The sequence below is a fragment of the Rhinolophus sinicus genome, chromosome 12 (assembly GCF_057876585.1).
Source record: "Rhinolophus sinicus isolate RSI-liver-muscle chromosome 12, RSI-T2T, whole genome shotgun sequence".
Lineage (NCBI taxonomy): Eukaryota > Metazoa > Chordata > Mammalia > Chiroptera > Rhinolophidae > Rhinolophus > Rhinolophus sinicus.
The window spans coordinates 52,412,996-52,517,368 of NC_142512.1; the positions used below are offsets into that span (position 1 = coordinate 52,412,996).

A 104,373-nucleotide genomic window follows, 5' to 3' on the forward strand; every position below is an offset into this window, starting at 1 on the left:
ATCCTTACTCTACCATTTCAGCTCTAAAAACCAAACAAAAAACCAGTTTTCATGGCCCAGCCCAGCAGGGGAGCCTTGCAGAACTGAACGGGGGACCAGCGAGGGCTGTGGAAGAAAAGCGCCCTGGGCGGCGGCTGCCCTCCCTGGCCTCCTCCCTATTATGCAGAGTTAATTTCTGCCCTGCTTCACCCAGCTAGTTGAGGACAGCAAGGCCTCGGGCTTTACATTCTGTGCGGTTAGAAAAAGGTCTGACGGCACCAATCACACACTGTGCGAATGAATGGAAGAATGGGTACTGGCTTCACAGTCATTGTGGGAGCTAAATGTAATCACAGATGGGGAAACATTGAAAATTGTAAGCAAGAGCCATCAGGTCCATGGTTGATGACATGTGACAGAGAAAGGAGGTAGGTCTGGCAGCCCAGAGGGAGAATGGATGAAGGACTGAAACGCTGGGTGCTTCTCTAATCTCCTTTCTGAGGAGTCCCAGCACCAGTGAGGCTGAGTTGTGCCTGACCCTGGAAGCCACCTGTGCCAGGCTCCCAGAACCAGTGCAGTGCAGAGAATGCAGTCGCCCAGGGCCCAGGAGAGCCCAGCAGGCTCCCCACAATAGACCTCCCTCTGCCTTTTCCACCATGACACTGTCAGGTTCCCAGGTGGGCCCCTGGCAGAGCAGGACACCCATAGCCCCTGGCACCAGCCTCTCCTTTCAAGGACACTGAAGGATGAACTTCATCACCACCAGAGCCCCCGTGCTGAGCACATTTGTCTCATCCGGCACTAGGGTGGGTAGGAACTGGCGCTGAATACCAAGTGGCTTCTGCTGGCAGAGCCCTCTCCCAACCTCACCGCCCAGGTACTCACCCAGAGGGAGCTGCCCACCTGCTCTGGGTGGGCACTCTGCCTGGGATACTCCCATGATGCTCCTATTGCCCACAGACTGTGATGTGCTCCCTCCAAGGATGAGGCAGCAGCATCAGTGGGTTGTAAAAGGTTTGTTTAATACCGCAGCGCTCCAAGCAGAAACTCCAGCCAGGAGATCGAGGAGAGGGACAGCCCTGCCCCAACCCCGAGTTCCAGCCTCTGTGCTCCCACACTGAGCCCCCAGCCACCATGACCAGGAACTGGCTAACAGCAGGGCAGGGGCCCCACCCAGCCCTGTGACTCCAGGTCCAGTGGGAAGGGCTTTGCATGATAAGAGGACAGCAAGAACCGAGCCCACACCAGGACCTGAGGTTGCTGAGGTGACTGAACTGACCAGGAAAGACACTGTCACAGGTCCCACGGCCAGGGTTTCATGACAGAAGTCAGAAAAGTCCAAGCTTGCCTGCCCCCTAACCCTGGCAGTGCCAGGTGGAGAATCCAGCTGGCCAGGAACCAGACTAGCTGACACCTCACACTTCTGACTCCAAGCTGTTGATCCGCCTCCAACTGCAAGGTCCCAGGAAGCCGTGCGTCCCACAGGCCACCTTTCTGACCTCTTCCAGCCCCCCATTGTCCCTGCAGCCTGTGCTCAGCCCCAGAGTCCTGCCCCTGTGCCTTGGAGGCCCCCAGTCCCCAGCGAGCCAGGGGCTGTGGCTGGCACAGGATGGGAGATGAGGGCAGACAGCCCTCCAGCAAAGTGGCAGGTGGGTTTGAGTGTGGAAGCAGGTATGCTGTCTGTGTGCCCACACGCCCTCTTGACAGGCCTCCCTGTAAGTTGGCAGCCGCATCGACTGCGCCTGCGCCAAGCTCCCACAGGACAGGTGGGCACACCCTGTAGGCAGCGAGCTGGGCCGGCCGAAGGCCTCGGCCACCGAGCTGGGCAGGGAAGAGTGGCGTGCGCGCGGGCTCCGGGCCCAAGCAGCGTGCAGCAGGGCTTCCCTCCGAGCCAGCTGCTCTGGCCCCAGCAGGGGCAGGTCCTCGGGCTCCGGGGGCTCAGGGAAGAGCGGGAGGAAGGGGCGCCCCAATCGGTCGGCTCTAGGGAAGGAGCTATAGTAGCAGTGCTTGGGCGACAGGGGGCGCTCCGGGAGCGCGCGCCTCTGAGAAGCCAAGAAGTGCCGCCCGCCGCGCCAGGTCCGCAACGGCCACTTCGCCTCCCAGGCCCGCCGGCCCGACACCCGGGAGACATCGGTCAGGGGCGACCCTGGCGTCACGGGGCGTCCCAGGGGACGCGGGGCCCTGTGCCCCAGCGCGGCGTGGCCCCCGCCTGGTGGACCCCAACCCTTGGGGGTCGGGTCGGGGGGCGGGCCAGGCGTGGGTGGCCGAGGGCGGCGGCAGGCGGGCGGTGGGGGCGCGCGGCGGCTGCCCCAGTTCTCAATGGTGCGCGTGGCGCGGTCCAGGGAGCTGCTCACGCCCGCCGTAGTCACCATGTCGCGCGCAGCCTGCAGCATCTTAAGCACGCTGGCCTGGGCCGAACTGGTCGTGAGGTCGGGGCTGGGTGGCCGCGCGGGGCTGGCCAGACTCTGCACTCCGCTGAAGCAGCTGTAGATGCCCTGAGCAGTAGGGAGGACACACGCTATGAGCAGTATCCTCTCGGGGCCCGCCCACCTCCCCGTCGGAGGCGCCATCCCAGACACCTCTAAATCCTAGGGGGCAATTCACATTTGTTAAGCGCCGCCTACGTGCCAGGCACTGTGCTGATGTGAGTTTACCAAGCAGCTACGTGAGACTCCAAGAGGTTCACTCCTCCTAAAGTCACAGAGCTTGTACGTGGCAGGGAGGATTCCAATCGGAGTCAGCCTGGCTGCAGAGTGCTGCCCTGCCAGTTGGAGAAGGGCTCTGCTTCTCTTTGGCTGTGTGATGCTGGCAGGCCATGCCAACCTCTCGGGCCCTCGGTTTTTACATGTGTCATTGGGGCCATGGCTAGCTCTGACTTATCTGGGTTGGTGTCCCTAAAGCTGGTGCTGTCTAGGGCGGGGCGGGCACCTACCCTGCTGAAGGCCAGCAGGAAGTCCAGCCGGGATGTGTTGGGCACTGAGTGACGCAGCTTCCAGTAGACCAGGTGCTCCCAGGCAAAGACCAGCAGGGCCAGCCCCATGGCCACGAGCAGCATGTAGAACACGCCGGCCATGTTGTCAATATCCAGCTTGCTGCTCATTACCTCATTCTTCTCGTTCTGGCAGATCCCCGAGAGCCACACCGTCTCCAGCTTCTGTGTCTCCCCTGGGTGGGGGGCATACCTGGCTCAGGAGGGACCCTCCCAATGCTCACCCAAGGCTTGAGCGAGGCAGGGTCTAGAGCCAGGGTGCCACCCTTTGTAGGACCCCACAGGACATGATGGGGGTGGAGAGTGTCAATGAGCAGGAAGGAAAGCAGAGTGGGGGCTGGGGTGGGCGATGCCAGCCTTCAACATACCCACCCCCCACATGCCCCTTAGAAGCTTGCTGACTGGGTAAACGTTATCATTCCTTTATTCGTCAAACACGTATCGCTCCCCTACATGCCGGGCATGGAGCTGGGCACACAGACAAAAGGCCGGGGCCCCGAGGAGGCCACAAGCCCCTTCACTGTCATCACTATCACTATATGGTACTGATGGAAAATCAGACTGTTACTTATCTAATAGGGTTGGAACTCGAAACTCAAAGCTCTTCTGGGTTTTGGGGGCAGGCTCAGCTGGACCCCTCACACAGGCAAGCCTGGGCCCAGGCTCTGACTAGGCAGGCCCTTGGCACTACCCCAGGTAATCTCAAGGCAGAAAAAGAAAAAAAGGAGTTCAACCCCCTGTTAACCCCCACGGTGTGGCCTGAGCTCTTCCTGTCTTCCTGGCCTTCAGGAACCCCCAGTCCTATTTCCGACTCCCTCCTGGCAAACTCATCTCTTCTCATCAGGTCTCCATTCAGTCCCTTCAAATATCCCACACACACACTGCCCACTGCCCCAACCACTCACCCCCACAGACCTCTCCCTGCCCACAGGCCCTGGGGGCTCAGAACGGTGAGGTGCTCAGCAGCCATGGGGCAGCCATCTGACCACGGGCCCACCCCCACAGCAGCACCCACCGTCCCCCAGGAACTGCAGGAGCGCCAGGTCTATGGCCCGCTTCCAGTGGGAGTCCTTCTGCATGGCGATGCCGTAGCCGGTAGTGGCAAAGACCTTGCCAGAGCCAATGGTGACCAGCTTGCAGCCTTCATCCTTGCCTGCCATGTAGTTGAGAACAGCAGCATCATAGATGAATGCGTCCAGCTTCCTAGGGACAGGCGGAGCCCTCAGGCCAGGGATCACGTGGGGTAGGGACCTCAAACCTGGGGCCTACTGGAATCTGGGCCACATGAGCCCGCTGGGCACCACCCAGGAGGGAGGGATGGTCAGAGCCTTCTCTGGTTCCCTTGGGTCCTGGATGCAGAGAAGAGCCCTTCTCATAGCTTAGGGACCCGACCTCCTACTCAGAGAGGCCAGGGGACTCTCTGCCCCCAGAGGACACACCCTCTCTGTCCAACCCTCCTTGCCCCTAAGACCCTAAAAAAGTCACAGCTATCACCTAGGGCAAAGCTGAACTCTGGTCAACACCACAGCTGCACATCGGGATCGCACAGTGGGTATCCATTTTTGCTTCAAGCTTCACTCTGCCCTAAGACCTCCTCCCCGCCCTGCCCCCAGGAGACTCACCAGGAGTCTCCCCAGGACAGCCCAGCCTCCCTGTCCCCACCTTGGGTTTCTCAGGAAGGGACAGAGCTGAGGCTGGTCACCAGGGAGAAATGTGAGTAGAGACAGAAGGTATGTGCAGGGCTGACCCACCCCATCTTGAGGCTGGTGAGTGCGTCCTCCACCGAGCGCTGGTTGAACTTGACCATGTGACTGTGCATGTCACGGTAGTTGCTGCGGATGTTCCGCTCTGTGCTGCCATTGGGCACCGTGCCGAAGCGGAAAGGTGGGTATTGATCTTGAGGCCGCTGAAACTGCGGGCAGAGGGCAGCGCCATCTGTGACCCTTTGCCCAACCTTCCAGTCGTTGTGTCACCCCGACTGCCCGCCACCCCCCCATAGTCTGCACTTGCACAGTGAGAGCAGAATGACCTTAGATTCTGTCCAGGCCACTCTTGTGTTACAAATGGGGAAACTGAGGCCACGGTAAGGAGAGACTTACCCAGGGCCACTCATTCAGGGGACCTGGGCCATCTCTCCCCACTCCCAGCCCCCACCTCCCCAGCTCCTTCCTACTCTGGCCTCCAATTCAAATTCTACTGACTCCGGTTGTCCTGTGTCCCACCCAAGACCTGTTCCTGCCCTGGGTCTCCCCAGCTGTGGCTCTAGAACCTTCTTGTCACTGAGGCCAGACACAGTGTCGATGTACTGCTCCTGGATCATGAAGGCGGCCAGGTTGGCGGTGTAGCTGGCGAGGAAGATGACGGCAAAGAAGGCCCAGACCAGGACCATGATCTTGCTGGTGGTGCCCCGGGGGTTCTCGATGGGCACCGAGTTGTTGAAGACCAGCGCCCACAGCAGCCACACAGACTTGCCAATGGTGAAGGACGGGCCGCCGGACTCTGGGGGCGAGAGAATAGACGCTGGGGCTCCTCTTGTCCAGAACACAGGGGCTGAGACCTCAGCCCAGCCGACTCCACGGCTCCTATCCCCACTCTGGCCTATGTGGGGACCCCCTCCCAGGTCATCCCCACTCCAGGGCAAATCAACTCACCTTGTTTCTCATGTATCTGATTGCCACCCCTCTCCATGTTGTGCAAAGGATTTGGTCTTCTCCAAAGGGCCCCTGGGGCCCTGACCCCACCCCTCCGGGTGCTCCAGCCCAGCTCCCTCCTCCCAGGCCCAGGTGAGCGCTCACTCTTGCCGCTGGTGAGGTTCTGGTTGTAGCTGACGGGGCTGAAGTACTCAAACATGAAGACGGTGATGGCCACCACGGTGAGGCACATGACAAACATCATCACCCACACGGAGGGGCTGTAGGGCTCTGGGGACAGAGGGAGGGGCTCAGGGGCCTCCACGCTGCTCCTCTCGCCCACAGCCCAGAGAGCTGGGTGCAGACAGATGGGTCCATGTGGTCAAAACAGGGCCCATCGGCCCGATGGCCTGAGCAGAGCTGCAGGGCCCCAGGAGAGCCCCCACCCCAGGGGAGGTCAGGCCCTCCAGCATTTGTGGTCTCCCCCTCACATCTGCCCTGCGACAGGGTCCCATCAGCCCATCCTAGGACACCTCGCTTCCACTTCACTCCTCCCCTGGCTCTCATTCACCCTCCCTCCCCTCCACTTCCCTTCACAGAAGGAACGTCTACACCCACACTCCTTCCCCTTCTCCCATTCCCCTGCCTTTCCCTCTCCACCCCCTGAGCCTAAGCCCACCATATCAGCAAGCCCAAGGACTTTTCTCCATCCTCCTCTCCCCGCTCACCAGCTAGCCCTGCTGACCACACCCCTGTTCTGGGACTCCCATGCCTGGCCTGGCATGGATGTGCTGGTTCTGCCTGGAATCATAGCCTCTGAGGCCAAGTCTTACTCCTCAAGCTACTGACACAGAAACCGAGGCCCAAGGAGCTGGGAGACTGTGCTGAGGCCTCTGACAAGTGGTTTCAGTCTCCCTGACTAAGGTCAGCACTGGCTCGTTTGAGAAGATGCCCATCTATGAAGTGGAGTTTGCTGTCTTCCCTGTGGCTGAGGAGCCCTGCTCAGAGAGGTTCCGTGCCTTCCCAAAAGCCACACAGCAGGAAGGGGCAGAGCCAGGATTCCCTCCTCTAGCCCATACTCACTGCTTTCTGTTCAACCCCACATTGCAAGTGCCAATTTGACCTCCCGACTGGACGCTCTGGGAAGGCCAGGACCTTTTGTGGGGCCTGGCACAGGGGCTGCCCTACAAATGTTGACTTCCTAACCAAGTCAGAAACTAGCAGCATTCCCCATGCTCTGGGTGGGCTACCCCAGTTCCCCAAGGAGCTTCTCCCCTTGTTCTGCTGCCCAGCCCAGTAGGCACGTCCTGAAGCCAGCCTGCCTTACTGGTTTTCTCGTCCCTGACAATGGCGTCACCGTTTATCCCACTCCCCCTCTGTCCCCACCCTTACTCAATACCCAGGCTCAGAAGTACCCATGGCTGCTGTGCTTGCCCTCTGAGGGCCCACGCCAAGCTCCCCAGCTCGACCCAAGCTCCACACATCCACATTGTGGGTCCCTCTGCCTGCCCCAGAGCCATCCCTGCCCACCCGAGCCGCACCCAGAAAGGCTGAGGGGGACACGGTGCCATTGCTGCGAGCCACCATCACACTGATACCCGTCTCCACGAAGGGCACGGAGAAGTCCACGATCTCGGAGCGCTCCTCGTTGATAGTGAGGGAGCCGATGGCCATGTCTGCCCGCTTATAGTACACCTGAGGACGGTGGGGGTCCAGCCCAGATTGAAGGAGGGGCTCCCACACGCTGGAGCGCTCTCCCCAGCCTCCTCCTGGCACCCTGTCCAGCACCCACTGCTGAGTCATTTGTTCCCACCTGGGGTCCTCAGAGTTCCACTTTCAGTGCTGACCACCCCAGGGGGCATCTCCGGTGACAAGCCAATCTCCTCTGTCAGCTGGGAGATCCTTAGGGGTTGGGCCTGGGTCCCACTCTGACTGATCCCCAGCACAAGAGGAAACGCCTTAGGGACAGCTGGGGTGGCTAAGAGATGCGTGGACCCTGGCCAGCAGGTGGGCTGGCAGGCGGGCTCAGAGGGACCTCGGGGGCAGGCCTACCTCCCCGATCATGCCGTTCCACACGCCGCGCACCCGCTTGCCATGCTTGCCGTTCGTCACCAGGTACAGGTCGTAAGAGAACTTGACCACCCTGGCTAACTTCTTGAGGATGTCAATGCAGAATCCCTTACAGCAGAGCTTGGTATACGGGGCTGTGTCACCGCTGCTGCCACCAAGAGACCCCCGGGAGTCAGACCGGGAGCTCCTCCCACCTGGCACGTGGACCCCCCCCCCATGGCTAAGCACAGGACACACGCACCAGCTGCCGTCACACAGCAGCACATGGCTCACAGCAGCCGCCCCTGTGTTCTCACCAACCTGAAGGTGTGGTTGCTCTGCCTGCGGCAGGGCACAGTGTTGGGCACGCAGCCGCCTGTGCCAGGGTCGGGGCTCTCCACAATGACGAAGGGCCGCTCTTCCAGCGTGGCCACCGTCAGGTGCCGGCTGTCCACCACGGGCTGCAGGGAGGCGCTGTAGCGAGGCCACACTGGGTACTTCATGTGCAGGATGCCACGGTCCCAGCGCCCCACCTGCAGAGGGCAACCAGCCTCAGCCGGGTACCTGCACCCCTACTACTCCCACCCTCTAGGTGGGGCCTCTGGGTGAGACCCGCCAGGGTCAAGAATCCCCCTCCCACAACTAGGGATGCATGGAGCAGGACAGAGCAGGGCCTGGGAAGGGAGCATTTGGAGAAGAGGAGGGTCAGGGCCAGGGGCCAGGAGGGAGGGGCCTGCAGCCTCCTCCCCGGCTGCCGTCCCTGCACTTCCCAATCCAGCCTCCATACTGTTACTAGCCCACAGCATCTTCCTAAAGCCCACACCTGAGTCTGCCTCACCATACTCGTTTTCCCGACCTCAGAATAAAGTCCTTAGCAAGCACTTGAAGGCCCTTCACATTCAGGTCCAGTTACCCCCATTATTCCACCTTTCTTCCTCCGTTTCCACACCCCCAAATACATCACATAAAATTGCCCCAAACCTTCCTGCCCTTCTGTCCATACCAGGTTAGTATCCCTTCCTGGTGAGCTCCTACTCAACCCTCCACAGCCCAGCCCAAATGTCCCAACTTCTGTGAAGCCTTCCCCAGTTTCCTCCTTTGAAGGCAGAACTAATTCCTGCTCCTCCATTCTACTCCCCTAATACTTTGCACACATCTCTACTCAAGCACCGATCTCCCCAAATTCTATTTATTTATATGCCCGCCTGGCCAGCACAGCTGAGGGTTACTCCTCCAGAGGCAGGACTGTGTGATAAGACAGCTCGACAACTTCTGTAGTGGAGGGAGGCCAGGGTGTTGTGGGAGCCCAGAGCTGAGGTGCTTCACCCAACCTGGGGGACCAGGAAGGCTTCCCAGTGAAGATGCTTCAGCTGAGAACTGAAGGATGAGGGGCTGAGTAAGGGACAGAAGGGACTCTCTGCTCAGCTGTGGGCACAAGAGGGGCTGGGGACAAAATGAGAGGAAACAGAGGGCCCCTGGGCTCACCCCCTTCTCACCATCTCCCATAGGCGGTGCCGGTTGAGGGCGATCACAACCATTGTGGGCTGCACCAGGTACCCACCAGGGCTGAAGGAGAAGTCTCGGCCCTCCCAGGTGACATTCAGTAGGTGTCTGCGAGCAGGGAGAGGAGTCAGGATGTCCCCTTAGCCCTGCCTGCAGCCCTGCCCAGGACCAGAAAGCCTCTCCCCCGCTTCCTGGCTCCCCACCGACAACGAGGAGCATTTATCCTGTACTCTTTCTTGTTTCCCTGTGCTGACCCCTACAATCCTCACCTGATCTTTTGTCAGATGAAGAAACTAAGGCCCAGAGAGATGGAGTCACTGGGACTCAGGCACACAGCTGGTGGGAGGTGTAGCTAATGAGTCCAAGCTCACTGATACCCAGGTCCCCTGAAGCTCACTCCCCTTCACTCACATGCCCTGGGCAGGTGCCCACCTGTAGAAGGCCTCCCGGGCAGGGCTGACGGGCCCAGGGTGACTGACGCAGTTCCCAGCCGGGGCAGGCAGGGCACCATGCTGGCGCTGGTAACCGTGGGCACCCAGGGCCAGGATGGCAACGCCGTCGCGAACCTTCTGGCGCAGGCTAAGGCGCCAGCTCTCGGTGACGACACTGATGAGTCCCACAGGGAAGACGGCGGGGGGCGCGTCAGTGCTGCCCAGTGCCAGGCTGGGCACCAACCACACGTGCCCAGGTCCCACCAGGCCGGCCTGCGCCGCCTCGGCGAAGAGCACCTCGGCCTCCTCGCGTGAGCAGTAAGCCACCAGCACCGGGGCATCGACCTGGCGCAGCAGACGCTGGGTGCGCGCGCGCGTTCCTCCAGGGCCCAGCTCCAGCGTGAGCACATCCAGCAGCCGCCAGCCCATGTAGCTGGCGTCGGCGACAGCGCGCACGCCCTCGAGGAAGAGGGCGTGGCCCGGGTGCAGGCTGGTGATCACGGCGAACGCGCTCCAGTCATACTCCTCCAGCACCTTGAACAGCACCTGCAGCTGCTGCTCCAGGGATACGTCTAACTGCAGGAAGGCGGAGCCCGGCTCCTGGGGACGGGGATGGGGCGGGGCCTGAGCGGGGACAGGGCGAGCCGAGGCCCGCCCCGCGCCCCCGCCCCAACTTCAGCCCCCTCGGTCAGCCTCCAGACGTCCTTGCGTCGGAAGATGCTGGGCGTCCCAGGAGCCCCCGCCCCACTACACCTTCCCCCCGACCCCGACGTGCTTTCTAACCGCTGCCACCCGTTAGATGACTTGGAGAGCTTTTTAAAATACCCCACCAGTGCTGGAGCACAGCATCTCCGTCACCCGGAGCTTGTTGGAAATGCAGATGCTGGGGCGCCTCGCACACATACTGGATCAGAATCTCTGGGGCTGGCGCCCGGAAATCTGTATTTCAACAAGCTCTAGAGGTGATTCTAGTTTGGGAAGCGCTGCCCCAGACCAGCTGAATTGGAATCTTAGAGATGGGACGCTGGACTTGAGTGTTTTTCTAAAACACTGTGAGGGTGGAGAACCACCATTGTGGGAGCCAATGTCGGGCCCAAATCACCATTCTCCACAGAGCCCTGGCGATGAGAAAGTTCCTCCTCCTCCACTTCCGCCACCACAAATGCCCAGGGTACTGCCAGCGCGAGCCTGGGCTTAATGCAAACCACGCCTAACTGTGGGCTCCCTGCTGCTACTGCATCCCCTCCAAGGTTTCACCACACTGCTACTGTCCCAATCATTAAAAACAGAAGAAAACAAAGCAAATCTGGAAAAACAATACAGGACGGATAACTCAGTTCCTTCAACAAGCAATTGCTAGAAAAAAGAGAGATGGAGGAAGAGCCTAGAGACTTAAACTCAGGAGCTATATCAACTAATTGTCATGTGGGAACCTACTTTGGCTCCGGATTTAAGCAAACAAACTTAAAAATAAGCATCTATGACATTTATGAGAATGGGGAAATTTTGAATGGTGGCTGGATATCTGATGATGTGAAGGAATTTTTATTTTTTGCTTAAATATGATAATATATGGTGGGGTTTTTTTTAAGTCCTTATCTGCTAGAGATACACACAGAAATATTGATGGATGGACTAATAGGATGTCTGTGCTTTGCTTCAAAATAACACAGAAGAGGGGGGACTGGGTGGGGTAGGGATGGGGCAGGGTCAGTCAGGTGGATGGGGGCACATGAAGTCATTATGGTCTTCTGCTTTTACGTGTGTTCAAAAGGCTCCATAAAATAATGAGCTCCATAAAATAAAATAAAAGTCTTCATAAAATAAAAATATAAGCATAAAAGAAAGGCAAATCAGTCACCCCTGAACACATTCTTTGGCTCCCCACTTACTGAGGGTAAAACCCAAATGTCTTTTGATGTAGTTGGGACCCCACTTCCCTCTCCAGGTTTCCCTCTGTTCCTCAAAAACTCGGAGCTCCTTCCCACCTCGGTGTTCACACCACCTGCTCCCTCTGCCTGGAACACTCCATCACACACACAGCACACCAGCTCCCTGTATCCTCCAGATCTCAGCTTCACGATCATTTTAAGACATCTTCTCTGAACACCCAAACCCCTACCCAGACGGGGGCCCCGTTTGACTTCCTGGTGGCATCCTGTGTTTTCCTTCAGAACACTCATTCTAGTTGTGATCGCAGATGAATCTGTGTTTAGAATATTCTCCCCACAGGATATAAGCTCTGTGAGAAGATGCCTCCGCTATGCCTCAGACAGTGACGACCCCTGGATGCTCTCCCTGCAGGCTGAGTATATCAGATCCCACTCCCAGCCTGGCCTTCTACCCCTGGGTCTGGAGCCTGACCAAGGAAGGCCAGAGAAGCAGAGAAGGTGGGCCAGGGCTGCCACCACAGCCAGAGGTAGGCTTGCCACCTGCCCACCTTTCATCCAGACACAAATGTGAAAGCAGCCCAGTAAATGTATCTTCTAGAACATCATGCCCACAGCCTTCTCCTCCCTCACCCATGTCACGCCCTAAATCCCCACCTGCCTGTGGGTCCCACCCAAACCCAGCTTCCCAGGACCTAAGTCTCTCCCTGGCCCAGACTCAGCCCCACTCCCCCAGCCCGTCTGGCTCCAGGCCCAAGGGACTAGGGGGCCTGAGTTTAGACAGGCACCTTGGGGGTGAGGACCACAGCGGAGCCGCCACTGATGCTGAGGATGGGCACGTGAGTCTGGGAGGAGATGAAGTCAAGAATCTGGGCCACGGCCTCCGTGCCCACGTTGTCCTCAAAGACGACACCATGGACGCGGGCAGCTCCCAGGAGCCCACAGATGTGCGTGAGGAGGCTGCTGGGGTTGGTGTTGTTGACCCCCACGGTGAGCGGCTGGATCTCCAAGGGCAGGTCCAGGAAATTCTGGGGGGTGAGGCGGGTCCGGGCCTGGGCCTGCAGCGGCCCCGAGCTGCCAAACACCACGGCCACCGTCACAGCCTGCTCGCCCTGCCCCGGGCCCAGCCCTGCCCAGGCACCGAGGAGTGAGGTGAGCAGCAGGGCTGGCCCCAGGGCCCCACCCATGTCCACTGGAGGGGCCTGCAGAGAGATCAGGACAGGCACAGGGAGGGAGACAGAGGCATGGAGAGAAAAGACGAACAGACAGACAGGAGCTGAAGGGCAGAGTCAGAGGAACACACATCCGGAGGATGAAAGAGAAGAGGGGGAAACCTCCCTCCACAAAAAGAGGCAGAGAGACAGACAGACAGACACAGACAGACAAAGAGAAAGAGACAGAGAGATTAGCTGAGTATCCCAAGGGCAGCCCAGAGGGCAGGGCCAGGGAAGAACATGAGCCACCGTAGGTGCTCATTACTTCCATTTGCCCACTGAGCGGCACACTTCGCTAGGAAGATCAGCCCTTTAGAAACTCATCCATCTGGGCTCTGCCTGAGGAAGGTACACGGAAAATGCCAGGCTGGGATCCAAATGTATGGATTTGAGTTGGACAGATCCAAGTTCAAGTCCCAGTTCTGCCACTTACTACCTGGGTGATCTTGGGGGAAGTTGCTCATTTTCTCTGAGCCACATTTTCTTGCCTGCAATACTCACAGGACCAACTCCACAGCAATGTGAGGGCTACTCACTGTTATCAGCATCCTAATCCTACAGGTGATAGCCCCTCAGCCAGGTGAAGGAAGGCAGCTCCCTGCCCCGATTCTCCATTCTAACTGAACCTAAACTGAGTTTGCGTGGCCCTGCCTGGCACCGAGCACCCTCCTCCTGGGCATTAGACATCCCTACACTTCCCCCTATGACCCCAATTAGCAGCAGCTCTTTCATAGCAGGAGTGTGACACAGTGACCTGTGCAGGACTTGGGGTCACTCTTTTACACCTGAGCTGCTTCCCTAGGCCATTGTTGGTGTGTGGGATCTTTTCTAAACTAACCCCAAGGCTTGACATGTATCCCTGCTAAACGAATGTCATTGCTTTGGGTTGGGACCATGAGCCAGGTGAGTGCCGCCCACTGACATAGCTCTCCCTCCCAGCTGGCCACTGGACACAGCTTTCCTGTCCTCCCCATCTTCCTCACATCCCCGACAAAACTTCTGAACAGGGGAGAGCTAAAGAGGGACCAGGGTGGGCCTGGTTTAATTTCAGGCAGAGAAGACAGGATTTGGAGCAGAGGAGGGAATACGGTACTCATTTCGGTGCCCTTGATACCTGTTCCCCCACCCCCCAGGTATGGTTTCCTGGTACACTGCCTTAAGATGTCAGCCCGGAGACATGGGTGAGTCTAGGATGGGACCTAAGTATGCCACGCTACAGACACCTTGTTCATCCACCATCAATCAGGGATCACAGATTACACCTGCAAAGGGCACTGTCGTGCTCACCCCTGCCCACACCTCCAATCCCTGCAGGTTCCCCGCCCTCTGGGAAGCCCCAGCCTCCTCACCTCTGCTAGAAATGTGGCTCATCAAGATATGCTGTAGGTGTAAAATACACACTGGATATTGAAGGCTTAGTAAGAAAAAAAGAAAGTAAAATATCTCACTATTTTATATAGATCACATGTAGAAAAAATAATATTTTAGATACACCGAGTTAGACAAAATATACTATTAAAGTTCACCTGTTTCTTTTTACTTTTTCTAATGTGGCTACTAGAAAATTCTAAAGGACACATGCAGCTCTCGTTTTGTTTCTTTTGGACAACAGGCCTCTAGATGAAGGACCCAACCCCTCCCGCAACTCCAGGGGCACTGCCCCAAAGACGCTCTCTCGTGGGAAGGTGTCCTCTCAGATTGCAGTGGAGGAGCAGAGGAAGTTGAGGCTGGGTGCACCTCTCACCAGGAGTGGCCACAGAAAACCTCTGGAGGGGGTGCCCCAATCAGGCAAGTCTGAGCTGCAAACAGCAATAGGCAGATTCAAGGAGATTGTCACTGTGTGGAACTCAGCCTCCCCCAAAGGCCAGGAGGGTCACACCACAGCCCTGGCCCAATGCAATCTCCCACTCACCCCTCCCCGTGGCCTCCCACCTCTCCACCCCCCATCCTCCCACCCCACCTGCCCCACTGGCCACAGTACCCGTCCTAAAACAGCTGCTTTCTGGTGTCCACAAATGCAATCCAGACACCTCGGTCCCATGGACGGGGCTCCACCTATCCTGACTGCAACCACTTGTCCTGCTCCTGGTGGAACCCCCCTCCTGCCAGTCTAGTGGCCAGACAACCCCCACTGTCCTCATCCGCAGGCTTTTGCTCTGTTGTTCCTTCACGCGGGAACATCCTCTTCCCACTGCCTCCCTCTTGTCTATAAGACAAAATTCCAGAATTTTCAGAGCCCAGCCTAAATCCCTTTCCCACAGGGCACCTGCCTTGGTCTATCCCCTCAGAACACCTGGGGTGAGAAGACATGGAGTCCAGGTAGGGCTCTAGGCCAGGTGCACTTCTTCCCATCCCTCCGCCACCTCTCTTGGGTGGAGGGAGCTCCAGGCTATGCCTCTGAGGTGGCTCTTGTTGTATTTGCGCCCTCAGGGAGGCCCGACCCCACAGTGGACTGTTGTCTAAGAGACCCCTGCCCATCCATTTGTGGTCTACCCCTTTCACAAACGCACTAAGTTAATGTTTAATGAACACATGGACCCCATAATGGCCCTGAGGAGGGTGCCAATGGTCAGTTCCAGGGGGTACCCAGCATCACCTTAATTGGCCTGCGCACCTCCACGTGCTTAGGGTTCTTCTCTCCCCCTCACCCCGGCTCCCCCAATCTCAGGCAGGCTCGAGCACACCGACAGACACACACACACACACACACACACACACACACACCAGACAATGATAGCTCCCCCCTTTGCCAGGCCAGGAGCTCACCAGTCCATGCTGCTTCTGGGGAGCGGGAGCGGAGGGCCCCAGCTGTTTGAAGACCCACTACCCTTTCGGTGAGCAGCCTCTGCTTTGCCGTCGGGTTTCCCTCCCTTCCTACTGCGGAGCCAAAACCCAAACACAAGCGTCAGGGGAGAAGACCGCCCCTCCATTTTAACCCCCACTGGTACCAGCACAGAAGTCTCCTTCCCAAGACCTACTCCCAGCCTCCTGGCTGATTCAGCTCTGCTCCTCCGGAGGTGAGGGGTGCCCCGCCCCCTCCCCTCGACAGGAATCTCTTACACTCAGGCTGTGAAGTTCGGGGTATTTTTAGGTCGGCGATAAATAATTCATAGGGAACGTAGCATCAGGCTCCCCTCGCAGGAGGAGGGGGCGCGAGCGGAGAGAACCATCGTCACTCGCGGCTCAAGGAGCTCAAGGACACTCGCGATGCGGGCGCCGGCGGCAGCGGCTGCCACTCCAGACGCGGGGACCCGCGCCACGCCTCCTGGCGGCCAAGTTGGGCACCACGTAGTCCGCACCCCCCACAGTGCTGCTACCCCCCCCCACACCCTTGCGGGGTCACGGGCTCCTAGGCTCCCATCCCTACTCCCCCAAGCTGAACCACCGCTGCAAGCCCGGAGGGTGGGGTGGGGGGGCGCAGTTCTCTTGGCAGGTAGGGCTGTGGGCGGGGTACAGCCCAGGCCTGCCCTAGGGCCTGGAGTAAACCTTGGAGTCCGGTTTCTGGCCGGTCCCCTTCACGTTTCTATTCAAATTCCTAGTATGGAGTTTAGAAACAGACTCAAACAGACTGGCACAGCCAGAAACTACACGGACACAGAGCAGACAGAGCAGACGAGGCCCAAATAAGTTCCTTCCCTCGACTTCCCCCTTGCTCCAGGTTGGGAACAGAGCCAAGGCAGTGCCACCATTGGAGGTCTTGGGGGATCGAGCCAGAAGTCCCGTCGGGCGAGCAGGACTAGGAACCAGAGTGCACCACTGGGGTGAGCACAGAGCCGGGAGGAAATTGCCGCTTTCCTCACCTAGCAGGACCTTTGGATGGGTCAGGGGACGCACCCTTGGGGATTTTCTGGCCGCTACATGCGTCTGCCTTCGCAGGTCCCCGGCCCTGCCCGCCTAGACCTAGGCACGACCCGCCTTCTGCAGCAGGGGGCTCGGCTTTCCCTTCCCCGCCGTCGGGGATCGTGGTCGAAGCCCCGGGAGGCCAGAGCAATCCGCTGGTGTGGCAGCCAGGGCCAGCGCCCGGGTGGTGGTGGGGGGGCTCACGGCTCTCTCAGGGCCCTCTCCGCCCACCCTTCCTTTCGCGTTCTCGGAGCCTGGGTCCGCCCGGCACAGGCTCAGAATTTGGGAAGATCCCACCACCGCGTGAAGCTGCGCTGATTCCCTGGGATCAGAGGAAGGAGCGTCAAGCTTGGAGGAGTACCGGAAGGAGAAGGGCTGGGAGGGGAGGGCCTGGGGGGGCTCACAGCTGGTAAAAGGGTGGGGGTGTGAATGCGTACGCGCGCCGTAGGTGCTCAGCCAACCTCCCGCAGCCAGGGGGCCGGGCTCCTGGAGCCACTCGCAGGTCCCTTCGTCCTGCTTAGTGCCCGCTTCAGCCCCCTTCGCTCTGGCGGAACCCAGCGGCGACCCCCACATCCCGCCCTAGCGGCTTCCAGCAGCAACAGTTGGGGGGTCCGGCAGCCCAGACTCCGGAGTCCCCGCACCGCCCCTTCCCCCATGCTGCCACCGTGCCAGGCGAAGGAGCTGGAGGGCTCCGGGACCCGGGAGACCAACATCTTGGGCGCCTCGCCCGCGTCCTTCCCTCGCATCCGCCGAGCGCCTGTCACCTCAGTCTCTCTTCCTCGCCTCCTCTCCATCCGTCCGGGTCCAAAGCCCAGGCCCGGTCCCCTAGGGTCCGGGTGCCCCGCTGGCCCCTCCTGCGCTGGCCCGACTCTCCCCGGGTGTCCCCCGTCTGTCTCCGCCGTCCTTGCCCGCTCGGTGCCCAAGACCAGCCCCAAGTTGGCGAAGTTTGCGCCCCCAGTTCGCAGCCCGCCACTCACCGGGAGGAAGGGGCGCTGCGCCAGCGCCCAGAGTCCGCGCCGGCTGCCTCCCGTGCGGTGCATGTCCCGGAGCCTCGGCTTCGCGCGCTGGCGCGTTCTGTGCTCGGGGGGCTCCTGAGCCAGGGGCGCCACGGGGCCCGTGTCCGTGGCGCTGCCTGGCGCGCTGGGCTCGGCCCGCCCCCGCTCCCCTCCGGAGGCCCGCTCGGTGCCCAGCTCCGTCCCGGGCTGAGCGCCCGCCTCTGGCTCCCGGGACTAGCCAGCCGGCTGTGGCGGAGCGCTCGCCGCCGCCCGCGCTGCCCGCCCCACCCGGGGCCCACCGCCTCCGCCCCGCCCCGGCCCGCCCGCCTCGCTGCCCGCACCCGCGCTCCTCCAGCACCTCCTCTCCATGGGCGTGCGGATGCCTGGGTCCCTTATCCCCTCTCCAGGACTGTGTCCCCAGACCCGACACTCAGGGCCAAAGCGGCCTCAGAGAAAACACCGGCCAGGAGTCCTGGGTTCGAGTCCAAAGCTCACTAGCTGTATGACCTTGGGCCAGATAATTTCCAGGATTCCCCCAGTCTATAAAGTGAGGCCAGCATCTTGGGGACTGTCATTTAAACGATGAACATGCTTTGTAAACTGCAAATAGCTACGGAGAGTTTAGTACTGCTTTTAAAAGGCTGGTTGGTCTGGCTGGAAACAGATGAGGCGTGCAAGGCATTGGAAGCAGAATGGGGGACTCGCACCAGAGGTGTGGGGACCACAGGGAGGGACTGGGGCAAGCTGCTGCCCAGTCCCCTCGCTCCCACTTTTTCTCTTTTCTTCTTTTGGTTCTACCAGGGGCTAACCAGGGAGGGCACCAGGCAGTGGGGCCAACAGAGCAAGCAGGCCAGGGCCTTAGGGTGCCTGCAGCGTGGGCAGAAGGCAGGCAGGCCTTAGCAGCAGGGCCAAGCCGAGAAAGGGAGGGTAGGAGCCAGGGCTGGCTACCAAACCCCCCTCCACGAGGTCCCTGAGCCAGGAGTTCGCTCTGCAGCGCCACCTGCGGGCTAGAGGGGAACTGTGGCTGGAAGGTGACCCCAGGCTCCAGAAGAAGGCGCAGGCACATCAACCATTGGTTCTCCCTTGTAGCTGGTTTATTTTCAGTATATTCCTGACCTGGTGACCCTTCACAGTCCGCAGGAGAGAGGTGGGAGGGAGGAAAGTCAGCGTGTACCTGCACCCATCCCTAACTGAGGTTATCTCCTCGCTGAGAGTTAAAGCTACACCGGCAAGGGTGACCTTCCGGCAGGGGTAAGTGTTCAGAGACCCCTGGAAAAGAGGCAGCCAAGGCTCCATGCCAGGGCAGGCAGGGCATGCAGCTGTGGGGCAGCGTCCCAATCACACTGGCCCAGGCCCCTCTCCCCTGTGCAGCATTCCTCCCCTCCCTGCCCAGCTGGGAGCTGGGCTCAGCGCCCCAGCAGCCGCAGCATCTCCTGAGGATCCAGCAGCTTCTCCCTGGGCTTCCCAGCGCCCTGGCCCCGGGACATCTCCTCAGCATCCAGCTTCTCCCAGTCCGAGAAAGAGATGGGCCGGACCCCTGAGGCAGAGGAAAGATGAATCACTACCTCATCCTCCTCCTCCATCCCAGCCCAGAGCAAACCCCAAACAGAGGAAAGGCCCAGGGACCACCCACTCCACTTCCCAGGAGTTCACACAGGGCTCAGACCTCGGCTGCTGAGCAGGGCCTTGATGGCCGAATAGCCAGGCCTGGGGCCGGACGGCAGCAGCCCCGCCTCCAGGTCCTGCAGCAGCGTCTGGCTGGTGAGGAAGCTGTCAGTCATGGTGGTGGTGATGACACCTGTGGGACCCCGCTTCACCCAGCCACTGCAGTAGAGGCCTGGGGGAGGGTAGTGAAGGGGTAAGAAAATGGGAGGCGGCTGGACACTAGCCTGGCGAGCCCGAGCCCCCAGTGTAGATGTGCGTACACACAGCGGTACACCCTAAGTCCTCTGGGCCCACTGCAGCTGCTGGCTCACCACCCCGGATTTGTCTCAACCTGTTTGTACCATACCCTCCCCCCTTACACCTCAGTTTCCCTGTAGACCAGGAGCTGGGTCTTGCCCACCTCCAGTTTCAGCAGGCCCTTAGGAAATGTTTCCTGAAGGAATAGACAGGTGTGTGAATATTTAGTCAGACTGGAAGCTGCCTGAGGACAGGGGCTGCTGTTTAATCTCCAAATCCAGCAATGAGCACAGGGCCTAGCCCAGGACAGGCCTCAGTAAATTGAATGACTTAATAACCAGACACACGTGGGCATCTCAGCTAGACTGGGAACTTACCCTGGGGTCAGGAGGAGGGTGGGGCTGGGCCCCAGGACCCAGACTCCCAGGGCCTGGCTCAGAGCAGTTCCTTAGTGCACACCACTGGATGAATGAATGAATGTGAATGGTCCCAGGGGATGCCAGCCTCCCTGTTCCCCACCATACTTTGGTGCCTAACCTTCCCACACCCTCTCACCTGGCACATCCACAACCCGGCCCTCCATATTGGGGATGACCCCAAGTTTGGGGTCAAAAGGCACACTGGGGTCAATGGGGTGGCTCTTGTACCCAACGCTGCTCAGCACCAGCCCACAAGGGAGGTCCTCCATGTCTCCGGTGGGCACTGCCCGGGCGGCGTCACCGACACCCTGTTGGGGAGTGTGAGCAACACGTGGCTGGGGTGGGGAGATTTGACAACAGGGGTGTCTCTGGGTAACAGGAGACTTACCTCCAGTCTGGTGATTGCCAGGCGGATGCCTGCTGCTCGCCGCCCATCTGGTGAGGGCAGCACCCGCTGGGGGCTTCGGAAAAAGCGGAGACCCCAGGCTCGGGAGGCCAGTGCCTGGCGGGCAGCCTCTTCCACCCCTGGCTTCTCAGTGGCTGTTCGAAGCAGCAGTTCTGTCAGCCGCTTCCTTGGGCGGGGCACCTCTGTCAGCAATGCAGAACAGCTCAGGGCTGTGCCTGGGTTACAGTCCTCTCCCCGAATGCCCTCCCCAAGCCCTCTGACCTAGACCATCCCCTCCTTAGTGAGCTGGGGGGCCAGGCCGGGGCCCCTCACCCTTGATTCTGTCCTGGAGGCCCAAGAAATCTGCAGGATCCAAAATGGGCCGGGTTCCTGGTAATTGAATCATCTCCCGAAGCTCCTTGGGGGTGGGGGTGGGGAGTGGGGGAGGAGATCAGGCCCAGAGCACAGTTCATTCTGGAGCCCGCCCCAGAGCCCAGGCCAGCTAGGGGACACCACCATCACCCAGCACTGCAGGAGGAACTGGCCTCCACCTAGCTCCCCTCTTCCACCCCAGGCAGAATTATCCCCAGGGGCTCTGCCCTTCCCCACCTCCCAAGGGCAAACCATCCACTTAGGACCCTGGCACCTCTCCCTCTGGCTCCAGCACCTTAATGGTGAAGGCTACTTGCAGGGGTCCTCGTCGGCCCACTATCCACACCGTCTTCACCTGACTCTGCCTCAGTACCCCCAGGGAAGCTTCCGTGATGTCTGTTTTCTGGAACAAAAGGAGGACCTTAAAGTCATCCAACACTGAGCCTCTCCTTTTAGTCATGTCCCGACCCTGAGTGAGCCTGAGAAGGTTGGTAGCCCGAAATGCACCACTGCCCCCCCCTGGTGGCCATATGGAGCACTGCCGCCAGTTCTGCAAATGGTTCCAATTAATCGTGTTTCCCTGAAAATAAGACCTAACCGGAAAATACGCCCCAGCATGATTTTTCAGGAGGACATCCCCTGAACATAAGCCCTAATGCGTCTTTTGGAGCAAAAATTAATAAAAGACCCGGTCTTATTTTTGGTAGCAACAGAAACACGGTAGCAGCAAACCAGGCCCATGCTCTTTCACTCAAAAAGGGTTTACTAGGTGCAGGGCACCACGCAGGGAACAGGGGGAGAGGGCGTAGCAGGTGTTAACGGTGCAAGAGACATGCCCTCACAGAGCTTCTGATCTGGTGGAGAGAGAGATACTTATCAAATACTCATCAATAAATGTAAAATTACAGTGGTGACAACATGCTTGGAAAAAGTAGACAAAGTCTGTGAGAGGAGGGTATAAGGCTTCCTGAAGGAAGGGACAATTGAGCCAAGAACTGAAAGATTAACTGGCAAGAGGTGAGTCAAGAATGTTCTAAGCAGAGGAGTGGTATGTGCAAAGGTCCTGCAGCACACTGAATAGTACTGTTTTTTAAAGGCCCACAGAGCTGGAGTTCTGAAAGTGACAAGGAAATGGTGTGACATGAAGCTCATGGGCTGATTTTCAAAAGACTTCTGCCTGACACCAAGGGGAAACTGAGGCTCAGCTTGAAGGGATGTGGCCTGAACCCTGAAGCAGGGGCACCCTCCCCGCAGTGTGACTTCACCTCCATCCCTCCAGCCCCGGACCTACCCACTCACCTCCAGGTGCTCAGGTGGGGTTAGCAGGATCCGGGCCACATCCAGAGCCACGTTCCCCTGCCCCAGAATCACGGCTGTGTCACAGCTCAGGTCCGGCACCAGCTGGAGGAAGAGGTCTGCATAGGGTTCCCCTAGCCTTTGTCCATAGCCCTCGGGCTCCCCCACACTTGAGACGTCCAACTCACCTGAGCCTCAACTCAGGTCTCCCTCCCCCCCCCCCCCCCCCGGCCCCACCTTCCCAGAGGCCTTTCACAGGTGACCTCCCACCTCGGTCAGCCTGATGTCTCACATCTCATCTCACCGGGAGCCTTCCAGTCCTGGATGGTGGCTCCTCCTTCTTCCAGCCCTGGCTGAGGGGGGAGGAGGAAGAGGCAGTGGGAGTGCTCCCCCAACTCACCTCCCGTTTCTCAGGAAGCCCGTTGTACCAGCCCACAAAGGCCCGGGCCGAGAACACACCGGGCAGCTCCTCACCGGGAATTTCCAGAGCCTGATTGTCCTCTGCCCCATAACTCTGAGGAAAGATCCAGAGCCCTCACCACCAGTTAAGGGACCAGGCAGCCCCCACAGGGCTCCCAGGGGCCTCCCTCAGCTCCAACTCCGTAGCTTCCACGCTGGCCCGCGCCCAGTGGTTTGGGCCTCACCCACATGCATCCTTCAGCCACCACCTCCTGCTGCTGCCCTGCCCCAATCCCCATCCCCAGCCCGGCCACCATCTGCACTCACCAGCACCACGGCGTGGTAGGCCTCCCGCAGTTCTGGCACAGTCACGTCCCTGCCCACGACCACGTTGCCATGGAAGGCACAGCGGTCAGAGCGGGCCGTCTGGGTAAAGGTGTTGATGACATTCTGCTGGCCCCGGAGTGGGAGGGGTTAGAGGATGAGGCAGCTCCAGGGACCACACTGTGCCACTCTCACCCCACAATGTCCCCAGGATGGAACCTGGGTGGCATCTAGAGGGCCTGGGGTCATTCCATGCAGCCAGGCAGCCTCTCTTCCCTCCTCACCTTGACCGAAATCTCCAAACCTCCTCTCCGTGCCCAGAGAGACCCACCTTCACCTCAGGATGGTCAGGCGCCACACCAAAGCGCACCAGGCCGAAGGGTACAAACTGCTTCTCGTAGATGTCCACGCGGGCCCGGGTGTGGTGCTGGGGAAGAAGGTGGCAGGAGGTGGGGCTGAGGGAGGGGCTGGGCCCCTACAGGTCCTCCCCGTCCCGGACAGAGCAGGAGGGCCCAGCTCAGTGGACTGAGAACAGAAAGAGGCCTAGACCCTCTGCAAGGAGAAAGAGAGCCCCCTGACTCCCCATCTGCGTAGAGAGCCAGACAAGAGGAATGGAGCAGCTGAGCTCAGACCTGCCAGCCCATCGAAACCTCGGCCAACAGGAAGACGTATCAAGAGAGCGTCTTTCTCTACTTGGATCGGGCGTGCCACATCACTCTGCCCTAGAACCCCTCGACACTTCTAGAAATGGCCAGCCAGGCTGGTGACTTGAGAACCACCCCTTGAAATTCATGCTTGCCTTAGCTCTAGTCGCTAAGATCATCCTGTTGGAAAGGGGGCCGAGCTGGAAAAGGAGTCGGGGGCACAGCTGGGGCATGTGAGGGGTAGAGGCAGATGGAAGTGGCCATAGTCTTAGAAAAAACGACCTCATTCAGACATTGGTCCGCATGGCCTGCCCTCCAGGGCACCCAGAGGGGCCATGGAGAAGGCACAGGGTTGGGCTCAGGCACCAACCAGCCACATGACTGGCAAGTTCCTGGATCTGCCTCTTCCTTTGTAAACTGAGATAGATGACCCCACGTCGCTGGGTTGCTGGGAAGCATCCTGGAGGTCAGGACCGTGAGAGACTCTGGGCCACAAGCAGGTTTGGGTCAAGCAGCTGGGGCTCCTACAGACGACACTGCCCTGCCTCGCACCCCCATCTTGGCTTTTGCTGTAATACCCCCGATTCAGGGGGACTTGGGCCAAATGAGCTCATGCCCTCCAGTCGCCCTCAGTCTGATAAACGCTCCTGCCCCTCTCCTTGCCTTTGTCCAAACCCCCTTTGCCCTCCACTCCAGTGCCTACACCCGAGTCCTGGCGCCCCACCACCCACCCACCCCAGCCACAGGTGGCGCCCACCCCACCTCCTGCAAACCCTACTGATGGGGTACCCAGGATGAGTTCTGGCGCTGGAGTCAACAGCCACGGGGACCCCACCACTCTCTGGCTCTGTGCCACAGGAATGTTTCTTAACTTCTCTGTACAACAGAATATCCCTTCTGGCATGACACTCAAGAGTAAATGAGCAAGACCTGAAGCACTTAGCCCAGGGCTTCACCCACGTGCGTGTACAATCAACAAAAGCTACCATTACTATTACTGGTGTTGTCGCATGCACTGCCACCCTCATAACCTTCCTGGCTGTCCACTGCCGCAGGACAAAGTTCAAACTGCTCAGCCTGTGGACAATACCTTACACAATCCCACTTTATCTTCCATTCTTTCCTGCTGTGGATCTTTCCCTCTAGGTCACACTGCTCTCTCCAAGGCCACCTCCCACAAAGCTAAATGCACTGGACATGTTTATTGGTTATCTGGCGCAGGCTGACCTCATCTTCCACAAAACTCTCCTCCCTAACCCTTGCAGCTCCCTCTGAACCCTCCAGCTGCTCTATCTTGGGCCCCTTTTCCTCTGTCCCCCTTCTAACAAAAACATTCTCTGAGGTTCTTCCCATCTGGGACCCTCTCCCTTCCCACTAGACACATCTCCTGGGGAAGTTTCACCGGCTCCATCCTTCAGACAGCAATCTGGCCATCTCCCCCTCTGGCTGAGTTAGGTGCCCCTCTCTGTACAATCCCCCACCCCAGTTTCTGTGCTTACACCACCAGAGCCCTACGATATTGTGGAAACCCTCTTCCACTGCTCTCCATAATCCCCACATGAGGTCCTTGAGCGTGGGGACCATGCCTGTCCTGCTCACACCTGTTCCCAGTGCTGGGCCCATGCCTGGACATGTCAGTGTCCAGTAATTGATTCCAGAATGGGCTGCCATGGTGCCTAAGAGAGGGCTCTACCATCAGACTGCCTGTGCTCAGATCCCAGCACCTTTCCTGTCTAGGTGGGACCTTGGGCAACCTCGCTCAGCCTCAGAGTCTTCACTTGGGGGAGTGAAACGGGAGTCATGACACCTGCTGCAGGTTGTCTAGAGGATGTGATGAGATGCTATACAGACAGTGTCTGACTCAGCTAAGTGCCACTGCCTCAGATGTGCCGTGCATGTATCTTGGAGCTCCCAGTGGGCAAAGACCAGCTCTTAACTGGCCTCTGTGTCCATCTCCCAGCACCTCCCACAGGGAAAGCACGTGTACGTGTCAGCTGAGTGCAGGCCAGAGCCTTTGCTCACATCAGAGGCACTGAGAATCCTGTCTGGAAGGCGCACTCTCCCCCTTCCCCAAAATTCAGGCTCAGCTAACAGTGTCCCTTACACAAAACCCTCCAGGACTTCACCAGTCCCTGTGAAATCCCTGGGCTCTGGGACAGAGACCAGGGTTGTCCTACAATCTGGCAGCTTGCCTGGGGACGACTCCCCACATGTGGGAGGCCCTCTCCAGAGCCCATGGTCTCCTTCATTGCAGATCAAATGCACCTTCTACAGGAAACACCTTCATCCCCACCTACCTCAGCTCATGCTGGTCACATCATCGTAATTAGCTCTTTTACCTGTGTTGCTTAGAAGGCATGCTGAGGTCCCTTTTCAGCAGGGTGACAACTCATCCCAGTCTCCCCAAGACCCTCCCAGTTTTAACACTGAAAGCCCTGTGTCCTGGGCAAACTGGGGTGGTCGATCACCCTACCTTTTAACTATCTGCACATGTGTTTGTATAATTAATATATTCATCATTTCTCCTGTCTCTTCATGGACACTCCAAATTCCTTCAAAGCAAGGCCATTGCCCAATGTCTTAGTAAGCCTTGGTCTCCCCTCCTCTCCCAACATGGTTCTCCCTCCCTCCTCCCTCCCACTAAGGTCCAAGGTCTGGCAAAGTCTCAAGGATAATTAGTAACCTTGGGGCCTCGCCCGCCAAGGCCACTACTATAAGCCTTGAGACCCTGGCCTTTGGGGGAGGCCATGTGGGTGGAGAGCAGGCTTAAAGAACAACATGGCATGGGGAGGGCTGGAGCTATGGGTGAGGACAGCACAGTGAGGTGGATACAGTTACAGAAATCCCTAACAAGAGAGGTAGAGCCTCAAGATGTAGGATGTTGGGAACAGAGTGGAGATGGTGGAGAAAGGCGGGAAGAAGAGGAGCAGGATAAAGTCATTTTACAGGTCTGCACAAGCTCCCTGAAGGGCTTGGCCAAGGACGCATAGCCAACCATCTGCCACTGACCACTGACCATCGCCCATGAGGTAGACACACTTCTCTCATAGCTGAGGACCTAGAGTGGGGAGCCCCAGATGTAGGTGACAAAATGAGTAGAAAGAGTCCTGTCTAGATCGGCTGGGAGCCCATTCTCCATCAGGAATCCAGGACTGCTTTTAAAACCCAAAAGAGTGGGGCCTGCCTTTAGGATTGGAGCAGCAGGTGAATCGTGGGTGAGGGTACCAGAAGGGCATGGCTTACTTTTAGCAGGTGTTGGGCAGTGTAGAAGCCAGCTGGGCCACTTCCCACCACACAGATCTGGGTGGTCTGCTCCTGCGTGGAGAACTGCTGGCGGGAACCTAGGACAGGAGGCAGGGAGGTCAGAACAACACTCCCTCCCAATCCCAAGCCACTTCAGAGTCAAACAGAAGATGGAGCTTCCCAAGCTTCACCCTCATTTTTGGCAAAGCTTTGGTGTTTGCAGTGTTCTTACTTCCTCTGAACCCCAAAGGCTGTCTTCATTCAGAAACCCACATCTCACACATGTCACTGAAGATGGCCTACTCAGCAACCCCCACCACCCACCTCTTAAACTGCCCTGCACAGTACTTCATTTTCCTTATGGGGTTCCCTACCTACCCCGCTAGAATACCACATCCTTCCAACGGACCCCATGTCATCCCAGTCTCACCGCTGTGGATCTCCCCACAATGCTCCCATTTCACCTCTTTAGCCCCTCTCTCCACAGAACCCTACCAGCGGGTTTACTCCTGCCTCATTCCTATAATCCCGTTTCGTCTCAGACTTCTCTCTTGCCCCAGACTTCCATACCACCCTCATTCACCCCTTCTCACATCTGCGGACATCATGGTCTCACCCTAGGGCATCTCACCCCACAGGCCCTCATCTGCCTCCGGTACACCACCCCCATCTCGTCCGCATGAGTGGACCCTTCCAGTCTCGTCCCTGGTCCCCTCTCTTGTCCCTCTCCAGCTCTGCCCCAGCTTGGCTCCAACCATCCCCTTAGCGCTCGTAGGCCTCCCCGCGCTCCCATCCAGCCCCAGGGGTGCACTGTTCCTACTCGGGGTGCTCCCGGCGGGAGGTTGCCGGGTCCGAGGCCACGCCGACCAGTGCCACCAGCGCCAGCAGCGCTGAGCCATGGCTGGGAGGAGGAAACAGCACAAGGATCTGTTCTCCCCGACTGCCCCGCGCTTCGCGTTGAGCGCCGGCTCCGGCCCCGCCCCTCCCTGACCCCGCCCATAGGCGCAGCCCCGCCCCAAATCCCGCCTCCCACGCTCTAGGAAAGCACAGCCGGGCGGCTCCACCACCGTCCCCTAAAGAATCCCGCCTCCAAAAGGGCCTGTGGGGTGAGATCCCGCCCTCGGATCCTCCCACTTCTGCTGGAGGTCCGCCCCCCCAGGATTTCTGGTCCCCACGTGACTTAAAAAATTTCTCCCCAGTCTTCGCCCTCCCTCCAACTTTCTGGAGTTTAGAGTTAAAAGAGAGCGAATCCTCATCGCTGTTTCAATATCGCCTCAAGAAGGGAACCAATTAGAGAGGAGTTTTCTCGGAGGCTCCCGTCGCTGGCTGATGACGCATCCGCCTCTCCCGCCTGATAGCGTCCTCCTCTGCCGGAGCTGGTTTCTTGCTTGCCAATCACCAGTCCGGTTCAAGCACGCCCATTGGGTAATGACCAAGGAGTCCGGAAGTTCTGGGAGGGGGGTGGGAAAAAGGGCTCCCAGTTTATAGCTTGGCGGCCCTACTAGGCTGCTACACAGGTGTGACCCCCCCCCCTTTGAAGGTGCGGTCCAGCTTGGGCTAGGGAGAATTTTAAACCTTAGAGATGTCGATGTAAGAAATGCCTGAAACTGTAGATAATTTTTATAAAAATTTATTTGAGCCAAAACTGACCACAATTGCTGAGAAGCAAGATCTACAATGCTCCCAAGGATAAGTTTTGTAGTTTCTTTTAGGCATTTGAAATTAAGGAGGGAAGGTAAAGAAGGTGACGTGAAAGTGGGAGAAAGCAAGGTGGGGATAGTATTACAAGTAGTTAGGATTATGTGTTTTCTTGAGGGTGATTACAGCTTCCAAAGGTATTACTTCTGGACTTTCAAAGGTGTGTTGACCTAGATGCACAAGAACAATGGACAGGCCTGGCTTGAAACCTTTCGCTGAAGAAGTTACAGGCCTGGGGTGTGACTGGGTACCATGGCCTGGCCATTTAGGAATTTATGATCAGATCACCCTGTGAGGTTACTTTCCGTACTTTATGTAGAGTCCCTTTTTTGACCAGAGATCTTGTCCCACCTCACCCCTCCCCTTTATACAGGTGAGGAAACAGAGGAGGAGAGACTTGCCCTGGGTACTCAAGACAGAGCCAGATCCTGACCCTGTTCCATCAGGGCAGGAATAGTGTGAGGCAGTGACGCACTTGCCTTGGGTGCAAAAACCTCAGGAATCAAGATAAATAATATTTTAATGCAACATTTTGAAAGATTGAAATTAATGCAAAAAAAATCCATGATGAACAAAATATACTTTTAAATGACAGGATCTATGGTCACATCTGACCCAATAAGCCTAATGCCAGCTTTAGCTTCCTTTTTTCCCAAGGACCCTCTTGTCAAACACTTCCTTGGAGAAGCCTTCCCTGACCCATCCTCTCCCAAGCTGAGTTAGGGCCCCTTCTTGTCCCCTAACACTCTACCCTATTAATACTTGTTACACTACCTTATCATTTTTAATTACCTTTTTTTTTTTAAATTAAATTTATTGGGGTGACAATTGTTTGTTAATTACCTTTTTTAAATTGAAATAACAAATAGAAAAGTGCAGAAGTCAGAAGTGTACTGTTTGATGAATTATCACAAGATGTAACCCTGTAACCGCTATACAGATCAAGAAGTAGAACATGGCCAGCACCCCAGGAACACTTTGTCCCCCTTCTAGTCACTTCCCTTCCCTCCTACTGTTCTGATTTCTAATAAAGCCATTGTGTTTTGTGCCTGTCCCAAACTAGGCAAACTATGGCTTGCAGGCCAAATCCTATCCAACACCTGTTTTTGCACTGCCCACAAGCTAATGGATTTTACATTCTTAAATTGTTTTTAAAAATGTAAAGAATAAGGTTTTGTGACATGTGAAAATTATACGAATTCAACAAAATTTTATTGGAACACAGTCATGCTCGTTCTTTACATATGTCTATGGTTGTTCCACACTTTGCTGGCACAAAATGCTTTGAATGTTTGTGACAGAGACCATATGGTCCACAAAGCCGAGAATATTTACTATCTTTACAGAAAAGTTTGTCAACTCCTGCACTAGACTGTAAGTTCCAAGAGGTTGGGGCCCAGTCTCATGCAGCCTTATATCCCCAGAGCTTCGCACAGTGCCTGGTACATAATGGATGTTTGTAGTTTTTCTTAATGATCAAATCACTTATTATCCTTTCACATGGGAGGCAGAGAAGGAGATTTGGGATTAGATACCTCTGAAAGCCCTGTCGGGCTCACCTCCCAGAGGCACTATGTTTGGTGGTTATGGACAGGGATTCTGGAGTCGGACACACTGGGTTCAAATCCTTCTGCCGTTTACTAGCTTTACGACATTGAGAAATTTAATCTCTCCAAGACTTATCTTCACAATATGTAATGGTAGGAGACAATAGTACTAACTTCTTGTAAAAATTAAAGTTAGGTGGCATAGGTAAAAATGTGCCGTAAGTTCTGAATAGATATTAGCTATCATCATCATCATCAATCTGAAGACGTTCGCCATCATCATCAGTATTATCACCTCTGATACACTTTGTAGATTAGACCTCAGGTCACTGCAGAGCCCCAGAAGGGCTTCATTCACTCTGTGCCCACCCCTCACCTCTCAAGCCCCATGCATTCCCAGCCCACATCCTCAGAGTAACAGAAAATCAAGCCTCAAAGTGATCCAGTGACTTGTTTCCAGGTGCCTGTGGTACAGCCAAGTCTGGTACCAGGGCCTCCAGCCGCTGCCCATTCCCCACTCAGGCCCAGATCAATAAGAATGAGTCATTGGTTATGTATTAGGATGGTTTTAATCATTAGCCAGGACTGTGCAATGGAGCCTTTTCTGACGTTGCATTTTTCATATGGAGAATTAGCAGTTTGATGAGTCGCACTCCGAGACCTTAAGGCCGTTTCTGAGCTACTAGTGCATTTCAAAAGAGCAGCAGTAAGGTATAGCAAAGCAGTAGGCTGGGGAGTCTGCCAAGCCAGCCTCCTTGCAAGAGGGCTGCGTGGATCCAAAACGCTGCTGTAGCCATCAGCCTCCCACCAGGAAACAGATGGCATGCTCAAAAGGTCTGGTTGCAGAGTGTTTAATGGAGGAACTTTGTACAGAGGTGTAAGCAGGAATAAGGAAACCGTGAAGCACCCTGGGCTAGAAACAACTGGAAGCGACTACCACCCCAGGCCCTGAAGGAGCAAAGGAAGGAGCTGTTTTCACAAGGCGTGACAGTGGTCGCTGCAGGAGAGGGTGCCTGCAAGCGTGTGCCTTTGGTAGAGAAAAGTAGGGTGGAGGGGAGTGGGGAAAGGATCTGGAGGGGCCAATGGCAGCTACGCAGCAGAGCTACCTAAGGCCTCACTAGAGATGGGTTCTCCAGCAGGGCCAGGCTTAGCGAATGCCCTCACCTGCCGTCTGACCCATCAGTCCATCCCACTTGCTGACATTTAGCTTCTCAACATCAGGGGCAGCATACCCTTTGCCCTGTCCAAGGACTTCACTGAAAAATAAGGCCGTTGTGCACTCAGAACTTGACTTGCATGTTCTTAACCAGGGATGATCTTGCCCCCCAGGGGACATTTGTCAATGACTTCAGCCATTTTTGATGGTCACAGCTTGGGCTCCTGGCACCAAGTGGGAAGCTAGGGATGCTGCTAAACATCCTGCAATGCACAGGACAGGCCCCAACAACAGAGAATCATCATGTCATAGTGCCGAGGCAAGAAACCCTGTTTTAAACTAACTTCTTTGACTTCCTTCTCTGTCCCTCCCTCAGCCTCCAGCTGGGCCCTTCCTTGTACCCCCTCATCCAGCCTCCAGCCAGGGCAGGTCCCAGCCCTCTCTCAAGTCTGCTTACTTTTGGTTGACTTAGTGGTGTCCCCCAGCACCTCGACCTCTTCTAGCTGGGATAGTTCCATGACATTCCGGACTCCCTCCCAGGCTGCAGAAAAAGCTCTCACAAGCTAGCCCAGCCCAGCCCAGCCCTTGACTTCCAGCTCTAATATCTGCACCCCACACGCCTTCTCCTCCTTCCTTTCTTCTCTAAGGCCATCTGTCCTCCAGACCCTTTGCCTATCACCCCCTCTAGCCTCAGTTACCCTCCCAGTAATTTTTCTCTCCCTCAATTGATAATTCTTCCAGGCCCACTCCTTCTAAATATCATGGAACAAAGCAGATATTTTTCTAGATCTAGGCAAGGTCATGCTCAAAGCTATTTATACTTTTCCTCCCCTTACTTCCAGAAACTGGAGTACTCTCCTCACAAAACACATACACTTAGATCTCACTGATGACGTGGCTCTTGGGAGCTGTGGAGCCAGGCTGTGTCTTGCACAGGCTTCTCTGGCTGGGAACCGAGGAAGGTCTGCCAAAGGTAGCCTCCCCTGTGGTCTCTGAGGAGAGGGTTCCTTAAGGGACAGAGCCTCCAAGGGCACAGGAAGAAGCAGTAGCCGCTAATTGCACGGCTCTCCTGGCATCCGGGAGGCCTTAGCCAAGGGCTGACCCTGCTCTCTCCATGCCCCCTCCTCGCCTGCCCCCTGCACAGGGCCTGTCCTCACTGTCACCCTCCCTTAGCTCTACCAAGGCTCAGGCAGAGCAGGGGAGGAATCCAGCTAGTTAGTCCTGAGATGAAGTTGGCCAGACTGCCTAGAATGCCCAGCCACCTTTATTCTTTTCTCCAGATAACCCTCGCAACTCAGAAAAGCAAGCAGGGCAGGTGACCCCCAGGGCCCCCAGCAGGAGATCCCTGCCTCACTGTCTGCCCAGCAGCCCAGCCACCCCCACTGGGGAAGGGCCCGCACCTTCCTGGCCCCAGGGATGGCCAGCAGGAGCAGGAGAGCCAGGGTTGGGCCCAGGAAGGGGAGCAGGGTGACTGTGCTGGCCCGGCCCTCATTGCAGCCCCACCAGCTCAGTGATGGGAGGGGCCTGCACCATGAACTCCTCGTATTTATTGAGGAACAGCCGGAAGCGCGCCAGGTAGGTGTCCTCGTTGTAAGGCAGCTGCTTCTCATGGAGGAACTGGGACACCACGGGCTTCACCTGCCAGAAGACGGGCGGGAGGAGGGGGTCGCTGAGCCAGGACTGGGGGCCCTTCCTCTTCCCTGCCCCAGCTCCGGTCTGCCTTGTTCCATGGTGTTCTGAAGGAGCTGAGGGGCTTGGAGAAGTCCTGCCTCTTCCCCTCTCAGCAGGCAAGGGAGAGGGGGCTTCTCCTCAACACCCCCCCACCCAGGGCTTCCAACTGCATGACAGTCTTCTTTGCCATGGCAGATAAAAACCATAGTTCCTTTACCAAGCGTCCCACTGTGTGCCCAGCCTTTCAGATCCATCTCTTTATTTCATCCTCAAAGCCTGTCAATGTAAGCACTGACAGATGAGGACACTCAGGCTCACAGATGGTCACTTAACTTGTCCAGTCGCATTGCTAGAAAGAACCCACATGTCTCTGATCAGAAACCCACACTGCCGTTTGTGCCCTGGGCTGCCCTTTCTGAGGCCCTCTGACTTGGGAGACTTGGGATTCAAGCGAAACCTGAAGGTTACTCACCGTCTGCCCTCAGGTAGTCCCTTCATCCCAGCCCCTCCAGCCCGACTCTCATCTACCTTCAGGCACATGTTGTCAGAGAGCCTGGGGAAGAAGTGGTGCTCCACGTGGCAGCTGATGATGGAGTGGCCGAACGCCCAGTCCAGCACGGGCAGCCGGGGCAGGTTAAGCACGCCCAGGCTCATCATGTGAATCCGTCGGGGCTTCTTGTCCCGGGAGAACATGGGGAGCCCGATGTGCTGTGACAGACACGTGGGTCACCACCTGGGCCCTTCCTGTACCTCTCCACCTGCCCCAGGAGTCTTCACCTCGCACTCAGGGACCAGTGGGTTCTTCTGCCCCCTTACTTCCACTCTGGCAGGACCTGGTAGAGGCGTGAGGGGTGGGGTTCACCTGTCCAGGACCTGAGCTCAATCTCATCCATCTCTGGGCCTCTCCCCCCATCTGTACAATGAGGGTCTTGGCCTGGACACCCCTCGGATCCCATGGTACTCGAAAGCTCGCAACTGCCCACCATTTACTCTCATGTCACTATGTCTTTGCTTCATCTTGGAGAGCCCCTTCTCTGCTCTGTTTTTACCGATAAAATCCTGCTCATCATTCAAGATCAAGTTTGTGCATCCACGCTTATATTTTCATTCAACAGGTTTGTATACAAACGTGTATACCCCCTCCGCCAGGCACCGTCCTAGGTCCAAGGGATGCCAAGTGAACGGGAGGTTCCGTTCTAGCAAGACAGGTAACTGGGACACACTACGACACTAAGTCATTCATGGGAGAGGCTTCGTCCCTACATAAATGGTCGAGGACACTGTGCTGAGTCCTGGCCTCCCAGGAAGACCTCTGTCTCCAGCTCCTCCATCTGCCTGCCTCGTGGCCTGTGCTGGGGCCTCTGTGATGGCCTTCTTTCAACTTCGTGAGGTTATTCACAGTAAGTGCCCTGAGGGCAGGAGCTGGGGGCTAATCCCTTGTGTTGCCACAGAACTTAATCAGGAGGCCAACGCATAGTGGTAGGTTCTTAACCAATCTTTGCTCCACGTGAGAATGGTAGCCAGCGTTAAAGGGAAGCCAGTTCCTTACCTGAGACCCAAACTCTCTATGGTGAGCCACATAGAGACGAGTAGAGGGCGGGGTGCGAGGTGGGGGGATGCTTCCTCAGGTGGAGAACGCTCCCCACAGCCCCCCAGCGCCCAGGGTGGGGGAGCTCTCACCTGGAAGACGTTGACATGGAGGAAAGGGTGGGCCAGCAGGGATCTGGTGACGAGCATGCAGGCCAGGGCTGAGCTGGGGCTCTTGAAGCCAGACACGTTCAAGAGCAGCCAGTAGTGAGAATAAAGGCCCAGGGAAATCAGGCCCAGCGCCCGCAGCGCCGTCCTGAGCTCCATCTTACTCAGCCGCTCTGCCAGAAGGGGAAGAAATACAGTGACACAGTGGGCAAGTTTCCCATCCAACATAAGCTGGCTCCCTGGCGACTCGGGGGTGCCAGCTAGGGTGACCTAGGTGTGTCCACCCACACACCCTGAAAAGTAGGTTTACCCATTTTATAGAGAGGAAATGGAGCATTAAGCAGCCTGACCAAGGTCACTCCGATAGTGAGCAGTGGCCTGGGGCTTGAACCCAGGACTGGCTGCCCCCCAACCTCTGCTCCTCCCACCCTGATAGCGCTCCCATGATATTAATTATAACATGCAATATAGTACAAGGCATTTACAAAGCATTTTTACATCTATGACCTCATTATGTTTTCACACCACCCTTGAGGAGCAGGTAAGAACCTGAGGCTCAGAGAGGTTAAGTTACCTGCCTGAGGTCTCCAGCCATTAAGTGGCAGTGCCAGACGTGGCCCCGGGTCTGAGGTTCTTCCCACCCTGCCTGGCTGTCTCAGAAAGTTTCTGTCCCGTCTTAACTCAGGGCTCCCCACCTCCTCCACAGGCAGCTTCCAGCAATCAAGGAGGAAAGGAAGGAAAGGGAAGACCAGGTCGTTGCAGGGCACTTCAGACCCCGGCCCTGGCATACTCACCAACAGCCACCACTGGGGTTATGATGGGGATCAAGAGAGGAGCAAGGAACATGTAGACGTAGCGGTTGAGGCAAGGCAGCCGCCACGTGCTGGAGTCCCCCAAGCCCAGCACGTTGGTATAGCCATGGTGTATCTTGACGTGTCCATACTTGGCGTACTCTGCAGGGAAGGCCGTGCATACCTAGAGGAGGGAGCCGGAAAAGGCGCCGGGGTCCACGTCAGGCACGGCACAGCCAAGCAAGGCAGGACCTTTGGAAACCTTGAGAACACCCCACCGTCCCCAGACCCTGCATTTCCAGGTTCTTCCTGCTTACACCCCCAGCTAATCAGCCTTCACCATCAACTCTCAGGTATCTGTGACCGCAGAGTGGCAGCCAGTCAAAACAAGTGCGTCCACTTGGCATGGCATGTGAGGGGGCATGAGGCCAGCCCCCCAGATTGCCACTCTGCCACTGACCTCCCAGGCAAGCCTGAAAGCCTGAGACGATTGGACACCCGCTTGTCAGGTTCCTGGCCTCGGATTGTAATTATTTTGTGTGTGTTTGTTTATCTTGGAAACATCTGTACTTTCATAGCCTATTTTGCATTCTGAGCCCACAGCAGTGAGGGGAGGAGTGGTCTGCAAGCAAAAAGAGGCCATCTCCTGAACTGTCCACAAGGGTGGCACCTGGAGTGAGGGTTCCCTGGTGGGAGACAAGAGCTAACTTCTTGCTGGGGTGGCTCCTCTGGCAGGTGTGGGGTTCTCCTAAGCTGGTCACCAGCACAGGCTCTCTGACTCCAAGAAGGGTCATTCTGAAGGCAACGGAGGCACTAAGGCGTATCTCATGCAGATACATGCAAATGATCGTGCAGATGCCAGCCTCTTCCAATACTCCATCCTGGTCAGAAGGTTTTGCTAATTTCATTGAAGATGCTGCCTTCCAGTTTCAGGAGAAGCTGAAGAGTTTCCCAGTGCCAATCACTGTGAGCTGGTACAGACAGCAGAACACCTTGATGTGTACTCAGCACTCTGTCCTTTACATATGTGACATGTTAAGCGAATTCAGCAACAGTGTTGCTGAGGAGTCCCTGAAAACAGGCACTTTGCTCTCAGAGGATGTAACCCTCGAGGGGCGGGCGGGTTTTGCTCTCTGTTTTTGTAACTTTGCAGAAGGATAGAACCTGGGAGAGGCTGCAGAAGGTGGGCAGGTAACGTGTCCATTAAAGTGACGTCTCTTCCAGACCTGCTGGTCTCTGAGGACCTGCCTGCTCAAGAGCATGCACCCATTGGGGTCCCTTGGTTGGTTCAAGTTAGTGACAGAAGCCCTTTGGCAGCAGGCACAGGGGTCACAGCCGGAGTCTGTTGGGATGTCTTGAGGCCAGCCTGCCTCTGCCCAAGGCCTGCAAGTGTGTGTTTTGAACCTCACAGTTCTGTTCCACGTAACTGGAAGAAGTGACTGTTTTCAGCTGCTTCTTCCATGCACTTCTGCTCCAAGGTCCAATCTTGTCCGCATTGCTTCTTTCGTGAAGAAATGTCAGCTGAATGCAGCAGTCTGCTTAGTGACAAAGCCGATTTTCCTTCTGGCCCAAGCTCAGCATCTCCTTTGAGCAGCAATGCTAGAAACGACCTGGAGCCTGAACCAGACTGAGCACGGTAAGAATCCAGCCCTCAGGGCCCTGGTGGGGTTCTCAGCCGTGTGCTCAGACCCGAGGATGCAGGGGGAACAGGTTACCTGTACAGTACATAACATGTGATTTGTGACTCAGCACTCACTTCCAGAGTCTGGGTACGATTTGCCTTTTCACGTGAATAAGAACAGATTTGAGTCTGTTTCTGTAACACCGGAATTCTAGATGTTCTTCCCGGAGAGGAAGAGAAAGGAATTTAAGCTAGAAGGGGAGACTGCACACAAATTACAGCGTGTGTACCTACGTGTACACCCATCAACCAAAGGGCACTGGGAAATGGCCACATGCTGCGGAGGTAGTTGGAGAATGGACTGTCCTGCTGTAAAGGTTTATTTAAAGGTCTCAACCAAGGATTCCACATCCAGATCCAGAGAAAGTTCCAGAAGCCTTGAGGTTGGTGCCACTTCTTGATATCGTCACCTTCTGTGTTCCTTGGGAAGACTTAAAAGCCCCAATCTCTTAATAGCACTCAGGCTCTGCAAGTGGCAGACTGTGCTAGGGGTGGATGTCAGTATAATTCCTCTTGACATCCTTTCTCAGCTAAACATCAGGACGCAAATCTCTCATTAGTTCATGCATTCCTTCATTCAGTTGTTTGTTCACTAAAGTATCCCTGGGCCTCAGCTGGTGGCCAAACGTAGTTATCTAATTTATCTCTGAATAGGTAATATGTTTACATCATTCGGAATTCAAAAAGTGCACAGTGAGGGTCTTCTTCCTGGGAAGTAAGGGAGGCTCTCAATCTCTCATGTATCCTCTAATATTTCCCTTGTATTTTATTGTTTAAACAAACAATACTTTGCAGGATTAAAAACCACCATTATAAACTTGTGACGCAACCAACTGTGGGTGTTCAATAGGTCACCCTGCTGGATTGGAAGGGGCGGGGTGGGGCGGGGCAAGGCAGGTGATGGTGCCAGAGGCTGTTGATTTGGGCCAGCTGAGAGATGGCGAGGATGGGAAGGGCAGCATGGGGGCAGGATCTGGGGGAAAGGTGAGGAGGATTCGGAGCAGAAGAAATCAAGGGTAAGGCCAGATCTCCAGCTAAGGCGGGGGACCTGGTGCAGCCACTCCAGAGGTGGGCATAGGAGAAGAGAGCAGCAGACACGGACAGGATGAGAAAGAGGAGCTTTGGGTTGTCCCAGGGGCAGTGTCCCGCAGGCAGGACGGACTCTGGGCTGGAGTCTGCCCAGCTGCCATTCCTCCTTCCAGCTCCTCTCACTGATTCCCAGGGGCTGGGCAGCCCCTTCATACTGGCTATAGAGTGGTGGGGACCTCCGGGGCGCCACAGGCCTCGGTGACAGGTTTGTCAAATAAAGTATAGCACACCCAGATAAATTCAAATTTCAGATAAACAGCCAATCACTTTTTGTAGACATGTACCCCAGCCAGGGGGCTGTCCTGTGCACTATAGGATGTTTAGCAGCATTCCTGGCCTCTACCCATTAGATGCCGGTAACACACACACACACACACACACACACACACACACACACGACCAGTCATGATAGCCAAAAATGTCAGCAGACACTGCGAGTGTCCCCGCCATGCTCTCCCCTCTGTGCTCACAGCATTCACACTGCCAGGTTGAGGGTGCCATCAGGTTCAGCCTACCCCGCTCCCAGCCGCACCACATACCAGCTGAGCGGCCTCGGGCAAGTGACTTCACCTCCCAGACCAGTGTTTCCTCATTTACAAAGTGACGGTAATAGGTAACAATAACAATAGCTTTGACCACATAAAGTGGCGTGACTATTAAATGAGATCATTCATGGCAGGTACACAATAAGCACCCAATAAGTGTCAGCTGGTATAATCAGGATTTTTATTACTTTGATGTCATTCATGTATGCCTGTTTCCCCACTTGACTCTAAGCCCCTGGGGAACTGGAAGCGGGTCTTATTCACTGTTACGTTCCCAGCATGCAGCAGAGGGCTTGACAGGGAGCAGAAGCTCAGTGATGCCAGTGCACCGCTCAGCCATTGCCTACTCGGCCAACACTCTTTCGGCCCCCAAAGCTCCCCATGCAACCAGCTTCCCTCCTAGTCTCTGCTCCCAGCTGGGCAGCCCCTGGTCCCTCGAAGCAAGCTCACCCTTTTCTCTCCAAGCCCCTTCCTCAAGGGCACACTCAGCAGGCTCAGTGGAGCCGGATATCCATAGGCAGTTGCTGCAGGGTTCTCTGCCTCTGAGGGGCCGTGTACAAGCCCACCAGGGTTCCCGTCCACCAGGAGCCAGGCTTTACAGATCCACGTGAGTGGGATTCACCATGAGACCCCTTCCCAGAGTCCTCGGGCTTATCCTTGAGGAAGCCAGACCAAAGATGGGGGCGGGGAGGGGTGCTCCTTGGAAGTACATTTTGCAAACCTACACATATGATAAAATGGCATGGAACTACAGGCATGCATACACACACACACACACACACACACACACACACAATACTAATGTCAATTTCCTGGTTTTGCTATTGAATGACATATATAAATGTAACTATTGGGGGAAACCCGGTGAAGGGTACACCGTACACCGGACCTCTCTGTCCTATTTTTGCAACATCCTGTGACTCTATAATTACTTCAAAAATAAAAAGCTGGGGTGGCCGGTTAGCTCAGTTTGTTAGAGAGTGGTGCTTGTAGCACCAAGGTTGCCTGTTCGATCCCTGCATGGGCCACTGTGAGCTGCGCCCTCCAAAAAATAAATAAATAAAAATAAAAAGTGTATTTTGTACTGCAGACCTCAGTTTTCCCTCCAAATAATTTTTTTTGAATTTTTATAAAAGTTTATTTGAGCCAAACTGACGACATATGACAGGGAGCAAGATCTCAAATGCTACCTAAATAAAATGTTTAAACTAAAAAAAAAAAGTCATAGTTGAGCATCCACAGACTAATACCCCTCGGGGTTCGGGTGGGAACAAGCAGAGAGAAGGTCAGAGACAGCCCCGCGGATAATGGTGACACTGAACTCCTGGGAAGAGAACATTGGAATCCTGACCCGGCTGGGCGTTCTTGGCTCTGTTTCCACCACCACACAGGACTCAAATGAAGGTGACTGCATTCCCCTGGATGACCCCGGGGAGGAGGAGGGAACAGAACTGGCCTATGCTCCCTGTGGACCAGTCGTGACTCCACACCCTTAGTACAAAGCTGATTTTAGAAGGAAGGTTTGAAGTGGAGACACAATAGAGCTTAGTAACTGGCACTGGCCTGTTTCCTCCCATTCAGGGGAGCATCCTGATTGTGAGTGACATGCAGGGGAGTCCCTAAAGCCCTTTGATTTCAGGCGCTAATCCTTCCCAAGCTTCAGTACTTACACCATGGTGGCTCTGCCCACCCACCTGCCCCCCACCTTCCTGTGGCCCTTCATGGGGCAGTACCCAGAGGATATAACTGACAGTCCCTGTGACATCACCCAGGACAGGGAGGGGCTAGGGTTATCGGTGGGCTGGGGAGAGGGTCAGAAGTACCCTAGCAGGAGGAATGGAACATTCTGTAGACCAGAAGTGAGTCTTCAGAGGGAAGTTCATGCTGGTGTACGGAAGTATGTATGATTTGAGATACTTTCACAAAGAAATAACAACACCCAGGAGTGTCACTGCCCCCTCCATCCTACCCACTCCTCCCAGATCCAATGGGTCAGAGAGGGTGAGGCCCTTGCCCACCCCCAGCTCGAGCCAGCAGACCCTGAGACAAATCTGGCAAACACTGGGTGCCCAGGAAAAGCCAGGGATACTCAGCTGACACCTGAGGTTGTGAACTAGAGAACTAAGTTCTTCTATAGTGGGGGAGTCTCCTGAGTGTCAAGGCTTGGGAAGAGCACAGGCACCCTGCAAGAGGAGGTGACAACAGGACATGGCAGAAGTGGAGAGTAAGAGATCCAGGAGGGTCCTGGGCGGCAAGAGCTTGTCCTTTGTGCAATCCAGAGAACAGGTGATGGGCCACAGCCACCGCAAAACGCACACACATACACACACACACACACACACAGAATTTTGACTTCTTTGCATAACTGCATCGACCTTTCAGTTAAAAATAAGTAACACTAACAAACAAACAACAACGAAAACCCTTTCCTTGCAGCTGAATGCATGTTCCTTCCAGAAGAAATAAGCAAAGCTTGCACTTGGCGAGCACCAAGGAGTCAGGCTCAAGCCCTAAACAAGATCTCCAGTGTCTCCTTTAATCCTCACACTGGAGTAAATGAGAGTCATGCTGGCACAGAACAATGAAGTTGCCCATTTGGTACCAGCAGCCGCCCCCATCCCCGCCAGGCTCACCTCCACAAAGAAAAGTGCCCAGATCTTGCTCCAGCGTTTGGATTCCGTGAGGGCACCATGAGTGGCCAGGTGGCTGCCCTTGACAGTGAACGTGTAGTGGCACACACCCAGGATGGTGATCCCCAGGACAAAGACCAGGACATTCTCAGAGCGCAGGCACAGGAACCCTGCATGGGAGGGGGGGGGCAGGGTTTTTCTCCAGCTCTGGAGATCTAGGCCTAACCACCCCAGCCCCCACCCCTGGGAGGCCAGGCCAAAGTGGGCCCAGGCCTGGCAGCTGCCACAGGCAGCAGTGAGGCAGGTCCCACGATGGCCTGGGGTGATGGGTTGGTTCTCTCTCCAGGATTTGGGACAAAACAGAGCCCCATGGACTCTCCAAGGACTTGGGGGGCTGATTCTGGACCCCAGCCAGAGCAGTGGTGGGGCTAGGTCATGGTGGGGGTCCAGATTAGGAGAGGTCCAGGGGAAATACCCACCCTCCTTCCTCACTCACCTCACTCCATCCCTGGTGACCCCAGGAAACCCTCCCCTCCCCCAGGCCACCTTCTTCCTTCGCTGTCTCTCAGTGATTCCTCTCAACTTTCCCCTCCACCGCCCTTCATGCCATCAGACCCTCTCCTTCCTTCAGCACTCAGGTCCTCTGGGGAGATAGACAGGACACCCCAACCAGACTTTCAGGTTTGGTGTGTGACTCTCCGTCCTGGGATCCCGGGCACGCAGTGTCTCCCCCGTACCCCAGCCGTCTCCATCACCTCCCCCTCTACTACCACCCCCAGCCCGGCCCCCTTGTCGCCCTGTCCCCGTGTCCCCATGTCCCCATGTCCCTCACCAGGCGGCAAGGCGAGGAGGCTGAGCGCGAGGATGGCGCAATCCACACCGTGGCGCTCCCACCAAGAGCTCGCCCTCACCACATCCTGGACCCGCGCCTCCAGCTCGCTCAGCAGCGCCTGGGCCCCGCTGCTCTCCTGGGGCGCGTCCGGTGCTGTCTCCATGGGGCTCAGGACAACTCGGAGGACGCTGGAGTATCTGAGGCATTGAGCAAGGTGCGGAGCGCGAGCGGGGGCGTGTCTGGGCGGAGTCAGGCCCTGGCTGGGGACACCCGTCCCCCCAGCCCCCACTCCCGGTGTCACGGTGCATACTGGGCACCGAGCACCTCTGGACCAGAACCGCTGCGGGAGGAACCGGTAGATGCACGAAGGTGGGGAGGAGACCCTGGAGGGAGAACCAGCCCTGAGTAGAAGGGACGCCCGTGGGAGGAGGGGGGTACGCAGAGACCCCAGTGGAAACACCCCAGGGTCCCTCACCGCCTCACCTCAAATAACTCCCTCCCAGTCTCCTGTGGCGTTTGTTGCAGCGTTTTTATCCCAGAGCCTGAGTAATTTTCTTAGTAGCACTTAGCAGGCACTCCTGCACAGGACACAGGCTTTTGTTCCTCGTCTGTCCCCACCCACAGACTGGCGGTGGGGTGCCCACAGGGCCTTACCTTGCTTGCACTGTTGCTCAAGCTGTACCTTCAGTACGTGCAATGGTGCTTGGCACACAAAGGTTTTTAAATTCATGAGGTAGAAAGTTCAAGGACTCACTCCACTCAGGCCAATGGGAGCAGGGTCCCTTCTGAGTCCAGTGTTTTAGCAGCGGTGACTCATGGAGAATTGGCTCTCCAGTGATTTTTGGGGGTGAGAAGGGACAGCTATAGAGAAAACACATTCTGGGTGGGATTCTGCTGCAATTCCACTCACTCAGGAGTGCCCAGGTCTGAACCCAGAACCAAGGCCAGGGCCACAGCAAACAAACTTGCTAGCCCTTCCCATCAGCCCAGGGCCCCACCCAGCACTGCTGGAGGCTGGCCCTGGTCCTCAGAACACAAGCCACTGCACTCTGCAAGCTTCCTTCTCAGTTTCTGAGAGTCCTTTCTCCTGTTTTTGTTTTGTTTTGTTTTGTTTTACTTTCCCCCGGTTTCACATTGAAGTCCCTCTAAAAATGAGGTCCGGTATGGTGAGGGCAACAGCATTTTCAGGCTCAGACCTTTGGAGAGGAAGAATGAGACCAGCAGGAGGAGGGGAGAGAGAGACGGAGAAGGAGAAACCTGTGAGGGAGAGTCAGGGACACTAATGGCTTTGATTCCTTCTATCTTCCTTGGCGTTTTCCTTCACGAATTCTTAAGAGTTTGTCCCTCCAATTCTTTATAAAAGGGCAAGATTTCTTTACCAGGTCAGTATTCTAAGGGGTTTACAATCGAATAGACCAATTCCCCCCAACCCCCGCCCCTCCACTCACACACACACATCTGGCTCCTTGCAGTTACCATTGACTTTCATATACTTACTAGGTTGTGTTTCCCACAACTGGTAAAGATGGCGTCATCCCCGTTTAATCCATGGAGGCCCAGAGATATGAGCTGGTCTGTCCAATACCCACCCTGCAGTTACTAAATGGCAGAACCAGAACTCAAATCCAGGACATCTCCTCCACACCCAATACCTTTTGTTTATATCTGAGATTCTTAAGACAGAGACAGGGGCGGTGCCCTTCCCCCCCCCTATTCCACCTTTAAGCCCCTCCTTCTCAGACATACTAAAATCTTCAGGGAGGGGCTATGTACAATTTTAAAAAGCATATTCACTACTAATATTCAATATTATAATATATTGCATAAGGGTGGAATCCCATTTCTTTTATTATATAAGCTAGGGAACTTCCTGGTACCAAGAAGCCCCTCTCCAAGGCCTTGGCTACCCCCTGGACATCTAAGTGGTGCTGTAAGGAGACAAATGCTGAGCTTGGAGAAACCAGGAATCCCCATGGGCTAGGGCTGGCTGGCAGCCTCCCTGGAAAGAGGCAGACTTAATTTAGCACAAACTTAAACCAGGGGGAGAAGGAAGGGAACAAGAGATTCTGGGTCCTTGAGGCATGGGGCAGGAGCAGAGTTTGGGAGATTGCTAGGGAAGGCAGGAAAGAAACGTTGGGACCAGGGGTGGAAGTGCCATGAATGGCAGACTGAGAAGCTGGGCTTGCCCTTGCAGGCTTGGGAGCTACAGCAGGCTTTAGAGCAGAGAAGTGACTTGTATAGTGTCGTGTTCAGAAAGGTTCGTCTGGCACAATGGAGTAGATGCTGGAGTGCAGGAGACCAGTTTGGAGACTACTCTGGTACCCTAAAAATAAGAGGGTGCTGAGGAATAGATGGGAGGATGAGGAGGGGCTGTGGGATGGGAGATGGGGGAATAACAAAATAAGGAAGACTTGAATAGACAGTTCACCAAAGGAAATGTACATATGGCCAATAAGCACATGCAAAGATGCTGAACATCATTGTTATTTAGGGAAATGCAAATTAAAACCCCAATGAGCTAGCCTTGCGGCCCTGCGAGAATGGCTAAAATTAAGTAGCCAGGAAACACCTAGTATCGACGAGGAGATGTGAAGCAACTGAGCTCTCATTCATCGCTGGTGAGAGTGTAAAGTGGGACAATCACTTTGGGAAACAGTTTGGCAGTTTCCTGTACAGTGATATAAGCACTTACCCTATAACCCAGCAAGACAGGTTCCAGGTATATACCCAACAGGAATAAGACTGCGTCCACATAAGGGCATGTACCTGAGTGATCACAGCAGCATTATTCACTGTAGCCCAAGTGGAAACCACCTAAGTGTCCACCACACAAGAATAGAAAAACAAACTACGATACATTCATACAACCTATACGAGTACAACAAAAGGAGCAGCTGGCACAGGCAGCCATGTCGATGAACTAATAGCTGCCAGCTCACAGGCTGCATGCTCGGGGAAAGAGGCCAGACACACACAACACTACGTACTGCCTGATTCCATTTACAGGAAGTTCAAGAACGGGCGGAACTAATATACAGCGATATGTATCAAACCAGTAGTTGCCTGGGGAGGACTGGGTGGGGGACATTAATTGCAAAGGCATGTGAGAAAACTGTCTGGGAGGATGCAAATGTTCCATATTTTGATTGTGCTGACGTACACGTTTGTCAAAAGCCATTGATCTGTATGCTCAAAATGGGTGTGCTTTGTTATAGTTAATTGTACCTCGATAAAGCTGATTAAAGCAAAAACAAAACGGCAAGGCAGCCTTTCTTTGAAAATGGAATAAGCTTTATGAAAGCTGAACACGTGCCTGCGCGAGGTGTTTTCTCAACAGAAATGCAAAAAAACAGTACATAGCAGCAATACTCAAAACAGGCAAAAACTGGGACAACTCAAATGCCCCCCCCCCACAGTAGAACAGGTAAATAAAATGTGCTCTATGCATGTCATGAAGTACTGTACAGCCCAGATCTAATGTTGAACAAAATAAACCAGATACACAAGGCACGGGCTGTGTTTGATCCCATTCAGATACAGTTCAACAACAGGCTTAGGATGGCTGTTACTCCCATCAGCGGTGACCAGAAGAGCTGTGAAGGGGTTTCTGCGGGCTGGGAAATGATTTGTTTCTTGATCTGGGTGCTAGTTACCTTTGCGTGTGTTCAGTTTGCAAAAATGTATCCTGCTACACTGTTAGGAATTGTGCATTTTCTATATGTGTATTTTAATGAAAACATTTGATTTTTAAAAATTGGTAACGGTTTTTCTTTTGTTTTTTTTTAAAGGTATAAATCAGAAGGTAGACATCACCTATCTACCCAGCACAATGAAGTGTGGGAACGCAGCCTTGGGCTGGTAGCTGGCTTCCCTTGGCCAGGGGGATTGGCAGCAGAGTGTGAGGGGTGGCAGAGAGCCTGATTTACCAAACTCTTCCCCATTCCTCTCTGTCGGGTCATCCTGACCTCCATCCATCTCCTGGTCCTCCCCTTCCTTACTCACAAAGGTGAGAATGCAGCCTGGGATACAGGGCTCTGGGTGGTTGGCCAGGCAGGCCTGCACCCATCAAGACTCTGCTTGGCTGCTCACAACAGTCCTGAGCAGCAGGCCTGGGCAGGCTCCTTGACCTCTACTGTAGTAGGCAGAGGCAGCCAGAGCTGACAGCTGTCTACTCCTCACAGCACCCCCAGCCTAGACCCACCTCTTCCCCCACTCAACCCCTCACCTGTCTGCCTAAGATTCAGCATATGTGAAGAGCACAGCGTTGGAGTCCAGCATGCTTACTAGCTCTGTGACCTAAGTTGAGTTACTCAACCTCTCTGAGCCTTAGTATCTTCATCTACACTGAACAAACAAGCAAACAAACAGAGACTTAAAGGAGTGGAATAAATATCAATGGAAGTTTTAATATTTTCTCCCTGTACCCCAATAGATTGTTCCGCACACCCCCACTTTGGAAACCACTGGACCACAGCCTAAGGTCTAAATGGCTCATCTTGGCATTTGAGGGCCTCCAAGCTCTAGCTACATCTACTCTCCAGCTGGGGTAAGACGGGTTGCTCACTGACCTCTGCCCCCTGGACAGGTGTTGCCCGTTCTCACCTCTCTGTCTTCATTCCCAGGATAATTGCTTCTACTCCCGCCCTCATCCAAACCCCACCTATCCTCGGGGACTCTGGTGACTTCAGCCACCCCTACAAAGCATTTCCAATGTTCTCACGTAGTTCACTCGTTCAATCACTTTTATTGAGCACCTACTGTATGCCAGGTGCTCCAGCTCTGTGTTTTCCCTCCTCTGACTTCATCTACCAGCTTGCATTAGACATCAGTTGCCATGACCTGCCCAGCAATGATCCCTCTTGCATACTGCGATCTAGCCCTAGGACTCAGTGTGCTCCCCGGGTCTGTGTCATCTGCCTGTATTAGTCAGGATAAATAACACTAGTTGTTGTAACAAACAACCCCCAATGTCTCAGTGGCTAAACACAATACAGGTTTAGTTCTTGCACACATCGAAGTCTGATATGGGTCATGTGCCCCTCCTCCAAGTGGTGACTTGGGGATTCAGGTTCCTTTCATCTTGTAATGCCTCCATTTCCAACACAGGCCACCGCGACTGCCATGGGAGTGGGAGAGAAATGAAAAGGTAGCTATAGCTCCGGGTCTGGAAGCGCTGCACGTCACTTCCATCCGCCAGAACCCAGGCATCTAACCCCAACCAAACCACCGGCAGTCATGGAATGATAGCCTTCCTGTGTGCCCAGGGAAGAGGACACAGTATGAGTGACCGTATCGCCCATCTCTGCCCAAAGCCAGCTGCACTGTGAGCTTTCTGAGGGCAGCGAGCCTGCACACACCTTCCTTATGTTTCCCGGAACCTCTTCCATAACTTCCAACCTGCCTGCCACCCGACACAAACTCACACACCCTTCACACCCAGCACAGTGCCTTGTACCCCATCAGTGCTCAATATTTACCAGCTGGTGGACAGATTGTTGTGAGTGAAAACACGCTGCCTGAGGGAGAAGGGGCTGGGGCTTGGTAGAGAGACAGGTCCTTCCTGTTCTTTAGACAACGAAGCTTCCCTGGGGCCTCACACAGCGCTCAGTAAACATTTACTGAATAGATGGATTCGTGGAAACATTAGGAAAACAGGCTCAAGAGAATGAAAGGAAGAGATAAAAGGTTTTTTTAAAAAAAAGGACAGTGGAGAAGACTCTGGCCCTGAGACAGGTGAGCCTTCCTCCCAGGCCCCATTGCACTGGGTGCCCATGGACCTACTCAGGCAACAATGGCGTGGACTGTGGGGGGTCAGATGATGCTGCGTTTGGCCTTTCTGGGACCTCCGGAGCTCCCCACCCTGGGGCAGCGATGAGTCCTCCCTTCTGCGATTCAGATCTTTATTTGCTGGGGTTCTGGGGTTAATTACTGTTGTGGTTGGGCTGCATGGGAAGGAGCCCTGCCCTGGCTCCAAGCCATGGGGGGTGGGGGGGTCCTGAGAGTCAGGGATGGGTTTAGAGACCAGGAAGGCTGGGACTGGGAGGCTGGGGGTCACAGGATGGATTAGAAAGGCACTTCCTCCAGTAGTGTTATCATTTCTATGCTCTAAGCCTAAGTGCTGGGTCTTTAACCCATTCTAGTCCTCCACCCAGTAATACCATCCCCCAAATCATCAAAGCCCCGTGAGGCCTTGCTCCATGAGGCAAGGGGCATTATTCACAGGGGTGGGGCTGAGTGAGCTGGGGGAGAAGTGGCCCGGCCTCTGGCTCAGATGTTGGTCAGCTGAGAGTGGGACTGGCACCCCAAACTCTCCTGGCTCTAGGAGGGTAGGGCCACATTGATGGGCATCAGTCAGCATCACCTCCAAGGACCCTACCCCGGGCCTGCCCCAGCCGCCTACAGCCTCCATCCTGCCTTCCCAGGCTGCCAGCCATTCTGCAGGGACGAAGCCAGGTTGGTGATGCCCCAGAGGGAGGTCAAGGAGTGAGAGGGGGAGGGAAAGGAGGCCAGCTGTGAGCTGGTGGAGATGCTATGAAGGCTATCAGCCTGTGCCCACCTTACAGGGAAGGAAACTGAGGCCCAGGCTACCTCCCCTGGTTACATAGCAAGTTAAGTCCTTGAAAACCCAAGACTGGAGCTGTTAGCGACCCAGGCTCCCTACTGGTGAGGTTTTCCAAGGGTTACCTGGTCCCTCGCCCTGAGTCAGGTCAGCACCGCAATCCGGTGTGTGTGTGAGTGACTCTGGGGTATGGATTAGCCTGAAGGGTATGTGTTGGGCCGGTGGGACCAGGGAGTGAAGGAAAGTGAGAGCCACAATGTGGAGGCTGAGAAGTGTCTAGAGCGAGGGAGGCTCTGGACTCAGACACACTCAGAGTCCAGTCCTTGCTGTGTGACCTTAGGGGAGTCACTTGGCCTCTCTGAGCCTCAGTTTTCTGAGAAGGTGATTCAGAGTAGATGAGAGTGATATTACTTACTTTACCAGGTCTCTGAAGAGAGTAATAAAATAATTTCTGTACTATGGATATCAGTGGACCACCAAGGGCAAGTGCTCATGGTAGATACAGTTTTTACTAACGCCATTATTTGTGTTATTATAATTATAACATTATTGTTATGTTGAATATTGATGTGATTTAAATCTAACATATATTGATATTGATAATGATAGTAAATAAATGGTTTCCATTTCCAGTGAGAAAAGGGCCTGAACATGCTCACTCTATTTCCCTCTCCTCCTTGCCCATGTTTTCCATGTGTGTGTGCGTCCGTGCGTGTGTGTGTGTGTGTGTGTGTGCGTGCGTGCGTGTGTGTAGAGGGCTGGGGCTCAGGGGCATGATGACTCTTCTCACTTCTGCTCTGAAGTACTGACCACGGTATGCAGAAGGTGTGGTGAGCTTGGAAAGGGGAGTCTGGGAACAACCCAGTTTGTCAGTTCTCTCTGCCACCAACTCAGGGATGCCCAGGCCTGGCTGATGCCCACTGAGCCCTCCCCAGCCCCAGATTCCTGAACACCAGGTCCCTGGGCTGAGCAATTTATGTAAAGTTTATCTCCACAATTGGTCTACAATATGGGGTATAATGCTCCCCACTGACAGTCAGAAACACCAAGGCTGGGAAAGGCAAACCAGCCTTCTCAGCAAGTGGCAGAGCCTTATGTCCAACCTGGACACGCCAGCCCAGGGAAGGGCCCAGTCAGGCCACTCAGGACACTAGCTACCCAGAAAGGTAAATTTGCCTCAGCACTCTCCCCTGCATTCTGGGCCATTGATCTCTCTCCCCCTGCTACCCACCTCCTCCCCCAGGACTCTGAACCCCAACAAGCCAGCCACCCAGAGAGAGGATGGAGGAAGCTTGGTGGAAACCCCTAGTTCAGGATGAGGGATGAGGTGAGGGGATGTGGGGCGGCCAGAGCTCCAAACCTCTGGTCTGAAAGAGCTGAAACCCTAAAAATGGATAATGGGTGGGAGGAGGCATCTAAAAGTGGGCTCTAGACCGAGTCGTGGAGCCTCTGTGAGTGTGTGTGCACATGCACTCACATATAGGCTCACACACACACATGCTCACACGTGTGCACACACCCCTCGTCAGGGAAACCTGGAGGTCTCGAAGCAATGATAAACGAGCAAAACCTCAGAGATACGCAAGCACACTCAGCTCCCAGACCACAGCCTTCTGGGAAAGCTGGGTCCACTCTGCCACCCCATGCTTGTCGGGGTCCTTGCCCACATCACACGCACACACACACAGGCACACGTGTGCACACAGCGGAGAGCAGTCAGTGGCACATCTAGAGGCTGACTGCGAGGGAGGTAAACAGAAATGGAAGAAGAGGAGGAGGCGGCAAGTGTCACCTGTCCCCCATCCCATCTCCCCAAGTCCTGCCAGCTGAGCCCTATTCTGACCTGTGGAACCCCTGAGCCATCCTCGTGCCAGGTGAGAACCTGCGGAGGTGACTCAATGAATGGGAGGCAGTGGCTGCCATGGAAAGAGCTAGAGTTTCAGTTTTGAATCCCACAGCCCTGACCCTTCTGCACTCAGAGGCCTGGAAAATGACTTGGTCTGCCTGAGCCCTGGTTTCTTTATCTGTGAGGCAGGTCAGTGATACTGCTCTCATGGGTTTGCCATGCCTGGTATATAGAAAGTGCTAGATACATGTTCTGGGGAGGCAGCTGGCCATGTGCAGCAGTGCACATGGACCAGACTAGATATCCTATCAGGTCATTTGCTCTGCTGGATCTCAGTAGCCACATCTCTAAAATGGGGCTAGTAAATAATGTCTTCCTGCCCTTGCCCACCTCTTCAAATTGCGTGACTTGAAGACACAATGCTGTGAGGGGCAGTTTGGTTCTGAGGGATAGAGAAAGCCCCCATGGGGCGGTGATGATGGGGGTCAGGGCCAGACTGAGCTACTGTTGCCTCCACATCATCTCCTCCCAGAGAAAGGGCCCTCCCCCGCCCACCAGGGCACCCACCGGCTACTGTTCAAGGTCCCGTGGAGCAACTTCCCAGGTATGTGCATATCCAGCGTAGAGAGAGGGTCCCACAGTCCCCGGAACACTTGCCCACGCAGACCCACCAGAGCCAACACAATACAGAAGCCCAAGTGAGTGAGGGTGGAAATAGGGCTCCATGGGATGTACAGCTTTGAGGCTTTCCGGGGCTCACCACACTGGCAGGCCCCAGGGCCTTTTCCTAAAGACCAGGCACTGGTGGCTCTGAATGGACTTGCCAAGTTTTCCCACCTCGGACTCCAAACCCCATCGGATGTATCATTCAGCAATAGAAACTCAGGGAGGGCTCGCTTACTCAGCCTTGTCAGAAGAAATGGGGCAAAGAGAGGCAGCCGGTCCAGGAGTAGTTATGGAGTCAGGCAGATGAGGAGTCTGGCCTTGTCCGCGCTCTTACTGGCTGTGGGAGCCGGGCAAAGACTCAGGTTCCCCGGAGGTGCCTCGGAGGCTGCTGAGGTGCAAGGTGTGGACTGAGAAAAGAAGGGGTCCTTCAAGGAGAGGCTGGGCTCCAGGCTTGCAGCTCAACCTGGGCCAGGGCCAGGGATGGAGATGGGGAGAGGAACAGGGAGGCTGGACATGTGGGAGACAGATTAAGAGAAACACACTAAAGGAAAATTGTCTCTCTGCTCATAACACTTCTAATACCAAATGTGAAGGTTTCCCCCCCACATCAGTAACCAATTCACCAGCTCTCTCAGCACCAACTGGGTGTCCTATAACTCATTTCAGTTCTGACACAGACTACCCAGACCGAGCGTCAGCTCCACAGGGCTCAGGGCTCAGCCCCACATGACCACCCTCACTTCGGACGCCAGTCACAAGTTCCGGGTCCCCAGGCTACCCACATTTCTGTCCGACTTGGCTACCAATGTGGGGGTTCCCACAGCCCACCACCTCAGGTTCTATAATTTGCTAGAACAGCTCACAGAGGTCAGAAAAGCACTTTACTCACATTTATCGGTCTATTATACAGCATATTATAAAAGATACACGTAAACAGCCAGATGAAGAGAAACATAGGGTCCAGAAGCACCCAGAAGGACCCGAGAGCAGGACCTTCTGTCCCCAAGGAGTTGGGTGCACCACCCTTTCAGCACTTGGATGTGTCCACAAACTCAGAAGCTCTCTGAATCCCGTAGACAGGGATTTTGTGGAGGCTTCACACATACCTAGGCTTGCTCAATTATTAAGCACGTTTTCAGCCTCTTTCCCCTCCCCTAAAAGTGTCAAGCTTCTAATCATGACTTGGTCTTTCTAGTGACAACTCCCAACCAGGAACCCACCCAGAGTTCCCTCATTAGAACAAAAATCACTCCTATCACCCAGGAAATTCTAAGGGATTTAGGAGCCCTGTGACAGAAACTGGGGTCAAAGACCAAATCTGAGAACAAAAGGTACTCCCAGTGTCCTTATCGCTGAGGAATTCGCAAGGGTTTTAGGAGCCGGGAGCAGATATATATATATATATTTCTTTTCATGGCACCAAGAGAGAGTGAGGCCTAAAAAGATGAGACAGTAGAAAGAAGGGAGTCCAAGAGGCAAGAAGACAGAGAGGGGGACAGCAGACTCTTCTGGTTGGGATGAAATGCTTCTGCAGGCCTGCTCCCCCATCCCCCACCAGCATGCTCAAGACACAAAGCTTTTACCCTCCCTGACAGCCCCCAGTATCCTGCCCAGGGGCCCCAGGCACCTGACCTGCCCTCTCTCAGCCCAGTCCCCCAAGGCCGCTGAGTGCTGAGCTGTGGGTCAGACCATGTGATCAGGCTGCTGAAGCTGCCAGCATGCCCCCAACCCCACCTCCTAGGCACGCCCAGGTCAAAGGGACCCAAGATCAAAGACAACCCCCACCAAAGGGAACAATCCAGGACTATGGTTAGGCACGCAGGTTTCACTCTCATGGACATTTGTCTTTGAGGCCTGGTTCATCCTGTGAGCTTGTGATTGTGGGCAAGTCATATCACTGCTCTGATCCTCTGTTTTCCCACCTGTAAAATGGGGATAATAATGATACTATAGTCCTTGTTTTATAGGGTTGTGGTTTTATTTTGAGGCTTAAATGTATACAAAGTGCTTAACATAAGCACCTGACACCTTATAAGCTCTCAACAGTTGATAGTAAAAACTTGAAAGCTTACCTCTGAGGATAGGGGTGGCAGAAAGAACCCAGGTCAGGTAGCCTGAACTTTCCTTAACTTACTGGGACCTTAGAAAGGTCAGAAAACCTCTCTGCTACTCAATCTCTTCATCAATGAAAGATAAAACCCCTCACCTGCCTGCCTCACAGGAGTAGGGGAAAGCTTTTGATAAACTAAAGTTCAGCTAGTGGCATAAGGGGGGCCCTGGCCGATGGATCTGCTACTCTCTCCAGAAAACATGCCCGGCTCCTTGGGCATCCTAGTAATATCTCTGGCTTTTCCCAGGGGGCCTCCCGCTGAATGGTGGCCCACCCCTGGCTAGCTGACCATTCCTTAGCCACGAGCTGGGTTTTCAATGCCCCTTGCTGGTCAGATGAGGGTGCCTCCAGAGCTGGTTCCAGAGATACTGAGGGGGGGCAAGGGCTCACTCTTATATGAGGGTCAGAAAAGCAAGACCACTCCCTGGGACTGCCCAGGACTCACCTGGGCAACTGGGACCACAAATGCAAGGAGGACCCCATGGATCTGTCTCAGGCCACCAATGAGCATGATCATATTAACTGATGTGTACTAAAGATTGAGCAGTGTGTTAAGTCCTTTGCATGCATTATCATTTCACCCTCCTAATGACCTACGGGATTAACACTGTTATTATAATAAATTATAATACCTATTTTACGGATGAGAAAACAGACTCAGAGGCTGGGTAGCTTATCCAAGACACACAGCTAAAAACGGGGTGGAGATCGTTTTGCTGCCCAGATCTGGCTGTAGCCTGAGTCCTGCCACCTCCCGTACAACCCAGGCTTATCTCAGAGGTGACACAGGCATGCTGGAAGGACAGGACTGATCTAACATGGGGACAGGAGGCAGCTGTCACCATTAAAGACATCAGGAGACCTGCCGCTACCTTGCCTACTTGGCTGCTCTGTGACCTCCGAACAGCCCCTTGCCCTCTGGCCTCAGTTACCTCATTTGTAAAACGAGAAGACTATGCCACATACCCAGAGGCCCTTCCTGCCCGTGATTCATTCCGCCACCCTCACCTCCATCATCTCAGTAATCCCACTTATGAGGCAACTTCACAGTAGTCTAAGGAAGGCTTCTTAACCTGAGGTCCCTGGACCTCTCCGGGCTCCATCAGCTGGAATTAGGAGCAACATTGAGTATGAGTGTGTGCGCGCCCAATGTGCATTTTTCCAGGGAAAGTGTCCATAGTATTACCAGATAGGCTAAGAACCATTGATTATTCTAACCTTTTAGAGTTTCCCTAACCTCGATCTAAATTTCTAGAGAAATGAGTCTAGAAAGTTTAGACCCTGCCGTGTAAAATTCTTCCCTTCGTTGTGTTTCAAGTCCCTTCAGGCTTCCGGGAGTTACACCTGCTCCTGCGCCCCAGGCTTCCACCCTCCAGCCACACAGACTCCGGGAGACCCCTGCCCCCACTGCTTCCGGTTAGTTTCTGTCTGCACGCTGACGCTCTGATCCGCTCTCTGTCTTGGCGTTGGAGTCCTCATCCACATGTCCTTCCCTGGACCGCCGGCGCCAGGACTGGCGGGTCTTTTGTGAGGTAGGTGCAGTAACCAGGATGGCCAGTAGGGGCCGCCCCGTGGAGCACGGGGCAGGAGAATTTTGCATATCTTGTTGGCCCTCTTGGCAGCCTGGGGGTGAGGAAAGGAGGCCTGTGTTCTGGGTCTGGACCTTCCCCTCGGTAGGCCTCAGGTTTCCATTAGTAACGTGGAGGGAGGTGGCCTGGAACCCTAGGTGGTTGCTAGGCAACATTTGGGCACAGCCATCCTGTGGACCTTTCCGATTAATGCTGGAGGGAGGGGGTTATCCCGTTGGCAGAAGCACTTGGCCCAGCATCTTTAGGGAATGGAACAAAATAACTCTGGGGCCCTTTCCCAAATTTGACTGAGAAAACAGAGCCTATTGTTCTGCAGCTTAAGGGGAAGCTTTACCCCTGGGAGAAAGAGGGTTCTCAATAGGGCTGCCCCAAGAGCTAGCTGCCTGGGGTAGGGAAATGGAGACCCCAGTGGAACCCTCCCAGGAGTGGGTGGGGGCCTTGAGATCAGGGGTCATGAGATCGGGGTGATGGCTGGCAGCCTGCTGGGGTACAGCTTTTGCCTGTGTCTGGAGAAACCCAGGCAGACCCGGAGGGAAGGGAGAGAAAGCATCATCCTGTCCTCAGTAGCTGCAGGCCCTGGGAACAGGGCTGGAGCCTGGACCATCCTCCTCCCTCAGCTGCTGGGGGCTGTCGTGCCCCAATTCTTCTGAGCCTTCCCTCTCCCTCAGCTCCAAATTCTGGGCCCAAAGAGAGCAGGTGAAGGTCCAAGGATGAGGGGAGGCCCTGCAGAGAGGCCCAGGATGGTGGGGGGAGGACCCAACCATCCATCCCAGAACCCCCTCCAAGGAATAGCACTGAATCCTAAAGGCACAAAAAGCCCCTCTCCCTCTCCCACCCCCACCCCCTTGCTGTCTTCACCCCACCCCTCTCCTACCCCCAACGATTAAAGAACAAGACAGGCATGACAATGACACAGAACGTACTCTACAAAAGTTGTAATGAGCCTGCAGAAGGGGTGCTCTGTACAGTGGTGGGAGTCACTGAGCCCAGCCCACCCCCAGCACTGGGAAAACCAGGAGGGCTGAGGCGGTACACAGCCAGGAAGAGGAGAGAAGGGGCAGCACCTGGGGCTCCGAGTAGGCACTTGGGGGGTGGCCCCAGGCTCAGGCCCAGAGAACGAGGAGAAGCACAGGGGTGGGCTGATGGTGGCAGTGGCGGGCAGCCAAGCCCTCTGTGTGGGACCAGGGACCACAGATCACCTCCATCACACCCCCCAGCTCTGGGCATGTGTGGACAGGGCCCACACACAGGCACAGACACACCAAAGGGAGGCTGTGGCCTTCTTTGGAGGTTCTCCTTCCCCTGCCCCAGCCAAGGGGGCCCAGGAAGGAGGTAGGGGGGCTGTGGCAGTGCTCCCAACAGGAACTGCTTCCCAAGCTGAAGGTCAGGGATGGGGGTCCATTGTTGACAGAGGAGGAAGGACACATCTGCGTGGAGGTGTGAATGTGCACACACGTGTGTGCACTCCTGAGGGCGTCTCCCACATCTGTGACCTCAGTCCAACTGAAGAGCTCTGAGGACACATGTCTGAGGACACATGTCTAAGAACCCTCTGGGGCTGGCCTTTCTCCTGTTTTCATCACCATCCCAGAGTAGGGGCACATACTGGGCTCTCGCTTACCCACTATTCATGAAGAACCACGCAGCCACCCAGCTGCTTCCAGACCTCAAGGGAAATCCACCAACCAACCCCCAACACAGAACCCTGGGGACAATTAGCCACTTAGATTATCCACATCCTCAGGCTGCTCTTGTGTCCACATCACAGGACTTGCCCAGCTGAGTCCTGATGCCCTGCCATGACCGTCTCAGGCCTGGGAAACTGAGGCAGAGGGTGGATGCCTTTCTCCAGCCCAGAGCACACCTGCTGGACCTAGGGACCATAATACTGCAGCCAGCTGCTCTAGCACCACGCACCTATTACCCTGACCCTCTGGGTCCCTGCCCCAGGCTACACAACAAAGAGAGAAGGTGAAGGACAGGGTGGGGAGGGCGGAGTCAGGCTGGGCCCCACCCCAAGGTGAGCTGGCAAGGGCACCAGTCACCCCCAATACTCCAGCCTGGCACTGCAACTCCCCAGCATGGCCAGTGGGAGGAGAAAGGGGCTGGCCGTGCGAAAGGCAGGGTGGGGACTAAAGTCAGGGCATTTGGCTGAAGAGTCTAGCTGGGACCTCCTCTCCGGGGTATATGGTGGGGAGGGGAGGCAGCCCAAACTCTTCCCTTCACAAAAATGTAGGAAGTGAGTAAGTCTCCAGCCTGGGGAGAGAGGTGGGGCAGACGATAGCCCCTGGGAAAGGCCATACCCACCGGTGACATACACACACCCACCCAGCTCTAATGGGCACATCGTCTAGTCCCCCGGGCCCCAGTGGCCCCTGCTTTTCCTCTAGCCTCTAACAAATCCACATGTCCTTTAGGGCCACTCGGATGGGGGTGGTTCCAGGGCTCCAGGACCCTTCTGGGTGCCTCCAGGCCACACCCTCTGCTGCGGAGTGTGGAAAGGCTCTCAAGGGAGACGACCCACATGGTCCTGGCCCCTAGGGAGGGCCCTGGGGGCTACAGGTCTGGCGACTGTGAGGACCTCCAGGCCCCACCATGGGTTGTGGCAACTTGCAATTCATTTTGGTCTGGGCAGAGAAGCCCCTTGTTATCTGTAGAGAAAGAGACAGAAACAGACCTCAGATGAGGGCCTTCAAAACATCATTTTAAACCAAGACCAGCCATTTTGACAACTTACCCTCTCCAGATAGGCTGACGATCAGGGAGAGGAACGGTGACCTAGGGGTTCCCTTCCTATCCCCCAAACTCTAAACCAGACTGTTTCCCCACACCCACCCCTGCCCAGACATGTAGGGTAAAGGCCACAGATCCCAAAGGGCTCTGGGACGCCATGAGGGACGGGCAGGGCAGAGACGGCGGGCCACAGCATGGCCAGTGTGGGAGCAGCCTTGAGCTCCCCATGATAGCTTTTTGAACGTGATAACTCTGCTCTCCCGTGGGAGTTAGGGAGGATTGAATGAGAGGATACATGCAAGGGCATCTCCAGTACCTGGGAGAGGGAAGGGTTCAAAACGTCTCAGCTGTGATTGCTATGACTACTACTAATCACAGACTAAGACACCCATTTCCCCACATTTTGATATCTCCAAAATCGAGGTGCATTTTATATTCACTGTATAAGCAAAACTTGTGTCATCATCAAACGGGCAGCTTCTTTTTCTAAACTGGGGATATAGAAGATAAGTAGGGCCTCTTGTAATTGATGGTGATTTAGACTTGATGAAATACGGTACTATCCCCCCTTCTTGAAAAGGCAGATCCCCCCACCTTCCAACCCCTATCTTCCCAGCACTTCAAGGCTGAGGCACTCACAGCTCTGTGTCCTCCAGGGCGGGTGGGCGCTCCAGCGCCTGCCTCCGCCTCCGCACGGCGCCCATGATCTTCTTCCGGGACCCCAAGGGTACGCTGATGCTGCGGAGGTCGAGGTCCGAGCACAGCATCAACGCCTCCAGGTCGATCTTCTCCTGCCTTAGGAGGGAGGTGAAATCCTCCATGTGCAGGGAGGCCAGGAAAGTCTCCAGCGGGCTTGTCTCGGGCTCCAGGTCCTCATCCAGGCCCAAGTCCAGCTCGTCCCAGGGCAGCTCCTCCCCACAGCTGCGGTCCTGCAGGCTGTTGGCACTGCCCAGGCTGTCATCGTCCAGGCTGGGGGAGCTGTGCAGCCGACCCCGCGGTGTGCCCCCACCGTCGAGCACATCCTCGCGGCCCAACCCATGCAGCCCGCTGCTCAGGTAGTTCCTGCGGAATACCATGGTGCCCAGGCCGGGGCGGGTAAACAGGGAGTCGTGGCCTGAGTCGGTGCTGACCTCTGAGTGGGCAGGTTCGACGGCCAGTGTGGCACGGGAGACGCTGTCCTCGTCGGAGAGGAACATGTCCCGGAGCGGGGAGCGGCCCCACTCCTTGGGGTTGGCATAGTTGCCCTGGCGCACGAACATCACGTCGCTGCCCAGCTGCAGGCCCGAGAGAGAGCGCACGCTCTTGCGGCCGTCCTCGGAGACCTTGAAGGTGCCCTCGCCACCCTGCTTGCGCCGCTCCAGTTTCCGCTGGATCTTGGTCTTGACCCTGTTGGTGCCGTGCAGCGTGGCCTGCGAGTAGGGCAGTTGGCTACCCAGTGCCAGGTGCTGCAGCCGGCGACTCAGGGTGCTGGACGTGGTGAGGCTGGAGAAGCTGAGGGTGTCGGAGCGCTCCGCCAGCTCGCGCCGGTAGCGCCGCTCCATGCGCTCATGGTGCTTGCGCTGCATCTTTGCGCACTCGCGGATGCGCCGCTCCGCCTCGCGGAAGGCTTTGTCCTTCAGCTTGCCCACCAGCTTGGGGTTCAGGCTGCTCTGCTTGGCCGCGATGGAGTCCAGGTAGCGCACACACTCCATGTGGCCCTTCATGGCGGCCATGTCCAGTGGTGTGTGGTAGTCGTTGTCCAGGCACCAGATGTTGGCCCCGAAAGACACCAGGAAGGAGAGGCAGTGCAGGTGGCCATTGGAAGCTGCCAGGTGCAGGGGCGTGTTGCCCCAGATGTCACACTTGTCTGGGTCACCCCTGCAGTGAGGACACGTGGAGACGGGTGATGAACCATCTCCAGCTCCAGAAGGCAGTCGGCAGTGGCTGCTGGTGTGAGGAGCTCCCAACCTGGTTCATCCTCCCCACAGGCACACAAGAGGGACCCGAGGCCCTGAGACCTCTCCTCTGACTCCAGGAGACACTCGGCCCTGCGCCTCTAGACTGACATAGAGTGAGCCCAGGAGAAAAATGGCCCCAGGCACTCAGAGGGTGGGGTGAAAGAGAAGGCGGGGCCAAGGCGGGACCTTCCCCAAGAGAACTGAGGGCTGGGAATCTCAGGGGATAAATATTTGATGCCCAGAGAGAAAGGAGTGAATTATTCATGGAGCCCAGTGGGGAGCTGGCCCAGAGAGGTGGTGGGCCAGGGCCAGAGTCTGGGTCTCTAGGCAGGCGTGGAAGTGGTGGAGATGAGCATGGCTGCGTGTGCAGGAGTGATCATAAAAGAGGGCGAGAGGGTGGTGTGTGCTGGGCCTCAGCCCTGGGTGAGTACGTGAGGGCGCATGCCTGCGTGGCGGCAGGCCTGGCCATGTCTGTAGGGAGCAGGGCCAGCCCTGGCAAGCCTGCGTGTGAGAGCAGGTGTCGGGTCTTGGCCTGAGCCTGGAGGGGAGCGTGGGGGCAGCCAGGACTACAGAAGAGGAGGAGGGAAGTCTGCAACCTGGGCCCAGCAGCCCTCCCCTCCCTGGGCTGCCCCATCTTTGGGAGCCAAGTGAGGCAGGCTGGCTTGGGCCTGTCCAGGGGACCCACCCAGCCCCCTCCCAACACTCTCCACAACAGACTGTGCTTCACTTGGGCAAGCTCCTGCTGGCTCCTCCAAGTTCTACCCTCCCTCAGGGGCCTAGCTCAGCTCCTCTGCCCTGAGTTAATGAGGCCACAAGGCCACCTCACACGGCTGGAGAAAGAATCACCCCTTTGTCATTACAGCTCCCTGAACAATCCCCTCCTCACTTCCTCTACTTGTCACCAAGTCCTGCAGGACAATGTGGGGAGGTGCTGCTTGGCATCTGGTCCATACCCCATCGAACACCAACCCTTGCCCTCTGTGGGAGTTGGGGAGGTTTGGAGCACAAAGGGGGCACCCTCTTCCCCTCCTCTCATGAGTCTCAGAGAGTAGGAGCAGGAGGGCAGATTACTATATGGCTTCCTGGAGTAAGGAGGGGCCAGTCTCGACCTCTTGGAACATGGCTTAGCTGCCTGGTCTTAGGGGCTGCTCCCACCTGCTGCCCGGTCCCAAGAACAGCCACCCAGGGAGTGCAATGGGGGGGGGGTCCCCCATCCACCACATGCTCAGGCCACAGGCCAGCACCTGGCATCAGGGCCAGCTGGGCCCCTGCCCCTCCACCACGATCTCCCAGGGCCTGAGATGCACATATTGACCCTCCTGGGGCATCTCTTTCACTCCTTTTCTCTGTCCAGGCTGCCCTGGTGCCCAGTTCAATCTGACTTTATAAAACTGCTGGGGGCAGGGAAGTTGTCCACAGTGTCATTCAACATTGGAAAGCCCCTTTCAGTGACCCTAAACACTGCATTCTGCAACTGCTACCTCCAAAACCCTTCCCTGGGCCTAACACCTGGACTCTGCCAACCCCTGCCCCCAGAGAGAGGGAGGGTGAGGGAGACTGTGGTGGGGGAGGGGCACAGATGGAGTCATGGGTGGCTGAACCAAGTGACATTTGGTGCTGTGGAGGTGTCCATAAATCCCAGCAATGAGCAGGAAGAGAGCATGTGAGCCCCAGCATGGGGGAGGAGGCGCTGCTGGGAGAGCCCTTTGGATCCCCGGCTGGGGGTGGGTAGTGAGGAGCCGCTTCTTTCCTAAACCCTCTGACTCCTCTGAGACTTCAGCACCTGCTCTCTGGTTCTCACTATGCCCTCACTCTTGATTCCAGGTGCCACCCACCCAGGAGGTATCTCCCACCTTCCCCTCACACTGCAGCCCCTCCCACAGTCATGAACCCCCAAATCCTAGTCCTCCCCTCCTAGCCCCATATCCAGGTCACAAATGTCACACACCTCAGCTTGTGTCCCCCTCCCTCCCATGACTGCCAGGCCCCAAGGTCCCACCTTAGGGTCTGTCGCTAGAGAAGGGAGCAGCTCAGAGGAGAGGGTGCCATGGAGCCTGGGGGAGGGTCTCAGGGGCCCCCCGTCCTGTGCTGGGGCGGGTACTCACCCCCGGCTCACGATGATGCGCAGCGACTCCAAGTTGCCATGGTAGGCAGCCCAGAGGGTGGGGGTCATGCCATCCTCGTCGGGGGCGTTCAGCTCCTTCCGGGTGGCCTCCTTGAGGAGCTCCAGGTAGCCGTCCCGGGCCGCCCGGTGGTACTGGTCGTTCATGGCGCCCGACTTCGACGGGGCGGGCAGAGGCACGGGGAAAGGCCCCCCGGCGGAGGAGGGCGGTGGGGTTAGGACTGAGGCATGGGGTTGGAGGGGACCGGGCAGGGGCCGGGGCCGCAAGGCCCGGCTGCCGCAGACGGAGGGTGCGGAGCGCCAGAGCCGCGGCTACACTGACATCTGAGCCGCTCACCCGGCAGGAGGCGGGAGGATTTCCAGCGGCCCGAGGGAGCCGCCCCCGGGCTGCCCCTGGGTCCTAAACACCTTGCTCCCGAGATCACAGGGGTGACACACGCGAGGTCCTACCCTCTCTCCAAAAGTGCCTACCCCAGAGCCCCGCCCCGTGAGCTCCAGTCTGGGGACGGTCCGAGGTCTGTCCTCACTAGAGCCCAGGCGCTGCGGCTCCTGATGTGTCACCCGTCAAGGGAACAGGCCAAGGGCTGGGGAGAGATGTCTGAGAGCAGTCCTGACCCTTAGGACAGTGAGCCTAAGTGGGATCGTAGGACTGACCGCCAGTCAGGGAGTAGGACCGGGCTGTCCTGGCCGCCACCCGCTCCCGTGGGGTCTGCAAGCCGCGTTCCAGCAGGTGGCGCTAAGAGACCGGGCGCGGACTCCGCGTGCGGAACTTGGTACCCACGCCCGACTTCACAGCGTCCAGCGGAAAGGGGGATAGGGGAGCGGGATAGAGGAAGAAGGAATTTCGATCACTGTGAGGGTGCCGGGGAAAGGGTCTCGAGGGTCCGGGCCAACAACAGAGGAGCACAGAGGAGCAGGGTGCGCCGGGCATGGGAGGGAGCCAGGATGCCTGCGGGCCCTCGGGGCGTCCACTGAGCATGAGCTCTCCGGGCAACTAGCGGGCGGAATCACAGGGCTCCAAGGCGCGGTGGGCGCCAGGGGTGGGGTGCCCTCTGGGTGGCGGGGTGCCCTCTGGGTGCCGCAGTGCAGGGCGGCGCTGGAGCCTGGCCCGGCGGAGGGGGCGGGGCAGCGGGGGAGGGGGCGCCTCTTAACGGTAAATATAAATCTCGCCTTATCTGGCTCTGACGCGCTCTTCCCTAAATTCAGCTCGGAGAAAAGATGGATCATGTGAGTGGGACTGAGAGGTTTACGGAGTTGAGCTTCTGTGGCTGTAAATCACCCAGTCCTCCCCGCTATAAAGCGCCTGTACCGCCAGGCGTGAGAGGAGACGCTCGCCGCCCTCTGACCCCAAGCGCCGCCCTCTGACCCCAAGCTCAGCGCGGGCTCTTGGCCCAGCCAGGTGAGTGCCCCGGGCAGAGGGCTGATGGATTTGGGGAGAGGGGACCTTGAACGGAGTCCGAGGGTGCTGCCGTCTCGCGAGACTGGCAGGCTCAGCTTTTCTCTTCCCCATCGCAGTTCTTCCTCCATCACCCACCCTCTGGGTTAGGAACTACCCCCAGTCCCCAAATCTAGGGATAAGATGGGAGAATGAACCTGGGGTCCTGTCCGCTCCTTCCTCACAGTGACCCCTCCAACCTCCTGCCATGTCGGAGGAGCTAGCCACCCGCCCCAAGGAGAGCCCGCGGGCGCCGCGGGCAGGACCCCGCGAGGTGTGGAAGAAGGGCGGCCGCCTGTTGTCCGTGCTGCTGGCGGTGAATGTGTTGCTTCTCGCCTGCACGCTCATCAGTGGCGGCGCCTTCAACAAGGTGGCGGTGTATGACACCGACGTGTTCGCGCTGCTCACCACCATGATGCTGCTCGCTGCGCTCTGGATCCTCTTCTACCTCCTCCGCACCGCGCGCTTCCCCGACGCGGTCCCCTATCGAGACGCGCACGCCGGCCCCATCTGGCTCCGAGGTGCCAGGGAAAGTGTGGGCGGAGGTGGGGTGGACCAGGCAGGGAGCTGGAGGCCGGGGCTCTCCAAGGAACTGTGGAGTGAGTGCACGTCGAGGTACAGGGGTCAGACGTTCCCTTGGCAGGATTAGATGTGGCTGAGGGACAGGTGGGCAGCTCTTGAGGGAGAAGAGAAAGGGAAAGGGTCCTGGAGGAGGATGAAGGGGAACTTCTTTGCCCTGTCTAAAGATGGGAAAGGGTGGTCATGGGACAGCTTCTGATGGAGGGCAGAACACAGACGACAGCTCCAGCTGAAAGAGCCCATCTAGGGCCCTTCCCCTTATCTATGCCGCCCCAAAGAGATGGGGGCTCAGTGGGACATCCACCCACCCACTCAGTCATACACTCATCTTTCCATCCACTCATTCATCTTTCAATCCATCCATTCACCTATACACCTGTCCATCCATCCACGCATCCATCCACCCAACCATCCATCTAACCACCCACCCAACCACCCCTCTAGCCATCCTTCCTCATATTTGTAAACCTTCTCTCCTGCCTCTGATTCCCAGGGGGGCTGGTGCTGTTTGGGATCTGCACTCTGGTCATGGATGTCTTCAAGACCGGCTACTACTCCAGTTTCTTTGAGTGCCAGTCGGCCATCAAGATCCTGCACCCTCTCGCCCAGGCTGTGTTTGTCATTGTCCAGGTGGGTGGGTGGGAGGAGTGTCCTTGAGTGTCCTATAAAGGAGCCAACATCTGGCCTGGGGTCAGGAGACCTGAGCGCCACTCCTCTTCTACCCTGAACAATCGAGTAAGGTGGGGATAGGACTACTAGCTGACGGCCAACTAGCCACAGCTGATGGCCATCCAATCACAGTTGATGGCCATTTAGTGCGACTGTGAGTCCATACATCTGGAAGGTCTTGGCAACGAAGTAATATGCAAATGTGAGCACCTACTGAGGGGCCCTGTGATTTCATTTCAACCTGAGCAGTGCCTGAGCAGAGCAGTTAACGCCTAAGAGGTGTGAGTTGTGGCAACCAGCCTCTCCTAGAACGGAGCCTGCCCTCCCTGTGTGCCCATAGGATCGGTCTCAGCCCCAGGTCCTGCTGTTGGCATGGCCAGTTTGGCCTCAGATAGACAGATATATATGTATGTATGTATGTATAGCGTAAATAACACTTTTGGAGACCTCCTGACTGAGCAGGACTGGTCTTATATGGGACTAGAACAGACCCCAGCCCTATATCATGGCCAGAATGATCACATGGATGGTTCCCTCCCGTAAAACATCACCCGTGTGGCCAGGTTTCCACAATTCAATACATTTATGACTTTGGCATTTATATAGTTTTAGTCTTTTACATTTTATGGGCTTGAAGGAGACTCGGGTAAAATGAAAGTACAGATACCCCCACATAGCAAGGGTTTGTTAGCAGCCAGATGAGAGTGAAGTCTTGCAGGGCAGCAAAGGATGAGGTTGGGGCAGGGGGTGTGGCCAAAGGGAAGTGAGAAGTCACCAGAGATTCTTTCTACCTTGGACACGACCTAGCCTGAGGCTGGTCTTGCTCTCAGGCATAAATACCCAGACAGTCAAAACTCTACTTGACCTCTACCTTGCAAAACGCAAACTCCGAAACCAGAGAGTTTTACAGATGACATTTTGCACATTATTAAAGAGCAGGGTACTATTTTATATGGATTGTTCCATAGAAGAGAGAGAAAGCTCTTGGTATCATTTTGCAAAGCTAAAATAAACTTAGTAACTTAGCATGAGGGCTCTTGAGATAGATATTTCTTAATGCTGGGCATGGATATAGGCACTCTGGAGTTTAGCTGTTTGTTCTGCGGAGTAAATGACCTCACCACTCTCTCAATACAGACTTACTTTCTCTGGGTCTCTGCTAAAGACTGTATTCACGTCCACCTGGATCTGACCCGGTGAGTGCCCATTCCACAGCTCAATGGCCTTGCCCAGGATGCCAGTGCTCACCTTGCATGAGAGATGAGGGCTTTCCAACCTGAGGCATGTGTCCTCCTCATGCCCCTTGGGTGGGTTTCAGCCAAAGTCCCCTTGCTTTGTCAGCTTGATTTCCGTCACCCCGTGCTGTGCTGTGTGTGTGTGTGTGTGTGTGTGTGTGTGTGTGTGTGTACCTACATGTGCTTTGGTGGGACATATAGTAGTGCACTATGTCCTTTCCCCTAGGACAGGGGACAGCGGTGGCCTGAGCCCCTGGACACCCCCTGGCCCTCTCTTGGATGGCATCCCCACCAGGCTGTGTTCCTTCCAAACTCAGCTTCCTGTTCACACTGGGGCCGGACTGTTTCTTGTTTCTCAATACCGTCTCCCAGTGTAGCTCCCCAACGCTCTCTCAACTTCGCCAGGGACCCAAAATGAGCCAGACACTCACTGGCCTTTGATCTCCTTCCCCAAACAGGTGTGGTCTCATGTTCACACTGACCACCAACCTGGCCATCTGGATGGCAGCTGTGGTGGATGAGTCCGTACACCAGGCCCACTTCCACAGCAGTTCTCACGGCAACGCCAGCCACTCCCGCCTCGCTCCTGACCGTGAGTCCCCACTTCAGATGAAGTCTGGCCCTATGACTTCCAGAACTCAGATTGGGTGTTTTGTGCACTTTTAGAGTCAGTCTCCTGTGCCCTCGTGAGAGAGGACAGCTTCCTCCTGCTCCAAGCTCTGACGCTGACATATAGGTGTAGATGACTCAGGAAGGGGAGTATCAGGGGCACCCTCTCATCCTGGAGGGTGCAGCCGAGACCTCACTGTCCAGGTCTCCGTTCCACCAAAGAAGGGACTCAGGCTCCAGGACGAAAGGGCAAGGGTGATCAAACTGGAGCGAGGGGAAAGGAGGCAGACTTGCTCGAGGCGGAAGCATGGGATCAGATGGAGAGCTTGGCCAGAAGCTAGAAATAATAATCACGATGAGAGTAGTGACAATCTATTGAGCTCTATATGTCTGGTGCTGTGCTAAGTGTCTTAACCCCCACAACTTCCCTATGAATGGGTAATATTAATATTCCTATTTTACAGATAAAGAAACTAAGGCATGGAGAAATTATGTAGCTTGCCCAAGGTCACAGAGCTTGAAATTGGAGAACTAGTGTTCAGATCCATCTTTGCTTTTAACCAATATGCTATATTGAGGCAGAAGGAGTCCACAGTCCCCTGGTTTTAGTTCTCTGCACTTCTCTAGGGCACCTCACTAGCTAGGACCAGACTAGATAGCTGAGTCCATCGAGACTCCGCCTGAAGACACACGTACACCAGTATGGAAGCGTCTAGAGCAGCCAGCCATGGGGAGACCCCGGTCCAGCAAGATAGACAAAGGGCCTCCTTTCACATACAGAGGGCTTCCTGAGAATGGCTAAAACCAACCTGGGGAGGTGGCCAACTGAGCATGCTGGGCTGCAGACAGGCACGCTGACCCTGCCCTGGGGTTCAGATCCGGGTCATTTGAGTCAGCTCTGCTATCACAAGCCACCTTATCTCAGTGAGCCTCTGTTTCTTCATCTGCAAAGCCAGCTGGGATCGTTCTGAGGATCAGAGAGATGTTTGCCAAGGCCCACGGCATCCTACAAAGCACGGTCTGCGTGCAGGACAAGACACCTTTCAGTGTGGTTCAAACAGAAGTGACGGGAGGTCATGGTCCAGACGTGGGCACAACTGCTTGCTTTCTGGGCTGAGCAGATGCTGGGGGGAGCTTAGAGGAAGCTGGAACTTGAGGGGTTTCCAAGAAGGCTACTTTCTATCAGGATCAGAACCTCATCCACCTCGAAGAGCCAGGGGTCATTACTGATAGGGACAGATGGGCAGTGTTCTCCTGAAGAAATGGGATGGGATGACGTGGGCAGTTCTGCAGCTCAGATTGTTTTTTTCCCTTGAGCAACCGCTATTGTTTACTGCTGTGTCCCACAGTCTCTGGAACACAGTAGGTGCTCAATAAATACCTGTGGCATGAATGAATATGCCAGGCCCTATGTAGGCATTTGGGATATGATGGTGAATGTGGCAGAGACCCTGCCCTTACAAAGGTCACAGTCCAGGGCTGAGGCTCTTCAGACAAGTTGCAGGTCTGTACCCCTCTCTCCACAGCGGAGCGTGCGGGCAGCCAGGTGGGAGGAGACTGCCCCTGCGACACGGCCATCTGCCAGATCTTTCAGAAAGGCTACTTCTACCTGTACCCCTTCAACATCGAGTACAGCCTCTTTGCTTCCACCATGCTCTACGTCATGTGGAAGAATGTGGGCAGGCTGCTGGCCTCTTCCACCCATGGCCATGGCCAAGGCCACGGCCACGCCCCATCCCGGGTCAGCCTCTTCCAGGAGACCTTCTTTGCCGGCCCGGTCCTGGGCCTGATGCTCCTCGTGGTGGGGCTGGCCGTCTTCATCATCTACGAGGTCCAAGTGAGTGGGGAGGGGGACCACACCCAGCAAGCCCTGCTCACCTACTACAGCTTCAACATCGTCTGTCTGGGGCTCATGACCTTGGTCAGCCTGAGCGGCTCAGTCATCTACCGTTTTGACCGCCGGGCCATGGACCACCATAAGAACCCCACGCGAACCCTGGATGTGGCCCTGCTGATGGGTGCCGCCCTGGGCCAGTACGCCATCTCCTACTACTCTATCGTGGCCGTCGTGATAGGCATGCCCAGGGGCCTGCTAGGGGGGCTCAACTTGGCCCATGCGCTGCTCACGATTGCCCAACACACCTTCCAGAATGTCTTCATCATTGAGAGCCTCCACCGGGGCCCCCCTGGAGCTAAGCCTCACGAGACCCCTCCCAAGGAGCCCTGCCTTACCTTTGCCAACCTGGATGCCCTCCACCCCTTGCCCACCTGCCCACCCACCCCCAGGCCGGTTGGCCCAAGCCCAGCAGGCCCTCAGGAAGCAAAGGCCATTACCTTGGCCCCCAGGGGCCACTGGAGACGCCGATGCCTGAAGGACATTTCTCTGTTTCTCCTCCTCTGCAATGTCATCGTGAGTAACTGGAGGGGGGGGGGGGCTGCAGGGAAGAGGAGACCAGGAAGTTCTTTCTGGTTTATTCACTTGACCTTCTCTGTCTTGCCCCAGCCTACTAGAGAATCTTACAGGTCTCTAGCGAAGGAGCAGATTCAGAGAGGATCAGGGGCAGCCCCCAGGCAAACAGCATCTCAAGGCACACAGAGAATGAATTCCCAGTGTACTGGCATCTAGGCAGCAGCCAGAGCTAGAGGGATCCCAGGGAATGCTGACATGGGGGCTGGGTGGAGGTGAGAGTGGAGGCCCTCACCCCAGGTGGGAGGTGTGACTGCTCCTGGGAACTTGTGATCAGCCTGCTTCTTAGAATAATTGGAGCCATGTCAGGAAGTAGCAGAGACCAGAGTAAGTGTGAGCAGTCTGTTAACAGAGTGCAGCAGCAGGCTGGCTGGGAAGCGGGGTACCCACAACAGCCGCCCCCTCCCCAGTGATTCAGCAAAGTCTCTGACTAAAAGAAACTCCTCTATATAGCAACAGACTTCACCCAACACAAATATATACCATGTATAGAAATACTCTTCATGAAGGTGCACCCCAATAAAGAAACAGTCCTAACATAGCTACAACTCAACAGAGAAATGTCCCAGTGTAGATATAGTTCCCAAGAGGAAATCTCTAATACAGAAACATGTACCCACATAAGTACATCCCAAAGAAAGAACAAACCTCTACATAAATTTTGCTCAATATGAAAACAGTCCTTTTAGCTATAACCTCCAATAGAAAAACACTCATAATATAGAAACAGCCTTAACGTGGGTATATCCAATATAAAACACATCTCCAGAGAGAATTCTACCCTAGCTTCATCAACATGAAATACACCAACAATCCATCCTAACTGAGGTGCTTTCTTAGTGAAGTCCCTACTTTAACTATTGCCCATCTTATAGGTCACCTAAAAAAAAGTCATCAGCAATCTCCAAACTACCAGTGGAAGCAATAAGGCTCAGAACTTCATCATATCCTGAGCCAGCTTTAGTGCAAGTGCCCAGCCCTGGCTCCGCCCCACCTTCTGCCCGCCTGGCCCATAGGCTGGGAGTCACCTTTGGGGAGGCTGTGTTTGCTCTAGTATCTATGCCTGGGTCAACTCTGAAAACATCATCTCCAACTCCTTCATTGTATAGGACACAAACAGGCTCAGAGGGGAGCTGTGATGTGTTGAAGGGCGAAGTTCATTGGGGTTGAGGAGGGTGGGACTAGCCTAGAAGCTTTTGTTCTTTGCCTCATACCCCACACCAGAACCTTCTGAGCTCAGAGCCAGAGATGAAGCAGGATTCCAGCTTCAACCTCCTCGCAGACCTGGGAAGGGGGCAGGGAGTAGGGGTGGAGCTGGAGAGCAGAGCTCATAAAGGGCTGTGGTGGGGTACCCTTCTGCTGGATCTGACCCCCCTGCCCAGGATGTGTCTGATTCTGCAGCCACCCTGCACACATCTCTCCAGGAGAGAGCAGCTGATTTAGCCATTTGTACCAAATTCTCACGTCGTCTATTGAAACCTCTTCCCCCTCCCCACATCCAAAAAGTGGCCCAGACTGAGGGTGGGAGACGTGATCATAGTAGGGCTCCCTCGCCTGGAGGTGGGCAAGTTCAGCTGGGCACATTTCCTGAACTCCTTAGTGAGTGCCAGTCCCTGCCTAAGATGCAGGAGGTCTCCACTCAGCAGCTTCTGTCCCCTGCCATTCACCAAACTAGAGGACTGGGATCCCCAGCAAAGCTCACATAAATGACCCAGTTTGGGCCAGGTCCTAACCATGCCCTCTCTCCCACAGCTGTGGATCATGCCCGCCTTCGGGGCTCGCCCTCACTTCAGCAACAAGGTGGAGGTGGGCTTCTATGGCTACTCCCTCTGGGCAGCCATCGTCAACATCTGCCTGCCTTTCGGCATCTTCTACCGCATGCATGCTGTATCTAGCCTGCTGGAGGTCTACGTGCTGTCCTGAAGCTCCGCCCCCCCCCCACCCTGAGACAGAGAAATGGAGGGAGGGACTCAGCTCATGTACCCACCCAGAGACCCTCGGGAATGAAACCCAGGCTGGCAGTCACTGTGCCACATTACCACGCTTTCCCTGCTGGCCCCAGAGTGGAATTTCCACAAAAGTTTTTTTTCCCAGGATGAGTTTTTAATTCACAATCAGGAGATGCCCATCCACCCCAGCATGACCCTGGGGCATGAGGCTAACCGGGAGGGAGCTGTCTCCCTGCAGCTGCAGGACTAGTAAGTGTTGGTGGCTCCAGCTCCACCCTCCATCCCAGCCCTGTGACCTGGCCAATGCTGCCATCTGGACCTGGGAACCAATAAACCTGCAGTTTGCTCCCTGTCCCCCACTTCTTGTCTCAGCTGTCCCATCTGAGATGATCACAGGAGAGGATCTTGGGGGTAGCTGGGAAGGTCCCTGGAGATTTTCAGGTCTCAAGCTTTTCAGTGGGTGAGCTAAGTCTGACTGACAAACCAGTTCCAGACTAGTACCTGGCTGGCTGGGAGGGGCTGGCAGAGTACCCAGGCTGCCCCCTTGCTCTTCCCTTTATCCTCAAGTGACATATGCATTTTTTATGTGTTCCATGACACAGGAAAGGTTAGGAAAGACTGACCTAGTCCAACTACCATTTTACAAAGAAGAAAACTGAGGCCCAAAGAGGTAAAGTGACTTGCCCAAGTCACACAGCTGAAGAGAGCCAGAGCCTTTCTACTGAGCACAATAATTTGCAAACAGCACTTCCCCACCCCACAAAGAAAATATTTCAGAAACCCAAGTTTATAACATAGATATAAATAGGGCTGTTCTAGTTTAAGAGGCGTTAGGGATGCAGATCTTCACCCCTGGGGGTCCCACCACTCCCACTCCCTGGGGGTCCCTGAGACTCCTCTACAAAAGGTAGAGATGGACTGAGAATGTCAGACTGAACAGAGAGAGATGGAAAAGGAGGCCCAACAACTACCGTGTTTCCCCAAAAATAAGACCTAGCTGGACCATCAGCTCTAATGCGTCTTTGGAGCAAAAATTAATATAAGACCCAGTATCATATTATATTTATATTATATAAGACCCAGTATTATATTATACTATATTACACCTGGTCTTATATTATAGTAAAATAAGACCGGGTCTTATATTAATTTTTGCTCCAAAAGACGCATTAGAGCTGATGGTCCAGCTAGGTCTTATTTTCGGGGAGCACGGTAGTGGAGGAAGGATTGGTGGCCAGCAGAGTTAGGCGAAGGGAGGACAGGCGGGGCGTTGGGAGGGGAGTGCGCTGGGAGGGAGGAGAGCGTGGGAGCAGCCACAGGACTTCAGAGGAAAATGTGCCTGGTCCCTGCCCTCTCTCTCGTGAGATGGGCGGGTCTCAGAAGCCGCAGGAGGAGCTGAGGAGGGCCAGAGGGGGCGACTTCTCACCGTATTCACCGCTTGCCCTATCAGAATGGGGTCTCTTCCGCTCCAAGTTCACTGTTTGACTTAGGGAGAGAGAGGGTGCTGGAACACGCGGGGTGGCAGCAGCCTGGCCTGGGGCAGAGTTGGGTACAAGCAAAGGCAACCCCAGACCTGAGGGTTCCGTTTCCTGTTTGGCCGCCAGAGGAAAGTGTGGCCTGAACCCCGCAAGGCCTTTACTTCAGCCTAAGAACCTTGCACCCCACCTCACCCTGGAGGCGGTCTCCCGTGGGTCCCTTGGCCCTTAGCTTCGCGCTTGCACCGCCTCCGGCCCCGCCCGCCCATCTAGCCGCCTCGCTATTGGCTGCTCCGTTCGCCGGAGCCCCCGACGGGTAATTAAGGAAGGATTAATGAGATCTCCAAAGTCAACAACAAAAAAAAATCGATGGGGCGCAGAACCCGAGCGGCGGCTGCGCAGTCCCGCGGGGAGAGGGCGTCGGGGGCATCGGTCCGGGCACTATGGCCTCACCTGGACGGACGACCGGTCCTGCGCCCACAGTTGGTGGTCAGCCGGCAGCGCTGCCTGCCCAGGCCTCAGGTAAGGCTCTCCGGCGGTGCCCTTAGGGCCGGGAGCGCCCTCGACCTCGGGGGGAATATTCCGAGAGCGCCCACTATGACACTCACACCTACTCCGCCCCCAAAGCGGGCTTCAGGGACTAGGGGCTGCGGGGATTGGGGTGGAGGACGGGATGGCTGTGGGGAGGTCAACACTGGCGACCCGAACGCCCGCCCTTTCCTGCCCCCTACCTCCTTTCCTCGGATGGGCGCGCACAACTGAAAGGTTGCGGAGGCCAGGAAGAAGAGAAAAACCCGGAGGGCGGGGGAAAGGGGTGTGGGGTTGGGGCTGTCTGCACGTCCGGTCTGAGGCATACGTGTAGAGGCTGCCCAGGACCCCACAGTCCCCCGAGTGGCTCGGAAATAAATCCCGAAGCCCCCGGCCCTGCGCTCCTGGCCGGACGCCGCGCCCCGACGGCTCCACGGCTTTCATCACCTGCCTCTAAACGCGGCCCACAAACCAGTTGTGCGGGCTCTTCCTTGGGCTAGTGTCGCGCCGAAAGGCGTGCCAGAGGGCGGTGGACTCCTCCTTGTCAGTTTCAGTCGCCCTTACCCTCTTCCTGCGACCCCTGAGTGCACCCCCTCTGGGTCACCGACCCTGCGGGGGTGGACCGAATCCACCACTTTAAGGGCTCCCTCTAGCGGCTGTTGAAGGCTTGAACCCCCGCCGGTCTGGGGTGGGAAATGTAGGGCGAGGACCCTGGAGGGAGAGGACCCGGGGAACCTTCAGTATCCTCTCGAGGCTTGCAGTTCAAGGAAAAACCGCCCCCAAAATTCACCAATAATCCAGACCCTTCCAATCTCCCCAGGATTTCAAGAGAACTGGAAGTGTACAAATAGCTAACACTGAGAGCTTTCTGTGTGCCAGACAGGCATTCACATGCATTTACCTAAATTAAATCATTTAACTTTAATAAAACCTACCCCTAAGAGGTAGGTATTATGCATTAATTCCTTCATTTATTCATTCAAGAAATTTTTATTGAACGTCTACTATATACTGGGTATTGTTCCATAGTTATATGTCTGCTTTTACAGATGAGAAAACGAAGGCACAGGTAGTCTAAGTAGCTAGCCCTAGATCACACAGGTAGTAGGTGTCAGAACCTGGGCTCTTAAATCATTAGGTTATCCTGCCTTGGGAAGATGGGGGAGAATCTGGGGAAGGAGGGACGGAGCAGTCAGGGTTGGAAGAGAAGGAACAGGGAGGTGTTCTTCCCATGAACCTCAGGCTTGCTCAACCTGGGTGTGGGAGCCTAGGAGGAAAGATAAAGATCCTGCAAAGTCTCCTCAGCAGTGACAACATAGAAAATGTTTATTGGAAAGGGTCTCTGTCCACAGCTCTGGTGCTGAAAGTTCCCCCAGAAAATGCCAGAGTCATTTGGCAAACACTGGTTGATGTCATGCTGTGCCATGTTTGGAGGGTCCAAGTTAAAGAGAATCTTTTCTGTGCCTTGGAGGAGCTTCTGGTCTTGAAGGGAGCCAGCAACACCCACAGAACCTCACCAGACAGTGCACACCCACTCTCAATAGACACTTGGGCGGAGAGAGAAAGCTTCCCAGGAGAGGTATTTAAGGTGGGTGGTGAGGATGGGTTAGAGCCACAGTGGAGCACACAGGCAAGGCAGAAAGGATAGCGGGCCCCAGGAGTGATGGCGGGAGGCAGGACACCACATTAAATGTGGAGCCCTCTGGCTGGGCCTGGATGGACAAGGGGAGCAGGTGCCTGGAGTGTGACGAGGGGGCCAGACAGGGAGGGGGCAGAACTGGAACAAGAATGACAGAGAGGACTAGGAAAGGTTCATTTGTAGAACCTTTAAAAGAGGACCAAGTTTTATTATTCTATTTGCCCCAGAAGAGAACAGTAGAAGGTATGAATATTGAGCAGACTGCCCATGGGAGAATGAGGGGCTGGAGAGCCTGCGTTTTAGAACCAAATGAGATGAGGGTCTTCTGGTGGTTATATAGTGGAAACGTCTGACGCTTCTGAAGCTCAGCGTTCAGAGGGAGAGACAGAGCAAAGCACCGCTAATTAAAATAGAACATGAGAGGTGGACTCCAGAAACAAGCCTGGAGCTTGGTGGGGTGACCAAGAGGGGGCACCTAATCCGGCCTTGGCATGGGGGCTCAGGGGAGGCAGCTTAGAGAAGGCGGGGCTCTTCTGAGTCCTGAAGGACAAGCTGCAGTCAGCCAAGGGGTATGGGGGTTGGCATTATGGGCAAAGGGTCAGGTGTGGGTAGATAGGGAGGTGAGCAAAAGCAAGGGCATTCTGGGAACTACAGCAGGATGGCACAGCCTATGGGCAAGTGGGGTATGAAGACAATGCTGGAGATGTAAGTCGAGGCCAGACCCGGAAGTAACAACAGCTCCCCTGCGCTGAGTACTTTGTGTGCTCCAAATCCATATCACACACACACTGCCTCGTTTCATTTTTAAAGGCCGTGCTAAGCAGTTTGGACTTTATACTAAGCGCAGTTGGTTGCTTGCAGTAAGGGAGGCGCACGGTGGGCAGGGAGACCAGTCCAGGAGAGAGAGGAGGGGGCCCGGAACTAGGGTAGAAGTTGGGGTCAAGAAAAATCTAAGAGCAATTTTGGGGCTGGAATGGACAGGCTTGGGGCCTAAGAGGATGACCCATGAGGTGAGAGGCAAGGATGCTCAGTTCTCTGCTGAGAGATGTGGGGATGATACACTTGATGAGATAGTGAGCTTAGAAAGCAGGCCTCCTGCAGCCTGGAGGACGGGGACCGCCATCCCTTAGAATCCTGAGCCCAGAGCACCAGGGATGCAAGGGCAGTGGCAGGACCGAGGGGGAGCACCTGGGATGGCCAGGGAGTGGCGAGGGAGCCTTCCCGTCAGGACAGCACCCTGCACCAACACGGTGTCCCCCGCTCTAGAGCAGCTCAGTCCCACAAGGAATGGGTACCCAGAAGTCCACAGGGGGAGTGTATAGGACTCCAGGAAAAGGCCTTGAGCTGCACGTATGAGGTGACCTAGGTCTGGGTCCGAGAGAGGCGTGACAAAGGGGTTGGCCTGAGTGAGAGCTTGGGGATGGTGAGGAAGGAGCGGGAGACATTCAGGGTGGAGAAGTGTCAAGGATGGTGTTCCTCGTGTGCTGGGTAGTCCTGGGGCGTCCAGGAGTCAGGAGGAGGTGGTGCAAATGGAAGTCAGTTCTGTCAAAGTCAAGTCAAGAGTACGGCACTCCCGCTGATCCCCACCTCCCCCTTGCTCAGCGTGGACATCACAGGTCACTCCCGGACCTTTGTCCCCTAAGCCTTTACAATTAATTTTAATTATATAAGTAGTGTGTTTTTTAAAAACCAGAATGTTAAACCACTCCCACTCCTAATGCTGTCCTCTCTTCCGACAGGAAACTTCTATTGTGAATCTGGTAGGTGTCTTCTAGACCTTTTCAAAGTAATTTGATATACCCCCATTTGTATGCATAATAGAGTATTATTTCAGAGCACAGCATTCTTTCCCACCAGGCCTACACTCAGCCTCAGGATCCTTCTCAACACACAACACTAGGCAACCATTACCTTCTAATGAGTCAGAACAAGAAAGGGCACCTCCTTGCTGTTTCTCTAAGGAGTGAAATTCCTTCGAGAAGTCGGCAGAGCACAAGCTGCCTGTTGGCAAAAAGTCACAGCCCTCGAAACTGCCCAGTGGTTAACCACCGTGCAGATGCCCCTGGCTCCCTTGGCAGACATTATCATTCCATCTTTGGATCAGGCTCTAAGGCAGGAAGTGGAGGTAGGGGCAGGTGGTCCTCAGGCCAAAACAATCCCTGCGTTTATGCAGAGCACAGACTGCTTCCATATCCCCTGGTCTATTCGAACCTCCCAGGGTCCCGTAAGGTAGATGGGCAGCTGCTATTATTTCCAATGTTCTGACTAGAGAGTTTGTCCTCGGTCACACAGCAGTTAGGGCCAGGAGCAGAATTGAACCCGGGACAACAGGCAACCCACCCGGCTCCTTTCTCCCTCCCCAGCACCTGCTGAGGCCCCGGCCGTGGCCCCTCCAGAAGCACAGGAGACTAGAGCGGCTCCAGCCAAGGAGAACCAAGTGGACCTGGGGGCGGAGATGCCAGAGGCCCATGCCTCGCCCCCCCAGAAGTCCTGGCTGGTGCGGCATTTCTCGCTGCTGCTGCGGCGGGACCGGCAGGCCCAGAAGGCGGGGCAGCTCTTCTCAGGGCTGCTGGCCCTCAATGTGCTGTTCCTGGGCGGAGCCTTCATCTGCAGCATGATCTTCAACAACGTGGCCGTGACTCTGGGCGACGTGTGGATCCTGCTGGCTGCACTCAAGGCCCTCTCCCTCCTCTGGCTGCTCTACTATGTGGCTGGCACCACCTGCCGGACACACGCCGTGCTCTACAGGGACCCTCACGCAGGCTCCATCTGGGTGCAGGGTGAGTGTTGGGGTGCTGGGTGGATGGAGAGGGGTGGAGAGGGAGAGCCCATTCCAGGGGAGGTGCCAATGGCTGCCTGGCTCCGCCAGGCTCCCTGCTGCTCTTCGGCAGCTGTACCATCTGCCTCAATGTCTTCCGTGTGGGCTACGACATGAGCCACATCCACTGCAAGTCACAGCTGGAGCTCATCTTCCCTGCCATCGAGATCATTTTCATCAGCGTCCAGGTAACAGGCCTCTCCAGTGCCCACACCACCAGGCACACGCTATCCCTACCCACGCAGCGTGCACACACACCCCAACTTATGCCTAGAAATAGCCCGATAGGCAAATACCTACATGGCCCAGAGTGTGTACACACACCACAGCCCCCCACAGATGCCTGTCTCTGTGGACCCATGTCCACACACACCTGCACACACCATGTCCTGAAATGCAGACACCTATAAATACATCGGCCTCTACCTGCTTGCATATACCTAAATCTATACCCCAGATACACAAAGCTACTCCTACTAATGAATATCCAACTCCCTCCTGACTTCCTGTTCTGTACTAGGCATTGCATTTCACTTTCAGCATCTTTTTATTTCGCCAATAAGTAAGCATTGCCCTGAGAGGTAGACATTTGAGTCCCATTTTAGAGCCGAGGTGACTGAGGCTCAGAGATATCTTACCACTGGCCCAAAACCACACAGCAAGGAAACAGTAGAGCCAGGATTCCAACCTGGGCTTCCTCGTTGTCTCTTCCATGATAAATACACACAAGCAGCTGGGGCACACACCCCAGGGTCCGTCCCCCCCCGCACTCCCGCCCCCAGCTCCTGGGCTCAAGGCCCTATCTCTTTCAGACCTGGGTGCTCTGGAAACACTGTAAGGACTGCGTCCAGGTCCAGACCAACTTCACCAGGTAAGATGGGAACGCCTTCTCTTCCTCCAACAACTCCTGGGGCTCTCTGTCCCCAACTAGTGCCTGTCCCCCACAGCTTCCCTGGACATGGTGGCCCTGGGGCTGCGGGTTGGTCTGGGAATGGTCCCAGGAGGCCAAGGCTGCCTGTCCTGAAGTCCTAATGCCAGATGAGATCTGGTTTGGGGGGACAGTGGTCACCCCAAAGGCAGTGATGGTGCAGGTCGGGCACCCAGGGAGCCGGCAAGCTGTGTGGGCAGAGTGTGGCATCTCCTCCAGGTGTGGCCTGATGCTGACCCTGGCCACCAATCTGCTGATGTGGGTTCTGGCCGTCACCAACGACTCCATGCACCGCGAGATTGAGGCAGAGCTCAGTGCCCTCATGGAAAAGTTCTCAGGTACAGAGGAGACCATGACCCTCACCCCTGAATGTACACACACACACACACACACACACACACACACACACTACACTCCCTCAAACGGGTGAGGCGCCTTGAGTCTGTAGAGTTGGGAGCGAACTCCAGAGGCCCCATCATGACTAAACAGAAACCAGACATTTGCCAGTAGTACCCATCCTGCGCCCACTCTGTGCCTGTCCCATCAGGTATTGGCACCCTGCAGCCCTGCTCCAGGCATCCAGCTAGCTGTCAGCAAGTAGCCACTAATCCTGGCTGAGCTAGTCACTGATAAGTCCAGGAATGCACCCCACCCCTGGTATTTGCATTTTATTGGCAAGAAAAAAGCCTTCAGGACTGAAAGGAATGTCTTCCTAATGCAACTGTAAGTGCCTGGACATATCTGGAGGGATGGAAGATTTGTGGGGAGAGAGAACGTGCCCCATCCCCAGCTGTGCAGCCTGCCCCTTTGAGTCTATGCCCCATAAACCTACATGGGAACATCGCTGTCTGTGGGATTCAGCCACCCCTGTATGTGTACAGCCCTGCCCCCACCCAGGTGGCATTGCCATCCTGACCTGTGAACAGCCTTCCCAGCACACCCCCCATGCGTTTACACACCCATCACATAAGGCATGGTCTGCCTGTACGTTGTGCACATTCTTTGTACTCTGGATACGTTTCTCAGAACTGTGCAAAGAGAATTTTTTGTAAGTCACATTGTAGATATTTTTTTTATTAAAATATTGAAACATACAGTAGAAGAACAAGACAGATCCATCACCCAGACGCAATGGTTAACACTTTGCCATGTTTATTTCAATTTTTTGCTGAATTACTTACATCATTGAGATCATGGCATTTCATCTCAAAACATTTCAGAATGTATCTCTTTAAAATAAGTATATTTCGCTACATTACCATAATGCTATTATAATTTCTAACAAAATTGCTTAACATCATCCCCATCCTCTACATAAATCTATATTAACTTTCTCCAAGCAGCCCATGATATGTCTTGTATGGTGGTTTGTTCAAACATTCAACGCATTTGGTTGTTCAGTCTCCAGTCTTTTTCCCTAATGACACTGAAATTTGTTAGGTTGCTTTCTGGTAGTGAGTAGCATTTGACTTTTGCCCATCTCCCCTGCTTTTCCTAGAAAATGGAGGCATGGACCAAAGTCTTGATTAGGTTTAGGCTACACACTTTTGGCACCAGCATTCCACAAGTAAGGCTGTGTGCCCTGCACCTCACAGCGAAGGAAGATGTCTGCTCAGCCCACAGTGCATGCTGCAAAGGGTTCAGGTGTAGCAGCCAGATCCTCCCATTAGAACACTACAGGTGTCCCCTCGTGTCCAACACGTAATCTGTGGAAGTGACATTTGGCACCAAAGTCATCACATGTTCAATGCTTTACATAGTAAACTTGGCACCTGGTCTGGAATAGCTTTGTAAAGGAATGACCATCTGTGATTTCTGATTGCTCTCTTTGGGCCTCGGTTTCCATACCTGTGAAATGGGTGCCTGGGTGCCTTCCGCCTCTGGCATACGCCAGGGGTGAATGGGACTGATTTGTGCAGCTGGTCTCCTCAGAGCAAGGCCTGAACGTCTGTCCCCTCTCATCCTGTCCCCTCCCAGGCAATGACACCAACACCTGCCTGTGCCTCAATGCCACCGTGTGTGAGGTCTTCCGGAAGGGCTACCTGATGCTCTACCCCTTCAGCACTGAGTACTGCCTCATCTGCTGCGCCGTGCTCTTTGTCATGTGGAAAAACGTGGGCCGCCGCCTGGCACCCCACGCAAGCGCCCACCCCAGCACCCCGCCCTTCCACCTGCTCGGGGCCATCTTCGGGCCGCTGCTGGGCCTGCTGGTGCTGGTGGCAGGCATATGTGTCTTTGTGCTTTTCCAGATTGAAGCGAGTGGCCCTACCATCGCGCGCCAGTACTTCACCCTCTACTATGCCTTCTATGCAGCCGTGCTGCCCGCCATGAGCCTGGCGTGCCTGGCGGGCACGGCCATTCACGGGCTGGAGGAGCGAGAGCTGGACACGCTCAAGAACCCCACCCGCAGCCTGGACGTGGTGTTGCTGATGGGGGCAGCGCTGGGCCAGATGGGCATCGCCTACTTCTCCATCGTGGCCATCGTGGCCACTCGCCCCCACGAGCTGCTCAACCGCCTCATCCTGGCCTATTCCCTGCTGCTCATCCTGCAGCACATCGCCCAGAACCTCTTCGTCATCGAGGGCCTGCACCGCCGCCCACTCTGGGAGGCAGCGCTGGAGGGCCTGGGGGAGAAGCAGGACGCTGAGCCGCACCGCAGGGGCTCCCTGCTGGAGCTGGGCCAGGGCCTGCGGCGGGCCTCTCGCGCCTACATCCACTCCTACAGCCACCTCAACTGGAAGCGGCGGGCGCTCAAGGAGATCTCGGTCTTTCTCATCCTCTGCAATGTCACAGTGAGTGACACGCCGGGAGGCACGGGGCAGAGCTGGCTGGGTGGACCCAGAAATCCTCACTCAGGAAGGGCTGGATCAAGGCGCATTCACTGCGCACTGACGGTCCTCAGGGTGATTGGCTCATGCCTTTGATTGTCAAGGACGCACGCCTCTTTCCAACCAGCTCTATGCCGCTTGAGAGCAGAGCTTGTCCCCCAGCTCCCTGTGAGGTGCCTGGCATGAACGAATGTGCCAGTAGCCAAGTGCTCTTTACAAACAAACATGTAAGACTTCTACCCTCAGGAAGTTCCCTGTCTAGTTGGGGAGACACCAGGGGACCAGTTAGGGAATTACCAAATAATTAATTGTCCACTGAATTCAGTCAAAGGGAGATGAGAAAGTGCCAGGTTTTCTAAATTACCTCTAGTGGGATGTGTTGATGATGGTTGCTTAGTCCCAGGTCCCCTTCTCCAGACAATAGCTCTGCATCTTGTGAATCATCACAGTGAGTACACGCAACAAGCATTATTGCTGTCCCATTTCACAGATGAGCAAACTGAGGCTTAGGTTGTCTGACCTGCCCAAGATCCCACAGGCTTAAGTGGCAGAGCCAGGACAAGTCAGGGTTGTTTGAGCTCATGTGGGCAATGACTGGCTGGCAACACACCTCAGATGCTGAAACCCCTGGTCCAGGCAGAGCATCAGTAATAAATTGGCAGAGCAGAGTAGGAGGTAAGAGAAGGATGTGTGGGCCTGAGTGGCCAAGGAAGGCTCCCTGAAGGTTTGATCTGGGCCTTGAGAAATGGGTAGAATTTCAAGGGCTGGGGTGGAGGGGGCCGAGACAAGCAGAAAGATGAAGCTGGAACAGAAGACGGTGGTTAAAATCAAGGTACAGGGCAGCACTGCTTGACAGAGCAGATTGAACCATGGGTGGTGGCAGCCTGGGGTCTCGTGATCCATCTGGAGTTCAGGCTGGCAAGCCAAGGAGGTGACTGTGGTCTGGGTGAGGGGGACATGGCGGGAAAGGGCTGGCTCTGAGGATGTACTGGATGAGCCGCAGGTGCTGGGCCCTTCCTCCCCTGAGCTGAGTGCCTGAGGGTGTGGGAGCACCCCTCCCTCACTCCACACTCTCCTCTCTTCCCCAGCTGTGGATGATGCCTGCGTTTGGCATACACCCGGAGTTTGAGAATGGACTGGAGAAGGATTTCTATGGCTACCGGACGTGGTTCACCATCGTCAACTTTGGTCTGCCTCTAGGAGTCTTCTACCGCATGCACTCTGTTGGGGGGCTGGTGGAGGTCTATTTGGGGGCCTGAGGCTACCCAAGGAACCCACCCCCGCAGAACCCTGAAGTGCCAAGGCTGGGAAAATGTAGCCCAGAGTCTCTGAGCAGACGCCCCATTCCAGGGGAGCCTAGGACAGCCTGGGTTCCCCAAAGCCTCCCCTTCCCTAGAGCCTCATTAAATTGGGCAAGGGGTGGGAGCACTGTTCACAGCCCAAGACCAAAGGCAAAACCTGGACACTGAGTTTCCGATGCCCACACCCTCAGGGGCACAAGCCTGGCCCTGCTCACCACCACATCAAAACAGCCCACGGTGCACCCAGAAAGCCCCCACAGCTACTCTGGGAGGGCCAGCCCTATATGACTGAGTCTGGGGAGTTTGGAGAGGGGCGCTCCTGCCCAGCCAGGTCTCTGGAGTCTGCGTCCTGCCGGGGGAAGGGCATGAGGTCTAAGCTTGGCCCAGGGCATCCTGGAAGTTTGCAGCTGGGCAGGTAGCCCTGCCCCTCTCTCTCCACACAACCTAATGAGCTCATTAATTAGCTGCCAGGCAGGGTTCAACAGCTCTCTCCTGCTGCCATAAACTGATTGATTACATTTGGGCTTCGTGGCATTTGTTCCCAGGGACAGAGCTGCCACTCTGGGTATGGTGGGAAGGCACAGTCCTCCTGGCACGGCTGTGGGGCTGCGACAGTCACGTTTCTGGTCCAGGAGGGGTCTAAACCAATCCTTGCCTGGTCTGATCCATGCAAGGTGGAGAGGGGCCAGGGCTCTCAACTCCCCGCCCTCGTCAGCATGCCATCTCTCGGACACAGAGCCCCAGGTGACTTTCTGGAGCTGGCTTACCATGGGGGCTGTGGCCTTTGGCTGCTGGGTCCCCAGGCCTGCTGTATCCTCTGAGCCATCAAGCGGAAAGGGCAAGCATGACAGCCTATCCATCTTCCTGATCCCAGTGCAAATAGTGGGCTGGGCCCAGGGTGAGGCCCAGGGTGAGGCCCGGAGACAGCAGCCCTGGGCCTGCAGGCAGGCTTTGCATACCTCTGGGCCCCTCCCCCATGAAGCTGGGCATTGGTAAGCACAGAGCCAAGGGCCCAGGGACACCCCAGTATCTCCCAGTGGCTACCTGGGTCCAGCAGAGCCCCTGGGAGCCATGCAAAAGGCTGAGAGGTAGGCCCCTCACCTCCCTGTGGGCTCTTTCTCTGGGTGGCCAGAGCCCAGAGAGCCACGCTTTGGGTGAGAGGGTCCAATTCTCCACTCCCCCCACCAAGAAAATGACAAACACAGGTTCCCAATCAGACACCGAGGTCCTCTGAGGATTGACTCTGGGAGACAGAATGCCAAGCTCCCCTAACGACAAGACCCATGGCCTGACCCTCCCCTCCAAGCACAAAGAGCCAGGACATGGAGATGAGGGTTTATTGTGTAAAGAGGCCGATTGTACAGAGCAAAGATTGTACTGACACAGGTGGGATGAGGGAGAGCCCGAGGCCAGAACCAGGACGGGGGGGGGTGGGGGGGGTGGAAGGGTGGCATCCTGGCCCCCCACTACCAGTCGTCCAGGCAGTGGGTGAGGGCAGACAGGACTGCACAGCTGACCCCTCCTCGTTCCCTTTGCCCCTATAACTGGATAACAGGGAGCCAGGCTATATCCACTGACCTGGGAGAACATAGCAGGAGACCCTCTGCACCCCACTCCAAACCCCTAAAGGCATGGGGTCCCCCAGTCTGACTTTTGCAGTCAGCCACCCTCCAGCCTCCTCCTTAAGCAGCCTGGACACACGCCATCCTGTCGTAGGCCCTGGCATGGAGCCAGGCCTGGACCAGGTGGTTTCAGGTTAGGAGGCTTGGACAGGCTTCCCTCACCCTGCCCAAGTGCCTCAAGGGAGAACCCACGGTTCCCTCTTGGGCAACCCATTAGGGCACAGTGACCTGGTGGCCTCTGGGGGTGGGGCAGCACAGGAGCTGGGCGGGCACTGAGGGTCAAGACAGAAACAAGGAGGGGGAGCAGAGTGAGACGGGGGCTCTGGCTGAGGCCTGCAGCCCTGGAGACGGGAGCCTCCGGAGGGGTGGGGGGTCCTTGGGGAAAGTCAAAGCCAGTCCCCACTGTCCCAGCTGCACGGGGCCTCTGGGGCCTGCCACCCAGGACTCGGCCACTCTGCCAGCCCTAGCCCTGATCATAGTAATTTAAAGCTCAGAACGGACGGTGGGTCGGGGGCAGCGTGGGGGTGCTGGCCTCCCCCGGCCTCTGTCCCTTGCAGGCTTCCCCATCCTCACACCCGCTGGATCTCAAACAGCTTCACATCGGTGTCATACCAGACAGGTGGGTCCACATTCCTGTGGAGGGGACAGGCCGTCATGGGGTGCTGGGAGTGGGGGAGATGCTAGGGGGTGGTAAAGCCCACACCCCTCCCTCCCTGCTGTCCCACCCTGGGCAGAGGGTACCCACCCTCAACCAGACAGGACCACCCTGATTAACTGTCTTGATATTAACACCACTACAGTGATGGGACCCAGAGCCGAGGTCTATGCTGAGTCCCATTGGACAGACCCCTCAGGTGGACACCAGACCCACCACCATGCTGGTAACTGCCCCACCCCACCACGCGGGGCACACCTCAGATAGATGACGCCCCACATGTAGGTGCGGAACCACATGGCGGTGCCAGAGTTGGCCTGGTACTTGCGGATGAGGATGGGATGGGGCACGGGCAGCAACCCCACCAGGGTGCCATGTTGCAGGAACCTCAGGATCTCTGACTCATCCGTCAGCCCCCTGCCAGGGAGAGGGGCGTCTCCAACATGCTCACGTGGAAAGCCCACCACGAAGGTCACGGGGAGCATGGGGCTCACCCTGGACCCCCAAGACTCATGCTCCCGGTCACACCCCCACACAAGCCTGGACTGGCCCTTCCTCCGAGCCCAGCTGCCTGCCCCGCCCCAGCCTCACTTGTCGATGCAGATCTTCTCCACCTGGGGAACGAGCACCTGGAGCAGCCTCATGATGGTCTGCAGTGGCAGCTTCGACTTCCAGGAGAGGACCTGGGGGAGGGGCCAGGGTTCCTGGGGCGGGGACAGTCCTGCCCCCTGACTCAGAACTGCAGGCTCCCCAAGGCACTAAGCTTCCATGCTCACCGCAGCAAGGGCCTGGCAAGGGGCCGTGCCCGTGAGCAGGGACTGGTTTTCAAGGTAAGAGCTGTGCCCTGACACTGAGCACATACTATATGCTAGAAATTGTCCCCTTGGATCCTCGAAATGGCACGGTCAGGTAGGGACATTTGTTATCCCCATGCAAGTGCCATGAGTTGTGATCTTAGGAAATACATAAGGGACTGAGCAAGTGATTCAGGGAAGGAAGCTGGAAAGGGTAATTTATTAAGAAAGTTACTGCAGTTTAACCCTGCTGTAGACAGAGGAAGCAATCGAGCCAGAGAGAGGCCAAGGTCACCCCCAGAAGGACTGGCCCTGAGCCTGGCTCCCAGGCCAGTCCTTGGATTTGGACACATGGCCTTTACTGGACTGTTCCTAGGGCTGGGGGCCCCTGACCCAGCCCGCACCTGGGTGCCACCTGCCCAAACCCTCACCCACTCCGGCGCTGGGCTCCACTGCCCAGTGGCTGACGCACTGGACAGTCGTCGCTGCTCCCGCCACACCTGGCCAGGTTCCTGGTCCCCAAGAAGGAATGGAGTGAGGATGAAAAGAATGGGTATAGGGTGGGGGCAGAGGGCAGAGAAGCTGCCCCTCTCCCCTGCCCCTCCCACGGCCTGGAACTTGGGAGGGCAATGAGGTCTCCCCACTGACCCATGTATATGGGGGGCCTCACTCCCAACTGAGGGGCAGCCCAGCCCAGCACCCTTTGCCCTGGGCCCCAGGCCTTGCCCAGCCCAGCCCAGCCCGGTGACAGGTTTAGGGTAAAGGCCAGCCCAGCCTCAGATAAGGCTGATGGATGAGTCTGAAGGCCAAGGGCTTAAGCCCTGACCAGTAAACAAGGGAGGGGTCTGTGAAAGCCCCCTTTCCAGAGAGTCAGCTGGGTGTCTGCCCCTCTGCTGCAAGCGACCTCAGAGTGCCCTGGCGGGGCACACACCACAGAGGCCAGGGAGGAAGGGAGAGGCCACCTAGTTGCACCCCACGCCAGGAGTTCCCCTTACCCACCTCCTTGGCTGGGCTGCCATCTGCTGAGCTCTGCTGGGACGCAGGCTCTAGAGATCGCAAGGTGCCGTCCTCTGACACCTGGGACTTCTCTGTCAGCTTGTCAATGCCTGGAGGGGCACAGGTGGGTGTGAGGACACCTGCCCAGTGCCTCTGCTAGACAGCGTCTCCACTGGGCCAGGCCCCCTCGAGGCTCCCTCCTTCCTCCACCCACTTTAGAGAGATGCTGTGTCTGACCCCCCAATAAGCTCACCCTTGCGCGCATCCTTCCCAGACCCACACCCAGGCCTGAGGCTTGGTCCCCCAATGAAACTGCCCTCTTGGGCCCCCCATATCTCCAACCCCATCCGTCTTCTCAGTTTTCCAACTCATGCCATTTCTTTTTCCAGAGATGGGGGTGACACCCCAGAGACCCTGCCCATCCCCCAGCCATGCCAGTATCCACACCCCCTGCCACCCGCCAGTGCCAGACCTGGGGTAGCCACCAGGCTGGTCTTGAGGGTGCCTGGCTCGGCGGGGGCAGCAGGGCGGGAGCCCTCCATGGAGGCACCCTCCTGCGAGCCAGTGCGAGACAAGGGCTCGGGAGCCCGGCGGCGGCGCTGCAGCGCCTTGTGGATGGTGGGCGGGTCAGTGGGCAGGTTGGCCAGCTGGTGGAAGACGCTGCGCTTTCGGATGATGGCGTACACGAGGTTGGAGTTGCCTGTGGGAAGGGAGCACGCCTCGCCTCAGGAAGGACCCTTGACATCCCCTCCACCTAGTGGGCTTTCTGGGAGGCGGAGTTTGGAAGACGGGAAGGTATCGACCCCAGGGAAAGGAGATGTGCCCAAGAGAGGTAGCTGGGGCAGAAATGGCACCCGGCGGTGTGTGCCAACTGTGGCTACACCAAGATGTTACCTTTTTGGAAAGGACTGGAGTGAGCTCCCCTGAGCCCGTCCCTGGCACCTTCCAGGCCCCCTCCCAACCCAGCACTACGGGGTAACACGTGGCAAAGTGGGGCTGGCCCAACATACCAGTGTCCGTGTCCACACCACACTAGCTGCTCAGTATTCTGACTTGTCTGCCTGAACCAGGTCACCAGGGAGAAAGGGGTGTCCCTGTGCTTCCTTGGCACTGCATTCCCTCAGCTCCAAGGGAAGACACAGATGCGTTCCAGGCCTTCCATGCCTGGTCCACCTGTCTGGTCCTTGCTTCTCACCACACTGTTCTGCTTTCAGTTCAGCATCTCACCCCAGGGCCTTTGCATATGCTGCCTCTCCCCGAAATGCTTTTTGACTTCCACCCACCCTCCTTTATCCCTCATTCATATGCAAATTTTACTTATTTTGGAAACAATAATATAATAACTGCTAATATTTAAGTCTCCAGGCACTGTGCTAAGTGCTTTTTGTAGATTCTTTTACTTAACCCTACCAACACCCTCTGAGATAGGATGCCTCTTCGTACTATTGTTATGACCATCTCACAGCTGAGGAAACTGAGGCTCAGAGAGGTTAAGTTATGTGCCCACAGCCACAAAGCCAAGAAGTGGCAAGTCCCTAATTGACACCAGGTAGCCCAGCGTCTGTGATACCCATTAGGGTTATACCACTCACATCTTCCCTCTCATCCGATGGAGATGACCTGTCTGGGTGACCATGTGTTTAAAGCCTCCTTCCATGACTCCATCCCCAGCTGTGAGCTCCACGGGGCAGGGAGCGCTTTCCTTCGTTCCCTACTGCCTTCCCCGCACCCCGCATGGGGTTTGGTACATAGCATATGCTCAATAAATGTACGCTGGACAAACTGGGGGGCAGAAGGCTATGCCCCCTTAGACGAGAAGGTGTCCTCGTCCACTGCCCGCCCTGGTTCCTGCCCCTGAGGCCAGGCCAGGGGCTTGGGCCATTGCCTCACCATCAAACTGGTACTGAATGATGTTGTTGAAGACCTCCAGGAGGAAAAAGACCAGATGGTGGTTCTGGGCGGCAGAGAAGAGGAACCAGGTGGTGGAGAAGGCCTCCAGCAGGTGCAGCAGCTTGTTGGCGGCCACCATGGAAAGGCTCTTGAGGTAGGGGGACACTGCAGGGGAAGGCTCGGCTCACTCCTAGGGCCCAACCAGCCATCCCTGCACATCCTGGCCTGGGCAGGACAAGATGCTCCCCCTCCCAAGCCTTCCCTGCCCCCTACCAGTCAAGTCCCTGAAAAGCCAGGAAAACCACACCCCCAGAAGCCAAGGCCACACTGGCCATGCCTTCTGCGGAGACCCAGGTAGTAGTTGAAGCTCCACCCTTATCCCTCCACTGTGTGGACAGCTGTACTGTTTAGAAAACCACTCACACATGCCATCTTGTCCACTCATCCCCACACCTCTGAGCAGGATGCAGGACACAGATGAAACCATCCCCATTTTACAGATGAGGAAACTGAGGTTCAGAGAAGTTCATAAACTTGCCCAAAGTTCCCCAGTTATAATATGATTGGGCAGGGATACAAACTCAGGATCTTTAGGTCTTTCTAGAATATCAAACTGATATTCTCCATATAATTAAATACATGTTTTGCACAGCCTGTGCTGTCTTGTTCACAAATGCATTCTCAGAGCCGGCCACACTAATCCAGTGCTCGGTTAAGAGTGGAGGGATTGACCCAGGGAGTCAACAAGTAAGTGAAGGCCCCAGAACTCACAGTCCAGCTAGAGGCCTCGAAGGCCAGCCCTGCACCACCCCACCCACCCTGGAGTCAAAAGGAGACCACAGAGAAGTCAGCCCCTCCCATCTAGGACCATGGTCTCCAAAAGGCAACCACTGACGTCCTCCTGCCTCAGCTGGCTGCCACCCACGTTGCTGGGCCCAGTTCCCCAGCCAATCGGAGCCCCCTCCTCTCTCAGGCCAGCTGTCTGCAGTCCTCGCTGGTGGGCAGGTCCTATCCCTGCACCCAGGGCCGGCTGCTCCAAACCCCTGCACTGGCCAATGCAATAGCCACGGTGATATCTGGCCTTTAAGCTCTGAAACAGGTGGCCCTAACTGATACGTGCTGCACGTGTGAAACACACACGAGATGTTGAAGACTGGATGAGAAAAAGAATATACACTATCTCAATAAGTTTTTATATTGGTTACATGTTGAGATGATGGTATTTTGGATATAATGGATTAAATAAAATGTTATAAAATTATTGTCGTCTGTTTCTTTTTTTTGGTTTTTGCTTGCCTGTTTGTTTGGTTGTTGTTGTTGTTGTTTTAAAGTGGCTACTAGAAAATTGATCAGTACATAGTGGGGCTGCCCTTACTGGACAAGACCGGTTTGAACCAGGGAGTGGGCGGCAGGTCAGCCTGTGGCCTGGCGCCACCTAGTGGTGAGCATGGGGAAGGCGGACTCTGGGCCCCTTACCGTTGACCACGATGGTGAGCAGACAATCGAAGAGGGGCTGCAGCCTCTGGTGCCCGCTGGTGATGATCTTGTGGAATACCTGTGCGGGGAGGCCGAGGGGCAGCCATGGGGTCCCCTGTACCTCCAGACTCAGCCAAGAGGATGTCACCCCCATGCCTCCAGGTGCCCCTTACCACAATGAGCAGGTCGGCATGGGTACCGGTGAAGACCGGGATGTCCATTGGCACGCGCACTGAGTAGGGTTTGTTCAGCCGCACCCCAAAGTTCCGCTCCCCGCTCAGCAGCAGCAGGATGAAGACACCAATGTGCATCAGGCCCACCCGAGCTGCAGCAGGTGGCATGGGAGGGGTCACCACGCCAAGTGGGGAGGGGAGGACGGGAGACCAGGGCAGGGACCCATTTTGGGTGGGGCGGAACTGAGAAAAGCCCTTCCTGGAAGGTCAGGGCACCAGATCTGAGCTCCTGGGAGGGGGACAGACTAGCTGGCCCCGCCCCTCTTCCAGGAACCCTCCTATCCCATGCCCCCCAGCTGTGTCCCCCACCCTATACCCTCCCCAGCTTACATTGATCTGCTCGAGCATCATTAAGGAAGTAGAGGATGGGGACCAGGATGTCCAGCACGTCGCTGCTCTTCAGCACAAAGAAGAGGAATTTCTGGGGGGAGGGGACGGGAACAGGTAGGCGGGTCAGAGGGAGGGGCAGCTCTGCCCCACCCTCTCGCCTTCCTGGGAGTCTCCCCAGACCCTGGGCTATGCAGAGTGGCTTTTCCCCATCTAGGGCAGACCAGTGCCCCCAGGCTGGACCCCTGCAGCCAGCCCACCTTGTTGAAGTCACAGAGCTTCCAGAAAAGGACCAGCAGCTCCTGGTGGAACTGGATCTTCTTGGTGGAGTTGGGCAGGTAGGTCTGGAGCAAGGGGTTGGAGAGCAGCCGGGCTATGCCCTTGAGGATGAACTGGAAGTCCTGGGTGGGAGGGGGACGGGGGCCTGTCCAGTCCATCTCCCTGCAACTCCAGCTCCTGGGGCCAAGCCCCCTACAAACGCCTCCTCACTCCCCCAGAGACTGACCCCACCCTGAGAGTCTGAGGGGCCCAGATTCCAACGTCATCAATAGCTGTCTTGGGGTAAGCCCCTCAGGAAGGTGAGTCCAGGGCTGGCCTGGAGGCGCCCCTTCCCCTCCGCCGAGAGGGGTCATTCACTGAGCACCTACTACACCCTGGGATGTGCTCTCAATCCTCACAGCAAGGCAAGGAAGCAGCTACTGTTCCCATGTTACAGCTGCAGAGCTTAGAGCTTTGGAATCTCATAACTGTGCACCCAAGGTCACAAGACACATCAACTTGGGTCTCCCTTGCCTTTAAGTCCACTGTCATTTTGAAATGACCTCCCCAGACATTGGGAGAAACTTGATGCTAGAGTGCCTCCTCCTGGAAGCCTTCCCAGTTATGGTCACCCAGTTGAGGCCATCAGCCCTTTCCAGCATCTCAAAACCGTCTCAATCCTACTGTCACTATTTTACCTTGAGTAGCCCTGAGTCCATGGGGACCAGGGTTCCTTTATGTAGGGGTCAGGACTTCCCCACCCATCTCATCTGCCTCCCCTCGCCCCCTGCAAAGCCATAATCACTGTGGGATGGGCAGCTAGAATCCATCAGAGCAAGAGCAGTGCTTGACTCACCTCTTCGCGATGGATGCGGGACAGGTAGTTCACAAACAGGTTCTCAGGCCCTGGAGGCTGCCAAGGGTGGAGCGGGGGTGAGCAGGTGCCCCTACCCTCTGCCCCTACCCTAGGCCTAGGTGCTGGCAGCAGTGCCTCCTTAACCTCAGATAGCCCCAGGCTCACCACTGGGTGCCCACTGGAGACCCCTTGCCCAGCTCTGCTGGAGGGAATGCCACCCAGAGGCCGGCAGGACCCCTGCTCTCCCCCTCCTGTCCTTACATCAGCATCGTCCATGGCAGTGCCTGTGGTGGTGCCATCCACTGTGGGGCTGCTGCTGGTGGCGCTGTCATGGTCCAAGGTGACGATGAGTACCTGGACAGCCTCCTCCACCAGAGGTTCCCGGTAGTCGGAGAAGAGCAGGTGGTTGTAGGGGATCCCGTAGCCCACAGGGTCATAGGCACACACGGTGTTGAGGAGAGAGGTGAATAGGGGCAGGGCATGTCTGCAGTGGGAGAGGAGCAGCGGGGCTGCAGAGATGCCACCGCGCGCTCCGTCCGTCCACCCCAGCCACGTGGAAGGGTCAGCCACCCTCTCACTCAACACATGTTTCTGCCAGCCCTGGGCTGGGGCTGGGGACTGGGGAGCAGAACAGGAGCTCATCCCGTCCTGAGCAGGACTCCTGCTTGTCCTTGCCTGTATCGGGGACCTGCGCCAGGCTGGGCTGAGGGCAGGAGGAATTTATTACCAAGAGTAGGATGGCCAGTCAGGAGAGGCTCTTTGGAGGAAATCATGTCCACACCCTTTAATTTTCCCCCCAGAAGCTAAAGCCTACTCTTCTTTTATATGACTATTTTTTAGAGGTTCATAATAAAACTGAGGGAGGTACAGAGATTTGCCACATACCCCCTGCCCCACACATGCACAGACTCCCCCATTTTGTTACAATAGATGAATCTACATGGACGCAACATAACCACTTAAAGTCCAGAATTTCCTCATAGATCACTCTTGGCTGGGACAAGTGTATAATGACACACCCCCAGGTTTTTGAGGGGCAGGTACCCTCCCTCAGGGCTTTAGGGAAGGGGCTGGAGGCCCACAGGGAGGTGGGCTTCCCTTCAGGAAGCAGAGCACACGCTCAGTCCCCTAGATCCCAGGCCACAGAACGACTCCATTCTGAGACCTGTAAGATGTCAGGGTTCAAGCTCCCCGTCTTACGGATGAGGAAACTGAGACCCAGAGAGGTTGAGTGGCAAGGTGTGGCCATTTGCCTGATAAGCCTGGTGAGAAAGAAAACTCTAGCCAGTTTTCCACTGTGGCTGGTGGAAGGAGTCACCTGGGTTCCCTTCTCTTCTGGGAACAAAAAGGTCGGGCGGGAAGCCAGGAAAACCTGAAGAATGAGACCTGCCACGTGGGCATCAGAGTTTGGAAGTAAAAGAGTGAACCAGGACCCTTAGGAGCACTGACTCCTGCGCTGGGCACAGCTGGAGCTGCACAGCTGGAGTGTGTGTATCTGCTCCAAACACTCAATCCCGCCATGTGACAACTCCTTGTACCCATATGAGCCCCTATAGTCCATGAGCACCCCCATTCAGCCAGGGATTCCCCATCCTTCAGGGTGTTCATTATGTCCCCTCCTCAATCCACTGTCTAAACTGCGCTGCTTAGACAGTACAAGCAACATGTTTCTCCTGAGAGCTTAAAGCGTGGCTGGTCCGAATTGAGATGTAGTGTAAGTGTAAACTACACATCTGATCTTGAAACCTTAGCATGAAAAGGGAATGTAAATCATCTCAAAAGATTTACATATTGATTACATGTTAAATGCTAATATTTTCAATATACAATATATTGGATTATGTTGAACATATTATTAAAATTAATTTCACTTGTTTTGTTTTTACTTTTTTACTGTTGACACAAGAAATGTTTAAATTGCAAATGCGGCTTGCATTATATTTCTATTAGACGAAGGACCCAGGCACAGGTCCCCCAGAGCCCCGCAATGGGACATTGGACAGCGCTGGCATAAGGTGTGGCAGTCTAGTTACAGGTCATCACCACCAGAGGGCAGCATCTCCCCTCAAATAGTAAGACTTAAGGCTGGAGAGTGGCCTCAGCTCTGAGCTGCCTGGAACAAGAGGGAAGAGAATGGAAAGAAAGGCCAGGCGCCGCTCACCTGTTCTCCGTGGAACAAAAGAACTGTACCCACGGGTTGGTGCTGCTACTGTCCGGAGCCGGGGGCAGGTACATGGCCTCAGAGAAACACGTCAGCAGCAGCTTAAGCAGCTCCATCCTTGGGGAGGGATGATTATAAGAAGGCGTTCAGTACCTGAGGATCTCAGTTCTCCTCTAGGAGGGCCCCTCTGCCCAGCCCCAGCTCAAGTCCATGAAAAGAAATGACCTCATTTTATCTCTGTGAGGCTAAAGTTGGGTCACAAGTGGGCAGGGTCTCTTTGTAAGAACCTATGCATGTTTCCCTTTCTAAGCTGTTCAGGGGCATGCCTGGGGTCCAGCTATGCCATGGGCTCTGGGCCTAAGAGATCTCACCGGTTCATGTCGTGGATGTAGTTGGGTTGCGGAGAATGGGCGAAGCCCACGCCAGCCTCCCAGATGTATTCACAGCTATCTAGGGAGTGGATGTCCTCCGCTGAGTCCTGGGGACAGGGTCAGGGAGAGATCAGGCTGATGATGGCCAACCCAAGCCCCCTGCCATTCCCAGGGGTAGATACCCTCATATTATCCCCAAATGCCCCAGGTGCTAATGCCCATGGGAAGAAATGAACATTCTCAACCTCTTAAAACCTCATATTTCTTCAGTCTAGTTCTTTTACTTGCTCAGTCTAGTTTGAGACAGGGAGAGAGAGCCAGGGAGGGAGGGGAATGGAATTGGGTGCCCCTGGTGGTACGTGGAAGTGAAGAGCAGAGAACTCTCAAGGTCGAGTCCATGGGCGCACGTCAAGGGAAAGAGCCAAGCCCCACACCCCACCCACCACTCAGGCAAAGACAATGGGAACCTGTGCCCAGCCTCCCGGATGCAGGGGGCAGGGCCAGGCACCATCTGGCTCCTCTCCAGCTGTGCCAGCCACCACCCCCTTCCCGGGACCAGGCGTGCCAGGCAACCCAGCCTTCCCAGAACAGCCTCTGCCCTCACAGCATCCTGCCCAAGGGAACTTCAACCAGCCCCAGCCCAGGACCAGAGCCCTCCCCAGTCCAGGGGTGGGGGTCGGGGGGCTCTCACCACAGTGCTCCTCCGATGGCTCTGGACAGTGAACTCTGGGCAGAAGAGCAAGTCGGCGATGGCCAGGAGCAGGGACTCGGCCAGGGGCCGAGCATTCTCATCATCGTCCTCTCCCTGCTTGGGACAGAGCACCCAGGGGCCACCTCAGTGGTAGCTGGCCAAGGAGAGGGGGCCCCAGGACCTAGGGGGTGGGAGGAGGATGGGGTCTGAGCCCAGGCAGGCTGTGGGCAGACGGATGAGGAAGAGGCAGGAGAAGGCAAAGGAAGTGGACTCCCAATCACCCCAAACCTCCCAGGGCAGAAGGGGACATCGTGGTGAATGGAACTGGGAACAGTGAGGAAACCTCCCATTGACTGGGAGGGAACAGGCCGTATCCCCTAAACTCTGGAGCCTCAGCCCCTAGGCCAGGTGCCTAGAGATAAACCCAGGGAGGGGGTGGGTGAGAGAGGGAAGAAGAAGGCTCAGCTGCCTGCGCCCATCTTTGCGCAGCTGGAGGGGCAGGGAGCCCCGTGGGAGAGGAACCCAGGGCTCAGGTTGCAGGAGTTGACCCCCACGCCTCCTCCCCTGCACTTCCTAAACCCCAGGAGAGGTTTGGAGGAACGTGACTGGACCTGAACCTGGTCTTCTCTCTCCCTGTCCCCACAACTCCACCTCCCACCAGCCCTGCCCAGCCCAGCCCAGCCCACAGACCCCTCCGTGCCCTGCCCCGGGCACTGTAGACCAGAAGAAGCCCCTCCAGTCAGGGTCCTCAAAGATGTAGGGCAGCACTCGGGTGAGAAGCCGGCTGCAGTTCAGGACAATTTGCTTCTCCTTCTCCGAATGGCAGCCGTTCTCAGCTCCCTGCACCAGCTTCTCGACAGCCTGTGGGACGTGGGACGGAAGGTTGGGGAGTGGGGCCCTGGCACTTGGGGTCAGGATGGGCACCCCAGGCTCCAGAGGGGGAGAGGCAGCAGGGCCCCAAGTGGAGGCTCCACCCCACAGGGCTACCCCTCCACATAGGGTCAGCCAGCCCAGGTGGACGGACGTGGGCCAGAGAGCAGCCTAGACGGCCAAGGAGTGAGAGCCCAGCCCACCCCTCACTAGCCGAGACCTTGCTAAGTGACCACCCGTCTGAGCCTCAGTTTCCTCATCTGTAAAATGGTGACACTAATAGTACCAACAGCAGAGGGTGAGCTAAATGAGCTGACCTGTGGAAAGTATTCAGCAAGGTGTGGCCCGGAGGAAGTCCTCACAAATGGCGGCTGCCATGATCACTTCCCCAGAACCCAGAGCCCAGGGGGACCAGTGCATGAAGCCTCAGGACTGCCCACACCTGGGTGGGTGGGATGTCCAGGGTGCCTGCCTTCTGAGACCACAGGGCTGGGCCAACTTCAGCCTCCCTAAAGGGGTGGTAAAGGCTCAGCTGGGAGTAGCCGTAAGGAGCTGGGCACCCCTCACCTTGTAGCACAGAGTGGCCAGGTTGGAGGGCGACTCCTCCCGCACGGCCCGGATCTCTGCCGCCGGCACCAGCGCAAAGACATCCTGTACTGAGGTGGCTGTGTTTGCCCAGAACTGGTCCCAAAAGGCGTCATCAGTGGCTTCCACGGGCTGTGGGAGAACCCAGTGTCCAGAGTTGCACAATCCCTTACCAACGGGCCCAGTTTGCCCAACCTTGTGCCAAGGAAACCTCTGAGAGGGAAGCCACGGCCCCTCTACTCCATCCTTGCTGGTGCCCAGAAGCATTCCTACATGGGGGACAGCCTTCAGCCACCATAAGCCCCAGCCAGCACAGGCAGGATGGGGACACATGGCACGGATGGTCAGGGGTCAGCTGGGCACTGACTGAGTTCAGCAGCCAAAGCCCAATCCAGCCCCTGAGGGACTGTGTGACCCTGGGTAAGTCACCATCCTCCTTTGGCCAGGCCTCCTCACCTAGGGACTTCCCCAGGCCACACCACTAGGATAAGTGCCCAGCGACCAGACCAGGCTGGGCTCCTCCCTCTCGGGAGAAGACAGGGGCATGTGCTCATTGTCATTCACCAGACCTGCCCGCCGTTGGCCACAGCCTCCACCCTTTCCCGGCACATCCAACAGATGTCAAATCTAAAGGAGTCAACCCCACAGCTCTCTGACCGCACCTGCTCTTCCAGGTGCCTACCGGCGACACAGTTTAGGCCACTCTTGCCAGGGCCCCACCTCCAAATTTACCTCCTTAAATCAGCCTCCACACTGCCCACAACCCACATTCAAAGCACAGCACCAAAGGCATAGCTCCCTCAAAAAAGACTTTTAGGGCTCCCCACTGCCTGCAGGATTGAATCCAGACTTCAGCCAGACAGTCAGCCAAGAGCTTACCCAAACACACCTACCTACGTGCATGCACACCTGTATTTACTATCCCTACGACCCAACCCTGCCATATCTTCCCTTTGTCTTTGCTCAGACTGTCCCCTCTTTCCAGCATGCCCACTCCTCCTAACACAATCCAAAGTCCCACGGTCCTATTGAGGTAATATGTCTTAAACACACTTATGCATTTTGAATCACATAGGCAACCAGTGTGAATCATAAACTCCACTTCTAGAAATTTTCCTAAGTAAACGATCGGAGATGTGCCTCTATAAGGATGTTTACTCAAGTGTTATTATTGACAAAAGTAGAAAGTTGGGATGACCTAAATAACCAACGATCCCGGATGCTTAGAAAGCTAAGGTATCCCCCACAAAGAATGAAAGCCCAATAAAGCCTGAGGGTGTAAAGCCAAAAAAGAAAGAAAGAAAGAAAGTAAAGGCACATTCATACAATGACATAATATGCAGACATTAGAATCATGTTTTCAAAGAATATTAAAGAATGGAAAATGCTTACACTGCAATGTTATGTGAAAGACAAGATATAAAACTATGGGATGGTCACAATTTTGTGTTACATTATATAGTAAAAGCCTAGAAGAAAATGACAGAATGTTAACAGCAATGATCTTTCTGGGTGGTTTTTATTTTTTTCTCTATATTTTCCTGTAAGCGCAGTATTACCATTTTTTCCCTTTTGCATGTTCATCTGTTGAGGGGCCAGGGTGTCCAGGCAGTTACCCTTCAGAAAGCACTTCCTGCAAGAGACCTTCCCCATTGCTCCAATCAACCTAGACTTTTCCCTTCTCTGAAAGGGCTGATAAAGGGCCCTGCCATCACTACCAATCCATACGTAATATATGCGTTACTCTTGTCATCGGAAATAAATAGATATACTGTTAAGAAATAATTCAGTTCTCTGAAGGCACTTCTTGCAAGAAGTCTTCAGAGCTCCAGACTGGGGGGCTTGCTCCCACGTTGGAGCCCTGCTCCCACCCCTCAGGCACTCATCACAGTCCCTGATTCCACGGGTGTTAGTGTACTTATCTCCAGGCCCCATGAGGCCACCAGCCCTCTTCCCTGACCTCCCAATTGAGGCTTATAGCAGATGTTCAGCCAATATTTGTTCAGCTAAAGGCTCTAATTAGTCCTAGACAAGCCCTCAGCCCAGTCAGCTGAGGGCCAGCAGGGCTATTCAAATTCAGGGCTTGGGTCGCAAGCCATGCCGAGGACCAGGTGTACCCTGGCCCACTCTCCAGGCAACACCCCCATCTGAGCTTCAGGGCAGTGTGGTCTCAGCCCTCTGGACAGGCCTGGCATCAGGGCCTGCTCAGTTCCAGAACTGGTAGAGCGAGTTAGCCGGGGGAGAGGAACAAGGCCAAAGGAGGGGCCTGGGCTGGGGTTTGCTGGCCCTCAAGCCCTCAGCCAGGACAGCCTTCTGACACTCACTGGGGTCCAGGGGTACCATACCCCAGTGTGGGTAGCTGGGGGGGTGGAGAAGGACATCCCCAAAAACATGCAGAGTCCGCACCCCAATCTGGGAGCGTCTCTGGGAGCTCCTATCTCTATGCTTTCCCCACCTCCCAGGTAGCCATTACCCCCTTAAAGGGGCTAAAACTCATTAGAGCACAAAATGGACTTCAACTCTGACCTAATTCATCAGGCAAGTGTCCCCAGGGTAGCCCAGCCTGGAAACTGAGGAAAGTCCTAGCTATGGGAGCTGGCCTTGAACTTCAAGAGCGACGACTTTCACTTCCGCCATCCCCAAATGGGCCTCCTCCTGGTCCCCCTGTGGCTTGGACACTTCAATTTGGTGCCCATTACCTGACCATACCAGGTTAACATGATGCTATAGGTATTGGCCAGGATCACTGGGGCCCCTTAGGCTTCTGAGGGGCAGGATATGGCTTAGCTCCTGCCCCAGTTACCCCAGTTACCCCAGCTGGGCTCCATCCAACCCAAGGAAGCTCTAAAATCTGAGCCAGTTTCTTCAAAAGTATTTTTGCTGGAGGTGGGCTGGGCTCCACAGACACTGAGCTATCCTGGAGGGAAACCAGGTATTCCTACCCGAGCTCCGTCAGGACCTGCTCAGGCCAGACCCCCACAGGCCTGGGGGACCAGCTGCATCTTTTGAACCTCTCTGGGGAGAGGAGGGAAGGACCAGCAGTGCTCCAGCCTCCTAACAGTGACCTGTTCTGGAGGACTGTGTCACCACAGCAGGACTGTTACCATGGCTTTCATACACACATACGTGCACACACATGTAAACATGGACCTACCAGGTCTCATCTGGCTGATGGCAGAGAACCTCCAAACAGGCAGGCTCTAGAAGAGGGTCTCAGGTCCATGAATGTGTCTCCTCCAGGGCCCCACCCACCTGGGAAAGGCTCAGGAAACACAGCCCAATCTGCTGGCCCTCAGGACCAGGGTCAGGCCCAGCCCAGGGCAGGAAGAAAACAGGATGCAGTGCAGGAAGGTCGGGAAGGCCCAGCAGAGACAGCTCGGGCCCAGGCCATGGCAAAGGAGCTGGGTCAGCTTGTCTGCTGCTCAGAGCAAAACTAAAACTTCGTGTTCACAGCACAGCCTCTGAGGACCTGGGACTGAGGACGCCCTGTGGACAACTGGCCTGAATCTCCTGGGGGCCACCGAGTGGCAAAATCTGGAATGATCACCTGGGATCTGCTCTTTACCCCCAAACTGTCCAAGCCAGGTTACTACACAGGGCCTGAGGCTTTAGGCCCTGGGGGTCTTTCCCTCCAGGTGGCCCAGGGTCCCTCCCACCTGCAAGGTCCCAGTGCTCCCTGGAAGGAGGCTCAGGCTGGTCTCTGGCTCAGACCCTGTTCTAAGCCAACTCACTGTCCTCAGGCTCCTCAGGGAAACTGGACAGCACCACCACAGTCAGCTCCATCACGGTATTTGGGGGCGAGGGGCTAGAGCAGGTAGGAATCTAGTCCACCCAGATCCTCTGGGACCTAGCTGAGCTAGTCCTGCTGGCCCAACAAAGGACCCTGGCAGCTGAGCCAACAGCCCATAGTTCATTTCTCCAACAAGGTGTTTCCCTCTGAAAGTAGGTAAACACAGGAGCCTCCCTCCCTCCTCTCTCTGTGGCCCCACATCGAAGGGCTGGCCCACCTGCCCCCCACAGACCTAGAAGCCCCATTCCATGTCAGAACTAACCAGAAGCCATGGGGGAAGTGGTGAGAAGTAAGGTCTGGTTTCTCTCAAATGCCTTTCAGCTGGGGCTGGACTCCAGAGGCCATTGGGCATTTGCTGGCGCCTGACCTTTCTCTCATGGGAATGATAGAGGGTGGAACCAGCAGTCTGGCCTCTGGAGACCAGCTGGCTGTGGGGAAATGGTTCCCTCGATCCCACTCTAACTGCCAAGAGCAAGAGAGAGCCCCGGGGAGCAGCAGCACGGGAGTGGGAGTGGAGGTAAGAGGAAAGGCCCAGATGGCAGCAGAGCAGCAGGTCCTGAGTCCCTTGAAAGTGGGGGATCTGGAAAGTCAGGCATTGACTTAGTTCAAGGGGTGAGGAGAGAAGGGGTGGGCAAGGAAGCAGCCTTGCTGAGGCTAGGTCCTGCTTGTTGGGGCCAAGGAGATGGCCTCTGTGCCACGTGTAGACTCGGGAATGTGCAGCATGGACTATGCTGCAAGACATCCCAGGCCCCACTCAGCAGGCCAAGGGCGATCTGGAGGTTTCTCGGCCCTGACCCAGACAACGGAGGGTACTGCAAGCACAGCCATCCCCACCGCTGGGCCTCAGAGGAGAAGCCCCCAGCAGCGGTGGTCCCAGTTGAGAGACTGGACCCCACAGGCCTGGGAACAGGTTCCGTTGCCAAGCTGCCGCACTGCCCGCTACTCTTTGCACGTCCCCAGGCAGACCTGGGCCTTCCTAGCTGTGGGCATCGACCTGGGCCCAGTGAGGCCCCTGCCACCGCGCACCAGCTGTTTCTCCGACCCGGGAGGGCGCGGGCCGGGCTTTGTTTGCGTTGAGTCAGCCGGGTCTGTGCGTCCGGGACCCGCGGGCACCAAGGGGCAGGAGAGGATGAGGGAGGTTGATGGGTGGGTGGAGACAAGGAGAGGCTAGAGATGCAGGGCTGGAGGGGCGGAGGGGGTGGGGGAGGGACAGGGGGCGGACAGCGGCGGCGCCGGCTCGGGAAGTAGGCACACGTCAGCCTAAGGTGGCAGCAGCGGCTGCGAGGAGGATGTTCCCGAGAGAGGAGGCTGGAGATGGGGAGGCTAGGGCTCGGGATGGAGCCTGGGGCACAGGCCAAGGGATTCGGCTCCGGCCCTGGCCTCAGTGTCACCCTACAGGCAAGCCGGTCCCCCCATCTCAGGGCAAGTCAAGTTCGCGCACCACCCCCTGCCCCCGGCCCTGCCCAGCTCCCAGCCCTGCAGGTGGGTGGGGAGGCTGGGGCCCCGGGCGCACCTGCGTCTTGGTGGTGAGCTGGATCACCGCCTTTCGAAAATTCAGCTTGGAGTCGGCCGACCCCATACCGTTGGAGCCCGCTCCGGCCGGGCCCCGGTCCCGACTCCCGCCCCGGCCTGGGTTTGGGATCCAGCTCCAGCTCCGCGGCCCCCGCTGCTCTCTCAGGAGCAGAGCCGCACACCCCGCCCGCCAGCCCGGCGCCGGCCCCGCCCCTTCTTAGCTCCGCCTCGTCAGGCTCCGCCCTCCCGACACCTGCCGCGTTTCTCATGGTCCACGCCTGGCGTACAGATGCTGCCCTTCTGACTCAAAGCTGCCGCACTCCCTTCTCATTCTGACCCAGTGCCTCTGTGCCCTTCCTTCAGCGTCCTAGCGTTGTCCCTGCTCCATATCTCCCATTTCCATCCAGCCCCAGGGCCCACAACCCTCCCAGCCTTCCGTCCCCGCCCCCATCCTCACCATTGGTCCCCAAGCCATCACTGGGTCCACACTTTCTCAGCCAGCCCTTTCCCTTGGGTTTCTTCCTCGTCAATCCCTGTCCAACTTTTTTTTTCCCCCTGAGCATCTGCTCTCTTGGTTCCCCTTTTTCTGACCTGCCAAACCCACATGTCCAAACAGCCTCAGGCTCAGCCATTCGCTCTGTGGAAGGGAAGCTGACTCAGTGCCCCTGCTCCAGGAAAGCAGCTCCCGGCCTGAGGACGGCGGGAGGTCCTTCCGGGTCCCACAACTTCTTTCTGGATGCCTGCCTTCCATGAAAACCCTTTTAGGTCCATCAATTTCAACAAATGTGTTGAGGGATTGGTACTTAGCAACACTGTGTCAGGCACAGGGGCATAGGGGCTGAAATCACAGTATCTGCCTTTTATGAGCAGTTAGCTAGGGAGAGAATCAAGAAAGTAATCAGCCATGGTTCAACCCAGTGAGGCTTTGATAAAGGCAGATTAATAATAATAATAAAAATAATATAATGTGACGACAATATCTCTAACAACAAAAACCTACCTCTAAGGTAGGTATTATCCACATTTTACACTTGGGGAAACAAAACCTCAAAGCACTTAAGTTACTTGCCCAAAGTTGCACAACTAGTAAGGAACAAAGCCAAAAAAGCATATTTAACTCTGGCCCCAAAAGAGGCTGCACTTTTCCATAACGTCATCTTGCATGTTATGTCTGGAAGCTTCTGGAAATCCTAGATGCTTCAAAAGGAGGTGACACTTAGCTTAAATAGGAATTCCACAGGCGAAAAATGAGGGATGCACTAATAGGCAGCAAAAAAAGTGACACAAAGGCAGGGTAGGACAGGTGTGGAGGTTGGGAGGAGGGGGACAGGTTATCACCATGTCACCCAGTGAGCAGACTGGACAGGATAGCTCTGTCCTTGCTCCAGAGGTGTGTTTTCCCTGCCCTGGATGAAATCCTGGGCAGCTCAATGGCTTTTCTAATCACTTCGAGATAATGAAGGGTACCTTTATTTGGTGTTTAAAAAGAAAATTTCAGTCCACTCTACAAATCACCCAGCCCTGTTCCAGCCCAGAGTGATGTTAAAAATTCTGAATCTTAGTCTTTAGGAAGATACAAATTGAAACCACAATACGATAACAATTATATACCTATTAGAATGGGTTAAAAAACAAAAAGTTAACTATACAATTACTATATAACCATCCACTGGTGGTATTTGAAGACAAGAAATGAAGACAGAAAGCCGTGTAATTGTTACAGCAATTTCATTCATAATCACCCCAAATTGGAAATAACCCAAATGCCCATCATCTGGTGAATAAGCAGATTGTGGTTCATCGTTACACATGGACTAGTAGTCAGCAACAGAAAGGACCAAGCTGCTAACACGTGCAGGAACAATGTGGGTGGCCTCCCAAGCATTAGGCCAGACACAGATGGCAACTGTATTGTATCACCTGTATGACCTTCCAGAAAAGGCAAAACATTGGAATAGATAAATCATTGCCATAGGCTGGGAGCAGGGTAAGGGGATTGACTACCAAAGGCTATGAGGAAATTTGGAGGAGAGGATGGTGATGAAAACATTCTGTTTGACTGTGGTGGTGGTGGTGGTGGTGGTGGTGGTGGTGGTTCCAGGACTGTATGTTTCTCAGAATTCACATAACCATCTAAAAGGGGTACATTTTACTGTATATAAATTATACCTCAATAAACTTGACTTTAAAAGAACAGAAACTCAGAGCAGGTGCTAACTGGCCATTTTAAGGAAGTAATTGCGAGCTCTTTGGTCTTGTCCATCACTCAGAGCTGTTTCTGTGGTTTGCAACCAGGGACTTCAAGTGCCACCGATATATTACTGGTAACTCATGGACCTCACTTGTCCCATCAGTTTTCATGGGATAGATTCAAATGAGTCCATTTGTCCTCATCCAACCTCAGGGGGTCTTCTCCCATTCACTGGGCATCCTGCTTCTCAGAAAAATCTTAGTGTCCCTGTTCAGAACATTTTACAAGATCCCTGTGCACTCGTGCCCTCATAGCACGAGGGGGAAATGATCACATTGTCTTCAGGCATGTGACTGCTAACACATCTAAGTGGAAAAATACCCGTTTATCCCTACCATTTGTTTATCGTCTCTAAGTTAAACTTAACACCCACCCTAATTCCATCAGCGATCATGTTTTCGAAATGCTGTTGGTTATTTTTTAATGAGGCATATTGAAGTGTGTAGAGAGGAGACGGCTCAATAACTAGGATTTGCTTTAAAATATTGCAGCAAAGAAAACAAAGCAAAGAACAATGGAAGAGATGAAGCAAATGTGGCAGAATCTCTCTACTTTTGTGCACGTTTGAAAACTTTTATAGTGAAAAGTTTTGAGAAAAAAGACTGGATGTATACAGAAAAAAATATTAGTAGTAAAAGAGAGCTTTTGAAAGTTTAAAGAAATTACCATTATTAATTTGATGATTCCTTGGTAGGTTCTTAGCTAGGATTTCCCAGATGGAAAACATGCCCGGTCCTCCTTTTATACCCAACATAAAGGAAGAGTCACCATTCCATGGCTCTCACAGCCCTCCCTGGAGCCTTTGTTTTCTGAATGGAACCATCAATCACGCAACAAACATTGACTCAGCACCTACTAAGTGCCAGGTACCTTGCAATGTGCCAGGGCCTGAGCTGCAAAGATAAGTTCCCATGACCGAGAGAGAGGGAGACACACAGGGCAACAATACAAGTAATAGAGAGTATGGGGTCAAGAGTAGGAGTCTGTCCAGAACCCTGGTGGGAACAGGTGAGGAAAGACTCGACAGAAGGAGAGGTTTGAAGGATGACTCAGAGTATCAGTTAGGGTCCCAACAGGAAATGATGGAACACTCAGAGGAGTAAGCAAAGAGAGTTTAATCTAGAGGTGATTTACAAGGAGAGGGAAACCAACAAGGGCTGTGAAGCACTCTGGGG

The 104,373-nt window shown here is 55.6% G+C and overlaps 7 protein-coding genes and 1 long non-coding RNA gene across 21 annotated transcripts; 3 read left to right on the forward strand and 5 right to left on the reverse strand.

Moving 5' to 3' along the window:
* Nucleotides 1–979: 979 nt before the first annotated feature.
* GRIN2C (glutamate ionotropic receptor NMDA type subunit 2C) lies at nt 980–17,805 on the reverse strand. Of its 10 annotated transcripts, XM_088802369.1 has the most exons (16): nt 15,745–16,723; nt 15,451–15,561; nt 14,211–14,483; nt 14,034–14,098; nt 12,259–12,746; nt 9,583–10,181; nt 9,144–9,258; nt 7,969–8,180; nt 7,651–7,816; nt 7,140–7,293; nt 5,764–5,889; nt 5,238–5,467; nt 4,720–4,880; nt 3,984–4,171; nt 2,912–3,144; nt 980–2,474 (listed from the first exon to the last, which is right to left on the reverse strand). In XM_088802369.1, the coding sequence occupies exons 4-16, from the start codon at nt 14,053–14,055 to the stop codon at nt 1,395–1,397; spliced, it is 3,774 nt and encodes a 1,257-aa protein (XP_088658495.1). In that variant the 5' UTR covers nt 14,056–14,098; nt 14,211–14,483; nt 15,451–15,561; nt 15,745–16,723; the 3' UTR covers nt 980–1,394. The 10 variants fall into 10 exon arrangements, with proteins under 10 accessions (XP_088658495.1, XP_088658496.1, XP_088658494.1 ...); XM_088802370.1 differs by lacking the exon at nt 14,211–14,483 and having other exon boundaries at nt 7,197–7,293; nt 15,745–16,725; XM_088802368.1 differs by lacking the exon at nt 14,211–14,483 and having other exon boundaries at nt 7,684–7,816; nt 15,745–16,724.
* A 786-nt stretch (nt 17,806–18,591) lies between these two features.
* Nucleotides 18,592–27,488, reverse strand: FDXR (ferredoxin reductase). 2 transcript variants are annotated; one of them, XM_019745646.3, is made up of 12 exons: nt 27,324–27,488; nt 26,504–26,601; nt 22,948–23,043; nt 22,620–22,742; nt 22,294–22,407; nt 21,897–21,998; nt 20,893–21,000; nt 20,559–20,643; nt 20,229–20,428; nt 19,977–20,148; nt 19,186–19,356; nt 18,592–19,056 (listed from the first exon to the last, which is right to left on the reverse strand). In XM_019745646.3, exons 1-12 carry the CDS (start codon nt 27,400–27,402, stop codon nt 18,926–18,928), a joined length of 1,479 nt encoding a protein of 492 aa, XP_019601205.1. In that variant the 5' UTR covers nt 27,403–27,488; the 3' UTR covers nt 18,592–18,925. The 2 variants fall into 2 exon arrangements, with proteins under 2 accessions (XP_019601205.1, XP_074175440.1); XM_074319339.2 differs by having other exon boundaries at nt 19,977–20,175.
* Nucleotides 27,489–30,583: 3,095 nt separating this feature from the next.
* FADS6 (fatty acid desaturase 6) lies at nt 30,584–42,457 on the reverse strand. Of its 2 annotated transcripts, none has more exons than XM_019745644.3 (7): nt 42,322–42,455; nt 41,839–42,035; nt 41,010–41,176; nt 35,065–35,245; nt 34,256–34,443; nt 33,104–33,283; nt 30,584–32,542 (listed from the first exon to the last, which is right to left on the reverse strand). In XM_019745644.3, the coding sequence occupies exons 2-7, from the start codon at nt 41,999–42,001 to the stop codon at nt 32,393–32,395; spliced, it is 1,029 nt and encodes a 342-aa protein (XP_019601203.1). In that variant the 5' UTR covers nt 42,002–42,035; nt 42,322–42,455; the 3' UTR covers nt 30,584–32,392. The 2 variants fall into 2 exon arrangements, with proteins under 2 accessions (XP_019601203.1, XP_074175780.1); XM_074319679.2 differs by lacking the exon at nt 30,584–32,542 and adding an exon at nt 32,569–32,924 and having other exon boundaries at nt 42,322–42,457.
* Nucleotides 42,458–43,131: 674 nt separating this feature from the next.
* LOC109454730 (uncharacterized) lies at nt 43,132–47,841 on the forward strand. Its single transcript, XR_016022990.1, has 3 exons — nt 43,132–45,844; nt 46,271–46,384; nt 46,945–47,841. It is a non-coding gene; the product is annotated as an uncharacterized LOC109454730 (long non-coding RNA).
* Nucleotides 47,842–55,528: 7,687 nt separating this feature from the next.
* USH1G (USH1 protein network component sans) lies at nt 55,529–61,726 on the reverse strand. Of its 2 annotated transcripts, XM_019745649.3 has the most exons (3): nt 61,384–61,726; nt 57,981–59,198; nt 55,529–57,259 (listed from the first exon to the last, which is right to left on the reverse strand). In XM_019745649.3, exons 1-3 carry the CDS (start codon nt 61,545–61,547, stop codon nt 57,256–57,258), a joined length of 1,386 nt encoding a protein of 461 aa, XP_019601208.1. In that variant the 5' UTR covers nt 61,548–61,726; the 3' UTR covers nt 55,529–57,255. The 2 variants fall into 2 exon arrangements, with proteins under 2 accessions (XP_019601208.1, XP_074176028.1); XM_074319927.2 differs by lacking the exon at nt 55,529–57,259 and having other exon boundaries at nt 57,977–59,198; nt 61,384–61,689.
* An 885-nt stretch (nt 61,727–62,611) lies between these two features.
* OTOP2 (otopetrin 2) lies at nt 62,612–70,967 on the forward strand. The gene is made up of 7 exons (XM_074319733.2): nt 62,612–62,799; nt 63,023–63,356; nt 63,908–64,044; nt 65,221–65,279; nt 65,777–65,910; nt 67,454–68,337; nt 70,147–70,967. The coding sequence occupies exons 2-7, from the start codon at nt 63,044–63,046 to the stop codon at nt 70,315–70,317; spliced, it is 1,698 nt and encodes a 565-aa protein (XP_074175834.2). The 5' UTR covers nt 62,612–62,799; nt 63,023–63,043; the 3' UTR covers nt 70,318–70,967.
* Nucleotides 70,968–71,734: 767 nt separating this feature from the next.
* OTOP3 (otopetrin 3) lies at nt 71,735–82,378 on the forward strand. The gene is made up of 7 exons (XM_019745454.3): nt 71,735–72,340; nt 76,349–76,765; nt 76,855–76,991; nt 77,616–77,674; nt 77,951–78,069; nt 79,709–80,523; nt 81,648–82,378. Exons 1-7 carry the CDS (start codon nt 72,262–72,264, stop codon nt 81,816–81,818), a joined length of 1,797 nt encoding a protein of 598 aa, XP_019601013.3. The 5' UTR covers nt 71,735–72,261; the 3' UTR covers nt 81,819–82,378.
* Nucleotides 82,379–83,183: 805 nt separating this feature from the next.
* On the reverse strand, nt 83,184–101,157 carry HID1 (HID1 domain containing). 2 transcript variants are annotated; one of them, XM_019745624.3, is made up of 19 exons: nt 100,949–101,157; nt 95,628–95,777; nt 94,881–95,051; nt 94,191–94,304; nt 93,500–93,606; nt 93,129–93,245; nt 91,229–91,451; nt 90,968–91,024; nt 90,114–90,254; nt 89,857–89,947; nt 89,467–89,618; nt 89,294–89,372; nt 87,818–87,982; nt 86,400–86,627; nt 85,931–86,037; nt 85,363–85,443; nt 84,729–84,820; nt 84,396–84,554; nt 83,184–84,115 (listed from the first exon to the last, which is right to left on the reverse strand). In XM_019745624.3, exons 1-19 carry the CDS (start codon nt 101,012–101,014, stop codon nt 84,052–84,054), a joined length of 2,364 nt encoding a protein of 787 aa, XP_019601183.1. In that variant the 5' UTR covers nt 101,015–101,157; the 3' UTR covers nt 83,184–84,051. The 2 variants fall into 2 exon arrangements, with proteins under 2 accessions (XP_019601183.1, XP_019601182.1); XM_019745623.3 differs by having other exon boundaries at nt 94,191–94,307; nt 100,949–101,142.
* Nucleotides 101,158–104,373: the final 3,216 nt, after the last annotated feature.

Coding starts and splice junctions, on each gene's coding strand:
- GRIN2C (XM_088802365.1), bottom strand. Junction 10,182..12,258: donor CTGTGGTCCTCACCCCCAAG/GTGCCTGTCTAA, acceptor CCCCGTCCCCAG/GAGCCGGGCTCCGCCTTCCT. Junction 9,259..9,582: donor GCCCGGGAGGCCTTCTACAG/GTGGGCACCTGC, acceptor CCCTGCTCGCAG/ACACCTACTGAATGTCACCT.
- FDXR (XM_074319339.2), bottom strand. CDS start 27,402: ATGGCTCAGCGCTGCTGGCGCTGGTGGCACTGGTCGGCGTGGCCTCGG. Junction 23,044..26,503: donor CTGCCCAACACCTGCTAAAA/GTAAGCCATGCC, acceptor CTTCTTCCCCAG/CACCACACCCGGGCCCGCGT. Junction 21,001..21,896: donor CCCCACCTGAGCACCTGGAG/GTGAGTGGGTAG, acceptor CTTTTGTTCCAG/AAAACAGACATCACGGAAGC.
- FADS6 (XM_019745644.3), bottom strand. CDS start 42,001: ATGGAGACAGCACCGGACGCGCCCCAGGAGAGCAGCGGGGCCCAGGCG. Junction 33,284..34,255: donor TCCATGTCAACGTCTTCCAG/GTGAGAGCTCCC, acceptor TGTCTGTCACAG/CACATCGGGCTCCCCATGTT. Junction 32,543..33,103: donor CTGACAACATGTGCCTGAAG/GTAGATGAGAGT, acceptor GTCTTCTGGCAG/GTGAAGCCCGTGGTGTCCCA.
- USH1G (XM_019745649.3), bottom strand. CDS start 61,547: ATGAACGACCAGTACCACCGGGCGGCCCGGGACGGCTACCTGGAGCTC. Junction 59,199..61,383: donor CGCATCATCGTGAGCCGGGG/GTGAGTACCCGC, acceptor TCCTCACTGCAG/GGGTGACCCAGACAAGTGTG.
- OTOP2 (XM_074319733.2), top strand. CDS start 63,044: ATGTCGGAGGAGCTAGCCACCCGCCCCAAGGAGAGCCCGCGGGCGCCG. Junction 63,357..63,907: donor CGGCCCCATCTGGCTCCGAG/GTGCCAGGGAAA, acceptor TCTGATTCCCAG/GGGGGCTGGTGCTGTTTGGG. Junction 65,280..65,776: donor GTCCACCTGGATCTGACCCG/GTGAGTGCCCAT, acceptor TTCCCCAAACAG/GTGTGGTCTCATGTTCACAC.
- OTOP3 (XM_019745454.3), top strand. CDS start 72,262: ATGGCCTCACCTGGACGGACGACCGGTCCTGCGCCCACAGTTGGTGGT. Junction 72,341..76,348: donor GCTGCCTGCCCAGGCCTCAG/GTAAGGCTCTCC, acceptor CTCCCTCCCCAG/CACCTGCTGAGGCCCCGGCC. Junction 80,524..81,647: donor TCATCCTCTGCAATGTCACA/GTGAGTGACACG, acceptor TCTCTTCCCCAG/CTGTGGATGATGCCTGCGTT.
- HID1 (XM_019745623.3), bottom strand. CDS start 101,014: ATGGGGTCGGCCGACTCCAAGCTGAATTTTCGAAAGGCGGTGATCCAG. Junction 91,025..91,228: donor CTGCCATGGACGATGCTGAT/GTAAGGACAGGA, acceptor CACCCTTGGCAG/CCTCCAGGGCCTGAGAACCT. Junction 84,821..85,362: donor GGAGCCCAGCGCCGGAGTGG/GTGAGGGTTTGG, acceptor CCCCTCCCCCAG/GTCCTCTCCTGGAAGTCGAA.